Genomic DNA, 144,179 nt, shown 5'->3' with positions numbered 1-144,179 from the left:
TTGTCCCTATGAAAGGGATATTTTGGTAACATATAAAACAATATTTTTCCCTTGATATTTTCTTTAATGTTTTATTTCTCTTGTATAATTAAAAACTTTATTTAAATGAATACATGCATTTAGCTTGTAAGTACTTTTGAATTGTGGATTAAAAAAGTGATGTGCTTGCCTTTTCTATTTAAAATCATTTAGGCAAAAAATGTGTAGTTGTATAAATATTCTTATCTAGCTATGATGGTATTGATGCAATGAAACAATTGAGATTTCTCATTTAAAGAATTATATCATCGTAGTGATCTTGAAACAATGATAAAGATATGAAATTCCGTATTTTAATATTCCCAGTTTGATTATTTAATTACTTGATTAATTAAATGCGGAATAATGAAACTGGTACTGAAAACAGTTTTTCCATAGTTACAGAATACAACTCTGTAACTCCAGAGAAACCCAAAAAAATAAACAGTGCATAAAAGTAAAAACACACAAGATTTTTGTACGTGGTTTCAACAATCCTTGCAGATTGTTACTAGTCCACGAGGCCACGCCCAGAGATAAGATTCATTAGATCGGTATCAAAAATACAAAGTAATTGACTTATGCATACATAGACTCCCTCTTATTGTCTGCCGCAAGCTTGATGTATTCCACATACTAACCGAATCTTGATAAAGCTCCAAGAGCTCGAACTCCCTTCGATCACCTTGAAGAGTGCTTGAATCCTCCCGATTCAAGGCTTAAAGGCTATCTCCCGAAAGCCTATACAACCATCTCCCGAAGGTTGTATGCTTGTATCATCTCGATGCAAGACTTCAAAAGCAATCTCCCGAAAGCTTGTAAAACCCTTCTCCCGAAGGTGTGCTTAGACCCCATGCAAGACTTCAAAAGCAATCTCCTGAAAGCTTGTAAATACCCTTCTCCCGAAGGTGCACTGATGTTCTTCTTCGTTGTAGACTTGAATACAGACTCAAGACAATACAAACAACAAATAAACAGAGTAAGAGTAGAACAACTCTTCTCTACATAACAAAGACACTCTTTTCTTAAGATATGAAAGTGAATCAAAGAGATAACAAAACCTAGCTGCTATAGGATGTATTTATAATGAATATAAATCATATTGACAACTTACAATTGGTCTGAACAAGACCTCAACCCACTAGAAACTTCCCTAAAACAATTCTTCAATCAGTCCAGGAATTTCCGTTTCTGCATCTACAGAATCGTGGGCAGTAGCTACAACTTTCCTTTTATAGAAAAGGAAAGTCTAGCTCCGGTTTTCTCTTCAAGAAACCTAATCTAAGAAAATGGGAAACTCAACACAAATCAGATTATACAGCTGGTTAGATAAAAACGAAATGGGTAACCAAACTTACTATTTTTACCTTTTTTTCAAAAATAGGAAAGCTAGACAACTTTCCTTCCAAGTTTGAATACACAAAATAGGAAACCATATTAATGTATACCAGCCGAAAATATACAATAAATAATAAAATATTTTTGTCAATTAAATATGCCAAAAATGGAATTTACAATCTCCCCCTTTGGCACTTTGATTGACAAAACATTTTATTATGAGAAAACCTGCATCAAGTATTAGAAACCAAAGCAAATAGCTTTTTAAAGATACAAGAGTATAGAGAATACTCCCCCTGCATGAAAGCACTCTAACACATAAAACAAAGAACTTTTTTTGGACGGAAAAGCTTGCAAACCGAAAACACAACTTTTTAAACGGAAAAGTGTTAAACCACAAACAAGCAACTCCCCCTAAAACCAAGGGTCCAGAGTTGTAACAAAGAATCCAAATAATGAATCCAAAAAAAAATACTACTCCCCCTTTTTGTCTATCAAGGAGCTAAAGATAGCAAAAACCATGAACAAAGTCATAATAGTTTAAGCATTCACAAATAAAAAGCAAGAGATAGAAAATTGAACCACTTATTCATCATCATTGGATCGGAAGTATTTCATGATGTTGTTCATCTTCCTGAGAAGCAAGGCTTGACTTGTCTCCATTCTTTCCAAACACAAGTTGAATTCAGCCATTTCTGTAGAAGTAGAAGAGGAAGCAAAAGCAGCAGCAGGTTAAACAGTAACACCAGGGGAAGCAAGGTTGTAAGTCGACTCTCAAGCTTTGGTCTTCGACTTTCTGGCAGTTTTCGTCGGAGCAGATGACGAACCAAGAACTTCGGTCACTGGAGCAGGCGGCGCAGGTGGGGTGATCGGAGATGCAGAAGCAGAGCCACAAGAGGGCTTCTTGGATGGTTGGGCATTCTTAGTTTTGGCCATTACTCTTTGAAACCCTAGAACACAAACACTCTCACACTTTGAAAAAAAAAATTAGACCTTTGAGAGAAAAATAGAAAGAGAAGAGACAGTGGTGATCGTGGGTGAGTGGGTAGTTGAGCATATATAACATTTCAATTTTAATTACCCAATAAGTAAAAAAAATGAAGAAAGGAAAGTAACTTACTTACCTTAATCACCACGTGGGGAGAGAAAAAAGGAAACCAAAAAGGTTTTTCAAAAAATGGTCAATGTTACCTTAAATGGAAAAAAAGAAACCAAATATCCCCCCAAAATCTAAGAATTTAAATACCCTACCAAAATCGAAATTGCCACCAAAGAGGAAACCAAAAATAATTAATTATTTAAGGACAAGTTTCCTTAATTAATTATTTAAGGACAATTAAACCATGTTTCCACAAATGAAAAAATAAAAGAAAAAATATCTACAAAGAATCGAAAAATATGCCCCCCATTTTCTTTAATTTTTTCAAAAAATGCCCCCCAAAATAATTTTTAAATAATGAACAAGAGAACAAAAAGAGACACATAAAGCACTAATCAACACTTAAGAGCAAAAAAATAGTGTCTAAGAATATAATAAAACATAACAAGAAAAATAACAAGAATTTTTAAGAAAGCTCAATTGAAACACTCTGTCACAATTTTGTTTTTTTTTTTATTTTTTGATTGAAAGACAGAAAAATAAAATAACCTTGATATTTTTGTAACTAGAATTAACAATGTCCGCTTGTCTTTGTCCCTGATGAAAAAATCAAACTCATAAGAATAGTCAGAAATTATTTTATTAAGCTAATGAAGTAATAGAATGAGGTCATACCGGTTACACAGGAAAAATTGACTCAGTCACCAAGAATATTAAAGCAAATCAAACAGTATGTAACAGCTTTACAACACCATTTTCGAGAATGAAATTTTTTTACCACAAACTGTGTCAAGCATAAGTGTGTGAAAGTGTAAGCAGGGAACATTGCCCAATTTGTCAAAAAGACTTTTTCTGATAAATTGTAACCATAGGAGACGCTGTCACACTACCTCAATGGTAGCCCTTTTCAATGGTAGCGAATCTTCTACATAACTCCTAACTACATAGTTCCAACTTACTCAAAGATGGCTTTCACACATTGAGATAGGTAGCTCTATTCTTCCAATGGAGCTTGAACACACAGTTTTTAAACAACATTATTCGAAAATGGTAGCTTACATAACACTGTTTGATGAACCCGAATATTCCTGTGAGGAGTGAACAATTTTCCTGATAAACCTATATGACACCATAATATTACAACATTAGCAATAAAATAATGACTGTAATTCTTATGAGGTTGAGATTTTCTTCTAGGACAAGGACAAGACTGTTGGGTTTTATGCCCTAAATAAAACTCATTTCAATATAATCAGATTTACTTATTAATATAGATCAGAAATAACATTTGATGTTGCATGGTTCACATGATTTATTTCATGATTATATGTACATAATGTATAAATTCATCTGAAACCCTTTTCACATACTTGATCCTGTTTATTGTGCTGTCAACACATTGGAAAGTAAACATGACTATGTGAATAAAGTTTCCTAGATTTATCAGACACAGGGTTTTACTGATATGATAATCTACAACAGAGTTTACTTGCATTTGGAGAAGTGCTATGTTCTTTCCAGAGCATTGGTTAAAGTAAAGCTCAAGTTGGATGCATGGAGTATGCATCGGAAGGGACCGATATTGAACTTTGACTTAGATTTATTAAACTTACCGTAATATCTATTCAAGTCAATATCGCCTAGTTGATCCTAGATCAAATGATCTTAATCCTGATATGATTAGGCTCAATCTTGAAAGGCTATTCGTGTTCTTTGATTTGTTAGTTAAGCCTACTTTTAGGTCAGGGTGATATGTACATTTTGGGAACATGGTAGTGCAATTGAGTGGGAGCGCTATCATAAACATGGAATCTATAGCTTCTATCTGGCGAATAGTAAGCAAAGGATGATCTCCTTCGAGCTTGACCAAACGAACATAAATGGTGGAGTACTCATTTCACATAAGCTGAAATATCATTTATACGGGGTCAAGTGTTTTAAGGAATAAATACATTGTAGGGTGTAACGGTAATTTAATCCCTTTACAGTGTAGATCATTCATATAGAGGATCAGTGATCACATTAGGATTATAACAATGGATAACTAATGATGTGTCTATATGGTGGAACATATAGAGCATTCTATATACTGAGAGTGTAATTCTAAGTTCTATGCTTGGATTCAACGAAGAATTAATAAGTTAGTGAATTTTAGTAATAAATTCTTGATCTACTTATTGGAAGCTCGGTTATATAGACCCATGGTCCCCGCACTAGTTGAGATAATATTGCTTGTAAGACTCATGTAATTGGTTTTGATTAATCAATTATAATTCTCAAATTAGACTATGTTTATTTGTGAATTTTTCACTAAGTAAGGGCGAAATTGTAAAGAAAGAGTTTTAGGGGCATATTTGTTAATTATGATACTTTGTATGGTTCAATTAATAAATATGATAAATGACAATATTATTTAATAATTATTTATAGTTATTAAATAGTTAGAATTGACATTTAAATGGTTGAATTAGAAAATTGGCGTTTTTGAGAAAATCAGATGCAGAAAAGATAAAACTGCAAAATTGCAAAAAGTGAGGCCCAAATCCACTATGTAGGGTCGGCCACTTTTGTAGGGTTTTTCCCTCTGATATTTTCATTATTTTAATGCCAAATAATTCAAACCTAACCCTAGTGGAATGCTATAAATAGATAGTGAAGGCTTCAGGAAAATTACACTTTTCTTCTGACACTTCTGATTCAGAAAAACCTGAGCCTTCTCTCTCCCTATCTTTGGCCGAACCCACTTTCTCTTTCTTCTTCCTTCAATTTTGAAAATCCAGGTTCAGATATTGATAATGCTCTGCTACAGAAAGGAATCAAGGGCTAGATATCTGAACGGAAGGAGTCATATTATTCCGCTGCACCCAATGTAAGGTTTCCTAAACTTTATATGTGTTTATTTCATCGTTTTAGAAAGTTCATATTTAGGGTGTTAATAAATATACTTGTGAGTAGATCTAAGATCCTGGTAAAATAATTTCCAACAACTGGCCTCAGAGCCATGGTAATTGATTTACTTGCAAGAAATTTGGACTTTAAAACGATTGTTTGTTTGTTTTTGGATGGTATCATGTTGTATTGAGTGTTATTTGATGATTGATTGATGTTTGTGAATTTTCGTGAAAAATAATTGCGATTCTGTTTCTGGAATTATTTTTATTGGATAGTATGGAAAAAATTAAGCAAGTTACTTTTTTACAGAACTCAATTTCGATTTAATTTGAATTAGTTATGATTTTTTGAAGATTCGAAAAAATCGGAGCTATGCTGAAATTTTCCTGCGATCGCGATAACTGTCCGTACAGCTCACAATTTTTTCGTTTTTCTTCGTTTTTTCTTTTTCATGGAATTAACTTCCGATTTTTTGTGTAGTTCTGTATTTATACTATTACTATTCCTAATTCAATTCTAATTATCATTTTGAATTAATTTAATATTTTTTAAATTTAATTCAAGATATTAGTGTAATTTGAATTTAAAATAGTTAGTATCTATCTTTTTTGCTTAATTATCTATCTTATTTTTAAATTTGATTATATCTTATCTTATTCTTAAATTTAAGGTCAGATTTTAAATTTTTAAATTAAATCTTTTTTAAATAATTTGACCTTATTTAAATTGAAAATAAGATAACTATACTCATGTAATTTTAAATAGATATAAGATATTTTTGCTAACTTTTAAATTTTGTTATTTTATTTATTTAAATTACATTTAAAATCTAAAAAAGATATTCATTTATCTTCTTTAATGTTTTATTTAATTTTTATTTATAAAATAACATTTAAATTTTAAAAGTAGTGAGCAAATTTTTTGAAATGATATTTAGGTTGGTTGAAACCTAATTTTTCAAAATTGTAGGTTTAATTTTAAATTTAAATATTTAATTAAATTTCGAATTTTTTTAAAATTTTTAATTTTTCGAAATTTTTTTTATTTAATTAATTATTTTCGAAATTAATTATTTAATTTAAAACTAAATAAATCCTACATCCAACTATCCAACTAACCTCGTTGCAGGAGTATGTGTTTTAGCTTGGGTGTAAGTTTTCAAAACCTATTATTACTTGATTGCAAATAGCCATGGTTACTTTTTGCCAGATCTAATGATCTGATGGCTCCCTTGGTCAAGATAATAATTTGTAACAGGTATATTTACAAACTTCTTTCATCTGTGTATGACCTAGCCACATGATAGGACCCATCCAAAGTGTGCCTGTGTGAGCCTATGTGTTTAATTTTATTATAGATGCATATAGGTTGCTGTTGCTAAAATAAATTATCATAGTTCTTGATAGAATTTATTTAGGCCCATTTAGTTTTTGGGTCTATTCAATTAATAACAGTTGTTCTTATTAAGGTTAAATTCCTCTCTTTTGGGCCTTGTGTGAGAGTTGGGAGCCATAGTAGTGGGTACGACATACTGAACCCAGCACCCCCTCACATGAACCACCACAATTGTGAAGGCCCATTTGCCTGATTTGAATAACTGTACTAGGTTAATTAAACTAGTTTAACCTAATAAAATTGATTAGCAACATAATTAATTTCATTTATTTTGAAATTAATTTAAGAAAATTATAGTTTAAAGAATTTTTTATTCTAAGCTAAACTATATGTATTTTCTTGTATTTAATTAAATATAGAATTATAACCATCTAGATTCTTTGTGGAGCTTAATTTAAATTTTTCATTAAATATTCCTATTTAAGTTGATATTTAGTTATCTTCAACTAACCAACTTAAATTTGAATATCTTTTGGATTTAAAATTTCAAAATTAAGTTGAGGAATTTTAGGCATTGGTTGTTAAGATTCTTTAGATATTTTTTAAGTTAATATCTTTTCGAATATAAACTTAAAATGGAATATTTTAGATATTTTTTAAGTTAATATTTTTTCGAATATTAACTTAAAATGGAATATTTTCAAATTAAGTGGTTACAACTTAATTTTTGATATTTAATTAAATTTAAATTTGAAAAATATTTTGGTTCTAGATTTTTTCTAATACAACCTAAATTAGATATTTTTTAAAATTTTGTGGAAAAGATACTTAGTCAAATAAGATATTTTCTAGATAGTTATTTCTAGACTACTTATTATTTCTAATATTTAAAAGGAAAATATTATACATTGTGAAATTAATTATTTATATAATTAATTTTGGTACAATTTATTTTAAGTATATTTTTCCTAGTATTAAACTAGAGATTAATGATTAAGCCTTCTCTACACTTAATTATTTATTTCTTGAATTTAATTAACTTGAAAATTAAATATCTAAGTTGATTCTCATCATCATACTTAAATATTTCTTTTTCATGACACTTAATTAAATAGAAAATTATTTTTAGTTGAAATTTATTTTTTCAACTAAATTTAAATAATTTTCAAAATATATTTTTTCTTTATTTTATTAATCAAATTTCGAAATTGCATTTCTTAAATGCTGGAATTTTGAATTTTATTTGAAAAATAGATTAAAGTTGTAAATTATTTATTTTAATTTTGGACCAACTTAAATCAATAATTTTTTCATTTAATGATTAATTAAAATAAATTGAATTAAAGTATATTATTAGAAATTGAATTAATTAGTCAAAGGAAAATCTAGATAGATGATATTTTTGCTTGAAGTATTTTTCTAGTGTATTTAATTAAATAGAAAATTAATATTTAAGTTGATTTTCATCATCATACTTAAATATTTGAAATTTTTCTTATATATTTAATTAAATAGGAAAATTATATTTTTTGTTGTAAATTAATTTTATTAATTAATTTTGGGCCAACATTAAATTAGAATAATTTTTCCAGGATTAATTTTTTTATTTTAACATGCATTTTCGAAAATTGTGTCCTAGAATACTTTAATTTTTCGAAATGCAATATATATTTATAGAAAATTAAATTTGAGTTGTAAATTAATTTAAATTAATTTTGTAACAACTTAAATTGAATATTTTTCTAAATATTTATTGGAAATTATTACTAAGATGGAAATAATTCATGTTATTTTCATATCCATCTAAGTAAAATTTATAAATATTAAGTTAAAATTTATATTTAGAATTTTTCATTCTAAATTAGAAATTTTAAATAAATATATATTTAAAATAAATAAATTAAATAAAGAGAATCAAACAAAATACAACTCACTTTAAATAATGAGCTTGATTATTATTAAGATATTCGATCTCCATTGTTGGTCTTACAAAAGTTAAATGTTTTCAATATAACCTCGAGACGCTAGACTTCGTCCCCCTATGGATGGTTATTTGTTGAACGCATTTAACACCGTAAGATTTCATTTGATAAGTGTTTTGTGAGTTTTCGTCTCTATTTAGACTCTCCCCTACGGTGACTACTTAGAGATAAACTCATAAAACATGAAACAATGGTGGAAGCTCATAAAATGAGAATAACCTTGACTCTCGCCTACCGGGACAACGTTGGATTCTTATTTTGATCGAATAAAAGGTTGTTAGAATGGTTTCCATTTTAGATGAGTTGACAACTCTATTCAATGAATGATACTTTGACTCTCGCCTGCCGGGACACTGTATCAGTTTGTTGAAAACCTTGGAAATTATTTAGGATTGTATGTTTTAGTATTTTCACTAGTCATTCCTACTTGCTATATGTTTATAATTTCTGAATTGTGTATGAATTTATATTGAACCATGTTATTTTCTGTTATTAAATTGTAGTTTAATTTCGAATCTTCATTGTTGGTCTAACATGTTTGTTTATCTAATGAGATAAATCCCTAATGGATTTTCACCATTAGACATACATAATAGTGTAAGATCTCGAAAGATAAATATTGTATATGCAACATCTAGCTGTTCATCAATTGATGACACCTTTGACTAGTATTTTTACAATATGAAACAAGAAGATTACATAAATAAGATTACTTTGTCTTTCGCTAATCGAAGCATCATTGGATTCTTATTTATAAACGAAATTATCCTAATTCCTCTTAGCTTATTCATTTCGAATTAGCTTCAAAACATATCATTGAATGAATGGTCTATAAATCATTTCATGTCATTCTATATTTTCTCTTACGAAATTAAATGACGCATATGATTATAATCCCGAAATTCTATTCCCAATTGATATAAATCCTCAATCTTAGAAATCTCCTACTTGTATGGGCAAATCTGACTTAAAGTTTGTATTAGTAGTGCTGGTCCAAGATAGAATTACTCATTATATTTGGTATAAATTTAAGTCTTTGACTTTAATTTTAGATTCCAAATAGAAATTTTCTTATATTTCTAATTCCAGAATACAATACAGTTACACTTTCTCAAGTGTTTAATATCCATCTTCTATTAATGGATTAAAACTGTATGGAATATGAGTTAGGTATTTTGTGACCAGGATCCACTTGCACTATTCTAAGAATTCTTTGATGTAACTATACCTAAGTCATCAAAAGACTCAACCACATTTTTATTAATCTATGGCATTTGTATCTTGTTCATAGTGGTTTTGACAAGATCAATCTCTGCAAAGAGTTAATATGCCTATATCCATTGAAAGTAGTTTTCTCATTCGCAGATGGATGTACATTCAGGGGTGGATATGAGTTTTATCGTTGTATTCTTAAACGATCACTCTAGATTATACCTTTTAGCAAGAAATTTGAAATGTTTGAAAAATTTCATTAATTTCTAGCAATGGTTAAAACCATTAAGGTAAGTGGTTAAAGATCTTGCGAACTGATAGGGGTGGAGAAATAGTTAGTAGATATGCAGTTCAAAGATCATTAATTTGATTTTTGAATTATATCCAAACTTACCTCCCCAGAAATTTCGAGTTGCATGTTGATGATTAGTTACTAGTCGTTGCCTAATTCCTTCTATGGTAATACAATTTCAGAATGATGTAATGGTTAGGTACTTAGGTGGCGTTTGGTTAGAGGTAATGAAAAGGAATGGAATGGAAAAAAAATAATTTTCATTCCATTCCTTTGTTTGGTTGCATTTTAAAGTATTGGAATGGCATTCCAATGGAATGCTCTTTCCACCATTTTGGTGGAATGGATATTCCATTTTAAAAAGGAAGGAATGACCATTCCAATGTAACAAGAAAAAAAAATTAATTATTTTTTTATCAATTATTTTTATGCATTTTAAATTTTATTCCATTCCTATTCCCATTCCCATTCCTATTCCTATATTTTCATTCTTCCCAACCAAACGCCTCCTTAATGTAAATCATTACTAGATTCATGGATGACCTAATCAAAATCTTAAGAAAAGCTAGAACTGTTAACCATGGTTTGTTAGCTATTCTAAGTGATTAGGGGTGGACCATCCCATTGTCAATAGATAAGAAAGTGTTTGTTCAAACAAATACTACTTTTCTAAGATAATGACTAAGTCTGAAAACAAGTAGCAAATAAAGGAGATATTTTTCTTGATTCCAAAAGTGTTCTATCATCTTATATAACATATGATGATCCCACTGCCTCTGTTTTTTTGTCACAACCGAAGAGATCAATACCATTTAGTTTTCTTAGACATAATTCACGGTACCTTGTCGTAATGGGAGAGTTTCTAGGAACTCACCTTCTTATGACTTGGGAGACACTAGTGATTAAAATCCATTGTGAGTTTAAACAAGTAATGGATTGTCAAGATAAGAAACTAAGAAGAAAGCCAATAGAACTATTGTTTAATCCATTCACATGGAGTAACCTAAAGTTTTCTATTACAAGGACATAAAAGGAAATTTTCGTTTATAAGTCTATTCAATGGACTTAACAAACTTCCTGTTCCTAGTATTATAGGTTTGAGTTTATCTAAACCTATGGCTTGTGGTATACCTGGTAATTACTTACTCTAATGCAAGCAACTTACTTTAGTAAGATGCTGAAGCATTTTCTTTCTAATGGAAATCTATAGAAGCTTCACAACTTCTTAGGTATAAATTTTATTTATCTAAGGAAAAGTTTCAACTATTCCAGAAAAGATAAAGCCATGAAAGAATTTCTTAAATCAACAGTGAGAGGTCTTAGATATTCTTTTGTATGCCTTAGACCAGACACCTGCTGTTGAGTGGGAGTAATGAGTAGGTATCAGATTAATCCAGGAGAAGAACATTGGAAGATAATCAAGTAAATCTTAAGATTAAGAAAAGGAACTATATGTTAGTCTATAAGGGTGTGTTTAAAACTCTTAGACTACACCATATCAGATTTCGAAATTTGCCTTTGTGCTTGTAAATCTTTCTGATAAGATGGTGATTACTCTGGGGGTGGAATAGTGATTTTGGAGAAGTGTAAAAACCTATCTGAAGTCTCTAGGTCTACCAGAGAGAGACTGAATGTTAAAGCTGCAGGAAAGGTACTTATTCAGTCTAAGGAAACATCTATACATTTTTGGCATCATTCCAAATTGCCTTAAACTACTAGTGTTAATTTCCTGATTAACCAAAAGTAGTTGCCAAAGATATAGAATCCAGTATCCCAAGAGAGTAGACATATAGAGAGGAATTTCACATTATCAATGATTTTGTGATTAAGGAAGAGTAATAGTGGAGGAAAGGTTGTGGTTAATTCAACCTTTCAGATCCTATTACAAGGAGTTTACTACTACTACACTTGATTTGTATATCAAAGTGTAGAGATTATTTGAAACACACTTTTTGTTTTATATTAGTGCAAGTGGGAGTTTGTTGGGTTTTATGCCCTAAATAAAACTCATTTCAATATAATCAGATTTACTTATTAATATAGATCAGAAATAACATTTGATGTTGCATGGTTCACATGATTTATTTCATGATTATATGTACATAATGTATAAATTCATCTGAAACCCTTTTCACATACTTGATCCTGTTTATTGTGCTGTCAACACATTGGAAAGTAAACATGACTATGTGAATAAAGTTTCCTAGATTTATCAGACACAGGGTTTTACTGATATGATAATCTACAACAGAGTTTACTTGCATTTGGAGAAGTGCTATGTTCTTTCCAGAGCATTGGTTAAAGTAAAGCTCAGGCTGGATGCATGGAGTATGCATCGGAAGGGACCGATATTGAACTTTGACTTAGATTTATTAAACTTACCGTAATATCTATTCAAGTCAATATCGCCTAGTTGATCCTAGATCAAATGATCTTAATCCTGATATGATTAGGCTCAATCTTGAAAGGCTATTCGTTTTCTTTGATTTGTTAGTTAAGCCTACTTTTAGGTCAGGGTGATATGTACATTTTGGGAACACGGTAGTGCAATTGAGTGGGAGCGCTATCATAAACATGGAATCTATAGCTTCTATCTGGCGAATAGTAAGCAAAGGATGATCTCCTTCGAGCTTGACCAAACGAACATAAATGGTGGAGTACTCATTTCACATAAGCTGAAATATCATTTATACGGGGTCAAGTGTTTTAAGGAATAAATACATTGTAGGGTGTAACGGTAATTTAATCCCTTTACAGTGTAGATCATTCATATAGAGGATCAGTGATCACATTAGGATTATAACAATGGATAACTAATGATGTGTCTATATGGTGGAACATATAGAGCATTCTATATACTGAGAGTGCAATTCTAATTTCTATGCGTGGATTCAACGAAGAATTAATAAGTTAGTGAATTTTAGTAATAAATTCTTTATCTACTTATTGGAAGCTCGGTTATATAGACTTATGGTCCCCGCACTAGTTGAGATAATATTGCTTGTAAGACTCATGTAATTGGTTTTGATTAATCAATTATAATTCTCAAATTAGACTATGTTTATTTGTGAATTTTTCACTAAGTAAGGGCGAAATTGTAAAGAAAGAGTTTTAGGGGCATATTTGTTAATTATGATACTTTGTATGGTTCAATTAATAAATATGATAAATGACAATATTATTTAATAATTATTTATAGTTATTAAATAGTTAGAATTGGCATTTAAATGGTTGAATTAGAAAATTGGCGTTTTTGAGAAAATCAGATGCAGAAAAGATAAAACTGCAAAATTGCAAAAAGTGAGGCCCAAATCCACTATGTAGGGCCGGCCACTTTTGTAGGGTTTTTCCCTCTAATATTTTCATTATTTTAATGCCAAATAATTCACACCTAACCCTAGTGGAATGCTATAAATAGATAGTGAAGGCTTCAGGAAAATTACACTTTTCTTCTGACACTTCTGATTCAGAAAAACCTGAGCCTTCTCTCTCCCTATCTTTGGCCGAACCCACTTTCTCTTTCTTCTTCCTTCAATTTCGAAAATCCTTAGTGTATGAGTAGTGCCCACACACAGCAAGTGATACCTCAATCATAGTGAGGAAGATCGTGAAGAAAGACTTTCAGCAAGAAGGAGTTTCAGCATCAAAGATTCAGAGAAAGAGATCCAGGTTCAGATATTGATAATGCTCTTCTACAGAAAGGAATCAAGGGCTAGATATCTGAACGGGAGGAGTCATATTATTCCGCTGCACCCAATGTAAGGTTTACTTAACTTTATATGTGTTTATTTCATCGTTTTAGAAAGTTCATATTTAGGGTGTTAATAAACATACTTGTGAGTAGATCTAAGATCCTGGTAAAATAATTTCCAACAAAGACATTATGAACTCTAGGACAACTCAAATATCAAGGATTAAGAAGAACAAAAACATTAAACAGTACAAACCCCTAAGGATTTCCTTAGAGAAGTAAAACGGACCGAGTCAAGAGCTTTAGTAAAAATATCTGCAATTTGTTTGCTAGTTTCAACATATTCTAAGACAAGAATTTTATTTTCCACAAGCTCTCTAATAAAGTGATGACGAATGTCTATGTGCTTTGTGCGAGAGTGTTGAACAGGATTCTTAGAAATATTTATCGCACTAGTGTTATCACAAAAGATGGTTAAAGTTTTCAAATCAAACCCATAATCTGCCATCATTTGTTTCATCCATAACAATTGGGTACAACAACTACCCGCAGCAATATACTCAGCCTCAGCTGTGGACAGAGAGATTGAGTTTTGCTTCTTGCTGTGCCATGAAACAAGATTGTTTCCAAGATAGAAACATCTATCACTAGTACTTTTTCTATCATCTGCATTACCTGCCCAATCAGCATCACTAAAGCAAACAAGATTAGAATTAGTGTCTTTAGAAAACCAAATCCCAAAATCAATAGTGCTATTTACATAGCGAATGATTCTTTTCACAGCAGAAAGATGGGATTCCATGGGATTTGCCTGATATGGTGCACAAACACCAACACTATAACAAATGTCAAGACGACTAGCAGTAAGATAAAGCAAACTACCTATCATACTTCGATACAAAGTTTGATCTACCTTTACTCCTTGTTCATCTTTGCTTAATTTCAAAGTTGTGGTCAAGGGAGTGTTGGTATGTTTGGCTTTCTCAAGACCAAACTTTTTCACCAAGTTCTTTGCATATTTGCTTTGAGTGACAAAAGTTCCCTCATCTGATTGCTTCACTTGAAGATTGAGAAAATAAGTGAGTTCACCTACCATGCTCATTTCAAACTTCTTTTGCATTTAAGAAACAAAAACCTGCACTTCAGAGTTAGAAGTAGATCCAAAAACAAGATCATCAACATATGAAAAAATAATATCAAATTGAAAGTGTGTGATGAACTGTGTTTTAATAACATTTCCTTTTCTATAACCATGAGAGTGTAAAAACTCAGATAGACGCTCATACCAAGCACGGGGTGCTTGTTTCAAGCCATACAAAGCCTCGTCTAAAACATGATCAAGAAGGTGGGAATCCTTAACCGCTCCATTTTGTTGTGGGGTTTTAGGAGCAGAAAGATTATGAAAAATACCATAAGATTTATAGAATTTACCATACACAGTATTTTCAAAATCTTTTCCATGATTACTCTTACCACGAACTATCTTACCAATGTTGCAATCTTTTTGAACTTTTAATTTCAAGCAAAGATACTTAAAAACATCAAAAGTATCAATGTTTTCTCTAAAAAATTCTACCCATGAAAACCAAGAGAAATCATCAACACACACAAAAATATACCTCTTACCATTCAAGCTTTCAACCTGGATCAGACCCATTAAGTCCATATGTAGGAGTTCGAGAACTCTGGAAGTATTCACATCAGAAACACTCTTATGAGAAATTTTCAGTTGCTTACCAAGCTGACTTGGTCCACATTTTCCCAAAGACTCCTTACCTAATTTAAGTAATCCTCGAACAATTCCTGCATTAGACAATCTCCTCAGATTTTTAAAATGAATATGACCAAGTTTTTCATGCCATAAATCAGTGGTGTTAATAACAGAGTGACAAGTAGCATAGGTAGTGATGGTGTAACAATTATCATTAGATCTGAACCCTTGCAAGACAATTTCATCAAGAATATTATACACATAACAATGGTTACTATCAAAGCTCACAGTATAACCCTGATCACAAATTTTACTAATGCTAAGAAGATTAGCTTTTAGTCCATCAACCAACATGACATTCTTTAGTCTAGGAAGCCCTTCAAAATTGAGAGTTCCTATCCCTAAGACTTTTCCAACAAGACCGTTACCAAAAGTAACTTCTTCACACTGCATTGGTCTAATGTTCTCAAAAAATTCTTTTTTACCTGTCATGTGTCTAGAACAACCACTATCAAAATACCACATGTTAGAAGCAATAGTTTTAAAACAAGAAGAACCTACCAAGCATTTACTTTTAACAACCCATTTTTTTTTTTGTAAAACATGTTTATTTCCAAGGTAATTAGATTTAAACATGTTTTGCATAGTGATGCATTTAGGTCGAATGTCACCTTTTCTCCCACAAAAATGGCAAATAGGGATGAAACGTCTTCCATTCCCTTTAGAATTGTCAAACTTATCGTGCTGCTTCTTTTCTGTAATAACAGAGTGTTTCGCTGAAATGACAAAATCCTGCGAGGTAGAAACAGTTCTTCCAGAAACAAAAATATCAGATTTAACAAAAGTGGTATTGAAATCAGATTGAGTAGAACCATAACCTAGACCAGTATGATTAGTTTGGCCAGATTTTTGAATCTTTTCAAAAATGTTGGAACCTAGATTTAACATTTTGACATTCTTTTTAATGTTTTCAAGTTCCTTAGTCAAAGAAATAATTTCAGACTCTTTTAAAGACACTGCAGATTCGCAACATTTAATTTTTTTCATCCAGATCATTAATGTTGTTACACAAGTCTTTATTATCTTTAACCAGGGAACGATTTTCAGCACATATTTCCAACCACTTACCAAACATTACCTTGTAAGATTCAGCCATAGAGTTCTCATCAATTTCTGACTCATCTGATTTGGATCCAGCTTCTTCTTTATTTTCATCGATCGAGGTATTATTCATGCACATAAATTTTCCTTTTTCCTGCAAATTTCTTGACAAAACACTTGTTAGAGCAACTTTTTCTTTTTCATCTTCACTACTTTCAGAATCATCACTCCAGGTAACATTCAATCCCTTTTTATTTTTCTTTAAGGTATTGGCACATTCAGATTGAATATGACCATACCCTTCACACTCTCTACAACGAATACCTTTGTTAGATGAAAAAGGTTTAGAGGGATTGTTACCTGAAATGTTACCATTTGAGTTCTTTGAAAAGTTCATTTTATTTCCAACAGATTTCATGTATCTTTGGAAATTTTTTGCTAACAAGGCCATTTCATCATCATTTTCATCATCAGAAACAATATTTTCAGAATCATTGAAAGCAATACCTTGATTTTCTCATTCGAGAGACTTTGCTTACTCTTTTTCTTGATCTGTTGATTCAACTCAAAAGTTCTTAAAGACCCCATGAGTTCCTCAACCTTCATTTTGCCAAAGTCTTTTGCCTCTTCCATTGCAATCAATTTTGTGTCAAACCTGTCAGGAAGAACTCGAACAATCTTTTGAACCAAGACAGATTCATCTAATTTTTCTCCCAAGGCAAAAAACTCATTAGAAATATCAGATAATCTTTCATAAAAATCATTTAAAGTTTCAGTTTCTGACATTCTCAATTCATCAAATCTAGTTTGCAACATGGTAAATCGTGATCTCTTTACATCAGCAGTACCTTCAAATTGAATTTGAAGGATTTCCCATGCTTCCTTTGCAGATTCACAAGATGAGATTAATTTAATAAAGCCTTCACCAACACCATTAAAAATAGCATGTAAAGCCTTATTATTATAACCAGACAATTTTTCATCTTCAGTGGTCCAACTGAGTTCAGATTTTACCTGAGTATTACCTTTTTCATCATTTTCAGTAGGTTGAGACCAGCCTGTAAGAATAGCTCTCCATGCCTTCTCATCTTGCGATTTGATGAATGCTCTCATCCTGACCTTCCAATAAGTAATTCGACTCATTTAACAGAGGAGGTCGAGAGATAGATCTTCCTTCTACAAACAAAGACATCTCACACAAAACAAGTTAAACGGAATAACCTCAAGATCTCACTAAGAATTTAGTGACTTGCTCTGATACCAATTGAAATTCCGTATTTTAATATTCCCAGTTTGATTATTTAATTAATTGATTAATTAAATGCGGAATAATGAAACTGGTACTGAAAATAGTTTTTCCGTAGTTACAGAATACAACCCTGTAACTCCAGAGAAACCCTGAAAAACAAACAGTGCATAAAAGTAAAAACACACAAGATTTTTGTACGTGGTTTCAACAATCCTTTCAGATTGTTACTAGTCCACGGGGCCACGCCCAGAGATAAGATTCATTAGATCGGTATCAAAAATACAAAGTAATTGACTTATGCATAAATAGACTCCCTCTTATTGTATGCCGCAAGCTTGATGTATTCCACCTACTAACCGAATCTTGATAAAGCTCCAAGAGCTCGAACTCCCTTCGATCACCTTGAAGAGTGCTTGAATCCTCCCAATTCAAGGCTTAAAGGCTATCTCCCGAAAGCCTATACAACCATCTCCCGAAGGTTGTATGCTTGTATCATCCCGATGCAAGACTTCAAAAGCAATCTCCCGAAAGCTTGTAAAACCCTTCTCCCGAAGGTGTGCTTGTATCCTCCCCATGCAAGACTTCAAAAGAAATCTCCCGAAAGCTTGTAAATACCCTTCTCCTGAAGGTTCACTGATGTTCTTCTTCGTTGTAGACTTGAATACAGACTCAAGACAATGCAAACAACAAATAAACAGAGTAAGAGTAGAACAACTCTTCTCTACATAACAAAGACACTCTTTTCTTAAGATATGAAAGTGAATCAAAGAGATAACAAAACCTAGCTGTTATAGGATGTATTTATAATGAATATACATCATATTGAAAGCTTACAATCGGTCTGAACAAGACCTCAACCCACTAGAAACTTCCCTAAAATAATTCTTCAATCAGTCCAGGAATTTCCGTTTCTGCATCTACAGAATCGTGGGCAGTAGCTACAACTTTCCTTTTATAGAAAAGGAAATTCTAGCTCCGGTCTTCTCTTCAAGAAACCTGATCTAAGAAAATGGGAAACTCAACACAAGATCAGATTACACAGCTAGTTAGATAAAAACGAAATGGGTAACCAAACTTACCATTTTTACCTTTTTTTAAAAAATAGGAAAGCTAGACAACTTTCCTTCCAAGTTTGAATACACAAAATAGGAAACCATATTAATGTATACCAGCCGAAAATATACAATAAATAATAAAATATTTTTGTCAATTAAATATGCCAAAAATGGAATAAACAAGATATTTAAAAGTTAACTATCAATATACTAATCCTGAAGTACTTTTAGACTCTAATAATATTTTGTTTATATCAACCATTTGTTGCTAGAGTCTAATAATATTATTAATTAAACATCTTATTGTTTGATTTTCACTCTCAATCACTATCTCTTAGATTTTAAATAGGGATACTTACAAAAATACTGACTTTTTCCCTACAAAAATACTTCCACACAGCAGAAACTTCTTTTATACTGTCCAGGCCCATTTTTTTTTTCTTTTGTACTATGAACAGTATGTAGGAAATTATTTTACCAGGATCTTAGATCTACTCACAAGTATGTTGTTTAACACCCTAAATATGAACTTTCTAAAACGATAAAATAAACACATATAAAGTTAAGAAAACCTTACATTGATGCAGCGGAATTAATGTCTCCTTCCACTCAGATTTCTAACCCTTGTATCCTTTCTGTCACAGAGTATTATCAAGATCTGAGCTCGAATGTCCTTCTCTTTGTGTGTGATCCTTCACAGTCTTCCAATCTATGATTGAGTTACCACTTGCTGTGTGTGGGCACTTACTCTATCACTAAGGTTCGAAATTTATGAAGAGGAAAAGAGAGAGAGAGGTTCGTCCAAGGAATAGAAAAGGGAAGGCTCAGTTTTTCTGAAGAGAAAATTTTCTGACAGAAGAATAATGAAAACTTATGATTTGACTGAGCCATCACTTTCTATTTATAGGCAACTACTAGGTTTAGGTTAGGAATTATTTGGCATTAAAATAATAAAAACATCAATTTGAAATTCCACATAAAGTGGCCGTCCATGGTGTGTATAATGGGCCCCACTTGGTTTTGCAGTTTTCACAAATTTTAATTCTATTTTCTCAAAAACGCCAATTTTCCAATTCTAACCATTTAAATGCCAAAACTAATTATTTAATAACTAAATACATTATTAAATAATATTGTCATTTAATTTAATTATTAACTAGACATATAAAGTCTATTAATAAATAAATAAACCTAGAATCTCTTTTCTTTACAATTTCGCCCTTATTTAGTGAAAATTCACAAATTATACATAGTCTAACTTTAGAATTATAATTGATTAATCACAAATCAATTATTGAGTCTTACAAGCAGTATGTTCTCAACTAGAATGGGGACCATGGATCTATATGCTGAGCTTCCAATAATTGAACCGAATTTACTAAGTAAATTCCTACTTATTAATTCTTCGTTGAATCCACTCTTAGAACTTAGAATTGCACTTTCAGACTTATATAGAGCATATTATATGTTCCACGATATAGATATGCTATCTCATTTAACCATTGTTATAATCTTATTGTGATCAAAGATCCTCTATATAGATGATTTACATCGAGATGGGATAATTTTACCGTTCTCACCCCTCAATGTATTTTGCCCCTTAAAACACTTAGCTACCTGTAAATGGTGTTTAGTGATCTAAGAATTAGTCACTTAAACAAGAGCTCATCCATTTACTTCTATTTGCTAAGCTCGAAGGGAATCATCACTTGACTTCTATACACCAGTAGAAGCTATAGATTCCATATTTATGTTCAGCACTCCCACTCAATCATACTATCATGTTCCCAAAATATACGTATCACCCTGACCCAAAAGTAGGCTTAACTAATAAATCAAAGAACATGAATAGTACTCCTGAGTTGAGCCTAAGCATATCAGGATTTAGATTCTTTTAATCTTAAGATCAACTACTGATATTGACTTAATTATACATGCTATTTAAAAAAGAAAAAAATATATTCATATAGATCGACCCTAAGAAACGATTAATAATGTATATTACAATATTCAAGGTTGTTCTAAAATTGTTTTTGGTATATAACCATATATTCATTGCTAATTAGGGGAATCGGCCAAATAATTAAAAAGAACACTAGTAAAATAATTTTTATTTATTGTTTTTTAGTGTTATTTTACTGGTGTTTTAATTGGAAAAAAGGTCAAGTAAATGAAATATTGTGAAAAATGACAAGTTATGGAATCTATACCAGTTCTGATAAAGAGCAATGGACAATGGGAAGAAGAACATAGTTATGTCAAATATGAGGCTAGTGGAGAATTCATACCAAAAGATTTCAAGTATGAAGAGTTATTACAGATACTACTTACTTCATTGGGGTGCGAATAAACAAGAACAACACTGCAAAAACAGTACGAAGCGAAAAAATGAATACCACCGATAAAAATATTCAACGATGTCAGCCTCTTCTTTTACTTGCAATTGAAGATCAAAGAAACAGATTTCAACACATATCCATTATGCGCCAATCAACAGAACAACAACACAACACATGCTGCAATCTCAAATATCACATCCACAACAACACCATATCAAGAAAATGTGACAATGCTTGAAAACAACACAACAATGCTTGAAAACAACACAGCAACAACAGAATCATACACACTCAAACACCAAAAAGAAGAAGGAGGAGAGTCAGAAATAAGAAAATTTGAGAACATCAAATTCGACATAGTTGACTATGCGAATCTGGTTGCTGAAGAAATGGTAGAAAAATTTGAAAACAACAGTAAAAAACTAGATCCAAGAATCGACATCAACAACGCGAAGCTAATAACAGACAAATACCACCTAGAAGTTGAAAAAGGTCAGGCATACAAAGACAAGGAAACACTGAAGAATGTCCTCAGTTACTACGCAATCAAAAGCAACTTCCAATACAATTTTTGAAAATATATTTAATTGGGTTTCAGAAAGAAATTTTTTAATATATTCAATAACAGAGTAATAACCAGAGGTTATAACTCTGGAATGGTAGTATTTCGATCGGGTGTACTTGGATTCCCAATCCTATAAAAAAAATAAGAAAACACTACTAAAACAAAACTAAAACAACAAAAAAAAAGTAAAGAATATCAAAAACAAGCATAAAAAAATCATTAGAACTAAAATAATGAAATCACACACCTCAACAGCCATTTTCCCAATTATGTTCTCAAACAGGTCAATTGATTGAACAATCTCTACTAGGAATTTACCATTTCCCTAAGAGTTAACAAAACAACAACAAAACACAGAGTCAAACAAACAAAAAACCATAAAATAGGAGGACTAACACAAAAATATGCAAAAAGAGAGAGAGAGAGAGAGAGAGAGAGAGAGAGAGAGAGAGAGAGAGAGAGAGAGAGAGAGAGAGAGAGAGAGAGAGAGAGAGAGAGAGAGAGAGAGAGAAATGGGAAATATAATTAACCTGAAAAAAACTCTAAAACAACACAAGATCAATAGAAAAAAAATCTTATCAAATTTGGGAGACTTTACAAAATAGATACCAAAGTCCCGAAGTTAAGTTTAAGGCTGTTTATGTTGATGAAAAATATTAAACAAAAACAAATATATGTGTGTAAGAAGAAGGTTATGTTGGAATTTATTTTACCAGGATCTTAGATCTACTCACAAGTATGTTTATTAACACCCTAAATATGTACTTTCTAAAACGATGAAATAAACACATATAAAGTTTAGGAAACCTTACATTGGGTGCAGCGGAATATAATGACTCCTTCCGTTCAGATATCTAGCCCTTGATTCCTTTCTGTAGCAGAGCATTATCAATATATCTGAACCTGGATCTCTTTCTCTGAATCTTTGATGTTTAAACTCCTTCTTGCTGAAAGTCTTTCTTCACGATCTTCCTCACTATGATTGAGGTATCACTTGCTGTGTGTGGGCACTACTCATACACTAAGAATTTCGAAATATTGAAGAAGAAAAGAAGAGAGGGAGTGGTCAGCCAGATAGGGAGAGAGAAGGCTCAGTTTTTTCTGAATCAGAAGTGTCAGAAGAAAAGTGTAAATTTCCTGAAGCCTTCACTATCTATTTATAGCATTCCACTAGGGTTAGGTTTGAATTATTTGGCATTAAAATAATGAAAATATCAGAGGGAAAACCCTACAAAAGTGGTCGGCCCTATACATGTGGATTTGGGCCTCACTTTTTGCAATTTTGCAGTTTTATCTTTTCTGCATCTGATTTTCTCAAAAACGCCAATTTTCTAATTCAACCATTTAAATGCCAATTCTAATTATTTAATAACTATAAATAATTATTAAATAATATTATCATTTATCATATTTATTAATTGAACCATACAAAGTATCATAATTAACAAATATGCCCCTACAAACTCTTTCTTTACGATTTCGTCCTGACTTAGTGAAAAATTCACAAATAGACATAGTCTAATTTGAGAATTATAATTTATTAATCAAAACCAATAACATGAGTCTTACAAGAAATATTATCTCAACTAGTGGGGGGACCATGGGTCTATATAACCGAGCTTCCAATAAGTAGATCAAGAATTTAGCACTAAAATTCACTAACTTATTAATTCTTCGTTGAATCCACGCATAGAACTTAGAATTGCACTCTCAGTATATAGAATGCTCTATATGTTCCACCATATAGACACATCATTAGTTATCCATTGTTATAATCCTAATGTGATCAATGATCCTCTATATGAATGATCTACAGTGTAAAGGGATTAGATTACCGTTACACCCTACAATGTATTTATTCCTTAAAACACTTGACCCCGTATAAATGATATTTCAGCTTATGTGAAATGAGTACTCCACCATTTATGTTCGTTTGGTCAAGCTCGAAGGAGGTCATCCTTTGCTTACTATTCGCCAGATAGAAGCTATAGATTCCATGTTTATGTTAGCGCTCCCACTCAATTGCACTACCGTGTTCCCAAAATGTACGTATCACCCTGACCTAAAAGTAGGCTTAACTAACAAATCAAAGAACACGAATAGCCTCTCAAGATTGAGCCTAATCATAACAGGATTAAGAACATTTGATCTAGGATCAACTTGGCAATATTGACTTGAATAGATTTTACGGTATGTTTAATAAATTTAAGTCAAAGTTCAATATTGGTCCCTTCCGATGCATACTCCATGCATCCAACCTGAGCTTTACTTTAACCAATGCTCTAGAAAGAACATAGCACTTCTCCAAATGCAAGTAAACTCTGTTGTAGATTATCATATCAGTAAAACCCTATGTCTGATAAATCTAGGAAACTTTATTCACATAGTCATGTTTACTTTCCAATGTGTTGACGGCACAATAAACAGGATCAAGTATGTGAAAAGGGTTTCAGATGAATTTATACATTATGTACATATAATCATGTGAACCATGCAACATTAAATGTTATTTCTGATCTATATTAATAATTAAATCTGATTATATTGAAATGAGTTTTATTTAGGGCATAAAACCCAACTGGTTACATGTAAGGCATCATGTAATATAAATATATTACACTCATGATGATATAATTATATATCATGATTTGATTTGCCACCTTTATCGTTTCTCAACTCCCACTTTCAAAAAATAGCTTCAAGATCTCAACTAGGTTGTAGCCATTTATGCTCCAAAATAACTATATATCTATATAATATATAATATACTCAATCCTTGACCTTAACTAAAGCTCTAACTCATCGCCTACCCTCATGTGAAAACAGAGAGCCAAACAATCCAAATCCCTCGTCTAACTTCAAATCAAGCGGAAAGAGAAGGAGAGAACGAGGATTTAAGTAAAGCCCTTGAAGGGTTGGAGAAGTTTCTGGCTGGAAAAAAAAAAACTAGAATAAGAATATGAGCAGTAAGATATTGAAAAGTGAGATTTATATAATAATTATTAAATATTAAAAAATAATAAAGAATAATTTTTAAATCTATTTAAATTAAAAAAAAAAGTAAATAAGGTGTCACTTTTGTCACATCCCATGTCCAATCAACTTTTTTAATAAAAAAAAAAAACTTTAAATTTTGATGTGGGAAAATCTTATATAGATACTTGTAAGTAAAAAAAAATAAAAAACCTTTGTACAAAAAAGGCTATACTACCGTATAAAACCCAAAAACATACACAGTAAAAAAGATAAAAATGCCGCCTGACAGTATAAATATAATAAATTGAGAAAAGTTAGTAATCTATGTAAATTTCCCTTTTAAATATTAGAAGTTTGGATTTGGTTGGGTGGCTCGGGATAATTATGGTACTCTTATTGAAGTTGTTTCGGGGAGGAGGTGGGGCTGTGTTCTTCCTAAAATTGCTGAGGTAGTTGGTATCAAGGAAGCGTTGAGTTGGATTAAGCGCAAAGGTTGGGATAAGGTGGTTGTTGAATCGGATGCTTTAGTTGTTGTCCAAGCAATAAAAAGTTCAATTCATATGTCATCTCAGTTCGGATTGTTGGTAGAGGACTGTCGTTTAATTTTATCTACTTTAAATAATGTCCAAATTTCTTTTGTTAATCGTTCTGCTAATAGGGCCGCCCATTGTGTTGCTAGGGGGTCTTATTTTTTGTCAGATCGTACGTGCTATGAGCATAATGCTCCTTCCTCTTTACGAGATATTGTAATTGCGGAGGCAAGTTGATTATCTATGATTAAATCCTATTTTCAAAAAAAAAATATCAGATGTTTGATTTTGGATTCAAATAAAAAAAAATAACAAATTATTAGATGTTGCTACGTAAATGGGTCACATGAGAATCATGTAGTTAGTTAAACTTAAATATAATTATTCCACCTAAAGTGTTACAATTAATAACAAATTTATTCATATTGTTTTTTTTTATTAAAAATTATTTTCAAATTTTAAAATTTAGAGTTAGTTAAATTTTAAATATTTTTTTAAATTTCCTTCTAAAAAAAATATTATTTTAAATTAAATTTGAATTTTTTAATAGTTTAACTTGATGGACATTGTCATTAATTGTAGAAGATAAAATAGTAATTTTTTTTTTCAAATTACTGTTACAAAGCATAATAGTAATTTTTGTTTTTATTAATATCACTATTATGCTTTCAAGTTTCAATAATTATTACTGTACTGAATATTATTAATTTTAAAATAATATATGATATTAAAAGAAAAACTAAAAAGTAAAATAAAACTAACTATATGATTTAGCACGTAACACTTATCTAATAATATGATAATTATTATTATTTTGTAACAAATATTTAAAATAAATTTTATCTATTAATAATATTTAAAATAAATAAAAATCTCATCAAAAAATAAAATCAAATTTTATAACAGTTTGTAACAAATATTTAAAATAATTTTTTATGTATTAAGACTATCTAATTGTTCTTGTATACCATATATTTTGTGCTATGATGGTGTGTGGTTTTTCAGTCTTAGAAGTTTAAGTATTTAACATTCCTTTGTTAATTGAACATTAATGATAAAATAAATTAAAGTCATCAATCAAAATTTATGTTAAATTATAAATAAATTTATTAGATATTTAATTTAAAAGATAACTAAAAAAATAATGATAAAAAAATCATATATCATATATACATATATTAGTTTCTCTTCTATTTCTTTTTTATTTATAACAATACAAGAAAAATTATACTAAAAAAAATTATAAAATAAACAAATTTTAAAATTATATATATGAGAAAATAAAATAAATGATTAATTATATTAAATAATTATTATATTAATTAAATAATTAAAATTATTTTTAATGTGTAATTACACAGTGTAATTATACTAAATTCTCATGGGGGGAATTGAAGAGAATAATTAAAGTCTCATAATTACTTTCAATTACACAAATACTATATATAAAAAACAAGACACTATTTTGTATAATACATCACATTGTATAAAAAACAAGTAAAATTATTTCTATGGAAAGAGTAATATTTTGTCAAAGTCATCACCCACTTTATATCTAGAATTATCTACAATTGAAGACAAATAAAAATAGAGTAATTACACAAGGCACTACTTTTTGTAAAAAAAATTACATTTTTAATTTTAAAGAATTTTTTTTTTATTTTTACAGTTTTCCATAAAAACAACACGAAAATAAGAAAACTAAATAAAAGTAACATGAAAATAACATTTAAAAAACATCAAAACAACAACAAAAAATAACATACATATAAGAGCACAACATAAAAATACCGTATTTTCTGTAAATAAAATCAAAAAAATCGTAAAAATATTTAAAATTCTATGAAATCGTACTTTTGTAATTTTTTTTATCATTTTTGTGTATTTGTGAAATAATTCCAATAAAAATATTAGAGTTTTCTAGTATTGGGCCAAAAGTCAAAGCTCAAGCAAAATGCTAAATTATTTTAGTAAATCTATAGTTCATACATGACTCACATACACTTATATAAATAGGGACTTTAGGTCTCTTGCAAGTGTGTTCCTAGTAAAAAAAAAAAGTGTATTTTTGGTATGTAATTACACAATATAATCATACCAAAATCTCATGGGAAAGAATTAGAGAGAATAATTGAAGTCTCTTAATTACTTTCAGTTACACAAATACTATTGTTGACCGAGGTTTTCGGCAACCAATTAAGTAATATATAAGAAAGCTGTAGGAAGTTTAATGCATGGAATTTTTACGTGGTTGGGGCATTAACGAGCCTTAGTCCACAAGTCTTTGTTATTTATGAGAGTTTTTATTACAGCGAATGTTCTTGGTGAATAACTCTCCTATTTTCTCTTTTTGATTCTTATGAACTCAGAATTCTAGACCCATTTCTTAGTATATTGTAGGGTATTTATAGTGTTTTTCTGGGGGGATCCCTAGAACTGAATCACTTGTCTTTCTGTGCAGGTTCAATAGGGGCACATATTCCTAGCAGATACAAAATAGGAAATACATGACCTATACCGTAGGTATCTTAGGGGTTAGGTGGATATAATCTTTTATCCCCTCTTGATTGACATGATTCCTCATAAAAGTCACTAGCCTTATTAATCACAGTGTAATAGCTGCAAAAGAGGGGTTACGCTGTCAGTCATATCGTTTATGGTAGTTCCAACACGTTTCCCCCATGCGGCATTAAATGCGAGGTGATTGTTCAATAGAGTCCAGTACCTCCCGGAGTTGCCTTAGTATGGCTCTGGCATTTGGGAGCATAAAGATCATTCTCATATCTTCTCCGGGAGTCATCTTCCCAGAGACACTCCTCTGTTGCCCAAGACTTGGTTGATTTCTTTAAGAGCTGATTCTCTCATCTCCACGTGTCGTCTTTATACAGGTCCACGTATTTTTGGCGAAATCAGGGGCAACAACTATGTATATTAAGTAGACAGACAAATACATCACAATTGTATAAAAAAATAAGTAAAATTATTTCTGTGGAAAGAATAATATTTTGTCAAAGTCATCACCGACTTTATATTTAGAATTATCTACAAAATTGAAGAGAAATAAAAATCTTTAGAGTTTTCTAGATTGGGCCAAAAGTCAAAGCCCAAGGAAAATGCTAAATTTTTTTAGCAAATCTATAGTTCATACATGACTCACATACACTTATATAAATAGCGACTTTAGGTCTCTTGCAAGTGTGTTCCTAGTCAAAAAAAAGTGTGTATGAGCCTTAAAATAAAGTGTAGATAGTGTTAAATATATAAGTGTGTGAGAAATTATAAGTGAGTGCTTTAAATAAAGTGTTTAAGTACTTTAAGTATGTTGTGGTCAAATATTATATATAAGTTTTGGTTGTTAGACTATAATATAGTATATGAAATACAACATATATATAACGATACGTAATACGGAAAATAAACTATAACCATATCGTAAACATATGCAATGAAAGATCAAACAATACCTCCAGCCATTGATCTTTGACATTCAATCCCTGTGATAGCCTCGGTATTAGAGTTTGGGCTTCCTCGCTCTCTCAACTCTCTTTAGATAGAATTTACTGAATAATCAGAATGAGTGAGGAGCTCGGGGACTGAGACCCTATATTTATAGGTGAGATACTCCATCAGTATTTGTGCCACATTAATTGTCAGAATATTTTGACAATTAATTCAGAAAATTAAATCGAGTAATGAATATAGAAATCTGACCATATATAGAATATTACATAATTGATTTTGTCCAGATTCAATGAATATAAAATATTCATTTATCAGAAAATCAATTATTTATTTTATTTCCTTAAATAGAAATATATATCCTAAAATAAAGAATATTCTTATATTCTCCCACTTGGTCAGCATTTAAACCAAAACATTCAAACCCAACGTTCCTCATTATATAATAAACATACGAATCATAACGACATGTCCTCATTATAATTCGAGTATTATCTTCCATGTATTACAATACATTTACTATATAACAATGTACTTTATGTGGCAATGTACTTAAGTGAATAAACCCTAAACCTTATGTTTATTCAGGTCCTCTGAAAATTTTCTCAAATGTAAAATTAAGATGCGCATAAATATGAGAAAAATTAAAATAAGAGTTTCATTGATAATAACTTTATTTGTACAAATTACATAAGGGAACCAAGTCCCATGTTCTCTACATGATCCTTGAATTTATGAGGTGGCAAGCCTTTTGTCATGGGATCGGCAATCATCAATTCAGTGCTAATGTGTTGAATGACAACTTTATTTTCTTTAACACATTCTCTAATAGCTAAGTACTTAATGTCGACGTGCTTGCTTCAACTTCCACTTTTTTTGTTCTTAGCCATGAAAATAGCAGCTGAATTGTCACAGAACATCTTTAACGGCCTTGCAATGGAATCAACCACTCTAAGGCCTGAAATGAAACTCTTTAGCCATACACCATGTGATGTAGCCTCAAAACAAGAAACGAACTCAGCCTCCATAGTAGAAGTAGCAGTCAAATTTTGTTTGTTACTCCTCCAGGACACAGCTCCTCCAACAAACATAAACACGTAACCAGATGTAGATTTACTTGAATCAGTACAACCAGCAAAATCTGAGTCTGAGTAGCCAACTACTTCTAGATTGTCAGTTCGTTTGAACATCAGTTTGTAATCCTTAGTACCCTGAAGATACCTCGTTACTTTCTTTGCAGCTTTCCAGTGAACTATCCCCGGGTTACTCTGAAATCTTCTTAACACTCCGACAAAATAAGCGATCTCGGGTCTTGTGCACACCTGAGAATACATTAGGCTTTCGACAGCAGAAGCATAAGGAATGTTCTTCATTTCTTCTCTTTCAAAATCATTCTTTGGACACTGGCCCAAATTCAATTTATCACCCTTCACAATTGGAGCAACGCTCGGTGAACAATCTCTCATATGAAATCTTTCTAAAACTCTATTGATGTAGGCTTCTTGAGATAAACCTAAGATACCTCGGTATCTATCTCTATGAATCTTAATGCCTATGACATAGGATGCTTCACCCATGTCTTTCATCTCATAGTTCTTTGAAAGAAATTATTTCACTTCACATAGCAACCCTTTATCATTGGATGCAAGAAGAATATCATCCACATATAAAATAAGAAAACAGATTTTACTCTAACTTTCCTTCAGGTATATGCATTGATCCATGACACTCTCTTCAAATCCAAAGAAAGAGATGACATCATGAAATTTTAAATACCATTGGCGGGATGCTTATTTTAATCCATAGATGGACTTCTTAAGCTTGCATACCAAATCCTGACCTTCACTAGAGGAGAATCCTTCTGGTTGTTTCATGTATACCTCCTCCTCTATATCACCATTCAGAAAAGCTTTTTACATCCATCTGCTCCAGCTCTAAATCAAAATGAGAAACTAATGCCAAGATGACTCTAAGAGAATCTTTCTTTGATACGGGAGAAAAAGTCTCTGTATAGTCAATTCATTCTTCTTGAGTGAATCCTTTAGCAACAAGTCTCGCTTTGTATTTCTCAGTGTTGCCTAATGAGTCTTTCTTAGTTTTACAGACCCATTTACAACCAATGGCTCTCACCCCATTAGGCAACTTTACAAGTTCCCATACTTTGTTGCACTTCATAGAATTCATTTCATCATCCATGGCATTGTACCACAATTCTGATTCTCTACTATTCATAGCTTGTAAAAACGTTTCTGGATCATTTCCAATTCCAATATCAGATTCTAATAAATACACAACATAGCCTTTGTAAATCTTTGGTTTGACGGGTCTACTAGATCTTCTTAAGAGTTCACCAGGCTCTTGGGGAGCAGCAGCTGTTTCAGCAGGTTCAGTAAATTAATTAACAGTTGCAGGCAACTCTTGAACATCTTGATCTACTATATTATCATTACCAACTTGTGGATCTTCAGTGATTGGTAATGGTTGTTCAACATTTGTTTGAACTACAGGAGTGTTGACCATTATCAATCTTGCTTTTGAAGTGGAAGGTTCTGAAGGATCTTTCTCAGGACCTAAGTCCTTTGATTGATCACTCCCACTGATCAAGGCATTCTCAAGAAATTTTGCATTCCTTGATTCCACAATTCTTGTGCTATGAGATGGACAATAAAACTTGCAACCTTTAGACTTTTCAGCGTACCCTATAAAGAATCCGCTTATGGTCCTTGGGTCCAATTTCATCTCTTGTGGATTATATATTCTGACTTCAGATGGACATCCCCAAATGCGTACATGATTCAAACTTGGTTTCCAACCTTTCCATAATTCAAAAGGAGTTTTTGAGACTGCCTTTGTTAGAACTCGGTTTAATATGTACACGGATGTCTTTAAAGTTTCAGTCCACAAGGATTTAGGAAGGATAGAGTTGCTACTAAGCATACTTCGCACCATGTCCATTAATGTTCGGTTTCTTCTTTCTGCAACACCATTTTGCTCGGGTGTACAGGGCAAGGTGTAATGGGCAACAATCCCATTTTCTTCAAGAAATTTTGCAAATGGACTAGGTGCTTGTCCATCTTCTGTGTATCTACCATAACACTCACCTCCTCTATCTGATCTCACTATCTTAATTTGCTTGTTGCATTGTTTCTCTACTTCAGCTTTAAATATCTTAAAGACATCTAATGCTTCACTTTTATTATGAAGTAAGTAGATATACATGTAGCGTGAGTAATCATCTATGATATAGATGAAGTATTTCTGACCATGTGAGTCCATGTCTAGACTACATATATCAGTATGTATGATTTCTAGTATTTCAGAACTCCAATGGACACCAGCTTTGATAGACTTGGAGGTTTGCTTTCCCTTAATGCAATCCACACAAGTATTAAAGTCAGTAAAATCTACGGTATTGAGTACCCCATCTTTTACCAACCTTTTAATTCTATCAATGGAGATATGTCCCAATCTCCGGTGCCACAATGTATAGGAATCCTCTTTCATAACACATCTTTTAGTGCCAGCGTGAACATGCATAACATTATTAGTGGTATTATTTTGTAAATTGAGGCAGTAAAGACCATCAGACAAAATACCATTTCCAACGTACATTCAGATTTATTATATAAATTGAAATATTTGTCAGAAAATGTAAAGGAAAAAACAAAAGGTATAAGTCTTGAAACTCAAGTTTATAGAGAAACTTAGTACATAAAAAGTCTTTTCCAACTTTAAAATAAAACCACTGCTTAAAACTAAATTGCACGTTCCTATGGCTTCCACTTGTGAGCCCATCTTGTTTCCAGATAAGATGCTTTGCTCACTTGCCACTGGCTTCCTTAGATTTTGAATATCCTGCAAGGAATTTGTTATGTGAATTTTTGAACCAGAAGTGTTAAGATTAACATTAGCCACATTATATGTTGGGTTTTGTGCCCTAAATAAAACCCATTTCAATATAATCAGATTTACTTACTAATAAAGATCAGAAATAACATTTTATGTTGCATGGTTCACATGATTTCATGATTATATACATATAATGTATGAATTCTATTTAAGTCCAGAACATGTGAATTTGTTAATGATTATAGTGTTGTCAGCACAGTGGAATATAATCTTAATTATATGTCTGAAAGTTTATTCCCTGATTTGTCAGTTCACTAGATTTAGACTGACATGATATAATCAGTGATAGGTATTCTTACACCTTGGATAAGTGTTATGTCCTTTCCAGGGCATTGGCAAAGTTTACCAGTATCGGATGTATGGAGTATACATCGAAATGGACCGATATTGAACTTTTATTAGACATATTAAAATTTACCGTAATATCTATTCAATTCAATATCACCTGTTGATCCTAGATCAAATGATCTTAATCCTGATATGGTTAGGTTCGATCTCAAGAGTATTATACATGTTCTTTGATTTGTTAGTTAAGCCTACTTTTGGGTCAAGGTGATATGTACATTTTGGGAACATGATAGTATAATTGAGTGGGAGCGCTAACATAAATATAAAGTCTATAACTTCTATAGGAATTTAGAAGTGAAACGATGATATCCTTCGAGCTTAGCTAAACAGAGATAAATGGTGGAGATCTCATTTCATTTCGCTGAAATATCATTTATACGAAGCTAAGTGTTTTAAGGATAAAATACATTGAAGGTGTAACGGTAATTTAGTTCCTATTCAATGTAGATAATCTATTAGAGGGTCATTGATCAAATTAGGATTATAACAATGGATAATTAATAGCGTATCTATATCGTGGAACATATAGAGCGTTCTATATGACTGAGAGTGCAATTTCAAGTTCTAAGTGTGGATTCAATAAGGAATTAATAAGTTAGGGAATTTACTTGGTAAATTCGGTTCGACTTATTGGAAGCTCAGTTATATAGGCCCATGGTCCCCATACTAGTTGAGACCATACTGCTTGTAAGACTCAGTTAATTGATTTTAATTAATCAATTATAATTCTAAAGTTGGACTGTGTCTAGTTTATGAATTTTCACTAAGCAATGGCGAAATTGTAAAGAAAAGAGATTCTAGGTTTTATTTGTTAATTAAGAGACTTTATATGTCTAAATTAATAAATATATTAAATGACAATATTATTTAATAATTAATTTTTCGTTATTAAATAATTAGAATTGGCATTTAAATGGTTAAATTGGAAAATTGGCATTTTTTAGAAAATGTGATTGAAAAATGACAAAATGGCAAAATTGCAAAGTGAGGCCCATTATCCTTGTCATGGCCGGCCACTATGCAAGTAATTACCATTTATATTTTCATTATTTTAATGCCATACAATTCTAACCTAAACCTAGATGGCTTTTTATAAATAGAAAGTGATGGCTTCAGGAAACTATGACATGCATATTATTCCTTCAGAGAAAATAGCCTAGCTGCCACTTTCCCTTCTCTTTTCTTCTCTTCAATTTCGAAATGCCTTAGTGATAGAGTAGTGCCCACACACAGCTAGTGGTACCTCAATCATAGTGTGGAAGATTGTGTAGAATCCAACCATCAAAGAAGGAGAGAAAGAGATCCAGGTTCAGATCTTGGCGATGCTCTGCTACAGAAAGGAATGAAGGGCTAGAGATCTGAACGGAAGGAGTCATTATATTCCACTGCACCCAATGTAAGGTTTCCTAAACTTTATATGTGTTTATTTCATTGTTTTAGAATTCATATTAGGATGCTAATGAAACATACATGGTAGTAAATCTAGATCCTGGTAAAATATTTCCAATATTATATTCATAACATACTAAGGAAATTGGATTACCTTTGTCATCCATCCATTTCTTGAACTGGCTGCACTCCTTTTTTGCATCTCCCTTTTGTTTACGAAAGAAACATTTGATGGAATCTTTCTTTATGGCAGCCTTGGGAGCCATGGGCTTTTTCCCTTTGTTCTTCTTGAATGGTTTGCGTTTCTTAGGTTGAGTGGTGATCAGGTGAACACTTTCTCCTTGCTCCTGTAGGAGTCTGGCTTCCTCTTGAGCACACATGGTCATCAATTCATTGATGCTCCATTTTTCCTTACGTGTGTTGTAGGATATTTTGAAAGGCCCATACTGTGGAGGAAGATTGTGAAGGATGTAATGAACCAGGAAGGTATCACGAATGATACCATCGAGTTTCTTCAAATGAGCAGTGATGTCCCTCATTTTAGAAATGTGTTCTCGAACTCCTTTAACACCAGTGAGTTTTGTGGACGAGAACTCTTGGATGAGGTTGTTGAACAAAGATTTATCTGAAGTGTCAAATTGCTTATCCATCACTTTGATAAAATCTTTCACCTTCTCAAGTGGCTAACCAATCCATGCATTCCCAAAGGAATTCTGAACATAATGAACATGATGCAAAGACGATTAGATTGCTCCCACTTTTCACGCAGTGCAATCTCAGCAACAGTGCTAGTGTCAGTGATATCACCTTGTTCGTCTTTCCTTATTGCATAGTCCATGTAAGTGCAAGCTAAGTGGAGAAGAACTCGTTCCTTCTAGATTTTGAAGTTGTCACTCCTAAGCTCAGGGATTTCACTGGTGATTTTAGCGTATTTAGAGGTGGATGAAATAGCTGCAAGAATAGGATTACAAATTTAGATGTTAAAGGAAAATTGAGGCTTTAATGAATTCATGTTTTACCAATGTATAAACATGATGAAGACGAAAATTTTATTAAATCTAAAATTTCCTGTGGGCTAACTTTTAAATCTAATAAAATTATATGAACTTTATGATAGATTTAATGAAATATTTAATTTAGGAAAATGGAGGAATAAAATCTATCTTAATTAAAATTTGTGATAACAATATTAAATCAAATTCTCATAACTCCCAGTGGGGTAAATTAAGAGAATTTAACTTAATATATTATCCTAATTAAATCCATGTGGGGTAAAATTATTATATCTAAATAATTAATTACAAGTTTTGTCTATTAAGGTGAATTTCAATTAATATATAATTTTATATAATTAAAGATGATGTGGTTACTTCCTAATTATTTAAAATTATATTTTTACTTAGACATTAGGTATTGGGCTCTACCTAAAAGTAATTTCGTTATTAACATAATAGACAATCACTGAGATTAGTGCTCCTAGTGTGGTCGTCCGAAGATTATTAAAAACCGTTTTAGATATGAGTATTTGTCCCAAGTTCATGTTTTCTTATGTCAAACCACAAAATTACATACGTTTTATTCATATTTTATTCATTTTATAAAGTTTTATGAATAATTTTATGAAGTTTTATGAAACTTAATGTGCTAAATAAAATATTCAACCTATCTTAATGTTTGAATATTTCTAAATATATCTAGCACTATAAAAGGAATTTATGTATAATATTTAAATCATACAAATCTAAATTAATTGCATTAAACATAAATTTGTCAAATAAATACAAATTAATACAACTAATGTATGATAATTAATTAAATACAAATTCATTAATATGTAATTAATGGCAGATTTTTTCAAAATTAATTTAGACAATAAATTGCATAAATTTGATAATATATAATTAAATACACAATTATACAAATTAACATAATTATTACATGTCTAAATAAATCATGTAATAAATTACCAAATTAAACAAATTTCTACTTTCAATTTATACTAAATATATGTATTAAACAAAAATAGAAAATTGACTAAATGCAATTTATCGACTAAATTAACACAAAATAGGAAAATATTTCAAATAAATAAAAATTTATAAATAAATTCAAAATTTTTCCTTTTTTTTTTAAATTGCACTGCCTAAACGACATGTCGTTTTTTGCAAACAGCAAAATGACACGTCGTTTTTTCAATTCCGAAGGGCTGACCATACGTGAAAATGACATGTCGTTTTCCCCAAGAGGAAAAAATAACACGTCATTTTACTCAATGAAGGACTGCCTCACAAGACAAAAAACGACATGTCATTTGCAACTAACGGCAGCTGCAACATCATGGTCGTCTTCTTCAGCCAAATTGGGTTGTTTTGACCCATTTTTCAGCCACGCGGGTCCAACGGACCCGACCCAAACCCAATCGGAAAAGACAATTTCAACGACCCAAAAGGCCCAAATCAATTCTAAATGAATCTAAATGCAAAAATAAGACATTCATATAGATTTCATGCATCGAAAATACGTAAAACAAAGACTTTAAAATCAACAAAAAATTTCGGGTCCGAAAAATATTTTCAAGAAAATTTTGAGATTTCTTTATTTTTCAAAATGGGTTTTCATGCTTAGAACGATTTTCAATACTATATGAATGTAGTGATGCATATAGAAATTGAAACAAATACCGAAAACGAAAAATAAAATCAGAACAAACACGGACTGATTTTTTTTTCATATATATACAGTCGCATATATTGTTTTGTTATACTGTATAAAATAATATATAAACATATCATAATAATTAATTATATGCAAAGAAATTATAAAAATCATATATAATATATATAAATATATATGTATGAATTTATACGTATATATATACTGTATGAATGAATATATATATGAACTGAATACTGTATATGTATGTATATATAAAATATTAATATAGAATAAAATTAATAATAACATGAATAAATGAATGAAATCAAAATGAAGAAATCATATCGCCGTGAACTAAGAACCCAAAAACCACAATGTATACATATATATATACGCACAGAAAAACTCAAAAACAAATCAAGGCAGAGATAAACCCGCTCTGATACCAACTGTTAGACTATAATATAGTATATAAAATACAACATATATATAACGATACGTAATGCAGAAAATAAACTATAACCATATCGTAAACATATGAAATGAAATATTAAACTAAACCTCCAGCTATTGATCTTTGAGCTTCAATCTCTGTGATAGCCTCGGTATTGGAGTTCGGGCTTCCTCGCTCTCTCAACTCTCTTTAGATGAAATTTGTTGAAAAATTAGAATGAGTGAGGAGCTCGGGGACCGAGACCCTATATTTATAGGTGAGATACTCCATCAGTATTTGCGCCACATTAATTGTCAGAATATTTTGATAATTAATTCAGGAAATCAAATTAAATAATGAATATAGAAATCTGACCATATATAGAATATTACATAATTGATTTTGTCCAGATTCCATGAATATAAAACATTCATTTATCAGAAAATCAATTATTTATTTTATTTCCTTAAATATAAATATAGTTCCTAAAATAAAGAATATTCTTATATTGGTGTGATTACTTTTACAAAATAAAGTAATTACATTTTTCACGTGTTGTGTTGTCCAACAAATGACATCAGAGTCGAGTCGGTTTATACCAAATAGTCATTTGTTGAGCTTTTTAGAGTGATCGTTTCGTTTAGTACTACAAAGCTTTCATGATGGGTGATCTTCAAATGGTAGGTGGAATTAAGAAACTTAACAATCAAAATTGTAGCACGAGCTCGATGCACATAGAGGCATATCTCCAAGGCCAAGACTTGTGGGAGATCATTGGTGGTGATGAGATTTCACAACCGGAGGATGCAGTCACTCTGAAGAAATGGAAGATTAGAGATGGCAAAGCCATGTTTGCAATCCGGACCACAGTCGGAGATGATATGTTGGAGCACATCAGGCCGACAAAGACACTAAAGAAAGCATGGAATAATTTTACAGCATTGCTCACCAAGAAGAAGGATACGAGATTGCAGCTTCTAGAGAACTAGCTTCTCTTAATCATGCAACATGACATGACATGACAACCAATCAATACCTTACCAAGGTAAAATCTCTTTGTTGCGAAATTTCTGTATTAGACTTTTGTTTGAATTTATGCCTTAAAAATAAGTATTTAATGGATAATATATTATAGAATGTGAAATGCAATTATAAGATAGTTAAATACATTAATTATAGATGTATAATTAATAAATATCTTAAAATTTCTTATTCATATGGAGATAGTATAATCTTGTAAGATCGTACAAGAAAATTAAAATTATACAATATGAATAAAACATGTTGGTAGTGTATTAAAGTAAGAGATCTTTAATATGGAATTACCAAGTATGGTTTACTATACACTATACTCTAGGTCCATGGTCCCCAAATCACCTCTATACAACACTGTACATGGGAAGGTTTAATTTGATGAATGAACTTGAGAAAGAATTAATCTCTACGAGAAATCATTCTTAAGAGCAAAATAGTATTTTTGTGGAAATTCTAATTTTGAATAATTATATCAATTATGAATTGTGTAATTGGTATTTAACTATTTAGTCTTATTTGATGAAAATATATTAATTAGTTAAATATATTTATTTTTAAATAATATTAAAAATAGAAATATATTATTTTAATAAAAATAATATTTATTTTAACTTTAATGAAATAAGAGATTAATGAAAATTAATCAATTATTATTTATTGGAAAAATAAATAATAAATTTTATTTATGGTAAAATTGATAAATCAATTTGGGACCTTAAAATATAGCAAGGGGAACATATAAAGCCCATAAAAATTTTGTTTGATTATTTTATTATAAAAATTAATAAAATTAAGTTAATAATTATCGTTTAATTATTATATTGAATATATTATTAGATAATGTATTTAAAATTAAAAAAATAATATTAAATAAAAGATTATAATTTATTTTTGTTATTATATTTATATTTTAATTTGAATTTAGAATATGAATTAATATAAATATTATATTTTATTTAATATGATTAAATAAAGGGTTTATTTATAACATTATGATATATACATATATAAATATAACATGACAAGTAGATAAGTGAACAACTTTTGAGAGATCAGTTTTAGGGTTAAAAAATAACGATTGAATTTTTCCAACTCTCTCTCTCTTCCCTTGCTCACCCTCACTCAGGGGCGGAGCTATATTGAGCTCCACAGGGGCCATGGCCCCCCTCATCTTTCTATATATTTATGTTTATACAACTAGCTAATGTGTTCTTGCAAAATCAATTATTGTATTTTTATATTTTGGTTGTGTTGACTTTTCAAAGTTTTTCTTTGCCGATCAATAATATGTATGTATAATTACTGTATAATATAATAGTATATGTGGAGATCAATTTCTTAATAAAAAACAAAAGTACACCTAATAAAATAAATGTGAATAACTGATATAAAAAGTCTAGTGTACAATATATTCTTTTTTTATTAACAAACTTTATTTGGCAAAAACTTTTAATTCTACACCAAAAAATTTATTTGTTGTACTTGTATTGAGTTCAAGAAATGCTAAATTTTTTAAATTTTGTAGCTTATTAGTAATATTAGGCGATTTTAAAATTTTATTTGAACTCAATGATTTTCTAATGCGATCCATTAATTAGGATTTTTGCTCCCTGACCTTTGACATGTACCAAATCATGCCCCAAAACTTTTAAAGTCGTTAAAAATGCCCCCTGAACTATTGAGATTGTTAGATTTAAGGACTTTTGTCTAATTTAATTCAATTTTACTATTTCAATGATTGTTTATGTACTAAACCATGCTCCCCAGACTTTGATATTTACCAAATCATGCTCCTCGAACTTTGACATGTACTAAATTATGACTCCTAAACTTTCATCCATGTTAAACTTTTTTACTAAAATTAGAAAGAAAAAAAAGTCCTTAAATCCAACAATCTCAATAGTTCAGGGAGCATTTTTTTTAACCTTAAAAGTTCAGGGGGCATGATTTGGTACATGTCAAAATTCAGGGGGGCAAAAATCCTAATTAGCCTTATTTTAATTTACTTTTCAATATATTTAATTGATGTCGTATTCGAATGATGTAAATTATTCTTTCTCGAAATTTAAAATTTTATTATTTTCACACTATATATTATTGGATCTTAAATTATATTGATGATAATAATTTTTACTTATTTGATAGTTGCATGAAAATTTTAATATTTTATAGGGTAAATACTATTTTGAACCTTATGTTTTTCAAAAGTTACCGATTAAACCATCTATTTTGTTAAATAATAAATTAAACTCTGTATTTTTCAAAATGGTACAAAATAGTATTCTAAACTGATTTTTTTTTCACTAAATAATTTAAGATCTCAAAGAGTATATTGGCCCTCCTAGACATCTAATCTTGGCTCCGCCCCTGCCCTCTCTCTCTCTCTCTCTCTCTCTCTCTCTCTCTCTCTCTCTCTCTCTCTCTCTCTCTCTCTCTCTCTCTCTCTCTCTCTCTCTCTCTCACAGCGTCTCATGAGTTGAGTATACACTGTGATCAGAAAATTATATTCATCTAAATTGAATCTAATAGCTCACTCTATTCTTGGAGTGTCGAGGCTGACTTGGAAGACCCTGGTTTGAACTCTTCAACAAGTCTTACTGGATTGGATGATCATCTCTTTAATATGAAAAGATAGCAAGGAAATCTTGATAGGCAACAAGAGGTAAAAGTCTTAAAACTAATAGTTATTGTGTTATGTATAATTGTGTTGAGATTCAAAATTTATAGTTTATATTGGTTTATGGTTCATAACATTTCCCTGCAGATGGCCACCAAGGCCAAGGAACTCATGGCTATGACAATGCATGGAAGCCTCGGTCAAGATGGAAAGGCTGTTGGGAAGGTGGATTACCAAGTAGGTAAGAGTACATGAGAGAAGTCTTTGAAGAAATACCATCTGTGAGGAAAGAGTGGTAATATCCTTTAGTTGCTTGCATCAGTAAGAATCAAGGAGGGGCCTTTTGGGGCAACTCCATCAGAATTTTTTATGTTGTTTTAATTCCCTACACATTTCAAATGTAGTATCTTGAGAGGTCACTTAAAGGCCTTTGAACTCACATGAATGAATGTTAGAATAGTTTAATCATGCCTGGTTGCTTCTCCAAATTAATGTTCTTTTTCTTGTTTGAAGAAGAGAAGGAATTCAAGTGTACAACGCCATAAATAACACTATACACTTAGGGGCAAGGAAGCAAGAGATAAAAATTCTCAAATTAGCAAAGATTAGCTACCCTTGGTTGACAAAGGAAATATACTCCTCACAAAAGCCATTAGCGGCCCCAAGAGTCACAAAGTCACTCGACCTCAAGAGTGACGAAGCCACTGTTGGGCTTTGCGCCCTAAATAAAACTCTATTGCAATGTAATCTTTTCTATTCAATTATCAATAAAGAAGCAGATTTAATTTCATTATTTGTTTAATGTGTTATTTGGTTCATGTGATCATTTATTCATTTATTTGATATATAAATTCATCCAAATCCTTATCACACTGATATTCTTGTTTTGTGTTGTCAACAAAGTGGAAAGTGTGTTATGTCCTTTCTAAGGCATTGGTTAAAGTAAGCTTGGGTTGGATGTATAGAGTATGCAACGAAAGGAATAATAAACTTACTGTAATATTTATTCAATTCAATATCACCTAGTTGATCTTAGATCAAATGATCTCAATCCTGAGATGGTTAGGTTCTAGTTCAATTGTATTATTTGTGTTCTTCAATCTTTTCATTAAAGTCGACTAATGGATCTTCTTGTGACATATAGATTAAGGACATGGTAATTCAATTGAGTGGGAGCGCTAATCATAGATATAAAATCTATAGCTACTATCCGGACATAAAAGTGAAACGATGATTTTCTTCGAGTTTGGCTTAATAGAGATAAATGATAGAGTGCTCGTTTTAGTGATTATATTAGTTCATTGAAATATCGTTTATAGGTAGCTAAGTGTTTTAAGGATAAAATACATTGAAGGGTGTAACGGCAAATTTGTTCCCATTCAATGTAAATCATCTACAGAGGATCATTGATTATTAGGTTATAACAAATGGATAACTCATAGCGTATCTATATCGTGGAACATATAGAGCATTCTATATAATTGAGAGTGCAATTCCAAATCTATAGTGGTGTAAGGAAGAATTATTAACTTAGGAAATTTACTTAGTAAGTTCTAGATCTGCTTATTGGAAGCTTGGTTATATAGGCCATGGTCCCCATATGAGATGAGACAAACTCCTTGTAAGACTCAGTTAATTAATTTTAATTAATTAATTATAATTTTAAAATTAGATTATGTCTAGTTTATGAATTTTCACTAAGTTATGACTTGATTATGAAGAAATAGGATTTTAAGGTTTATTTGTTAATTAAGAGACTTTGTGTGGTCTAATTAATAAATAATATAAATGACAAATTTATGTGATAATTAATTTTAATTATTAAATAAATAGTTTTGGCATTTATAGGATTGAAATTGCAAAAAGTGGCATTTGTGAAAAATAGATAAATGGTTGAGAAAATGACAAAAATCTAACTAGTGATGGGCCCTCTCATGGTCGACCACTAGGGTCCTATTTTTGCTATTATTTTATCATTTTTATTCCAAATAATTCAATCCTAACCTTAAGTGAATTAGTATAAAAAGAAAAGAATGGTCTCATAATCCAACTAATGACTCTTGACCTAGTTTTCTTCTTGTCAGACAACTAGAGAGTTTGAGACTTCTTCTTCTTCTTTTCCTTCTAATTTTTGAATCCTATAGACTTCTTCACGAAACAAATTTAAGCCTTAGTGATTCAGTGCATGCCTACCCATAGCAAGTTAGTCCTCAATCATAGTGTGTAAGACTGTGAAGAATCCAAACAACTGATGGAGTTTCGGGCTCAGATCTTGATTATACTCTGTGACAGAAATGAACAAGGGCTAGAGATTTGAGCAGAATGAGTCATTTAATTCCGCTGCAACCAATGTAAGGTTTCTCATACCTTTTATGTGTTTAATTTTCATCGTTTTAGAAGTTCATATTTAGGATGTTAAAAACATACTTGTTAGTAAATCTAGGTCCTGGTAAAATATATTACAACAGCCACTTAGCCTCAAGAGTGACGAATGCACTCGGCCTCAAGAGTGACGAAGCCACTCGGCCTCAAGAGTGACGAAGCCACTCGGCCTCAAGAGTGACGAAACCACTCGGACTCAAGAGTGACGAAACCACTCGGCCTCAAGAGTGACAAAGTCACTCGACTTCAAGGGTGATAGAAATCACTCAACCTCAAGAGTGACAAAAGTCACTCGGCCAAAAGAGATCTTGAAAAAAACTCATGGCTAAATTCGGAAACAAGAGGGATGCCTCTCAAACGTAAGCACACATTTACAAATCAAAAGGTTGTAGCGCAGTCAAGTACAATAAGCTCCCTTACATCCAATTAAAAGGATGAAATTAAACAAATCAAGAGGTTGTAGCACAGTCAAGTACAATAAGCTCCCTCCCATCCAGGTAAAGGATGAAGAAATAAATAAGAGGATGAGACCTCTCAAAGAGAAATACTCCGTCAAATAATAACCTACTTATCAAAATAAGAAAAGTCATTTGGTCAAAGAGTAACCCTCAGAGTCACTTGACCAACAGCAGTTACAAATACTGAAGATGCAGGGAATAAAAATGGAGTCTTACAATCACACAAAAAGAAAGCATAAGGATCGCTCTAAAAAGTCTTAAGGACCCAAAAAAAGAGAAAAGAAGAAACTACTGGTCATTGCTGGTGCTGGCACCATGGCGTGCTTACACTCTTGTTCTGCCTATTGCTCTTCATGATCTTGTTTGAACTCCTCAACCACCTGGAGTGTTGTGGAGCCAAGAACACTGAAATCCACATGAGGGTTGGTAACCCAGATAGAGTGCAACAGATGCTCCACCTTGTCAGCCTCACGTGCATTTATTTTCTTCTTTATAGTCTTCATACGCCTCTCCAACTATTTTATAGAAGCTTTGAAGCTGTCTTGCTCTTTTTGCGCTTCATCCTTGAGCTTCTTGTTGAGATCTAAGGAAGATTGGAGCTGTCGGGAAAGTTCCTCAATTTGGGGTGTTGTATGTTTCAAGTGAGCCTGAAGCTTGTCCACCTTGACCCGATACTCATTCACTTGAGTGTGGAGGTTGCCGCGCTCCGTGTTTGAAGTTGCCAATTCTTCCAAAGTTGTTTGAGATGCAAAATACCATCGCGGTCGGAAGAGCTTAAAGGCAGAGATGTATTATTGGATGACAAAAGTCTGCAAGGCAAACCAAAGTATAAGTTAGAAAGACATCACAAAGGAAATAAATACAAATGAAAGTGGTGCAGGTACTAACCTATATAGAGTGTCGAAGCACAACTTCCCAATGGTCTTCTTCCAACGAATTGTGAAGCCAAGCCCGTAATTGAGGAGGATATTCCCCTAAGATACTCGTTGTACCCACTCGAAGAGTGCCCCATTTGAGATTAGGACCAGGCGAAGTCGTCAACACCAACGAAAGAAGGAGGGAAAGTTTGGTTGATGCCATAAGAAGACTAGAATAAGAGCTATGGGTTGAAAGCCTCTGACAAGATTTTAGAGGCATATCCCAAACAATCCTGGTTTACTCTGCCATGAGAAAAACCGTCTATCCTTTGAGAGTGATAGCCTTACTGCAGGTCATGATCCATGGGATTGTTCACCCCAATATCATCCACTAGGATATCGGAAGATATGAAATCAGGCTCCACCCAATTATCCTGCTCCCCCGACCCAACCGGAGAGGAAAGAGGTCAACGAATATCACAAAGAGAAGACTTGGTGGGAAGGTTGAAGAGGTGCAAGTTAAGAGCTTCAAGGTAGAGTGCGTGACGCCTCTCTTTTGAATTGGTTAAAGGCTTATGTATCTTGGTCCGGAGGTCTTCTAGACTTTGAAGGAGGAGGATGCATGGAGTCTCCTTTCTGAGTTTTGGAGTGAGACACCTTTTTTTCTTTTCTTTAACACGAGAGTTGCAACCTAAGCCAGTGGGCAGAGCCGTACCCTCGCGAATGACAGCCAAAACTTTGGGCAGAGTCACCCTCTCCTCTTGATCTTCCTCCTCCCCATCATGAGTATATGGTTTGACATAGGGAGCATCATGACCGCCTGAGGACGGAGGATTTGGGATAGGAGCTAGAACCGAGTATGGGAATAGAATAGTGGCTAAACCAGAGTTCTTCAGATTGGTAGGAGTAAATAGATGCTTAGCGATCCTCTCAACATAAGAAAGGTTATAGAACTTTTGCAAGGCCCTGCGAGAATCAGTGCTAAGCTTAGGAATATTCTTGGTGACTATAATAACGAGGTGAAGCGTAAGCCTGGAGTAAAGTAAGCAAAACAAAACGAAGATAATGAAAGTGAGTAGAAAAAGTTCACCTGAAAAATCAAAACTCAGATATGACGCTAGGAGGCCTGCCTTCAACAACGAAGATCTGGATATCTTGATAGCAATTTTAGAGGGCATCCTCGATCAGCATTCAACGTCCTTAGCACTCACCCACCAAAATAATAAGTCTTAGTTGCTGAGGTGTTGTGTGCAATGTTATAGATCAAGTCGAACTCCTCTACTAGAGGAAAGCGACCATTCACCCTTTGAAGGCAATAGCAAAGCACGCCAAGATTATGTAGCAAATCGGAGCCAATTAGAGAGGAGCAATACTGAGGTAAGCTAGCATTGTAATGAGGAATGGGTGAAGGAGAAGGGTGGCACTGCATGTAAGCAACTACTCACTAAAGGCAACTCTGCCAGCCGCAGGATGAGTGGTCCACTCCCCGTCGCCAACAACTAATAAAAGGTAAGAGGCGTTAGACAGAATGCAGTAGTTTGCGTTAATGTTGCAAAGTTCATTGGCAGTAACAAAACTAGGAACATCAACATGAGTGAATGAATTTGATGGAATAGACAAACTAGGGATCACCTCTTCTTAGGCATACCTACAATCAGAAAGAAATGATGGTAAGAGCGGCTTCACACTTGCTATTTCTTTTGAATATTTAAAAAGCTTAGGTCCTAATTTGGGGTAATCTTGAAAGAAATGGGGAAGAATTGAACTTCGTCTTGCAATCATCGGGAAAAATAGAGAAATGGGAAAGGTCGGCTCTAGAGGAAAGGTATTCTCAAGATGCAATAACTTGTTCTCGGTCTCAACTAATGACACCCTAAGCCTATATAAATATACTTTGGGGTCAGTAATTTGGTCGGTTGACTCCCTCTCAAGATCGAATGAATTTAAGACTGAACTCTTTCCAGACGCTCATTGCAGTTAATAATGCGCCCTAAATGGTCGCCCTTCTCAGATAGCAACCTAGCGTATCTCACGTGAGGACTCTCTCGAGGACTTTTAGAGTTTGAGGAAGAGATATAATAAAGTTATCCCCAGGAGGGATGTGTTCGGGATTCATGGCCAACTCGAGGTGAAGTCACTCGAACTCGAGGTGAGGTCAATCGACTCTCTTACGTAAGAGGTAGAAGAGAAATTACTAAGTTTTCTAGGTAAAGAATGTAGATACAAGGGCTCTGGGGGTAACATGCAACTCGATTTACTAAGTTGTAGGAAAGACAAAACTCGTGCACGTAAGAAATGAGTAAACATTTACACAAGTTAACCATGGATAAGAAAACTTACTTAACGAATGACAAAGAAGGATCAATGGGGTGTAGTGTTAGACAAAAAAATGGAGAAGCACCCGAAAAAAAAATGTGTGTGTGTGTGTGTCAGGACAAGACAACTAGCCAAAGACTTCGTAAGACTAACTGTTGGGTTTTATGCCCTAAATAAAACTTATTTCATATAATCAGATTTACTTATTAATAAAGATCAGAAATAACATTTTATGTTGCATGGTTCACATTATTTATTTCATGATTATATGTATATAATGTATGAATTCTTTTTAAGTCCAGAACATATGAGTTTGTTAAAGATTATAGTGTTGTCAGCACAGTGGAATATAATCTTTATTATATGTTCAAAAGTTTATTCCCTGATTTGTCAGAACATTGGATTTAGGCTGACATGGTATAATCAGCGATAGGTATTCTTACACCTTGGAAAAGTGTTATGTCCTTTCCAGGATATTGGCAAAGTTTACCAGTATCGGATGTATGGAGTATACATCGGAAGGGACCGATATTGAACTTTGATTAGATATATTAAAATTTACCGTAAATATCTATTCAATTCAATATTACTAAGTTGATCCTAGATCACATGATCGAAATCATGATATGGTTAGGCTCAATTTCAAGAGTGTTACTCGTGTTCTTTGATTTGTTAGTTAAGCCTAGTTTTGTATCAGGGTGATACGTACATTTTGGGAACATGGTAGTGCAATTGAGTGGGAGCGCTAACATAAATATGGAATCTATAGCTTCTATTTGGCAAATAGAAGTAAAGGATGATTTCCTTCGAGCTTAACCAAACGAAGATAAATGGTGGAGATCTCATTTCACTTAGTTGAAATATCATTTATACAGGGTTAAGTGTTTTAAGGATAAAATACAGTGTAGGGTGTTACGGTAATTTAATCCCTGTATAGTGTTAATCATCTATATAGAGGATCATTGATCACATTAGGGTTATAACAATGGATAACTAATGACGTGTCTATATCGTGGAACATATAGAGCGTTTCTATATGACTGAGAGTGCAATTCCAAGTTCTAAGTGTGGATTCAATGAGGAATTAATAAGTTAGGGAATTTACTTGGTAAATTCGGTTCGACTTATTGGAAGCTCGGTTATATAGACCCATGGTCCCCATACTAGTTGAGACCATACTGCTTGTAAGACTCAGTTAATTGATTTTAATTAATCAATTATAATTCTAAAAGTTAGACTATGTCTACTTTATGAATTCTCACAGTTTAAGGATGAAATCGTAAAGAAAAGGGTTTCTAGGTTTAATTATTAATTAAGAGACTTTGTATGTCTAATTAATAATTATTTTAAATGACAATATTATTTAATAATCTATTTAGTTATTAAATAATTAGTTTTGGCATTTAAATGATTAGAATTGGAAAAATGGTATTTTTGGAGAAATAGAAATAAAATTGAGGAAACTGCAAAATCCAAGTGAGGCCCATTTCCCTCTATGGCCGGCCACATGATTGAGTTTCCCAATTATTATTTTTATTTTTTAATTGTCATGTAATTGCTAATCAAAGCCTAGCAAAAATAGGAAAGTGGTGGATCACACTAAATAAGGCAGTTGATTGATTACACAGTAATTAAGGAAACTGTTTTATTTGGAAAGTTGTGCTCTCCCTTCTCCCTATATATAGCAGCCCTTGTTCTCTTCTCTTGCACATCTTTTATGCATGATAAGCCACGAAATTCAAGAGAGAAAAAGAGAGAAAAATTCAAAATCCTTCTGAGATGAGTAGTGCCCACACACATCAAGTGGTCTCTCAATCATAGTATGTAAGACTATGGAAATTCTGCATCAAAGAAGGAGAAAAGAAGATCCAGGTTCAGATCTTGGTGATGCTCTGCTACAGAAAGGAATCAAGGGCTAGAAATCTGAACGGAAGGAGTCATATTATTCCGCTGCACCCACTGTAAGGTTTTCTAACTTTATATGTGTTTATTTTCATTGTTTTAGAATTCATATTAGGTTGTTAATCCAACATACTTGTTAGTAAATCTAGATCCTGGTAAAATTATTTCCAACACTAACTTCATCTGATGAAGTCGCTGGCGAAGCCTTGGGACAAGTCACTCAGCCAAGACTAGTGAAAAGTCACTCGACCAGCCTCGTGACAAGTCACTTGGCCAAGCCTCGTGAAAAGTCACTCGGCCAAGCCTCGTGAAAAGTCACTCAGTTAAGCCTCATGACAAGTCACTCAACCAAGCCTCGTGAAAATTCACTTTGTCAGCCCCGTGACAAGTCACTTAGCCAAGCCTCGTGAGAACTCACTCAACGAAGCCTCGTGAAAAGTCACTCGGGTTATTTACCCGCACAATGATCCTTTGGTTGTTGATGTACAAATTATGAATAAAATGGTTCCTTCAAGTGTGCTTGGATTGTATCTTAAAGGATTAGATCCATAGTTTAATTGTGGGGGAGCATAAGTTACGAGTGGAGCTCCCATAGGCCTGTCCTAGACTTAATGATGACTGTAAGGAGACACAAAAAACCGCAGATTGTAGTTTGATGGTGCAATATATTAGTTTTATGGTACTAAATCAGGTACGCAGCAAAAGAGTTTCGTATTATCTGATTATCATTGTACCATATCCATAAAATCTCCATATGTGTGTACATTAAATCAAAACTATAATAATAAGTTTAGAGTATACCTCTTGAAGCCTATTAGGGTATCATCAAAACTTCTCGTAAGTTATATCTGTTGGAAATTATTTTACCAGGATCTTAGATCTACTCACAAGTATGTTGATTAACACCCTAAATATGAACTTCTAAAACGATTATAAATTAAACACATATAAAGTATGAGAAACCTTACATTGTGTGCAATGGAATAAAATGTCTCCTTCCGTTCAAATCTCTAACCCTTGTATCCTTTCTGTCGCAGAGTATTATCAAGATCTGAACCTGGATCTCTTTCTCTCCTTTCTTTAGTGTTGAATCTCCTTCTTGTTGAATGTCTTTCTTCGCGATCTTCCTCACTATGATTGAGGTATCACTTGTTATGTGTGGGCACTACTCTATCACTAAGAGGTTCAAAATTTACAAGAAAGAAGAAGGAGGTGAAGGTGGCGGCTAGGTATAGAGAGAGAAGACTCAGGTTTTTCTCTGAAGGAAACAAGATGTGAAAGTGTTATATTTCCTGAAGCCTTCACTATCTATTTATAGCATTCCACATAGGGTTAGGTTTGAATTATTTGGCATTAAAATAATGAAAATAGTAGATGATAATCCCTATAAAAGTGGTCGACCATGGCATTATGGATTTGGGCCTCACTTTTGCAAATTTTGCAGTTTTATCATTTCTGCATCTCATTTTCTCAAAAACGCCAATTTTCAAATTCAACCATTTAAATGCCAATTCTAACTATTTAATAACTATAAATAATTATTAATTAATATTGTCATTTATCATATTTATTAATTGAACCATACAAAGTATCTTAATTAACAAATATGCTCTAAAACCTCTTTCTTTACAATTTCGCCCTTACTTAGTGAAAAATTCACAAATAGACATAGTCTAATTTGAGAATTATAATTGATTAATCAAAACCAATTAAATGAGTCGTACAAGTAATATTTTCTCAACTAGTGGGGGGACCATGGGTCTATATAACCGAGCTTCCAATAAGCAGATCAAGAATTTATAACCTAAATTCACTGACTTATATATTCTTCGTTGAATCCACGCATAGAACTTAGAATTGCACTCTCAGTATATAGAACGCTCTATATGTTCCACCAAATAGACATGTCATTAGTTATCCATTGTTATAATCCTAATTTGATCAATGATCATCTATATGAATGATCTACACTGTAAAGGGATTAGATTACCGTAACACCCTACAATGTATTTTATCCTTAAAACACTTAACCCCGTATAAATGATATTTCAACTATGTGAAATGAGTACTCCACCATTTATTTTCGTTTGGTCAAGCTCGAAGGGAATCATCCTTTACTTTCTATTCGCCAGATAGAATAGATTCCATATTTATGTTAGCGCTCCCACTCAATTGCACTACCGTGTTCCCAAAATGTACGTATCACCCTGACCCAAAAGTAGGCTTAACTAACAATGAAAGAACACGACTAACACTCTTTAGATTGAACCTAATCATATCAGGATTTAGATCATTTGATCTAGGATCAACTAGGCGATATTGACTTGAATAGATATTACGGTAAGTTTAATAAATCTATGTCAAAGTTCAATATCGGTTCCTTCCGATGCATACTCCATGCACCCAACCTGAGCTTTACTTTAACCAATGCTCTGGAAAGAACATAGCACTTCTCCAAATGCAAGTAAACTCTGTTGTAGATTATCATATCAGTAAAACCCTGTGTCTGATAAATCTAGGAATCTTTATTCACATAGTCATGTTTACTTTCCACTGTTGACAACACAATAAACAGGATTAAGTATGTGAAAAGGGTTTAAAATGAATTTATAAATCAAATAGACAATCAATTGATAAGATGAACCAAAACATACACAGATGAATGAAAAATACTTCTATTTCTTTATTGATGTTGAATAAAATGGATTACATTGAAATGGTGTTTTATTTAGGGCATAAAACCCAACAATATCTCTTTAATCCAGTTGATGAGGAATATGCAATTTGGACTCACATCAGTGTCTTCCAAATCGATCCACCACACACAAGGAATAGTGTGGGCTATTAGAATAAAGTGTATAACCTTGTTCTTGTTGAGTTCTCAACACATTAGCAAGAACAATAGAGAGACAAATAGAATTTTCTTTTCTCTCTATGAAATTCAAAATTAGCAATGTAAAAATGAGTGTTCTGATTTCTCAAATTAGACTTCTATTTATAGTAGTTAAATCTCTTTAATTAAATCTTATATAATTATTAAATAAATAAATATCTATAATTGAATTTAGTTACTGATATTTATGAGAGAATCTCTCAACTACTTGAGAGAATATCTCAACTACCTTGAAATATCTATAACCACTTTTTAAATTAGATATTTACTTAAATGAATTAATTAAATAATTAATTAACCCAAAAAGATAAATCGAATAGGGACAGGATATAAGCCTAGGCGCCTACCACTATCTTTAGGACAAGATTGATGTCTTTTATCTTGACAAATTTTGTCTTAACAATTTTTATCTTTTTTCCTATTTAATTAATTTGAAAAAATTATTTATTTATTACAAAAATAAATAAATACTATTTTGCCAATTCAAAATAAATTTTCTTCGAACTCTTTATACAACTCTTTATCCATACCCTTGATAGTGTTTCAAGGTAACGATTCGGAGATCACGGACCTATAATTCTAAGCTCTAATAAACTGGATTATTTATTGAGTCTCATCAGCCAAATAATCCCTTATTTATTAATTCCACGATTACTCCACTATAATTATGGAATTGTACTCTTAGTAATTATAAAATTATATTTACTGAGTTTAACTGCAGTGTCCATTGATATAATTAAGTCAAGTGATTAGCCCTTCTTGTGTTGGTTCATAATTAGTTTGGTCAAAATACTGTTTTACCTTTCTAATTACTTCCTTACCTTTAGTTCCATTAATTCACTAGTGGAAGTATAATTCAATATCTCATCTGAATTTGTGCATAACATTACAGTTCCAGAATTAACACTTAAAGGGAACCAACATTCGATCGGTTAGGAAAGTCAGGATTCCATAATTGTACATCAAGTCCCTAACCATCCATGTTATTAGATTCCCAAAATAAAAGTTGTAAGAATCATCTTCTCTGAAAAGCTTTAACGAGTGAATCAATGAAACTGATAACATGAACAGGAGTTCATGATAACTCAAGATTTAGGTTGATTTATTGATCATCGTTATGATATGAATTAGGTCTTTATAGTAAATGACAAGTTGATAAAGATAACTTTATTCATATTGATAATTGTCATATATAATCTCTATTATATACAGTACCTTCACTATGATGTCTCACTACATCCGTAATCCGAACCAAGATTACTTGCACCGAAGAATGGGCATCAACGAACCGTACTAGCAACCATTGATTAAAGATTCCATAACTTTAATATGTTATTAACTGTTTTATTCATAGCTAAGTGGTCTTAGTTCTATGTACAGCTACAAGCCACAACCTCATATATGAAAAAGGAATTTTTCAATATTTCATATAAATTATTCAATAGTTCATGATTCCCGAGCTCCTATCTAGGCATGCCAAATGCTCCTATCTAGGCATCTTCATAGTTTATGATTCCCGAGCCCTGCGATTGAAATTGTCCAACCTATAACACCCTCTACATTAAAGGTTATCCCACAAAAAAGTTCTGGCTTAATTGTACCTTCAGAGCCATTAATTGTTGCTCCTTATTGACCTTTTTCATTTGGGCAACTTCTTTGTTAAAACGTGTTTTTAATTGGATTAGAAATGATTGAATTATATTGGACTGGATAGTATTATGCTGAATCTAATAATGGGTTTGATTATGAGTTGAATTTGACTATTTTTTTTACTAAAAAAATAATTTCAAAAAATTTAATTAAATAAAATTTATATTTTACTGATAAAAATATTTTTTAAAAGAAATAACAAATTAAACATTAAAATATTTGAGCTATAATTTATTTTATTAAACTAATTGAATCATACAATTAACATAATGAAAATATATATCATCACTTTAAAATGAATATATCATCTCATATTTATTTTTTTTGTATTATCTAAACGATAACATTTTATTATATTTCTAGAAAAAAATAATTAGTATATTAAATAAATTTACTTACATAATTTACATGCATTTATTTATATGTTAGACTAAAAAAAGTATCATATAAAATTTATCCATCTTAATCCTATGTTTTCTATTTGGACTGCTTATCCTATAAGAGGTGGATTATTTTCAGTCAAAAAAAAATTATTTATTTAGTCAACTATTATCATTAAACATAAGATTGTGATTATTTATGCTAATTCTAGTCCCAATCTCACTAGCCAAATTGAGTCTTAAGGTATCAAATGGTCCTTGTTTGATGTTAGTCAGGACGTTGACCTTAAAATTCACCTTCCAAACGACTAATAAGTGTCTATAGAATTCAAAAGACACTTGCGAAGAGTTAGCAAGGAAGGTTTCATGGCTCTGGAGCTCGATATGAGCAAAGCTTATGAAAGAATAGAATGGTCATTTTTAGAAGCAGTATTGCGTCGGATGGGCTTTGATAATAGGTGGACTTCCTGTTGGAATTTATTTTACTAGGATCTTAGATCTACTCACAAGTATGTTGTTTAACACCTTAAATTTGAACTTTCTAAAACGATAAAGAAACACATATAAAGTTAAGAAAACCTTACATTGATGCAGCGGAATAATGTCTCCTTCCACTCAGATCTCTAACCCTTGTATCATTTCTGTCGCAGAGTATTATCAAGATCTGAGCTCGAATGTCCTTCTCTTTGTGTGTGATCCTTCACAGTCTTCCAATCTATGATTGAGGTACCACTTGCTGTGTGTGGGCACTACTCTATCACTGAGGGTTTCGAAATTTAGAAGAGGAAAAGAGAGAGAGTTGATTTCGGCTATAGAGAGAGAGGGAAGGCTCAGTTTTCTGAAAAAGTAATTTTCTGACAGAAGGTTATGAAAACTTGTTAAAACTTGTTATTTGACTGAGCCATCACTTTCTATTTATAGGCAACTACTATTTGGCATAAAAATAATGAAAATATTAATTGGAAAATCATGCTTAAGTGGCCGGCCATGGTGTGTAATGGGCCCCACTTGGTTTTTGCAGTTTTCACAATTTTTATTTCTATTTTCTCAAAAACGCCAATTTTCCAATTCTAACCATTTAAATGTCAAAACTAATTATTTAATAACTAAAATAGATTATTAAATAATATTGTCATTTAATTTAATTATTAATTAGACATATAAAGTCTATTAATAAATAAATAAACCTAAAATCTCTTTTCTTTACAATTTCGCCCCTGCTTAGTGAAAATTCACAAATAAGATATAGTCTAACTTTAGAATTATAATTGATTAATCACAAATCAATTATTGAGTCTTACAAGCAGTATAGTCTCAACTAGAATGGGGACCATGGATTGCTGAGCTTCCAATAAGTGAACTTAGAACTTAGAATTGCACTCTCAGACTTATATAGAGCATATTATATGTTCCACGATAGAGATATGCTATCTCATTTAACCATTGTTATAATCTTATTGTGATCAAAGATCCTCTATATAGATGATTTACATCGAGATGGGATAATTTTACCGTTCTCACCCCTCAACGTATTTTGCCCCTTAAAACACTTAGCTACCTGTAAATGATGTTTAGTGATCTAAGAATTAGTCACTTAAACAAGAGCTCATCCATTTACTTCTATTTAGCTAAGCTCGAAGGGAATCATCACTTGACTTCTATACACCAGTAGAAGCTATAGATTCCATATTTATGTTCAGCACTCACACTCAATCATACTATCATGTTCCCCAAAATATACGTATCACCCTGACCCAAAAGTAGGCTTAACTAATAAATCAAAGAACATGAATAGTACTCCTGAGTTGAGCCTAAGCATATCAGGATTTAGATTCTTTTAATCTTAAGATCAACTACTGATATTGACTTGGAAAGATATGACGGTAAGTTTATAATATCTTAACTAAGTTGCAATATCGGTCCAGTCCAATGTATACTCCATACATTCGAAACTAGTATACTTTACCAATATCCTGGAAAGAACATAACACTTACTCCAAGTGTAAGTACACATCATCGTTGATTATCACATTAGTGTAAATCCAAAACACTGATGAAACAGGGACTTAGTCTTTTGATTCATATGATCACAATCACATTCCACTGTGTTGACGATACTGTAATTGTGAATAAACATATGATCTGGACTTAACAGATTTTGTGTGTAAATGTAATAAACATATAAACCATTAGCATGTAAAATTCATGCAAACATAAATCACTTCAAATTTCTTATATTAATAACTAATCAGATTGTAAAGGGTTTTATTTAGGGCACAAAACCCAACACTTCCTTGGTAGCTGAGTGTGTGCAGTCAGTTTGCTATAATTGTTAATAATGGTAAAGAGTTGGGTCCTATTACCCCTTCTTGTGGAATCCGCCAAGGGGATCCACTCTCTCCTTACTTGTTTATTGTCTGTACTGAGGGATTGTCAGGGTTGATTCACAAGTATGAGTCAAAGGGTTGACTCCATGGGTGTCGTGTTGCTCGCAATGCTCTGCTGGTGACACATATGTTGTTCGTCGATGACAGCTATATCTATTGTAAAGCCACTATGCATGAAAGCCATCGTATTTTGAATCTCCTTCATTGCTTTGAAGTTGCTTCGTGCCAAAAGATTAACTTTCAAAAGTCCTCTATCTTCTTCAGTACCAATACAGATCCTATGACTTGGGAGTTAGTGTGTGCTTTGTTGGGAATTCCTAAAGCTAGTGATAATACTACTTATTTGGGTCTTCCTAGTATTATGGGTCGTAACAAAGATGCTGTCCTTGGTTTCCTTAAGGAGCGGATTCAGAAGCGAATTCTGAGTTGGGAAGGAAGGTTACTCTCTAGAGCTGGGAAAGAGATTCTCCTCAAGATGATTGTCCAAATGCTACCTAACTATGCCATGAGTGTGTTCTTGTTGCCAAAAGGAGTTTGTGACAACTTGAAAAAATTGATGAGCAAATTATGGTGGCAAACCTCTTCTTCGAAAGGTGGCCTTTATTGGATGAGTTGGGAGCAGATGTCCCTCGACAAATCTCATGGTGGATTGGGTTTTTGGAGGCTGCATAATTTCAACTTAGCTTTTCTTGGTAAACAAGGTTGGAGGCTTCTTCTTTCTCCTGACTCTCTGGTAGGAAGAATTTATAAAGCAAGGTATATTCCAAACTCTTCTTTCTTACAAGCCGAGTTAGGGAACAATCCTAGCTATATTTGGAGGAGTATTTTTGAGTCAAGGAATCTAGTTTTAAAAGGGTATCATTGTAAAGTGGGTGATGGCACCTCCATTTCTATCCTTGATGGTCCTTGGCTACCTGTTCTTAATAAACCTTTTGTGAACTCTTGGCACCCAGGTCTTATTAATAAGAAAGTTAGTTCATTTTTGACTATGGATGGTTCAGGTTGGAATGCAGAAGTTGTTCATGATTTGTTTGACACTCGTGAGGCTTAAGTTATCTTGAATATTCTAGTTTCGAGTGTGCCACAAAGGGATACTTATTTCTGGTCGGGTGAAAATTCTGGTGTTTACTCGGTTAAGTTGACCTATGTTTTGTTGCGACAGGATGTTGAGTGTGCGGCTGCCAATACCTCTTCGCCTATGTGGAATCAAATTTAGAGCCTTAAGGTTCCTCCAATGACAAAGAACTTTGTGTGTAGAGCAGCAAATTGTCTCCCTACTAATCATAATTTGATGATAAAGAAAGTAGAGTTGAATGTGCTCTATCCAACTTGCAAAAGGGATGTTGAAACAACAATGCATTGCCTGGTTTACTGCCCTCTTGCAAAGGGTTGTTGGGAGCAGTTGGGGTTGAATTTGTTGGGTTTTGTGCCTTAAATAAAACCCTATTTTAATGTAATCTTGAATATTCATTTATCAATAAAGAAACAGATTTATTTCATTACTTGTTTAATGTGTTATTTGGTTCAAATGTTTATTTCATGATCATTTGTTTGATTTATAAATTCATCCAAATCCTTATCACATTAATATTCTTGTTTATTGTGTTGTCAACACAGTGAAAAGTAATCAAGATTATGTGATTAAATGTAATCCTATGATTTATCAGTACACAGGGTTTAACTAATAGGATAATCTACAATATAGTTTACTTGCACCTTGGATAAGTGAATATGTCCTTTCCAGGGCATTAGTTAAAGTAAGCTTAAGTTGGATGTATGGAGTATGCATCGGAATGGACCAATATTGAACTTGGATAAGATATAATAAACTTACCGTAATATCTATCTAATTTAATATCGCTTAGTTGATCTTATTTCAAATGATCTCAATCCTGAGATGGTTAGGTTCTAGTTCAGTTGTATTATTTATGTTCTTCAATCTATTTGTTAAAGTCGACCCATGGATCTTCTCGTGCATATAGATTAAGGACACAATAGTTCAATTGAGTGGGGGCGCTTATCATAGATACGAAATCTATAGCTTCTATCTGGACATATGATGATTTTCTTCGAGCTTGGCTTAATAGAGATAAATAGTTGAGTACTCATTTTAAGTAATTATATTAGTTTACTGAAATATCATTTATAGGTAATTAATTGTTTTAAGGAGAAAATATATTGAAGGGTGTAACGGTAAATTTATTCCTAATCAATGTAGATCATCTACAAAACATCATTGATTATTAGGATTATAACAATGGATAATTTCATAGCGTATCTATATCGTGAAACATATAGAGCGCTCTATCTAATTAAGAGTGCAATTCCAAATTTATAGTGGTGCATGGAGGAATTATTAAGTTAGAGAATTTACTTGGTAAACTCTAGAGCTACTTATTGGAAGCATGATTATATAGGCCCATGGTCCCCATACTAGCTGAGACAATACTGCTTGTAGTCAGTTAATTGATTTTAATTAATCAATCATAATTCTAAAATTAGACTATGTCTTATTTATGAATTTTCACTAAGCAATGACTTAATTGTGAAGAAAAAAAGTTTTAGGGTTTATTTGTTAATTAAGAGACTTTGTGGAGTCTAATTAATAAATAATATAAATGACAATTTTATTTGATAATTAATCATAATTATTAAATAAATAGTTTTGGCATTTATAGGATTAAAATTAGAAAATATGACATTTGTGAAATAAAAGATAAATAGTTAAAAAAATGGCAAAATTATAACTAATTGGGCCCATCTATATGGTCGGCCACTTAGTGTATAATTTGCTATTATTTTATCATTTTTTTTATTCCATATAATTTAATCATAACCCTAAGTGAAATAGTATAAAAGGAATAGGATGGTCTCATTATCCAACAACTCATATAACCTAGTTTACATTCTGTCAGACAACTAGAGTTCTTGAGACCTTCTTCTTCCTTCTTCTATTTCGAATCTCCTTCACTATTCTTCATTAAATTTCGAGCATATAGTGAGTGAGTGCATGCCCACCCATAGCAAGTCTAGTACTCAATCATAGTGTGTAAGACTGTGAAGAATCCAACAACTTGAAGGAGTATCGAGCTTAGATCTTAATAATACTCTACGACAGAAAGGAGCAACGGTTAGAGATCTGAGTGGGAGGAGTCATTATATTTCGCTGCAATCAATGTAAGATTACTTAAACTTTATATGTGTTTGAATTTTATTCTTTTAGAAATTCATATTTAGGGTTTTAATAAACATACTTGTTAGGAAATCTAGATCCTGGTAAAATATATTCCAATAAAATTTTCTCGTGGGGTCTGAAAGCAGCTTCCTCGACTGGTGCACGAGAGTTTGGTCCCTGCTGGATGCTGCTTGTGTGGCTACTATGGTGATGGTGTGTGCCTCCTTGTGGACAACAAGGAATGATTTGGTATGGCGTAAGAAGCAAACATCGATTGAAGAAATTATTGTGTCTTCTAATCTCTCCCTTTATCATTGGTTACGTGCTCAAAATAATCCTCTCATTCCATGGTTGAATTTTCTTATTCTTGAAGACGGTACTGAGCACTGGACTAAACCTATTAATGATTTGATTAAGGTAAATGTGGACGCAACTATTTTTGATAATTGTGATTGTCATAGCTTTGCTTGTGTGGCTAGAAATAATACTTCTCTTCTTTTAAGTGCTATCTCTAGTTGTCGGCTTGGTGTTTTTCAACTGGGTCTTGCTGAAGCAATAGGCGTGAATGAAGCTTTAAGTTGGATCAAGAGGAACAATTGGGAAAAGATAGTAGTAGAAATGGATTGTTTTGTGTTGGTTCAAGCTATTCATAACCCTCATCCTTTGAATTCTTATTTCGATGCGATTGTCGAAGATTGTCAAAGGTTGTTATCTACTTTAAGGCATTGTTCAATTATTTTTGTTAAACGATCTGCAAATAAGGCGACTCATTGTCTTGCTAGAGCTTCCTATTTGCCTGTTGATCATATTTTTTCTTAACTTTCTATTAGTTCTACTTTTAGATATGTACTTCTAAAAGATTTTATCTAATGAAGTTTTCTCTTTTTGATTAAAAAAAAGACACTTGCGACTAAGATGTGATAAACCCCATTTTGTGTTTCTTAAACCATTAATTTGCCGCTTTAGTGAAAATTAATGGTAAATCGAGACATCTCATGTCCGAAATGACCCTAATGCACGAGGGGTTGAATATGTCATCCTTCTATACATAATGATTTTAGGCAGATTGAAACCCTTAGGAAGCGGAACCTCATCTATGTGCTTGGTGCACAACTCCGCTTCCTCTTATTCAGAGTTAGAGTCTCCTTCGCACTATCTCTTGGCCATTATGGCTAGATATTTACTTACTCGTTGGCCTTGCCTTGAGCGGGTTGTTATCTTCCCTTCCAAAATTATTTCTACCAAATTTTATAGAGTTCATAATTAAATTTTATTTAGTTTTTAATACGGTTTGGAGATGGTATTTTTACGATATAATTTTTAGAAAATGAATAAATAAATTGGCCGCACTTGCAATTGCTACCTACAAGTAGGGGTATTCATAAAACCGTTCAAACCGCTCAAACTGCTCGCACCACACCACACCGTAAATAAATGCGGTTTGAAATTCTTTACAGTGCGGTCGCGGTTGAATTTTTCTTAAACCGCGCGGTACGGTGCGGTTTACGGTTTTGAGTTGTTAATATGCACTTCAAACCGCACCGCACTGCACATTATAAAAATACCAATTTTTATATTTAGTTAGGTCTAATATGTGAATGTCCAACCCAAAGCCCACTAATTATTATATTATTGAAACTTAATTTTTTTTTTCATATTTATTTTCAAGCCTTATGTTATTTTTGACAAGTGTTGCTCGAGTTTTGTTGTATTTGTGATTAGGGTGTTCATTGGATCACATCCAACGTTTTTAGGCCTATCCAGATCCGATTCAATTATATATTGGATGTTAGATTTTACCATCCGATCCGATTCAACATCCATTGGATGTTGGATTGTATCGATTCTATCCGTTGGATGTATTTTATATATATTTATTGGTTTAATTTAAATTTATTCAATATTTTAGACTTAGTATTTTTGGATCGAATCGGATCGGATCCATCCAATATTTTAAGTCCAGTATGTTTTGGATTGGATTGGATCCATCCAATCCAAGAAAAAAAGAGTAAAATCTAATTACTCATCCAAATTAAATTAGTTCGATTGGATGTTGAATGTATTGGATTTTTGGACACCCCATCCAACATCCGATCCGATCCAATTGGATATTTAAAAATAACATCCAATCCGATCCGATCACAATTGGATATCCAATATTTGGCGGTCGGTTGTAATTAGGTCGGTCGGTTGTCATTGGATTTGATGATTTATGCAGACCCCTATTTGTGATAGTTTAATTATTGGTGATAGTCCAAACCGCAAAAACCGCACCGCACCGCACCTTTTTTTGCGGTGCTGTTTTTAAGTTTCGCGGTGCGGGTGCGGTTTGAGAAATTAAAAAAACCACATGTGTGTATTAGTTTAAAAAATAACCGAAAACCGCACCACCCGGATGGCGAATACCCCTACCTACCTAGCAATGCCTTTAGTTGTGAAGGAGATTGAATAAAGTATTTCAATAGCCGTTTTAATTTGGGCTTGTATCCAAACAGTCCGGATTGATGACTCCACCCGTCAATCAGTAAACTGTAATTTCATTAAGATATTACTTTTTCTTTTTTCTTTCGTTCTTTCTTCTTTTGGTTTTCTAAATAAAAGGACCTGTTTTAGTTAAACAACCAAGAACAAAAACCCTAGTACTTTTACACATATATATACCCACGCCCTGCCCTTCTCTCTTGGCTTCTCTCCACATAGCTTTTCTCCCTGCGTCTAAACCCAAACCCTGGCCATTTCTCTCCAGTTTGGCGAGGGTTTAGATTCGGTTTATTGTTGATCAGTGTTTTGGATCATTTGTTGTTTCAATTTCGAGTTTTGACTCCTCTAGAGTTGGGATATGGATCTTCAAAGTCTTTCTATTGTGCTTCAGGCCGCTCTTAGCCCCAATCCCGATGAACGGAAAGCCGCCGAACAGAGCCTCAATCAGGTGCTTAGCCTTTTTATTTTATCTGGTTTCTTCTATTTTTTCTCGTGCCCACCATATGGGTTTTAGCCTGAACTTGATGTAGTGATTGTTTTGTAGATTCTGAATTTTGAATTGAGATGCTTTGTTAATTATGGGTGTTTGATACTTCTACTTGTATATTTTTGTTGGTTTTTTTATTATTCTTTTTCCCTGCCGAGATTGAAAGAGATGGTTAGTTTGTGTGCGCGCGCTAGCTCGCCTTGGTAACGTGAAAGAAGATGCAGTTTAATGGTTTTATGTTGTTTATGTGAATAGATTACTTTTGTTTCCTAATAGCTTAATTGGATCTTTGGTATTTGGGTAATATGGAAGAGTTTGAAAGCAATATTTTTTAATGCCTAGATTGTTTGCATTCGAGGGAATACTCTTAAGTTGCTGATCCTTATGAATTTTAATATTTGTTGGTACTAATAGCTTTATTGGGATTGTTTTTCCTAATGGTATTGATGTTTACTGTCCTTGCAGTTTCAGTACACGCCACAGCATTTGGTGAGATTGTTGCAGATTATTGTGGACAATAATTGTGACATGGCTGTACGGCAAGTGGCCAGCATTCATTTCAAGAACTTCATTGCCAAGAACTGGTCACCCCTTGAACCAGGTACATTGTTATTTTGTGTTGTTTAGGTAGTTTCCTTATCTTAAATGATTCATTTGTTCATCACTTATCTGTTGATGCAGACGAGCCCCAGAAAATTTCACTAGAGGATAAAGAATTGGTGAGGGTTCACATTCTTGAATTTGTTGCAAAAGTTCCCCCATTGTTAAGGTGATTGCTTCACTATTTCTGATTTTCTGTTGTTTCATTCATTATGGTTAGTTTGTTTTCCTATTAATGTCCAGTACATATTACATTTGCATGGGCATCTTTTAGTGTGGTTCGTTCTTATCATTTTATGCTTTACTTACGGTAATGGCTTGTTGTACAGAGTTCAGCTTGGCGAGTGCCTAAAGACAATTGTCCATGCTGATTACCCTGAGCAGTGGCCCCGCCTTTTGGACTGGGTGAAGGTCAATTTATTACAAGATGACTCTCAAGTCTACGCATCTTTATTTGTCTTGAGGATCCTATCAAGGAAATACGAGTAAGTTGATTTTTATTTGTTTATTATTACTCTTTTAAATTATTTAGTAACTTACATAGCACTTTCATTAGCTCTCTGTTTGACACCAAGTTTTAGTATTAGTGTAAAATCTTAGTGTTGCAGTGGATATTTCATATAAAACCTATCAGCTATGACTATGTACCAACAGAAGTTGAGTAGTGAATATTATGTTTATATGGTATAAATCAATACGATGTTATTCCTGCTTAAGCTTTTATTGTGATATCAATTTAGGGTAAAATCTTAGTGTTGCAGTGGATATTTCATATAAAACCTATCAGCTATGACTATGTACCAACAGAAGTTGAGTAGTGAATATTATGTTTATATGTTATAAATCAATATGATGTTATTCCTGCTTAAGCTTTTATTGTGATATCAATTCTTCTATGCAACAGGAGTAAACCTGTAAAAATTATTTTATTGTTCATATATCATTTCCCACAGATTTCTTTGTTTACTTTTTGAAACATTGGATAATGTATTAGTACATAGATTATCAAGGGGAAGTATTTCATACTTTTGAATATGTGAGAATGAAATATATTTCGTATATTATCCCAGATCCTGTATATTTTTGCCCTTAACTAATAAATTATGTCAATAGATTTTCTATTCGTCTGGCAACCATTGTCTTTGTGTTGTGGACACTAGTGCCCTATCAGATATATGTTTTTTACTGGATAGGTGATATTGGGATGAAGGATTAATCGACTCAAGCATTACAAGCAAAAGCTTTTTATTTAATTAACACTAACATTTGAAAAAAGTGTGTTGTGTAGTTGTTGTTAGTAATCTGATTGTTGATGGTCAATGTTGCATTAAATAAATCCTTATTTTTCTGATTTGGAATCTTTTCATTTAAAATCCTTTTGATATATTTATATATATTATTTTTATTTTAAAATTTCTTATATTCTTAGGTTCAAGTCTGATGAGGAGAGGGTACCTGTCCATCATATTGTTGAAGAAACATTTCCCAGTCTGCTTAATATCTTCAACAAGCTTGTCCAGATTGTCAATCCACCAGTGGATGTAGCAGATTTTATCAAGCTTATCTGCAAAATCTTTTGGTCTTCTATATATGTGCGTGCTTTGGTTTAATAGCTTGTCTTGTGTCTTTCTAGAAGGTTATATTGAGAAGAGTTAATTTTAGAGTGCCTACTTGTCCATTTCTAATTAAAGGGCAAGAAGAAACAATTATGCCACTAGTTATCTCATATTTTACTTTCTAGTAAAAGGCACCTGCCATGTAATACTAATAACATACATAATCATTAGACTGAAGATTTTCATATTCATATGTCACTCTTAAGAGTAACGTATGTGTTTACATATGGTTCTTTGGTGGTGCCATTAGTAGAACTCTTAAAACGTGCATGTTCTTTTGTATTTTGTTCGAGGCATAGTATTTTATGGTGGTGCCAAGTACTAGAACTCTTAAAATGCCATTAATCAGGCGTAGTTTTTTTACTTGTATCTTTTAAATAGCGATTCGCATTATTTATTTTTGTGATATTCATATTGATATATACAACTTCTTTTCTAGTTGGAGATTCCAAAGCAGCTATTTGATCCAAATGTGTTCAATGCGTGGATGGTTTTGTTCTTGAATGTTTTGGAGAGACCCGTCCCTGTGGATGGTCAGCCCGTAGACCCCGACCTCAGAAAAACATGGGGTTGGTGGAAGGTGAAGAAATGGACTGTTCACATTTTAAACAGGCTGTTCACCAGGTAATGTTTTCGGTCTGGTACAAATTGAAATTAGGACCTAGCCTTGAATCAGGAGGATTAATTCTTTGCAACCCATTTTTACATAAAAAACTACTTTCAGGTTTGGAGATTTGAAACTGCATAATCCAGAGAATAGAGCCTTTGCTCAAATGTTCCAGAAAACTTATGCAGGGAAGATTTTGGAGTGTCATTTAAGTCTGTTGGGGGTGGTACGTGTTGGTGGTTATTTACCTGACAGAGTTACCAACCTAATTCTTCAATATTTAAGCAACAGGTAGTGTAACTTTATATTCTGTAGATTAAATCCTTTGTGTTAATTTATTTTGAATTGCTTATGGATTCATGTGGTTGTAGTCTTTTGGATAAGTTTCATTTATGGGAACATAGAGGAGAGAATTGGACCATTTCGTAAAGTTTCATGATTCTGTCATTTTTATTGTCACTAATTTTGAGTACAACATCTTCAGCAGTGATTTTATTTATTTGTTTATTTTATTGTTCAAGTAAATCAATTGACTCTATTTTGGATAACTCATATATTTGAACCACAGAAGGCTTAAAAGTGAAATAAATTCTCTCTAGGCACTACTTCTAGCACATCTTTGTGGTTTCAGTACTCTACTTCTGACTGTCTAAAATTGCTATTGTGGTGTTGTGGTTGTAGTTTTTAGATTTTTATGCTAGAAATATTTATGAGTAATAAGGAAATTGTCTGCACAAAAGTAGTCCCTTCTCTCTAAACATGCTTTTATTCTACAAACATGCAGTATCTCGAAGCTAAGTATGTATACTCTTCTGCAACCTCGACTTGAGGTCATTCTTTTTGAGATAGTATTCCCTCTTATGTGCTTCAATGACAATGATCAGAAGCTTTGGGAAGAGGATCCTCATGAGTATGTTAGAAAAGGATACGGTAAGTGTCTGAGTAGATATTATTTTTCATCAATAATATGTGTGTGTATTAATATATATTATTATTATCTTCTTTGCTTCCCTGTAGATATTATTGAAGACTTGTATAGTCCAAGGACTGCTTCCATGGACTTTGTCAGCGAGTTAGTTAGGAAACGTGGAGATAATCTTCCAAAGTTTATCCAGTTTATAGTTGAAATTTTTAAGAGGTACTTTTCAATTCTGTCCTTAGCCAAATTTGAACATATTATTATCGATTCTGTTAGGGTTTTGACTTTTCATTCACTGAGCAGGTATGACGAAGCACCGGCAGAACACAAGCCCTATCGACAAAAAGATGGTGCCCTTCTTGCTATTGGAGCTCTCTGTGACAAATTGCAGCAAACTGAACCATACAAATCAGAACTTGAGCGTATGTTGGTGCAGCATGTATTCCCTGAATTTAGCAGTCCAGTTGGTCATCTTAGGGCCAAGGTTTGTTTCTTTCAATTTTTCTTTTGTATCCTTGCTGTCACTATTTACTTAAGTTGATTCTTAAATGGAGGCAGTATTCCACTGATGACATAATGGACTTTGTTTATTATTATTATTAAAAATTATTAGACGGTTTTGTTTTTTAATCAGGAGTTTAGTTACATATTATTCTGAACTTTATTGTATATGTCAGGCTGCTTGGGTTGCGGGACAATACGCTCATATTAATTTCTCAGACCAGAATAATTTCCGGAAAGCACTGCAGAGTGTTGTGTCTGGGATGCGAGATCCAGAACTTCCCGTTCGTGTCGATTCTGTTTTTGCTTTGCGCTCTTTTGTTGAAGCTTGCAAAGGCAAGTATCTGTCTGCTGTTCCTTCACTCTGTCTGCACATATATGTATATATAAATATCGTCTTAACACTTGTACGTTGTTGTGATTTTTCAATATGCAGATTTGAATGAAATACGCCCAATCCTTCCTCAATTGCTTGATGGTATGTGGTTTATAACTTCTACTATTAGAGTTTGTCAAAATCATGCAACTGACTGAGTTTGCTTATTGTTGTCCCAGAGTTTTTTAAACTTATGAATGAGGTTGAGAATGAGGATCTAGTGTTTACGTTGGAGACAATAGTGGATAAGTTTGGGGAGGAGATGGCACCTTATGCCCTTGGGTTGTGCCAAAACTTGGTAATATATGCATCATTCTATTTTAGATACAACTATACTGGAGTATGTACTTTTATATATTAAAAGGAAAAAAAAAGTTGAAACATTGTAATTCCTTGTTTGTAGGCTTCTGCATTTTGGAGGTGTATGAATACAGCTGAAACCGAAGAAGACGCTGATGATTCTGGTGCTTTAGCTGCTGTAGGATGTTTGCGTGCTATAAGCACAATTCTTGAATCAGTCAGCAGGCTTCCTCATCTTTTCGTACAAGTTGAGCCAACTTTGCTTCCTATAATGCGTAGAATGTTGACAACTGATGGTCAAGGTGTGTGGTCTGTGATATTGCTTTCTTCAATGCTATTTTATTGACCTCATCGTCTCTATTCTTCTTTCTTTCCTGCCACTTGCTTTGAAGGGAAATAGACCATTTGTGACTTTATGTTGCTCAATGCAAGTATTGTAAAATTTGCAGAAATGCTACACGTGGTTTCTTTAGAAGGGTTGACTGCAAAATAGAATTAAAACTATTATGAAAGATGATATTTTTTCTTTGATCATGGGATCATTCATCTTGTAGTACGCAATCCAAGGATAATAAGGCATCATTGGGTTGAAATCGGCAACTGATGATGCTTTACAATTTTGACAATCTTGATGCATTAATACTTGAAACTGGTATACTATTTTGAGTTTATTATTTATGATCAAAATAACATAGTGATCTGGTTTAGCAATAGGATTTGTAGGTGTTTAATCAAGTCAGTGCTCACTTTATTGACTTCTTTTTTTGTTCTTTTTTTTGACTGATATAGTTGTCCTGATCAATTACTGCAGAGGTTTTTGAAGAAGTTTTGGAGATTGTGTCATACATGACATTTTTCTCTCCTACAATATCTCTTGATATGTGGAGTCTTTGGCCATTGATGATGGAAGCATTGAATGATTGGGCTATTGATTTCTTCCCTAGTAAGTATTTGTGTTTTATCTATTATATTGCTTGTAGTGACACTTTTCCTTCTTCCTTTCATGCAACTATGTTTTAGGTGATGCCCATTTGAAGAGCGTTATATTTCATATCTACAACTTTTATGTCATATCTACCACCTATTTAGGATAACTTTTTAGTTTCCGTCCGTAGGATTATTCATGAACTTTTTAGAAACAAGAGACTTGTTTGGCACTTTGTTTAGGAAGAAAACAATAGGTTTGGCTCTTCGTTTAGATATAAACAATAGTATCTTTCAGGATACTTACTTGGATTGAGTGTGTTTTATTTTGGCTGTCCGTGGGAATTTTTAGAACTAAGGATTTCATTGTGTTCTCTTTTTCCGATTAGAACCTTTGGTATAATTTTAGATTTTATTACCATTTTCGTTGTAGTATGATATATCCTAGATTTCTTGTAGAAAAAATGGTAGTGCATTAAAATATTATCTTGGCAATGCACATCTGATATGTGTGGTTCACAGGCTTTAGCTTGTTCAATAACTTGTATCCAGCTTTATGTTTTATGATATGTATAATATTCTCCCCTTCTTTCTCGTATCGAACCATCTGTTATGAACTTGTATATGTAAGGATGAAATGTCATGCTTAAGATGTTTGTTAGATGCAAAGTCAAATTAGGGGAAGTAAGTAATGCAGCTGATGGTAGCGACCTGAAGTTTTATTTGTTATATTTCTCCTTCATGAGTCATGACAATGTTTGTGTGTTATATTTGTGCAGACATTTTGGTTCCTTTGGACAACTACATATCCAGGGGAACTGCACATTTCCTCGCTTGTAAAGAGCCAGACTACCAGCAAAGTCTATGGAAAATGATTTCATATGTGAGTTCACTTAGTCATACCTTGGTATCCTATTCTGTTGTACCGTGATAAACACTGTCCAACTTTTGTTGTATGCCAAAAATCCCTCAAAGATAATTTTGTCTCTTTCTATGTTTACAGCTCATGGCAGATACAAACATGGAAGATAGTGACATTGAGCCAGCTCCAAAGCTCATTCAAGTAGTTTTTCAGAATTGTAGGGGGCAGGTTGATCAATGGGTTGAGCCATATCTGAGAATCACAGTCGAGCGTTTGCGTCGATCTGAAAAGTCCTACTTGAAGTGTCTCTTAATTCAAGTGGTAAATATGTTTTGATGTTAATGGATACCTATATTAATGATGCCCGCTCATCATATTCCAAAGTAATAAAAATGGAAACAAAAGCAATAGTATGGGTGGTGACTGATGTGCTATGATCAATGTGTGTTTCTTTTTTCTGTACTTAATAGACTTAAAATACTGATCAGTCATCCACCGATCCATAGAATTTGAAATAGTTGTCAGGCTATAGCTTATCAACGCTATAAGTATGTGGTGACATCCTCCTGTGGCATTTGTGGCTGGAGTTTTTCTTTTTTTGCTTACAATTGCTTGACATGCAGTGGTGATTGTAATAATCTTGTTCTTTTGATCCAGATTGCTGATGCTCTTTACTACAATGCGGCTTTGACCCTCAGCATATTGCAGAAGTTTGGCATTGCTACAGAAATCTTTGGTCTTTGGTTGCAAATGCTTCAACAAGTTAAAAAAAGTGGTGTGCGAGCTAACTTTAGGAGGTATTTGGCTATATGCACTACATTCATTTCCTTTATCTGCACCTCATTATGCTTTGTTTAAAATACATTAAGTGTGTATAAATTTTCCTGTTTTAGGGAACACGATAAGAAAGTTTGCTGCTTAGGATTGACATCACTATTGGCACTTCCGGTGGATCAATTATCAGTGGATGCGTTGGAGCGAGTTTTTAAGGCAACCCTTGATCTTCTAATTGCATACAAAGAACAAGTTGCAGGTGCCTCTCTCTCTCTCTCTGTGTATTTATTTTAATTGGATTCTCCTGCTTATGAAGGCAGCAAACTTACGCATATTAGGCATACCATGAGCAATCGAATTCGAGACATCCTGCCAGTGTTAGTGTATATTATGTATTATTGTTGTTAATTGTTAGTTTGACATGGAAGCTACATTTTCTACTTTATGGATAGCAGAAGCTGCCAAGGAAGAAGAAGATGCTGAAGATGATGATGATATGGATGGTTTTCAAAGTGATGATGAAGAAGAAGATGTTGATGGTTCTGACAAGGAAATGGGCTTCGATGGTGAGGATGGAGAGGAAGCTGATAGTGTAAAACTACAAAAATTAGCTGCTCGGGTATGTAACTGTATTACCAGTTTTACCTTGATTCTCTGATGTTTAATTTCCTTGTATCAATCAAAACTTGATACCAGTTAAAGTAAGGTAAGATAATTATAAAAGTAATGTCCAATAATCAAAGAGACAAACGTAGAACCCCAATCAAACATACATAGTACATACCATGCACTTCTCTGCACTCTTCATTGTATCAGAATGATATCTGCAGCCTACTTCTAGAGGAAGGAAAAGTTTCTTATTTTGATATAGGGTATGTTTTTTCTATTATTATCTTATCTGAAAATCATTGAGGGAAGGAAAATGTTCCTTGGAGCATCTTTAATGGGGGTTGCCTATTGGAGTGGTCTTGCCACATATGCAATGTGGTCCAATTTTTAAGAGTAATTTTATGTGAAGTGTTGCTCAATATAGACAATGGTTACATGTCTTTTTTTTAATTTTTATTTATTAAAAAAATTATTTTTCACTTAAAAAGTCATTAATTCAATATGATGTAGGACCGTGGTGGACAAATTTAGAGTTGTCAACTATTGGAGTATTTTTTTTAAGAGAAGATGACAAATCTTATGTGGATGAGAGATAAAATAAAAAATAATAATATTTTAGAATGATGTGTGTATTTTGACAATTATAGGTATTGCCCCAATGGGAGATGCTCTTATTATGTGTTGTTTGGGTGTTAGTAGTTATATATTGTTGCATCAAGTTTCTATCAGGAAACCCAAGGTGGAGGAAACTCCTAATTCGTGTTTGTTGGGAATTAAAATGTATATATGCCTGTTCTTATGAAGAAAGTCTTTTTTAACCTTCTTATTTGTCGTGGAAGAATTTTCGGTGGTTTTTCTATGGCTATCATAGTTTTAAATCTTGTCATGAATATTATATAAATCGTTGTAACTTTGGTGGTACAGGCAAAGTCTTTCCGCCCACAAGATGAGGATGATGATGACTCAGATGATGATTACAGTGATGATGAGGATTTGCAATCTCCACTTGATGATGTGGACCCATTTATTTTCTTTGTAGATTCAGTCAAAGGTATGTGAAAGTATTCTTCATTTTAAAGAATGAAAGTTGATTTTTTCCCGTTTGTCTGACATATCTGATCTTGTCCCTGTTTCACTGGGTTTTACTTTTTGGCCCGAATTGTAGATGTGCAAGCATCAGATCCATCAAGGTTCCAGAGCCTTTTGCAAACACTCGACTTCCATTATCAGGCTATTGCAAATGGTGTTGCCCAGCATGCTGAACAAAGGAGAGCAGAAATTGCGAAAGAAAAATTGGAGAAGGCAACAGCTGCAGCTGCTGCCGCTTCCTAATTCATGCATTGAACGTTAGGGTGTGGCTAAATTTTGTTTATTGTCACAGTTCTTTGTTTATTCCATTCATGAAACAAAGCGTCTTTACCTGTCCATTCAGATATTAGTTGGTCCTGATGGATGTGGTTGCCAGTGAGAGCTTCTAACATTTGAAGTGCTTGTGGCTTTGTGTGATTGAGTTACCGGTAACATGTGAAATGAGAAATCACTAGACACCGTAACTGCCACTTCAAGATCCAGGGTTCAGCTTGGTTTGTCAATAGAGTTCGGATGTTCTACGGCAGAGCATGCCATCTCGATCGGTTTTGTGTTACCCCCTTTTTTTTCTCTCTTTTTTCTTTCCACCTTTTTCTCATTTCTCCCTTCCCATCAGGCAAGGTTAGTCAATTTATTTGGGTTGAGTCTTCTTTCTTTCTACACAGGATGTATTGGTCTAGGAACCCTTTGATCTGTTTTCAGTTGTCACAACCAGGGTTCACTTCCATACTGGTTTGTTACTAGTTCCCATTTTATGAGGGCATAAATTAGGGTGGCTGATGGATGTATTTATTAATTTTGGGTCTGAGGGTGGCCTACAATTTTTCACATTTTCATTTCTTTAGGACTAGTCTTATTCTCATCTGTAATATTTGTTGATCTGAGTTGGATTTTGGGGGCTTCATTGCAGATGGCTTCTAAGGGTAGCTTGCTGCTATTGTAAAACACTTCCATCTTTATTCTTTATATATGTCCGTGAATTTTATTGGGAAGAAAATTTAGGGGTTTTTTTTTGTCACTTTCGTTCGAACTTCGAACCCTTTTCTTCGTTCAATTTTTGATGTTTTTTAATATATGATTTTTTTCTGTACATTGGATCAAACTTTATGCATCGCATGGCCCTTGGTTGATTTTTTATAATTACATTTAAGGCACTTTTTTTTCTGTAAAAAAAAAATTATATTTTATGTTATATTTTTACGATTTTTAATAGAAACAAGACCAAAATAACAAAAGAATTACCTAAGGAACATGAAAATAATATTTAAATAATATTAAAACAACAAATAAAATAAACAAGATTTTGTTAGTTACTGTACGGATACGGATTGCAATTCATGATGTATGGTAACCGTCGGATGGGCAGTTATTTTGATCCAAAGGCTGGGGTTTATGTAAGGGTTTATGTAGGGTTAAATAAATGGTTACCGGTTATTTTTTTTTGAAATTTAAATTTATTAAAAATAGAAAAGTGAAAAGTAACATCAATCAATCAAATCATATTAACTGTCGTCCTCCTCCACTATTCCATTTCCTTGTTCATTTTCATTTTGTTTTTTATTTTTCATTTTGTCATTTCCATTTTCGTCTCTGCTAGGGGGAAAACCAAAGTTCTTCCTTTTCCATTTTATTTTTTATTTTCCATTTTCCATTTTCGTTTGAGGTGGTAAAACCCATACTGTACATTTAGTTCACTGTGGTGTACATTACTCGAAGTCTGCCATTGTTGTAGTTGTTACAGGGGGGTGTTGACGGTGGGTTTTACATTACTCCGTTCTACTTTACATACATTTCGTTATTCACAGAAAAAAATATATATTTTTCAAGGGAATGTGGTGTTTTTCTATTTTCGTGCACTTAATATCTTCTATTTTGTCTCAGGTGTCGACGGTGAGGTGTTGAAGGGAGTTTGCATTTCTGTGTTGAGGTATTTCTTTCTCTCTCTCTATCTCTCTCTCTCTCTAGTTTTGTGTTGAATGGAGTTTGCATTTCTTTCTCTCTCTCTCCCCCCGTGCATGTGCTGGGTTGTTAGTGTGGAATGTACTGTAATTTGTTTTGAGTTTTAGTTTTTTATGAATATGTGATTTGGTATTTTGATTTAGTGTGGAATGTACTGTAATTTAGGGGTTTTGATTTAGGTATTTTTGGAATGTGTTAGTTGATTTGGTTGGATTTTGAATATTTGGGGATTGGATAAATGGAGATTTTTTGAGCAATATGACAAAAATATAATTCATGAGTTCTATAATATTAGGTTGGATGGTCTTTTAGTGATCTTATCATTATGGAATGATTTGGCTTTCTTTCTTGTTTTTGGGATAAAATATGAAAACATCAAGTATTTGTAAGTATGGTACCAATTTTAGAGGCACTATACTCATTGTCGGTGATAACTTTATTGGTAATGAGCATAATGTCATACAATTTAAATATCCTAATAGAAATAGGAGATATTATCAAACCAAACAAGTTGTCTATTGAACTAAAAACTTAACATAGATAAATTAGGATACTATTAAAAATTCGGATAACAATAACTCAAATAAATATATGTTAAAATTTTTTTAAAGATATTTGTACTACACAAAATAACATTTTTCGTACATTTTTGACACCTTATGAAATTAAAACCCTTTCGAAATTTTTTCACTCATCCGAATAGAATTCATCTTATAAATATTATCAAAAGAAAACTATTTTGTAAAGTAATATACAAGTGGACAAGGTTTAGAAGTCCCATTTTGCAACCCCATCAAAGCTTAATGTGCATACTTGACGAAGTGTAATCATACATTAGTAAGTACTCTAGTTTGCAAGTAAAACATTAGTTGCATTCTCCTTTCAAGAATTATGGACATTTTCACTATGTTAGGTATAGGGGAAAAATGTGGAAGGGATAGAAAATAAGTTTAAAAAATTGTGTTAGATCCTTATTATTTATTCTTTTGAGTGTACATTTTCATGTTCCTTCTGTATCTACACTCAGTTGCCTATTTACCCTTTAACCTTTATACTACAATAAAATTTTAATATATTTTTTTTTATATTTTATATTACATATGTTTCATTGTATGTTAAAAGTCAATACTGTATAACTAACTTTGGTGTCATGGTATTGTAATAGTAAATTATCTTAGGAAAATATGGTTACTTGGAAGCAAAGAGAGACTATTTTGCAACAAGATGTGTGATTTTTATTGTTATTATTACTTGTTTATTTTATTAATTGTTTGTGAACTGCTGTACTTGGCGATTTTTTTGTTCTAATCAGTAACTGGAGTTCTTGGTTTGCTACAGCCTACTCGATTTTGGGAAATTGACATTGTTTTTAATTGCATTTTAATCTTATTTCAATTTTCCTTTTGGGAAATTATAAATATAACAAAACTAACAAGTTATAGAATCCATTATTTAGGCATATTGGTACATTGTATTTAACAGTTTTCATATAGTACTTTTAACAAATAGACTATAGTACATATAATGAAATTATGTTATATAGGAAGAGATGCTTACCTGTTATTGTACACATATAGGAAATTAAGTATAGTTAGTCATGAATACACTGAAATGTTAGACGATTGCAATGAATTATTCAAAGTTTTTGTCTTCCAACATTTTAGTGTTTTGAATGTTTGTTAATTTAAGTTATTTTGTCTTGTGTAATAGGTTTTTACAATGGTGTATAAACGGAAGAGGGGTGCTGTTGCAGAGAAAAAGGATGCAACTGAGATAAAAAAGAAGGATTCGAAGGAAGCTTGTTAGTGAGTTATTTGTGGCAGTTATTTTAGTGCTAATATTTTCTGGTTTTGAAAATAAAATTTGTAATTCCATTCTTTTATTTAATTGATGCAGCCAAGCCAATTTCTATGCTTATGCTGATGCACATAAAGATAAATCAAAAGCATATGTGAGTGACTTGGAGTGTGTGATGGATCTTTTATTTTTTATCTTTTATTTAGCGTACTTCACTTAATAATCGAGAGTCTTAATATTCCAGGTCCTTGGTAGTTTTAAGGAGAAATTTAAGCTGCTTAGCGAGGAAGAGATTGAGAAGTGGGCTTCATATAAATTCGAGGCTTCCCCCTCGAAGGTTGGTGTTAGAGGGAAAGGGAAGAAGTTAAAGGAGACATTATCTGCTGAGTCAGGGATTGAGAACAATGAAGGGGTAGGGGATGTTTAAGTTTCTGGCCGATGCTCCTTCGAACGTTTGGGTAGAATAGTCCCACTTCTCAACGACGCTCAAAAAGAAATGGTCAGAATTGCCAGTTTCTCTACATTCTTAAGGGAGGATGCCCCATACATCAATGCTAAGATAGTTAGTTGGCTCATCGATCACGTGGATCCAACCACTTCTTGGCTGGAGATATTTGGAAGAACAATCCAACTATCGTCGAAGCTGTTTGAGGATGTCATGAGAATCAGGGATGGGGGAGAACCCGTGGCAACCGAAAGTGACCGTGACCTCGTTGAGTTTGACCTAATTTTAAAGGCCAAGGACTATAGGTTTTCCCTGACTTTGCTGGAGAATGAGCTGAAGGAAAGCAGCGAGAGCGATTACCTGTTTCTCATTAAGTTTCTACTTGTTTGTATTGGAACTGTGTTGCTGCCCAAGAATGGTACCGAGGTTAGCACTAGCTACATGCACTATTGATACAAGGTCAATTAAGAAGAAGAATTGGGCGACTGCTGGGTTTCGATATCTTATGAGCTCTCTACAGCGGTACAAGACTAAGAACACGAAAAATGTCTCGGGTTGCACCATATTCTTACAGGTAAGTTTTCAAATTATTGTGATGGTAGTAATTTTATTCTCTCGTGTACTGCGGTGCTAATAGATGTATGTATTTTTGTTTGGTGGCAGATGGTATATTTGACGCGTGTTGACTGGACTGCTAGTCACGTGGACCGCACTGTGGCTCCAATTGACTTTTGGACCACAAAACAGTGCAAATCAGTGTACAAGTGAATTCGAGACCACGGTGGTCACACAAGTGGAAAGGTACATTTAGTACTTCAATTTTTTGATGCGTTAGAATTTTATTTGGGAGATATGCTAACTAGTTTTTTTGGTGTACAAAGCATGTGAAATTGACTAACACATATGTGTTACTACCAAGTTTTGAATCCGCTGCAGTTGGGCAACCCACAAATGACGCAATATACAAAGCTGTGTGTGAGTTGAAAGATGAGGTCTTCCGCCTTGATTTGAAGGTGAACAGCACAAAAGAGCTGTTCCTGAAGGTAGTCTCAACTTACCTTGGGAATGGTACTATGAATGAAGTGTTGGAGATACCTGAGACGAGCAAAGTTCAGCGCTCGCTTTCTTTCAATGGGGAGACCGAGAAGAAGGATGATGTGGGTGTGGAGCAAAAGGATGGTGAAGGGACAAAGGATAAATCGGAAGAGGATGTTGATGATGTACAAAGTGTCCCTTCACTTAATCTATCAGAAGACAAGGTCGTTGTTCCAATTGAGAAGGTTGTTTCTGATGAGTCGTTTGAGGATATGAACTTTTGGGGAGAAGAACTCCCAGCTATTGTAAAAGAGGAAGTTGAGCAGACCGTGAAGGATGATTTTGATGATGATGCGTTCGAAAGATTCAAAGAATCTGGAGGAAAGGTGATTGGGCCGTTCACTTTGAAGAAGGGTTACTCAAATCATCCGTACGAGTTCTTCCGTTACATTTTCTCTAGCGCCAATGTTCCGAGGTAATCTCATGTTTCATGATTATTGTGTACGTAGTTGATATTAGTACATTTGTTTCGTTGTTGATTATTTGTTTTGTATTTCAGTGAAGTGTTAGCCCATTTTGGGAAGGTTGAGGTCAAGCGGAGGAATTTCAAATGCATGAAACCGGAGTCCGATATATCAAACAGTGTACGTAGAAGTTGCCATTTGGTTGCTTTGAAATTTGTAGTTCATTATTTTAGTTAATGCCATTTATAAATTGTATGAATGACAACATAACTGATATTGTTTGTGTAAATGTCAGGTCATTGATTGCTTTGCTCAAATCATGAATTTTCGAGAGAAGAAGCGCAACGGCATTGGAACAAAGAGAACTTGGTTTATGCCCATAAGACTTTCTGTACGAAATTTGATATTTAAAAATGGACATGAATATATTGTATTTGTGCTTTAAACTTTGTTAAATCTATGTTTTTATTTAAAAAGTAATCTATTATGTGTGCTTATTGTGCAGAGAAATTTACTTGGAAGAACGATGAGTGTCGAGAGGATGGCGAAGGAGTAAGAGTGGTCCACTCTTTATTACGATGCAGATTTGAGTTTATGTCACACTGTAATTTGCATTTTCTTGATACTTTTGTGTTGTATCAAATGTGTTTAGTTCACTTTTTCGATGACGTTGTTTGTTTTACTTTGTCGCAGATGGTGATACCCCTATTGGATACCGAGAGTGCTTCGCACTGGTTTGCAGCGAATCTGACCATGGATAATACAACAGTGGAAATTAGGGACTCGTTGTATTCTGCAATGCATGAGAGGTCACGTCGGAGTACCTGCCTAGAGATGGTATGCACGTGTGTACATAGTTTGCTGTTGTATTAGTGTAATTGCAATAATCTCAACTGTAATTGTTTTAATTTTTTTGCAGCTCCAGACTTTGGACCAATTGTTTGCCTCTGTCAAGCCAGGAAACCTCAATTTCAGCGAGTTTGTAATTATTTCTTCAGGCAAGGACTACCCACAACTCGAAAATGGGCACGATTGTGGAATTTTTGTAATGAAGTACATGGAATCACTATTCGAGGAAAATGAAATAATGGAAGAGGTAATTTAATGTTGATTTCTTTAGTTTAGTTTTCATCCAGTTAACTAAGTGTTTATAACGAAATTGAGGTATCAATCTATTTTTTGATGGATTTGTTTCTATGCATTTCGTTGTCATGTGTATTACTCAATTGGATCCCTAATGTACAATGCAGTTTGATCCTATTGAAGCCAGACTGGAATGTGTTAGGAAAATTGTCACCCACGAGAGTAACAAGGCTAAACATGCTGTGATGGAGGGAGTTAAGAAGCAATTTGGATTGACCAAAACCAAAGTTCTTCCATCAACATCCATAACTTTACCAGTACGTAGTCCATCAAGGTCTCCTCGAGACCCCTGATTCAGCACAGCGAAGCCCAGGTCCGAGAACATGTGGACTGGGAAGAGCAAGTCTCCCAAAACCCGTCATTCTAAAAGGCTGGCATCAAGTAACAAGTAGTGTATTTAGTACAATGGTTACAAAAGTTAGGTTTTAGGTCATAAATTATATTTAGTTATGTTATATATTTGCATCATACTACTGTTAGGTGATTTGAAATTGTACTAATGTTGGTGATTTTATAAGTTACTATAGGGTAAGACTTGTGGAAGTTTTTGGAATTTGGTGGAACCAATTATTATTACTGTATGGTCATTATTATGGTGATTATTATTACTGTTGTTATCTTTTGCCATTACTATTAGGTTTTCGAAATTTTTTTACCATAAAAATATGTGAAGTACATTATTCTGAAAATAAAATTAACCAATTTTACCTTCTTTTTGACACTATGTGTTTTAGTCCAATTATGTCCATAGCAAAAATAATAAAAATACCTATACTTATGTACTTTCCCATTGTAGAGATGAAGGCATTAATTCTAGCCTTGGACATAAATTTGGATCAAAAAGTGTAAGTATAGTACAATAATGAGAAATAATAATTCTGGCCTTGACACAATTTCCTTCATAACAATTTTACCATTTCTAAATAATGTAATTTAAAGCTATGAAAAAAAAAGTTAGAGTATTTCAAAAATGCAGTATATTGAACATCAAGGTTTATAACAATTATAGGCACGAACAATTATATGGATACCTCCAATATATTAAAAATTATAAACAATGGTACCAATCTATTAAACATTAAACTCATAGCTAAGTAAATCATGTAATTTAAAACTATGAAAAAAAAAAGTTGAAGTATTTTTAAAATGCAATATAGTGAAACACAACAATATTCACTAAGTTACTATGAAAGTTTTTGGATTATATTGTCAAAATTACTGATAGTTATCTTTAAATCCTATTAATTGATTAGAGTCTGTACACACACATATTAACATTGACAATCAATCACCAAATAGTAGTTACTGTACACAGCAATCCGGGAGTAGTGTCTGTAGGTTTTTTAGGATGAGATTGATCGATCCAACAAAAGTAATCACATCCTCGACTTTCGTTGTTCTCCTGAAGTTGAAATAAGTACATTAGCATATTTACAAAGCCTAGTTTAAAATATTATTAAGCGGTTCAAAGTCTTACATAGTGCGGACATCCAAAGAAGCGACGACCAGGATTTGCTCCACTACTAGAAGTCCAAACATAAGCTAGATCACCACAATAGCAATGGGGGTGTCCCTCAAACGAATTTTTGCATGACGGGAAATCCCTCTCGAACCCGTAGGAGTCCTCTCCAGAACCAGCTACCATGTGTTTTTTTTTTAACAAACCAAATTATGGTTTTAGTGAGGCTTCAAAAGGAGTGTTTCCCTCGTCCTAATGGTGGAAATAGTGTGTAGTAGTATTTTTGGAAGAAGGGAAGTCAGTTTTCTGTATAAATATAGGCTTCTGAAAATGAATTTAAGGGGGAAACCGAATTTTTTTGAAAACGTTAGAAAGTATATTAAAATTGGGGAGCATATTTCGTGCTGCCTTTAAATATTTTCCTTCAAAGTCTTTTGTTCACTATACTTATATACAACAAGTATTGTCAATCACAAGCAGTCCAATCAAATTAAAATAATATTTTATGTCAACTCTATGAAAACTTAAAAGTACAACACATAAACATGTGTCCCCACATGAATAAACACACACACAACCGGTTTAGTTTGGTGTAATGGAATTGAATGAACTTTATTATATTTTATGTTATGTTCAAATACACATGTGGGCACAAATTAATAAACACACTATACAATAGTTTTTCTCTATTCATTGAGTTTGTAATTTGTATGTTTATTTCTTTTAATCATATGCCAACAGGTATGTTAACTATAATAATTCTTTAGGATTACAGTAACGAAATTAAAACAACTTTTTTGATATGCTACAAATGTAGATTACGGGAGTCACTATTCTCGTAAAGAACTCACTGAACCCAATCGAGTTAGGGTTCTACTGAGTGACACTCAACCATTCGTAGTACTCACACTATCACTGGCGGTGTTTATGGGTCCCGTGACACATAGTATGTAATCAAGTTAGCTGTGGTGTACCGGAGTCACTATTCTCGTAACGAACTCACTGAACCCCTTCGAGCTACGGTTCTACAGAGTGACACTCAACCATTCGTAGTACTCACACTTTCACTGGCGGTGTTTATGGGTCCCGTGACACATAGTATGTAATCAAGTTAGCTGTGGTGTACCGGAGTCACTATTCTCCTAACGAACTCACTGAATCCAGTATAACCACGGATCTACTCGGTGATGCCGATGCACTATGACAGAAGTCGCACTATCAATGTAGGTGGTTTGGGCTGAGTATGTACTCAGTTCATCAATAGTGTATTGGAGTCACTATTCTCCTAACTTTATTATTGGGGTCACTTTGTGTCTCATAATACTATTGTATTCATAACATTAAACTGTTTTTTATTACATATCTATATTTGTATAGTATTCAAAAAATTATTATAATCTTTATTCCAACGATTAATACGTTAATGTAATCTTAAAAAAATTATTGTAATATTTATTCCAACAAATAATATTTTAATGAAATCTTAAAATCGTATTTAATAAAAATATTGAGTTTTTATAATTAGTAAACATCATAATTTAATTTCTTATTCATTTGGGCACACATGTTTATTTGGACATAATATTAGGATATTTGTTGCTACATGTAACAAGTTTATGTGGCCATTGTTGTTGTTTAGGGATGGGAACAAAATTTCACTTATTTAAATACAGAATTTTTCTAATCAAAGTCAACCAAACCCTAACGAAACCGATCATTTGGTTGGTTCAAATTACTTCTTCCAAGGAAAATTTAATAGTTGGTTGGGTTTGTTCAACTTACGTTTTTCAAGGGATTGAAAAAATTAGATTTATATTGGGGTTATATCACCCCTTCTTTAGTCGTACCAGTTATATTAATTATTATTTTTTAATTTTTGACAAGACTACACAACACAATCACATCCACAAGTACTATATATAGCCCTCTACCTCTCCTTACTCCTTCACACATCAATTTAGTATTGTTTTGTTTGCTAGAGAAGTCACTCCCTATTTGTAGACGTATGTATAGGGATAATATATATAAAAAAATAAATTATGTATTGTTGTTGCACTGAAGTGAAGATGTGTAATGTAAAGACCGCTTAGTTTAATTTGGAAATTAGCAGTTAATCATGATTATTTATGAAAATTATTTATAGCTATTTAAATAATTTATTATACTGATATTATTGAATTCAGAGATGCATTTTTATGTCATGTAGTAGTTTGTATAATTTTGCATTCCGGTGCCCGGTATTTTGGAACGCGGTGTTTGGCTCAGTAGAAATCACAACTTAGTATGTTAGTAGTTTAGGACGGGTTAGTAGACATTGGGAATGTCGGGAAAGGCCGAGAATTTAGAATTTCCCAAAAATACCCCTTTAGTGATTATTATGTGGTTTTAGTGTGGAGGGGCAAATTGGTCTTTTTGCCCCAATGATGTTTTGTCTTTTAGTGAGTTTATTAAATGGAAAATAAATGTTTAATTAGTTAATATTTGGCTGAAATGAATTGATATATGTGTAAAAGCTTTTTTGTTTCATTTTATCAAAAATTACAATTTAGAAAAAGATTGAAAACTTTCAAAACCTCTCTCTCTTTTCCTCTCTCTCTCTCGGCTGGCTGCATGGAATGCTAGGGCTGGATTCTTTCTTTGATTTTCAAGCAATTTCTCTTCCAATCTAAGCCTTCTTCAAGCTAGGTTAGCTCCTCTTCCTTGCTTCTTGTAAAATTGTTGAATTTTGATGAATTTAGTGTAATGCATGCATGAATTTTTGGTTGTTATTGCTGCTGTGTTTTATGGATATTTTCAGAAGTTAAAGCATGTTTGTTAGATATTATTTGAGTTGTTTTGGAAGCATGATTCTTAGGTTGAGCAAGCTATGGTTTTTCTATGTAAAATATGTGATTTTTGAAAGAAATGGTTATGTTCTGTTGCTGTGATGTTGTGGATGTTTGTAATTGTTTCCAGAGGCTTAGTTATGCTTGTTTAAGTAGATTCAAGCTGGTTTGATTGCATGTTAGCTAGGTTTGCTCAAGTTTGAGTTTAGAACTCAAAGCTTGAGCTTTAATGGTGATTTTTGGTTATGTGCAATCTGGGTGGTTTTGATGCCTTAGAAATGTTCTAGGGGTTATATGGAATAGGCCTGGAAGGTTTGAGATGATTTGGAGTTGATTTGAGCAAGTTATGAATTTTTGAGTTTGCTGCCTGTGAGGAACCGGAATTCCAATTGTGCATCCGGAATTCCGGATGGGGGTTCTGAATTTTCCCAGAACCGGAATTCCGGTTGGGCAATCGGTCTACCGGTTAGGGAAAATTCTGAAACCCTAGATTTTCTCGATTTTACATTTTAAGGGGTATGGCCATGCTTTTTATCAATAGGGAAACTTTTAGTTCCTAGTTTAAGTCCCCGGGAAGTGATTTAGCGTGTCACTTATAGTGTTGTGATTTTTATAGTTTAGGAGCCTGTAATCCGCCGCGCAGTTAAAGTTCCAGTCAGGTTGGCCGGCACACCTGAATTCGGAATCCAGGTAAGATTAGTATAACAGTATGCATATGTAGATTACATGTTTAGCGTGCATGTAGGAAGCCTGTTAGATTACATTAGTTCTGTATGTTGGCTTCGAACCATCCAAACCTGTCACGTCGGTACAGGCTGGAGTATGACCAGCAGCCGGAGTATGACCGGTTCGACCGATCACGCTGACACTTGGTTGGTGGTTCCGTACTATTGACGTATCCCATCGGTACAGGCTGGAGTATGACCGGCGGCGGAGTATGACCGGTTCGACCGATCGGGTGGATATAGTAACACGTCGGTACAGTGGAGTATGACCAGCGGCGGAGTATGGCCGGTTCGGCCGATCGGGTTGTTACGTGTCAATAGTACCATCCCTATGAACGTTCGTAACTCGATGCGTGTTGGACACGGCAGTAGTGACTCAGTACCGTGTTGGACACGGCAGTAGTGGGACTCAGTATCGTGTTAGACACGGCAGTTAGGGTTATGATCAGGGGTATGGGCGTCTGATCATGACCGGGATTATGTATGAGTATTATTATGCTTTTCTTACTGAGTCTGTCGACTCACAGTTCTACGTTTATGTGTAGGTAAAGGCAAGGCTAAAGCTGATGGACCGTGAACGAGCTTGTGAAGATTGTACATGTCGGGGCGGTTAGGCCTGGAGAGTACGATCCTCGGGACAACGAGGCTGATTTTGTAACTAGTCGCTAGGCGACATTTATTTTGTATAAACAGTTAACTTTTGTAAATGATTTTGTAATCGGGATCCCGAGTCTTTTTGTAATTATATTTTACAAGTTTACTTAAAAAGCAAAAAAATTTTAATTAATCACGTTTTCCATAAACCTCGTTGATTAGCAACGAGCTGCACAACATGTTTAAAAATCACGTAATACGCCTATGTTAGTTAGGGTGTTACAATTTGGTATCAGAGCCGCCAGGTTGTCTTCCGAAGATCGTTACGACATGTACAATCATCATCAGCAGTTAGCTCGTTTCACGGTTCAGTAAGCCTTTATTGCTTTAGTAGTTTATTTATTTATTTATGAAAAAGAAAAGCCTGTTAGGAAGTATGTTAGTAGCATGATAGTAGAATAGGCGCATGTTTCGTTTTTAATTTCCAAATTAAGCGGCATTAGTAAGCTCTCCTTGAATACGACCTGATATGCCAACTCTTGGTTTCGCAGGCGGTTCTAATCAGATGGACGCCAGGCGGACTACCAGGAGTCAGGGCAACTCAGTGGGGTCGAATCAAGGTCAGGGAGCTCAGTTTCCCCCACCTGTTAGGGGCCGAGGTAGAGGTCCCCGAGGCAGGGCTCGTGGTCGGGGTGATGAGAACCCGCCACAGGCTGCCCGAGCTCCCCGGCCGATCGGGGAGCCCGAGTGGGAGGTTCGGTTTGCTGAGATGCAAGCCCGGATTGAAGAGCAAGACCTCGAGATTCAGAGGTTGAGACAGCAGGGTGCTCCTGCAGTTCCAGTGCCCGTAGTTCCAGTGGCACCTGCCCCTGCTGCCCAGGCCGAGATAGTGGTGGCGGCCAATAGATTGGAACATCTGTATGAGCGGTTTCGGAAGCAAGCACCTCCGGTTTTCTTGGGAGGTCCAGACGTAATGAAAGCCGAGCAGTGGCTGACGGTGATTACCAAGATCCTGAATTTCATGGGTGTCACCGGTAATGACAGAGTGGTGTGTGCCACTTTCCAGTTCCAGGAGGACGCTCTGGTCTGGTGGGACATGGTGTCTCTGATTCACGACGTCACCACCATGACCTGGGAAAGGTTTCAGGAACTCTTTAACGTGAAGTACTATAATGAGGCGGTCAGAAGCGCCAAGAGGAAAGAGTTCGCTCACCTGACCCAGCGTGAGAAGATGAGCGTCACCGAGTATACTACTCAGTTTGACCGGTTGGCGAGGTTAGCCTCGGGAATTGTGTCGACCGACTTCAGCAAGAAAGAGAAGTACCTGGACGGGTTAAATGCGAAGATCAAACACGATTTGATGATCACCACGGACGACAGAACCACCTATGCTCAGATGGTGGAGAAGGCACTGCGAGCTGAGGGCGCAGTTGGGTGTATGTCGGAGTCAGCTAGTATTCCGGCGAGTGGCGGGGCTCCTACCCCTCCTGCATCAGGCTTTAGCAGGGGGAGTAGTGGTTCGGCCATTGATCAGAGGAAGAGAGCACCCACTGCTTCCGGTGGCTCGAGTTAGAACAAGAGGTTCCGGGGGAACCAGAACAGAGGGAGTCATCGTGGTGGTACTGAGACCCGATTCTCCTATCCCGAGTGCCCTAGCTGCAAAAGGCACCATCGGGGTGAGTGCAAAGGTCAGGGATGCTTTCACTGTGGCATGCCCAGACACTTCAAGAGGGACTGTCCCCAGCTCCGATCAGAGGCACCGAGAGCTCTGGCGATACCCACTCCAGCCAGGGTGTTCGCCATCACTCAGGCTGATGCAGATGCCAGCCCATCAGTTGTCACAGGTCAGCTTTCGGTTAATAACTCGCTTTACTCAGTACTGTTTGATTCTGGGGCTACACATTCTTATGTGGCGGCCAGAGTCTTTAGTAAATTGGATAGACCGTAAGATAGATATGAATCAGGGTTTGGAACCCTATTACCTGGCGGAGAATTGGTTATCTCCAACAGGTGGATTAGGTCTATGCCGATCAGGATAGATGGTAGAGAGTTAAGTGCTGACTTGATAGAGATAAGTTTAGTAGAGTTCGATATTATTTTAGGAATGGATTTCCTATCTAAATATTCGGCGAGCATTGATTGTAAAAGGAAGATGGTGATCTTCCAACGGGAAAGTGAAGAACCATTTGTGTTTGTTGGTTCAGTTCAGGGATCTCGGATCCCGGTGATTTCGGCCATGTCAGCTAGAGATTTATTGCACGGCGGATGCTTAGGGTTTCTGGCCGTGGTGGTGGATACCACTCGGCCAGATACCATTCGGCCAGAGGACATCAAAGTGGTTCGGGAATTTTTGGATGTTTTTCCCGAAGAACTTCCAGGGTTACCACCTCAGCGGGAGATTGACTTTGTGATAGACTTGGCACCAGGGGTGGAACCGGTTTCCAAAGCCCCGTATAGAATGGCTCCAGCTGAACTTAAGGAATTAAAGATTCAGCTCCAAGGGTTGCTTGACATAGGGTTTATTCGGCCCAGTGTGTCACCACAGGGAGCCCGGTTTTATTCGTCAAGAAGAAAGATGGATCTATGAGAATGTGCATCGACTACAGAGAATTGAACAAGCTGACGGTGAAGAATAATTATCCATTACCTAGGATCGATGATTTGTTCGATCAGCTTCAGGGGAAGACGGTCTTTTCTAAGATTGATCTCCGTTCGGGTTATCATCAGTTGAGAATCCGAGAGGAGGACATTCCGAAGACGGCTTTTCGCACTAGGTATGGACATTACGAATTCCTGGTTATGTCGTTCGGACTAACCAATGCTCCTGTAGCATTCATGGACTTGATGAATAGAGTATTCAAGGATTTCCTCAATATCTGTGTGATTGTGTTTATCGACGACATCCTCGTGTACTCTCAATCAGAAGAGGAGCATGAGTTACATCTTCAGATGGTACTGCAACGGCTTCGAGAACATAAGCTTTATGCCAAATTCAAGAAATGTGAGTTTTGGCTATCTCAAGTGTCCTTTCTAGGGCACATTGTGAGCAAAGATGGGATCAAGGTGGATCCCGGGAAGATCGAATCCGTCAGGGATTGGCCGAGACCGAAGACAGTGACAGAGATCAGAAGCTTCTTAGGTTTAGCTGGGTACTACCGTAGGTTCGTGGAAGGGTTTTCAAAAATCTCAATGCCCCTAACCGAGCTTACAAAGAAGAATCGGCGATTTATTTGGTCAGATAAGTGCGAAGCTAGTTTTCAGGAGCTGAAACAGAGGTTAATTACCGCTCCAGTGCTAGCTTTGCCTTCAGACAAGGAGAAGTTCATAGTTTATTGTGACGCATCCAAACAGGGTTTGGGGTGTGTGTTGATGCAAGCCGATCGGGTTATCGCTTATGCCTCCCGACAGTTAAAGGATTATGAACAGTGATACCCGACTCATGACCTAGAGTTGGCCGCGGTGGTTTTCGCATTGAAGATTTGGCGGCATTATCTTTACGGGGAAAAGTGTGAAATCTATACCGACCATAAAAGTCTCAAGTATTTCTTTACTCAGAAGGATTTGAATATGAGACAAAGGCGTTGGTTGGAATTAGTGAAACATTACGACTGTGAGATCCTCTATCACCCTGGGAAGGCCAATGTAGTGGCCGATGCCCTGAGCAGAAAGGGTCCCGGGCAAGTAGCTAGTATGGTTCAGATCTCACCTCAGCTAGCAGAGGATATGGTTAGATCCAGCATTGAGTTTGTGGTAGGTCAGCTTCACAACTTAACGCTGCAATCTGATCTGTTGGAAAGAATAAAAGTCGCTCAGATGACGGATCCAGAGTTAGTGAAGATCAGAGATGAGGTGGTGGCTGGTCAAGCCAAGGACTTTTCAATGTCAGACAGTGGAATGCTTTTGTATAAAGCTAGGGTTTGTGTTTCGAGTAGTGTGGAACTCAGGAACGAAATCTTTGAGGAGGCTCATTCTACCCCGTATTCTCTGCATCCCGGCACCACTAAGATGTACCAAGATTTGAAACCGTACTTCTGGTGGAGCGGTATGAAGAAGGATTTGGTAGAATTCGTATCGAGATGCCTCACCTGTCAGCAGATTAAGGCTGAACATCAGAGACCAGCAGGGTTGTTGCAGCCTCTAACCCTACCAGAATGGAAGTGGGAGGATATCACGATGGATTTTGTGGTCGGGTTACCTAGGACCACGGGTTTATTTGATTCCATCTGGGTAGTGGTTGATCGATTTACAAAGTCTGCTCATTTTCTGCCGGTTAGAACAACATTTACAGTGGATCAGTTGGCAGAGTTGTATGTCAGAGAGATAGTAAGACTTCACGGGGTACCGAAGTCTATAGTTTCAGATAGAGATCCGAAGTTCACCTCCAAATTTTGGCAAAGTTTGCAACGAGCAATGGGTACAAAGCTGAAATTCAGTACAGCATTCCATCCTCAGACAGATGGTCAGTCCGAAAGGACAATTCAGATATTGGAGGACATGTTGCGAGCCTGTGTTATGGATTTCAAAGGCTCATGGAATAAGTATCTACCGTTGATAGAATTTTCTTACAACAACAGTTACCAGAGTACGATAGGGATGGCTCCCTATGAACTGTTATACGGTAGGAAGTGTAGATCTCCCATTCACTGGGATGAGACAGGGGAGAGGAAATACCTAGGTCCAGAGTCAGTGCAACGGACCAATGAGGCAATAATGAAGATAAAAGCTAGAATGCTTGCCTCACAGAGTAGACAGAAGAGTTACGCAGATCCGAAACGCAGAGATATTGAGTTCCAAGTAGGGGACCATGTGTTTTTACGGGTATCTCCGATGAAGGGGATTAAACGTTTCGGGAAAAGAGGCAAGTTATGCCCTAGATTTACAGGACCTTTCGAGATTCTCGAGAAGATAGGTCAAGTGGCATACCGGTTAGCATTGCCTCCAGCTTTATCAGCAGTTCACAACGTATTCCATCTCTCGATGTTGAGAAAATACGTTTCAGATCCCTCTCATATACTCAGTTATGAGAGCCTTGAGCTGCAGCCAGACATGACTTATGAGGAACAGCCAGTGCAGATCCTGGATAGAAAGGATAAAGTCCTTCGGAATAAGACCATAGCATTGGTCAAAGTTCTCTGGAGAAACAGCAAGGTGGAGGAAGCCACCTGGGAGTTAGAGTCAGATATGAGAGCTCAATATCCAGAGTTATTCAGGTTAGATTTCGGGGACGAAATCCTTTTAAGGGGGGGATAGTTGTAAAGACCGCTTAGTTTAATTTAGAAATTAGCAGTTAATCATGATTATTTATGAAAATTATTTATAGCTATTTAAATAATTTATTATACTGATATTATTGAATTCAAAGATGCATTTTTATGTCATGTAGTAGTTTGCATAATTTTGCATTCCGGTGCCCGGTATTTTGGAACCCGGTGTTTGGCTCAGTAGAAATCACAACTTAGTATGTTAGTAGTTTGGGACGGGTTAGTAGACATTGGGAATGTCGGGAATGGCCGGGAATTTAGAATTTCCCAAAAATACCCCTTTAGTGATTATTATGTGGTTTTAGTGTGGAGGGGCAAATTGGTCTTTTTGCCCCAATGATGTTTTGTCTTTTAGTGAGTTTATTAAATGGAAAATAAGTGTTTAATTAGTTAATATTTGGCTGAAATGAATAGATATATGTGTAAAAGCTTTTTTGTTTCATTTTATCAAAAATTACAATTTAGAAAAAGATTGAAAACTTTCAAAAGCTCTCTCTCTTTTCCTCTCTCTCTCTCTCTCTCTCGGCTGGATTCTTTCTTTGATTTTCAAGCAATTTCTCTTCCAATCTAAGCCTTCTTCAAGCTAGGTTAGCTCCTCTTCCTTGCTTCTTGTAAAATTGTTGAATTTTGATGAATTTAGTGTAATGCATGCATGAATTTTTGGTTGTTATTGCTGCTGTGTTTTATGGACATTTTCAGAAGTTAAAGCATGTTTGTTAGATGTTATTTGAGTTGTTTTTGAAGCATGATTCTTAGGTTGAGCAAGCTATGGTTTTTCTATGTAAAATATGTGATTTTTGAAAGAAATGGTTATGTTCTGTTGCTGTGATGTTGTGGATGTTTGTAATTGTTTCCAGAGGCTTAGTTATGCTTGTTTAAGTAGATTCAAGCTGGTTTGATTGCATGTTAGCTAGGTTTGCTCAAGTTTGAGTTTAGAACTCAAAGCTTGAGCTTTAATGGTGATTTTTGGTTATGTGCAATCTGGGTGGTTTTGATGCCTTAGAAATATTCTAGGGGTTATATGGAATAGGTCTGGAAGGTTTGAGATGATTTGGAGTTGATTTGAGCAAGTTATGAATTTTTGAGTTTGCTGCCTGCGAGGAACCGGAATTCCGGTTGTGCATCCGGAATTCCGGATGGGGGTTCTGAATTTTCCCAGAACCGGAATTCCGGTTGGGCAACCGGTCTACCGGTTGGGGAAAATTCTAAAACCCTAGATTTTCTCGATTTTACGTTTTAAGGGGTATGGCCATGCTTTTAATCGATAGGGAAACTTTTAGTTCCTAGTTTAAGTCCCCGGGAAGTGATTTAGCGTGTCACTTATAGTGTTGTGATTTTTATGGTTTAGGAGCTTGTAATCCGCCGCGTAGTTAAAGTTCCAGTCAGGTTGGGCGGCACACCTGAATTCGGAATCCAGGTAAGATTAGTATAACAGTATGCATATGTAGATTACATGTTTAGCGTGCATGTAGGAAGCCTGTTAGATTACATTAGTTATGTATGTTGGCTTCGAACCATCCAACCCTGTCACGTCGGTACAGGCTGGAGTATGACCAGCACCCGGAGTATGACCGGTTCGACCGATCAGGCTGACACTTGGTTGGTGGTTCCGTACTATTGACGTATCCCGTCGGTACAGACTGGAGTATGACCAGCAGCCGGAGTATGACCGGTTCGACCGATCAGGTGGATATAGTAACACGTCGGTACAGGCTGGAGTATGACCAGCAGCCGGAGTATGACCGGTTCAACCGATCAGGTTGTTACGTGTCAATAGTACCGTCCCTATGAACGTTCAGAACTCAGTACCGTGTTGGACACGGCAGTAGTGACTCAGTACCGTGTTGGACACGGCAGTAGTGGGACTCAGTATCGTGTTGGACACGGCAGTTAGGGTTATGATCAGGGGTATGGGCGTCTGATCATGACCGGGATTATGTATGAGTATTATTATGCTTTTCTTACTGAGTCTATCGACTCACAGTTCTACGTTTATGTGTAGGTAAAGGCAAGGCTAAAGCTGATGGACCGTGAACGAGCTTGTGAAGATTGTACATGTCGGGGCGGTTAGGCCTGGAGAGTACGATCCTCGGGACAGCGAGGCTGATTTTGTAACTAGTCGCTAGGCGACATTTATTTTGTATAAACAGTTAACTTTTGTAAATGATTTTGTAATCGGGATTCCGAGTTTTTTTGTAATTATATTTTACAAGTTTACTTAAAAAGCAAAAAAAATTTAATTAATCACGTTTTCCATAAACCTCGTTGATTAGCAACGAGCTGCACAGCATGTTTAAAAATCACGTAATACGCCTATGTTAGTTAGGGTGTTACATGTAAACTGAAGGATTGGTATGCACTACAACCGTGTGTTGTAGGTGCATCAAGGGAATTTCAGCAATCCAATAAATCATCTCATAAAAAATTCGGGTAATAACTCAACTCTTTATGTCTATTTATTTCAATGGTATATTATTACAAATTGTTTCTTAAAATTTTTATATATGTACTAAATGTATATTTAGGAAATGTTGACAAAGGCTTTGAATGGGTGGATTAGGCTGGATGGAACTACTTCCAACACCGCCAAATGTGCCATCCAATTGAGCCTCTACCTCTCGCAGTCCACAAGGCCATCGTGGGATGAGTGTTATCATATTTGACACAACCACGGGTGCGCGAGACACGGGAACAAAATCGAGACGCGGGAGGAAATCGTCAGCGTTTTTACAGTCTTAGGTCAAATAAAGCATCATGTAATAACAGTGCCGATATTATAGTATACGTACAAATTCATCTCACTACAATCTATATTTACAGTGTCAAATAAAGCATCCTAATTAAATACCTCAAATCAAACATCACGTAACTTTGCACCCTTCTGTACACAAAAAATATACCTGTATCATTTAAAAAATAGTTTATCATAATTAATTAACAAATAATGAAGGTCTCTTTATAGTAATAACATATTTCTACGTAAGTATCTTTTTTAGGTTATTTAAGAAGATAGTACAACCTACTGATTTGACCGTATATGGATTGATGGGAAAATATTAATAAAATTTTTATTATTTTAAAATACAAAAAAAGGTCCTGGTCATTTATTTAAAATCGTTCTTTAGGGTTTTCTTTGAAAATCACAAACAATATCAGCTGCATTGTTTAAAAAGTTTATTGGAAACACAAGGTATTTTGAGGTGTTTTTCATTTCCAAGGGTATACATAGCAAAAGTTGACTAAAGGTTATGTACAAATTGTGTTCTATTGGGTATGTCTTTCTAACTATAAACTTAAATTTTATTTGGAATAGAACTATGTTAACCGAATATGTGGCATTGAGTTTCACTATTTCGAATAAGTTACCAACAAAAATTGCAATGTCAAATTTTATTAAATAATTTCCTAATATAATAAGTGGATGTCATATCATAATAATTAATTCAATACTGTAATGAAAGAATTTTTTCCAGCCAGGTCAAATCAATGGATTTTATTGATTATACTTTAAAGGATTTGTTTTTTACTTTAACCACATGCCAAAATTCCCAAAATTCATAATATTCATAATGGATTCCCAAAATTCTCCACATGCCAACTCCCGAAATTCAATCATTCAATCTTCTCAATCCAACCAAAGTTATCAAAGTTCTCCATAAACCAACCCACAAAATTCAAATTTGCAATTATTTCGAATTATCCAAAATTTTCCATATACCAACTCTCAAAATCCAAATTTTCTATTTTCTCAATTTAACCATAATTCTCCATTTAACAACCCCCAAAATTCTAATTTTCAGTATTCTCAATTCAACTCAAATTATCCAAAGAAATGGTAGTAAATAACCCCATTTCTAACTTTAGTGATTGTTAATGTCCCTTTTTTAAAATAATTAAACAAATGTCCTTTTTTACTTTTTAATACCTAAAATATCCTTCATTATATAAAAGGTATTATAAAAAATACCTTAAAGTAATATAAATATAACATACAAATACTATACCTTAAAGTAATATGAGTTATTATGTCCTTTTTTTTTTTTTACTGATATGTATTCTTTTAATTTTATTTTTATTTCTTTCCTTCACGATATATAATATAACATATAAATATTATACCTTAGAGTAACATGAATATACCACAACAATTCTATAGTCAAATAAATATATATAAAAAAAACTTAAATAAACTTCCACAAGTTTTTTTTTTCTCTTTCTTTCAAGATATACCACAGCAAATAAAAATAATATACCACTCTATTTATTTATTAATATATCATAGCACATAATAAAGATATATCATACAAATAAAAAAAATACTAAAAACTTAAATTAATATTTAATAATTTTTTTTTCTTTCTATACTTCATGATATACAATATCACATACAAACGATATACCTTAGACCAATATGAATATACCATAAACTTAAACTAATATACTATTAAATGATTTTTTTTTCTACGATATACAATAGCATATAAAAATTATATTCTGCAATCATAAGCATAAATACTATAGTGAAAAATTAATATACCACCAGTATAGTGGAAAAAATATATACATACCGAAAACTTAATTTAATATTCCACATGTTTTTTTTTCTTTTTCTTTCCTTCATGATATACTAATGAACATAAAGACAATATTTTTTAGTGAAATATAACTATACCTCAAACTTATATTAATATTCCACATTTTTAAATTTCCATCTTTCGTACATTATATACCATAGCACATTAAAATAATATACTACAATCTTAAGCTAATATACTACCTTTCAGTTTTTTTTAATATACAATTGCACATAAAAATGATATACTATTATGCAAAATAACTATACCAAACACTTAATTATTCAAGGTTATAATTGTAATTTCATCATCAAACTTTTAACATAATGGACATTTTGTTAATTTTTTATAAAAAGGGACATTTATTAACTTAATTGTTAGATTTAGGGCCATTTTGCATCTTGGCCCAATTATCCAATCTCCTCTTTCCCTTACCAAAATTTTAGCTCTTTTGAGACTCCCAAACATGGTCCAATCTTTACACAAAGACATTTACTCCCACATGTGTTTCCCTAACTTTTTCCAAACTAACCCAAAATGGTGTTGAAGGGTTAGCAAAACTCATTTTACATAGTGAAGAGGAACCAAATTAACCAAAAAAATAAACTTAAACGGAGCAAAGAAGCAAATATACTTCTGATAAGTACATGGATTAATACATCTAAGGATGCTGTTGTGGGAACTGACCAAACTTCTGCAAATTTTTGGGGTCGGATCGCAAATTACTTCAACACCCACTACAAAGATGATCAACAAAGAACTGGAAAGCAATGCAAAGACCATTGGAACAAGATAAATCAAAAGGTGACACGTTTCATGTTGGGATTTTATGCCCTAAATATAATCCATTTCAATTTAATTTGATTTGTTATCAATGAAAGATTAGAAGTCATTTTTGTTTACGTGTAGTTTTCATGTTTATGGTTTAATATATACAAAATATGTTAAGTCCAGAACACATTGTCATTCACAATTTCAATGATGTCAACACAGTGGAATGTGATTGTGATTATATGCTTCAAAAGACAAAGTCCCTTATTCATCAGTACACTGGATTTACACTGATGTGATAATCAGTGATGAAGTGTACTTACACCTTGGATAAGTGTTATATTCTTTCTAGAACATTGGCAAAGTATGCTAGTTTCGGATGTATGGAGTATACATTGGACTGGGACCGATACTGATCTTGGTATAGATATTATAATCTTACCGTTGTATCTTTCTAAGCCAATATCACTGGTTGATCTTAGATAAAAAGATATAAATCCTGACATGCTTAGGTTCAATCTCAGGAGTTCTATTCATGCTCTTTGATTTGTTAGTTAAGCCTACTTTCTGGTCAGGGTGATACGTACATTTTGGGAACATGGTAGTGTGATTGAGTGGGAGCGCTAAACATAGATATAGAATCTATAGCTTCTATCAAGACATAAAAGTGAAGCGATGATTTCGTTTGAGCTTGGCTTAATAGAGGTAAATGGAAGAGCTCTTGCTTCAGTGATTATATATTAGTTCACTGAAATATCATTTACAAGAAGCTAAGTGTTTTAAGGATAAAATACATTGAGGAGTGTAACGGTAAATTTATCCCTACTCGGTGTAAATCATCTATAGAGGATCTTTGATTATTGAGATTAGAACGATGGTTAAATGTTTATAGCGTATCTATATCGTGGAACATATAGAGCGTTCTATATGACTGAGAGTGCAATTCCAAGTTCTATGGTGGATGCAATAAGGAATTAATAAGTTAGGGAATTTACTTAGTAAATTCTAGTTCTGCTTATTGGTAGCTCAGTTGTATAGGCACATGGTCCCCATACTAGTTGAGACCATGCTGCTTGTAAGACTCAGATAATTGATTTTAATTAATCAATTATAATTCTAAAATTAGACTATGTCTAGTTTATGAATTTTCACTAAGCAAAGGCTTAATTGTGAAGAAATGAGATTTTAGGTCTTATTTATTAATCAAGAGACTTTATTAAGTCTAATTAATAAATATATTAAATGGCAATTTTATTTGATAATTAATTTTAATTATTAAATAAGTTTTGGCATTTAAATGGTTAAAATTGGAAAAATGACATTTTTGAGAAAATAAGGAAAATTGTCAAAAGTGGAAAAATTCCAAAGTCGGGCCCATTACTATGGTCGGCCACTTCTATGGAATTTCCACTTAATTTTTCCATTATTTTAATGCCTAATAAATCCTAACCTAAACCTAGGTGGTTGCCTATAAATAGATAGTGATGGCTCACACTTAAAAGATGATGAAATTTCTTGCCTTCAGAAAAATTTTCCTGAGCCATCCTCCTTCTATTTTCGAACCAGCCACTTCTCTTCCTTCTTCATAATTTTCATACCTTGAGTGATAGAGTGAGTGCCCACACACATCAAGTGGAATCTCAATCATAGTGTGTAAGGCTGTGAAGAATCCAGAATCAAGAGAATGACATTCGAGCTCAGATCTTGGTGATACTCTGCTACAGACAGGATACAAGGGTTAGAGATCTGAGTGGAAGGAGCCATTAATATTCCGCTGCATCCAATGTAAGGTTTCCTAAACTTTATATGTGTTTATTTACATTGTTTTAGAAATTCATATTTAGGATGTTAATTAACATACATGGTAGTAAATCTAGATCTTGGTAAAATATATTCCAACATTTCAATGGGTGTTACAAGCGAGTACAACAAGCACATCACAGTGATTGGTCTGATGACCAAATTATTGAGAATGCACATGAGATGTACAAGTCTGAAAATAACAATTCAAAATTTTCAACTTGTAGACTGTTGGAGATTGTTAAAAGACGAGCCGAAATGGAATGCAACGTACCAATCAAAAGGTATTAAGAGAGTAAAGGTGTCAAGATGAGGGGCATATACTTCATCATCCAATGCAGACATCAGTGATCGTGAAGTTCATGAAGAGCGCCCTATTGGCCAAAAGGCGGCAAAGAGAAAGGGAAAGGGAAAGCAAGATGAGCAACTTGTTACATTTTATGATATTAATCAATGAAAAGTAAATGCGTTAGAGAAATTGGTGCCAGTACAAGAAAAAAAAAAGTAATGGAAAAATACATGGATTATCTATTCTTGGACACATCAAATATGACTCCTGAGCAAAAAAAAGATCATGAAAACTCGGTAGCTCATATTAAGACTAATATTATAAATTTTTAATTCATATGTATTTTTATCTAATTGTTATGTATTATTTTAAATTTGTAATTCTTATGTATTGTTCTTATCTAATTGTAACGACTATATTTTTATCAAATGAATTATCCTTTATTTAAACTATTTCATTTCAACAACCACATTTTGACTGTTAACGGCTATATTATAACGACTATATTTTAACAGTTCTATTTTAATGGCTATATTTTAACGGCTATATTTTAATGATTATATTTTAACGGCTATATTTTAAGGATTATATTTTAACGGTTAAATTAACGATTATATTTTACCGGCTATATTATAACGACTATATTTTAACAGCTATATTTTAACGGCTATATTTTAACGGTTATATTTTAACGGCTATATTATAATAGCTATATTTTAACGGCTATATTTTAACGGCTATATTTTAACGGCTATATTTTAACACATCAAAGTACTCACCAAGTTTACATATACCAAGTTCTATTCTTCCTTTCACTTACTTCTCCATTTTATACATTACTTTACACTCTGATTCATCTAACGTTCTCAATTATAATCTATTATAAATTAGGCAATGGATTCAGCAAGTTCTTTAGATCCTTTTGAGAATATGAGTGTTACTGATAACATAATTTTGGAATGTAATGACAATTTTGATGAATTTTTTTTAAATGAATACTTAGCTGCGGGTAGCTCAAGAAGGCGAGGAAGAAAAAGAGCCCATATTGACAGAGGTCATGTAGAAGGACACGAACGCTTGTTCCGTGACTACTTTTCTGATGAGCCGGTGTATACAGAATATCATTTTCGAAGAAGATTTAGAATGCGTAAACATATTTTTCTACGCACAGTGCAAGCTCTAGAACATCATTCAGAGTATTTTAAGATGAGATTTGATGCAATCGGTAGAAAAGGGCTTTCGCCACTACATAAGTGTACCGCTGCTATGCAAATGTTAGCATACGGAGCACCAGCCGATTACGTTGATGAGTATGTTCAAATTGATGAAACCACTGCTATTGAATATCTACTTAATTTTGTTCGTGGAGTGAATGAAATTTTTGGGGCAGAATATTTGAGACGACCCAATGCCGGTGACATTCACCGCTTACTTCATATGAGAGAAAGACGTGGTTTTCCAGGCATGTTAGGAAGCATTGATTGTATGCACTGGAAATGGAAAAATTGCCCAGTTGCATGGAAAGGGAAATTCACACGAGGTGATCACGGTGCACCGACAATCATGCTTGAAGCAGTCGCGTCACAAGATCTTTGGATTTGGCATGTATTTTTTGGTGTTCTCGAATCCAATATTGATCTCAATATTTTAAATCTATCACCATTACTCACTGACATCTTACAAGGGCAAGCTCTAAGAGTTGAGTTTATGATAAATGGCACACAATACAACAAGGGGTATTATCTAGCAGATGGTATCTACCTAGAATGGGGTACATTTGTTAAAACTATCGCATTGCCTCAAGGAGAGAAGAGAAAATTATTTGCCCAATGTCAAGAAGCTGTACGCAAAGATGTTGAGCAGGTATTTGGAGTACTTCAATATCGTTATGCCATTATACAAGGTTTGACTCGATTCAGGCAAAGAGATGCTCTTAAAGATATTATGTATTCATGTATCATATTGCACAACATGACTATCGAAGATGAAAGAGAAACATATAGTTATTTGATTTTAATTACGATGAAGGCTCCACCGATACCCCAACGGTTGAAGTATGTCATGGACCTATTTCTGACTTCTTGACTATGCTTCAAAGAAATGCCGAAATTCGTGACAGAAACATTCACCGCAATTTTTAGGCAGACTTGGTTGAACACACATGGTCTAAATTTAAAAATAATTTTAATTAGTATTTTTTTTTAATTATGTTGGATTAGTTAATTATTATGTTATATTTTCACCTATTTTTAAATTTGGTGTAATTTAAATTTCATGTAATATTTATTTTTCTTAATATATGAATTTTAATGTATTATTGTAATAGTTTTTATTATTAAAATGAATAATATATTAAATTATAGTGTGTGAGACCATGATAGCAATTTTAGAGTTGCTAAGAATTGTAGTACTTTTTAGTAGTAAGTAGCTAAAAATGATGTGGATGAGAAAGAAAATAAAATATTATATTTTAAAGTGATGTGGAATTTTGTGACAATTTTTAGAGTTGCTTGCATTGGAGATGCTCTTACAACCATGGAGAATACATATATGCTCTTCATGTAACCCCAAGCCAACCCATTACATGGAGAGCTTGTTGGGCTTTGTGCCCAAATAAAATTCTATTTCAATGTAATCTTTTCTATTCAATTATCAATAAAGAAACAGATTTAATTTTATTACTTGTTTAATGTGTTATTTAGTTTATGTGATCATTTATTTACTTATTTGATTTATAAATTCATCCAAATCCTTATCACACTGATATTCTTATTTATTGTGTTGTCAACACAGGGGAAAGTAAACAAGATTGTGTGATTAAATGTATTCTTATGATTTATCAGTACACAGGATTTAACTGATATGATAATCTACAACGTAGTTTACTTGCACCTGGGATAAGTGCTATGTCCTTTCAAGGGCATTGGTTAAAGTAAGCTTGGGTTAGATGTATGGAGTATGCATCGGAAGGGATCAATATTTAACTTGGATTAGATATGATAAACTTACCGTAATATCTATTTAATTCAATATCACCTAGTTGATCCTAGATCAAATGATCTCAATCCTGAGATGGTTAGGTTCTAGCTCAGTTGCATTATTTGTGTTCTTTAATTTATTAGTTAAAGTCGACCAAATGGTTCTTTCCGTGACGTATAGGTTAAGAACATGGTAGTTCAAATGAGTGGGAGCGCTAATCATAGATATGGAATCTATAGCTTCTATCCGGACATAGAAGTGAAACGATGATTTTCTTCGAGCTTGGCTAAATAGAGATAAATGATAGAGCGCTCATTTCAGTGATTATATTAGTTCACTGAAATATCATTTATAGGTTGTTGAGTGTTTTAAGAATAAAATACATTGAAGGGTGTAACGGTAAATTAATCCATATGCAATGTAAATCATCTATAGATGATCATTGATTATTAGGATTATAACAATGGATAACTAATAGCGTATCTATATCTTGGAACATATAGAGCGTTCTATATAACTGAGAGTGCAATTTCAAGTTCTATAGTGGTGCAATGAGGAATTAATAAGTTAGAGAATTTACTTGATAAGTTCTAGATCTGCTTATTGGGAGCTCAGTTATATAGGCCCATGGTCCCTATACTAGTTGAGCTAAACTGCTTGTAAGACTCAGTTAATTGATTTCAGTTAATCAATTATAATTCTAAAATTAGATTATGTCTAGTTTATGAATTTTTCACTAAGATATGGCTTAATTGTGAAGAAATAGTATTTTAGGGTTAATTTATTAATTAAGAGACTTTATAAAGTCTAATTAATAAATATTATAAATGATAATTTTATTTGATAATTATTTTAATTATTAAATAAATAGTTTTTGGCATTTATAGGGTTGAAAGTGCAAAAAGTGGTATTTGTGAAAAATAGATAAAATGATTGAGAAAAATGGCAAAAACCAAACTAGTGTAGGGCCCACTATGTGGTCGGCCACTAGGTGTCAATTTTACTCTATTTTTATCAATTTTTTATTCCAAATAATTCAACCTTAACCCTAGTGGAAATTAGTATAAAAGGAAGGCTATGGTCTCATTATCCAACTAATGCTTTTAAGCTAAAAACCTAGTTTTCTCTCTAGGTTTACGGGACCTCTTGCTTCTTCTTCTTCTTCTATTTTCGAAATACTATAGCCTCTCTTCACAAACAATTTCAAGCCTTAGTGATTGAGTGCATGCTCACACATATCAAGTAAGTCCTCAATCATAGTGTGTAAGACTGTGAAGAATCCAAACCACAAGAAGGAGTTTCGGGCTCAGATCTTCGTGATACTCTGCTACAGAAAGGATACAAGGGTTAGAGATCTGAGCGGAAGAAGTTATATAATTCCGCTGCAACCAATGTAAGGTTTCTCATACCTTTTATGTGTTTATTTTATATCGTTTTAGAAGTTCATGTTTAGGATGTTAAAAACATACTTGTTAGTAAATCTAGTGTTGTGATAAATTCAACACGCAAGTATACGTATCGTTTTAACAAATAATAGTCAGGTGAGTGAGATCGTTCCCACGAGGACTGTAGTTAAGTACCAATCAATTAATTAAATTCTTGTTTCTATTTGCCAATCGAATAAATTAATTTTGAACTAAATAAACTAAGCAAAATTAAATAAAAATAAATAAATAAAATGTTTAACAATAGATGTAAAATTAGGGAGATGATTTCAATTGCTTTGATTACCCATTTGTTAACACTAATTAACCATTATTTTTCCTCTTATGTGATGACAGATTATAAATTAACCTAAACTCTTTTCAGATCATAAAGGTCTAAATTGCATGCCAACTAACTACTGCATCTCTGAGATAGAACAACATACAAATCACATTAAGCAATAATCTAAAAGCCACATAAGCTATGTGATACTCTCGTTTCACATCAAAACATATGTCTATTCATTTAGAGCATTCTCAATACTCACTTTTTCAGATTTTGTATTGAGATCATAGATCATGCATAAGGTGGCCAATCAAACACATGTAATAAGCACAAATATTAATAAATCACAATAATAGAGAAAGAAAGAACAATTAAATAACATTAATCCATAGAATAATCTCAGTCAATATCTATCAAATCCCTAAATAGAGAGTTTAACTCATAATCAAATCTATAATTAAACTAAACACAAATAAAAACATATGAAATCAAGAGAAGAGAAAGAAACTAGATGGAGGATTATCCCTGTAATACCCTGAAATTAAGAAATGGATTAGCAAAACCCTAATTAGATAATTATGAATAATTGAGAAATTATATTATTATATAGTTCAGTATATGTGAATTAATATGAATTTTAACATGTTAAGACCCCGTTGGTGAGCTAGGGGCATTTTAGTAATTATGACCCGAGAAGAGTAAAATGATGAAATTAATTTAATTACATGCTTAATAGAACTATATTATTATATAGTATGCATGTGTTGTCTTTTCAGGTGTGTTCTGACAGGTTGGCGCGGTATAGTCACAACCGGGTATTTCGAGACGAACGGGGTTTGGGCCCGAAATGCAATTTTGGAATTAAATATTGGCATTTTATTTGGTATTGAGAAATCTAAAATATATTTGGAAATAATTGACTATGAAATGACTAATTTACCCTTGTGAGGGTGTATGTGTGTATGTAGGCCCTAGGGGGCAAAATGGTCATTTGACCATATTTGTGTTGGAAATATTTTACCAGGATCTAGATTTACTACCAAGTATGTTTGATTAACACCCTAATATGAATTCTAAAACAAAGAAATAAACACATAAGAGTTTAAGAAAACCTTACATTGGGTGCAGCGGAATATAATGACTCCTTCCATTCAGATGTCTAGCCCTTGATTCCTTTCTGTAGCAGAGCATTATCAAGATCTGAATCTGGATCTCCTTCTCTCCTTCTTTGATGCTGATTATCCACAATCTTACATACTATGATTGAGGTACCACTTGATGTGTGTGGGCACTACTCTATCACTCAAGGGAATTTCGAAAGTTTAGAGAGGAAAAGAGAGAGAGGGGCGGCATAGCTTTTCTCTGAAGGAAACAATGTGCAAAGTCATGAGTTTCCTGAAGCCAATACTTTCTATTTATAGAATGCCCTCTAGGTTTAGGTTAGAATTGTATGACATTAAAATAATGAAAAAATAAAATGGTAAAAGCCTATGCATAGTGGGCGGCCCAGATAAGGAAATTGGGCCTCACTTTGCAACTTTCCCATTTTGTTATTTCTCATTCCCATTTTCTCAAAAATGCCAAATTTCCAATTTAACCTTTTAAATGCCAATTCTAATTATTTAATAACTTAAAAATAATTATTAAATAATATTGCCATTTAATGTATTTATTAATTTAGACATATGAAGTATCTTAATTAATAAATAAAACCTAGAATCTCTTTTCTTTACAATTTCGCCCTTGCTTAGTGAAAATTCATAAAGTAGACATAGTCTAACTTTAGAATTATAATTGATTAATTAAAATCAATTAACTGAGTCTTACAAGCAGTATGGTCTCAACTAGTATGGGGACCATGGGTCTATATAACCGAGCTTCCAATAAGTCGAACCGAATTTACCAAGTAAATTCTCTAACTTATTAATTCCTTATTGAATCCACTCTTAGAACTTGGAATTGCACTCCCAGTCACATAGAACGCTCTATATGTTCCATGATATAGACACGTCATTAGTTATCCATTGAAATAATCCTAATGTGATCAATGACCCTCTAATAGATGATCTACATTGAAAAGGCACTAAGTTACCGTTACACCTTCAATGTATTTTATCCTTAAAACACTTAGCTCCGTATAAATGATATTTCAGCAAAGTGAAATGAGATCTCCACCATTTATCTCTGTTTAGCCAAGCTCGAAGGATATCATCGTTTCACTTCTAAATTCCTATAGAAGTTATAAATTCCATATTTATGGTAGCGCTCCCACTCAATTATACTATCATGTTCCCAAAATGTACGTATCACCCTGACCCATAAGTAGACTTAACTAACAAATCAAAGAACATGTATAGTACTCTTGAGATCGAACCTAACAATATCAGGATTAAGATCATTTGATCTAGGATCAAAAGGTGATATTGAATTGAATAGATATTTCGGTAAATTTTAATATATCTAATCAAAGTTCAATATCGGTGCCTTCCGATGTATACTCCATACATCCGATACTGGTAAACTTTGCCAATGCCCTGGAAAGGACATAACACTTATCCAAGGTGTAAGAATACCTATCGCTGATTATCATGTCAGTCTAAATCCAGTGAACTGACAAATCGGGGAATAAACTTTCGAACATATAATTAAGATTATATTCCACTGTACTGACAACACTATAATCATTAACGAATTCATATGTTCTGGTCTTAAATAGAATTCATACATTATATATATAATCATGAAATAAATCATGTGAACCATGCAACATAAATGTTATTTCTGATCTTTATTAATAAGTAAATCTGATTATATTGAAATGGGTTTTATTTAGGGCACAAAACCTAACAATTTGAGTTACACTTAATAAAAGTTGATTTTTGAGGGAAATAGATAAATTTTCTGGGTTGTTCTCTCCCAAACCCGAACCCCTCTCTTAAAAATTTCATTTTTTGGTTTTGGTAATTGATTGATTTGAAGCTTGGAATTGGGAGATTTTGGAGCTTAGAGTTGAAGGGAGTTCAAGCTTTGTTTGAGGTAGCTTTTGCAGGTTTTTAATCTTGTCTTCCTACTGAATTTTATGGTGGTAAAAGCATAGGAAAGTATGTTTTGAATTGTTGAGTTTGTGGAATTGCATGTTCATAGCTTTGAATGTTAATCTTGGTGAGTTTTGGTATGAATTGCATGATTTGAGTTGTTGTGCATGGATTATAATTGCAAGGTAGTTTCTAGCTTAGAATCATGTATCCTTGAGATGTTTTCATTGCTGGAAATTGCTTGGGTTGTTGAAGTTAAGCTTTTGTTCAAGAACTTGAGTTTTGTTAAGTTGGGAGCTTGATTTTCTATGTTTTTGAGCAATCTGAATTTTTGGATTTATTATGGGATTTTGATGCATAAAATATGTTATTTGAGCATCTATTAATTGCTAGTAATCCTATTTGTTAGCTAGAAAGTTTGGTTGAGAATTTGGGGTGAAAAGATTGGATTTTCTCGCTGAAAATCGTGTTCATGCTTGCAGAGCATGCCACGGCCCGCCCCTGCTGATGGAACCTGGGGGTTCGTCCCAGGTGCCGCAGCATGACTTGGGTATGCCGTGGCCCGCCCTCATGTTTTTGGGCAGTTTCGAGTTGAACTTCGAAAATGCATAACTTTTGATTCCGAACTCCGATTTGGAAGTTCTTTATATCGTTGGAAAGCTTGTTTTGAGCTCTATATGATTATCTAAATTTTAAATGCCATGATTGAATTTTATGAGTATGGAATCAGGGGTTAACCCTAAGTGTGAAAAATCCCGGATTTGTGTGACTAGGATTACCGGCACCTTATCAGGAGCACCCGGGGATTCGGAATCTCTATCTATTGCTGGACAACAGGTAAGACAGTGATTAGCATGTAGAGTATGCGCAGTGGTGCTTATATTGAGAATGATATGCATGAATGTTTAGTAACCGGGATTAGGGTTATTACCCTAATATGAACGGTCTAATAGCCTAGGGTTATTACCCTAGTGATATATGTGTATAAATGCCATGCCATGTTAATTGAAATGAGATTTAGGGATTATGCGCTCAAGGAATAATCAGGTTGGACTCGGTAACCATAACCGAGATGAACCAACTCTAAGGCCTTAATGTATTTAGACGTGTGAGAGCAACACGTGGGTCTACGCCATGTAGATTTAAATAGATGTGTGAGCGCAACACATAAGTTTATACCACGTAGACATAAATAGGCATGTCAGTGTGATATGCAGGTTTGTGTCATACAGACATATGTGAATGGCATATTTGTTTAAATAGTATGATGAGCATATTATATTTGTTATGATTTATACTGTCTTGCTGGGCTTGGCTCACGGGTGCTCTACTGTGCAGGAAAGGGTAAGGCATTAGCTGATCAGCCATGAGTTTTAGGAGCTGGGCGAAGAATGTACATGCTCGAGCCATATCAGACCAAGCGGGTTAAGGGTCTACCAGTGTTGAACTTTTGATATTGTATTTTGCCGCTTAGGTCGGCTAGAAAGAAAAGACTTGTAATAAAGTTTGTAAATATTTTTGGGATCCCAACTGGTTAAAATTTTAAATTTATTGCAAGTTTTATTTTCATTCTGTTTAATATAAAAGTTTATATTCTGCGCTATTTTGATTAGTAATCCCGATTAGGGGATTAGGGTTTCATAAGCATTTTGGGTAGCGTGCCTAATTGTTTTAGGGTGTTACAATCCCGTATCACCCATGATCGCTCCAAGAGCCTTCTTCTTGTATTTTTAGGGTTCCATATGGTCTCCCCTCTAAAATTCACGATTCCCTTTCATTAAAATAGAGTTTTTCAGCCCAAAAACGAGAAAAGACAAAGTTATCCTTGACCTGTACGAAGTCGGCGCCGCGGCGGCTGTAGAAAAGTGAAAAAATGGGCTTTTGGTAGTCCCCCGCCACGGCGGCCAAAAGCCCCGCCGCGGCCACTGGACCCAATTTTTTCTACTTCGACCTCTTTCAGTAAAATGAGCAGAACTTTCTCATACAAACTCCAAATGAGCTGATTCAAGATGCGTTGGAAAGATAAAAAAAGGATCTAAAACTTTTATGTTTTGACTTTGTCCAAAATCTGAACAGAACATAGTCAAATTTAGGCTTGAAGTTTTAGTTTTATTCTCTTTCAAAATTTTCTCTATTTTATAGATCACTGTTTTTTGAAATTTTATCAAATTTACACATTCCAAGTGTCGAAACCTGAAACTAAAGAAAATAAGCATAATTCTATTCTAAAAATAATAATAAAGAAGAAAAACAACTATAAAATGTGACTCGAAACTTAGGCTAAAAATAGCTTAACATCTAAATCTTGGTAAAATATATTCCAACAACTAGCCTCAGAGCCATTGTAATTGATTTACTTTCAATAAATTTGGACTTAAAACGATGTATGTATGATTTGGATGTGATTCATGTTGATCTATGTGTTTTTAATGATTGTTTGATGATTACAAATTTTTTACGAAAAATAATTATAACTTTATTCTAGAATTATTTTTGTTGGATAGTATGGAAAACATTAAGTAATTTACTTTTTTACAGAACTCAATTTCAATTTTATTTGAATTAGTTATGAATTTTTGAAATTTGAAATAATCTTAGGGGTGGTGTCACTCATGTGAGCGCGCGGAACCGAGTGACACTCGGTCACACATGCATTCGGACAAGGTGTTGTCCGAAGGAACACGGTCAGGGTCGCGTCTAAAGCCCTGTCCGCTCGCGTACAAGGCTGCACGCAGCCTCCTTGGTCGAGATTTCTCAGCCAGACACCTCCACCTGCGCGCGCGCGGATGGTATGAAATACCAAATGCAAATTTTTTCAATTTTTTCATTTTTTTTCATGGAATTAATTTTGAATTTTTTGTGTAATTTGGTATTTAGATTTTTATTTTTCATATTTCGAATCTAATTATCAGAATTAAATTAATTAATATTTTTTATTAATTTAAGATATTAGTGATATTTGAACCTTGAAAATAGGTAAAAATCTATCTTTTTGCTTAGTTGGTTATCACATTTTTAAAATTTAATTATTTTATCTTATTTTTAAATTTAACGTCAGATATTTTTATATTTTAAATTATTTAATTAATTTTTAATAAAATGACATTATTTGAAATTTAAAATAAGATTATTTTAATCAAGAAATTTTAAATTGTAACAGGATATTTTGCTAACTTTTAAAATTTTTTATTTTATTTAAATTAAATTATAAAATTAGATAAATAATATTTATTTATCATTTTATTTTATTGAATATTTAATTTTATTTTAATAACATGAAATTTTAAAAGTTGTTAGCAAATTTTGAAATTGATATTTAGGTTTGTTGAAAACCTAAACCACTTATTCAATGAATAGACATAATGACTAAAAATCAAAAGAAACCTTTGTACTTTGATCAAAATAAGCAAAAAAGGGAGTCCGGTCACGAGGTCTGAAAATTAAGTTAAGAATGAATCATAGTTGTAATACTTTAGTAAGATATTTCCTATAGTCCGTGCTTCAGATACTATCATAGAATGACAATATCCGACGAAGTAAAACCATCTCTAGCAACTTTGATGGGTATCGCAATGGCTTTATTTGCGGTATTCCTATCTATTATTTTGGAGATTTATAATTCTTCTATTTTACTAGACGGAATTTCAATGAATTAGATTCACAAAAACTATTAACTCACTTTTCACTACAAAGTGAAGCTTTTAGTTCTCTGATTTTTATCCCATTCTATTTTGGTAGTTCGATCGTGAAATTTCTTTGTTTCTGTATTTCCGGAATATGAGTGTGTGACTTGTTAGAATTGATCCTATGAATAGTACAGAGAGCGGGTCTGTCATCTTGCTAGAGATGGTTTTACTTCGTCGGATATTGTCATTCTATGATAGTATCTGAAGCACGGACTATATGAAATTAATTTTGAAATTAATTTATAGGTTTAATTTTGAAATTAATCATTTAATTTAAAATTATTTTTTTTAAAAATAATTATTTTTTTAAAATTTTGTATTTTTTTAATTATTTAACTAATTTAAATTAAATAAATCATATATCCAATTATCCAACTTGTTACATGCATGTATGTTTTATATATTGTTTAATTAATTATTTTTTTTTATATATAAAACCTATTATTGTTTGATCTAAATTGTCATGGTTAACTTGTTGACAGATCCAATGATCTGATTTTAGCCAATGGTTCAATTGTCAATAGGTCAAATAAATAATTTATAACAGGTAAATTTTGCAATCTTCTTTCATCTATATATAAACCTAGTAACATGATAGGATCCATCCAAATCTGTGTGCCTGTGTGAGCCTATATGTTTGGTTTTGGCTTAGATGCATATAGGGAGCCCTTTTAATTTTATAATTAAAATGGACTAGGTTGCTAAATAAAATGATCACTTATGATAGATTTTATTTAAGCCCAATTAGTATTTGGGCCTACTCAATTAATAACAGTTGTTCATTTAAGGTTAAATTCCTCTCATTTGGGCCTTGTGTGAGAGTTAGGGGCCATAGTAGTGGGTACGTCATACTGAACCCAGCCCTCCCTCACATGAACAACCCCAATTGCGAAGGCCCATTTGTCGCATTTGAATAACTATACTAGGTTAATTAAACTAGTTTAACTTAATAAAATTGATTAGCAACATAATTAATTTCGAAATATATGAAATTAATTTTTTATTTGAATATTTTGAAATTAATTTAAGAAAAACACACTTAGTTTAATGAAACTTGTTCTAGATAAACTATATGTATTTTTCTTGTATTTAATTAAATAGAGAATTTATAACTAATTAGATTCTTCTAGATACTAAATTATTTAATATTTCATAAATTATATTTAAGTTGAAAATCAATTATTTATAACTAATTTTGGATCAACTTGAATTTAAATATTTTTGAAATTAATAATTAAGTTGAATTTTTCTAGGATGTTAGTTATTGAGATATTCTTTGAATATTGTTTTTAAGTTAAAAATTTGTTAATTTTGGAACAACTTAAAATGGAATATTTTTCAAATTAAGGTGATTAGTTCAAGATACTTATTTTGTTATCTAATTAAATTTTTTAAAAATAATTTAAGTTGAAAATTTTGCTATTTTAGAACAACTTAAATTAGATGTTTTTCAAATATTTATTTTATTATATTTTAATTATTTTTTGAAATTTTATAATTTTATATAATAATTTTCAAAAATTAATTATTTAATTAATTTTAGACTAACTTAAATTAAGTATTTTTCATTATTAATATACATAGACTAAAATAAGTAATTAAATAAAAATACATTTTAAATAATGAGCTTTAATCAAGAGACATTCGATCTCCATTGTTGGTTCTATATAGTTCATGTTTTAGTGAGTTATCATCCCTAATAGATGAACGTTCATTAGCAATTTAACATCGTAGAATCTCGAAAGATAAGTATTATTTGTAAGTGTTTTATTCTTAGTAACGTCCACCCCAATAGTGGCTACTAGGAGTAAGACTTACAAAAGTATGAAACAATGGTGGATGCTCATGAAATAAGAATGACCTTGACTCTCGCCTAAACGGGACAGCGTCAGATTCTTATTTCGATCTAATAAAAGGTTGCTAGAATGTTTATCATTTTAGATAAGTTGACTACTCTATTCAATGGATGATATCTTTGACTCTCGCCTAAAGGGGACGCTGTATCAATTTGTTAAAAACCTTAGAAAATATTAAATATGTTTTATTTTGGTATGTTTACAAACATATTTGCTATACTTGTTATTTTCTGAACTTGTGTATGAAATTATAGAACCAAATGATTTATTTCTGTTTATTGATATTTGTAGTGTCAAAATGGACAACCCACACCCCGACCCTCTCCTAGTTAATGCCTTTGCAAATGAACTCTATAGTGTGAAAATGCTTCCTGGAAAGAGCATTAATTCACACTTGTTGATGATGAATCTGAAGTTCTAGAAAGAAAATTTGCTGGGAATTGATTTATCTAGAGAACAATGGGTTCAATTCATTCTTAATAGTCTTCCTCCTGAGTATAATGGATTTGGTGTATCTTATATGTGTTGGAATTAATTTTACCAGGATCTTAGATCTACTCACAAGTATGTTGATTTAACAACCTAAATATGAACTTCTAAAGCGATAATAAAAACACATAAAACTTAAGAAACCTTACAGTGATGGCAGCAGAATAAAGTGTCTCCTTCCACTCAGATCTCTAACCCTTGATTCCTTGTCTGTCGCAGAGTATAATCAAGATCTGAGCCCGAATGTCCTTCAGATGGATGTGATCCTTCACAGTCTTCTAATCTATGATTGAGGTACTGTTTGCTGTGTGTGGGCACTTCTCTCTCATAAGGAATTCGAAATTTCTCTCTCTTTTCTCTCTTGATTTCGTGTGATACAAAAGCTTGCAAAGAGAAGAGAGGGGCGGCAATATATAGGGAAAAGGGAGAGCTCAACTTTCCAAATAAACAGTTTCCTCTTTTACTCTGTAATTGATTAACTGCCTTATTTAGTGTGATCCACCACTTTCCTATTATTGCTAGGTTTAGGTTAATAATTACTTGGCAATTAAAAAATTAAAAATAATAATTAGGAAACACACTATAGTGGCCGGCCATAGGTGTGACTTGGGCCTCACTAGGGTTTTGCAGTTTCCTCAATTTTATTTCTATTTCTCCAAAAATGCCATTTTTCCAATTCTAACCATTTAAATGCCAAAACTAATTATTTAATAACTAAAATAGATTATTTAATAATATTGTCATTTAATATAATTATTAATTAGACATACAAAGTCTCTTAATTAATAATTAAACCTAGAAACCCTTTTATTTACAATTTCACCCTTACTTAGTGAGAATTCTTAAATTAGACATAGTCTAACTTTTAGAATTATAATTGATTAATCGTAAATCAATTATAGAGTCTTACAAACAGTATGGTCTCAACTAGAATGGGGACCATGGATCTATATTGCTGAGCTTCCAATAAGTTGAACCGAATTTACCAAGTAAATCCCTAACTTATTAATTCCTTGTTGAATCCACTCTTAGAACTTGGAATCGCACTCTCAGACTTATATAGAGCATACTATATGTTTCACGATATACATATGCTATCTCATTTAACCATTGTTATAATCTTAATGTGATTAATAGATCCTCTATATAGATGATTTACATCGAGATGGGACAAATTTACTGTTTCCACCTCTCAATGTATTTCGCCCCTTAAAACACTTAGTTACCTATAAATGATGTTTTAGTGATCTAATATATAGTCACTGAAACAAGAGCTCATCTATTTACTTCTATTTAACTAAGCTCGAAGGGAATCATCACTTGACTTCTATACACCAGTAGAAGCTATAAATTCCATATTTATGTTCAGCACTCCCAGTCAGTTATGCTATCATGTTCCCAAAATATACGTATCACCCTGACCCAAAAGTAGGCTTAACTAATAAATCAAAGAACATGAATAGCACTCCTGAGATTGAGCCTAAGCATATCAGGATTTAGATTCTTTTAATCTAAGATCAACTTCTGATATTGACTTGGAAAGATACAATGGTAAGTTTATAATATCTTTGACCAAGTTCAATATCGGTCCAGTCCAATGTATACTCCATACATTCGAAACTAGTATACTTTATCAATGTCCTGGAAAGAACATAACACTTACTCCAAGTGTAAGTATACTTCATCGCTGATTATCACATCAGTGTAAATCAAAAACACTGATGAACAGGGACTAAGTCTTTTGAATCATATAATCACAATCACATTCCACTGTATTGACAATACTGTAATTGTGAATGAATATATGTTCTGGATTTAACTGATTTTGTGCATATATTCAATATGTATATTAAACCATAAACATGTAAAATACATGTAAACTTAAATCACTTCAAAATTCTAAATTGATAACTAATCAGATTGTAATGGATTTTATTTAGGGCACAAAACCCAACAAACTCCCACTTTCACTAACATAAAACAAGTTGTGCATTACAATCAATCTTTCGTCTTGATCCTTTGATCAAGTGTAGTATATTTGAATCCACCCATATTTCTGGAACCAGGTTCATAAAACTTATGAAACATCCTTAACTATATGCTTTACTCATCAAGGGATACTAAAATCCTTACTGCACATTAAGTACATCTGAACAAACAGAAGACATATCTCTCAAATTTTAAAATTTGGAATTGAGATGATGCAGTGTAGAATTTTCTTCAGTAAAATAACTTTCTGGTAATTTCGAATTTACAAAGTTATATCTTCTCTGATGGAGCTTGAATTATTATAGATGGGTTTTTACACTCTTCTACAATAATTCCTCCACCCCAAGAGTAACCACCATCTCAAATTCTTAATGAGTTGGTGTGGATATTAGGATTACTAAAGTATAGTTCCTTAATATCTAACATATAGGTCACTTTCATAAATCTTTCTTGACTGTGCCCTAATGTTCCTTATTTAATTGCATCTCAGATGGCTCCCACTCAATAGCAGATGTCTGGTTAAAAACTTGTAACCTCTTACTATTGTTTTGAGGGATATCTCGTTGTGACTTATTAACTTAGCCAAAAATTGTAAGTTTCTTTAAGACTAGGTCATCAACATAGCAGTCTAGTATTTGAAGTGTAAAATACTTGCTAGAGATTAAGCAATCAAATCAAGATACCATAAAATTTTATGAGGATTAGAAAACTTGACTCAAGTCATTCGAATAGACTATGCAAGAATTCTTCTATCTTATTCTCATAATTCTGATAAGTTATTTCTATCCATGTGAATGGTTAGATTTGTTTAATCAGAGGTGTTCCTATCACAAGTGTCAACCAAATGAAGATGGGTAAATAATTTTAATATTCTCCCACTCAATTAAGGTAGTGTGATACATTATCAAAGAACTTTATTGGTATCATTATTTATTACAACAGTAAATCTAAACTGGAACATATAATCAAGATCAATGATTTATTCTGATAATAGCTAATTTATTATATTACTTCCATGTTTAAAATTATGTGTCACAAAGAGTGCTGTGGAATAAAGTCCACCCCTAAGTATATAGAGATTTTGATCTACTCCTAAAGGTTGTATAGATCATAATTCTCTAAGTGTAATAGAGATTATGTGGAGTTGAATATAATCCAGAGTTCATTAGATATAAAAGATCGTTGAACTGCATATTATTCTTAACTTTTTCTACACCCCTATCAGATTAAAAGATCTTTTTATTAAACAAATTCTTAATAATTGTTTTAAAAATAACAATTATTCATAAACATAGAAAAAATTTCTGGTGTTTATGTAGTAATAACTCTGTAAGGAGTTTAAATAACTTTAGAATTTGTATCAATAATAAAAACACATACACATACAAACATAATAAATATAATAATTGGTAACTGATTTATAAGATAAAGTAATGAAGCTCAACTCATAGATTGCAATTTATTTGTAAAAATAACTTTATTATATATAAAAAAAATGTTTGCAATATTATGAGAAAAGAACAGGGAATAAAATCCCAAACAGGAAATCCAAATTGTTTTAAAACTGAAACAATTAATTCAAAAAAAAGAGCTTCTTCTTTATCATTGACGACCTCCATCCATATTCCAGCTTTCAGATCCCACTCGCTAAGACAGCATCCGAGTTTAAGAAGCTTGAGCTATATGAAGAAAAATAAACAAGGTTAGTAGTCAAGAATTAATAATCCAAATGGATAATAATTCACTAAAACACATCAGTTTATAGAAAGAAATACCTTGTTTCTTTGCAAGAAGCTTAGGGCATTGGGGTTTCCAATGACCTTTTTCATTGCAGTAGAAACATTTTCCTTTCGGTGTATCACCAAAAGCTGTAGCCTTTTTGTTCTTAGCTGCTTTCGCAGCTTGAGCTCGCTTCTTGGCATTTTTCCACTTCTTCTTATTCTTGGATTTGGAAGTAGAGGAAATGTGTGCCTCAGGATTATTCGTCCTATTACCATTTCCAGAATTCTGAGGTTTACTCCCTCTTTTCTTGGGACCTCCAATCAAATTTTCATATGTCTGAAGGTCGTTGACTAACTTGTTCATGACATAATTTGATGTATAGGGCAGAAAATCTGGAGTCAGACTATTCAAGATGAGACTCACTTGAGTAGTCTGATCCATTTCAGCACCATGATTCTGGGCTTCCTGGAAATAACTTGCCATCTGGAGAAGGTGATCACGCACATTCTGATGGGGTTCCATCCGTGCGTTGATGAATTTCTTAGTCGCGTCAAAACGAGACTGGATAGATGCCATACCGAATAGCTCAGTTAACTGCGTCATGATTTCTGCAGCCGTGACAGTGTTAGCAAACCTTGTTTTCAAGGTATCTGATAACTCTATGGTATAGAGTTAATTTTTATGCTTTTAAACTAAAGTATTGTGAGGAGAGTAATGAAAATGTGTTTATTTTGCTTAATTTTAATTAGTTTTGGTGTTATTTTCTATTTAGTAATCTAACCTTTAAGTTTTGTAAATATTGATATTGTTGGGTGTGTTTTTCCAATTAACTGTGCTTATTTTGTTGCAAAAGGAGGAATTAAATTGAAAGGTAAAAGAAAAAGAAGCAAGGAAGAAAAGGAGCACAAGCTGAAACTGGGTTGATTGCTGAAGCAATGCTAAAGCAATGCTGAAGTGAATTCAGCATCCTAGCAGTGACGTGGAAACACGAATTTCACTTATCCACCTCAGCAACTTCGGTCCAGTCACTCAAATTGCACCAGCCAGCTGACGTGGAAGAAAGGGGTCTAACCCTAGTGGGCCAAAGTGGAAAAGTTTGGGCTTCTATTTTGGGGTATGAAGTTTGTACCCTAAAAACCCAACAACAAAAAAGAGAAGGAAAGGGAAGTACACCATTATCATCTTCATCATCTCGTACTTGAGCAGCTGCATTTTTCTGGAGGAGTTTTAATTGCAGCAGGAAGTACAACAAAGAAGAAATAAGAGGGGACCAAGCCTAGTGTTTGACTTTTCTTTACCCTTTCTTAATATTCTTCTTTATTTTCATCTTTTATTGTTGTTTGTACTTAGTATTAAAAACTTCTTGAGATTGTAAATTTGGGCAGCAGCCATGGATGAATTGTTTTTAGCTTGGATTTTATCTTCTTACTTGAATATGAGCTAAACTTTTGAGGCTTGAATGGCTATGAACTTCTAAGTTGGGTATGATTAAATTTTAAGCTTACTTTAGCATTTGTTTGCCTTTGTTCATTCAAGTGAGTTTCATTTTAATTGATTGTTGTTTCTTGGCCATGAATAACAATTTGCTAAGCTAGATCTTGTACCGGAAGGGCTAGATCTAGTAGTTCAACTTGAATGGAGCAAGTGAAAACCTAGATTTAGGCTTTTCTTTGTAAGTGGAATAGGAATATTTCATTTACCTTGCATAACTTACCAAATGAATGTTTGAATGGTGTTCTGCTTGCTGGTTTGATATAGGAATATATTGAGCTAAATGGTAGAATTAAAGTTGTGAGTGTTGGAAAATTCTCACAAGCCTAGAGGAATTTGTTGTTATCTCTGTGCAGAATGCTAGAGCAATGCTGAACCGATGCTGTACTGACTGAAAAAAAACCTGACTAGAAGGAATTAGTTATTCAAGCCATTTTTACCATATTACAACTTTTATCTTGCAACCAATTTTTCTTAGCAGCAGTAGTTTTAATTCTAGCAAGTTTAATTCTTGTCATTTTTAATTTTGAACCATTACTCAACCATTTGCATATTATTTCTTTTTATTTTAAGTTGTAATTAGTTGATTTTACATCAAACTTTGTTTGCAATCCCTGTGGAGACGATCTTACTTATCACTTTATTACTTGTTTGACTGCGTATACTTGCGTATATAATTTTCACAACAAGTTTTTGGCGCCGTTGCCGGGGATTGAAACTAAAAATTGTGTATTATCAACTATTTTGCAATTTATTTTCTGGTTGAAAGTTTTAATCCTATTTGGTGCGCTGAATTTCTCTTGTTCAGGTGTAATCTAGTGTATGAACGAGCAAGAAGAAGACCTTGAACTTGCTCCTATTGACCCCGAAATTGAACGCACTTTCAGACAAAGGAGAAAGGAACAAAAGGCTAAAAAACGCTGCAATATGGCCGATGGGTTTGAAGTTGGGGGTGTTCATAATGAAGCCAATCCTATTGCTTTGGCCGATGATTGAGCCCGGGCAATAAGAGAGTATGCAGCCCCTATGTTCAATGAGCTTAATCCGGGTATTGTGAGACCCGAAATCCAAGCACCTCACTTTGAGCTCAAGCCCGTCATGTTTCAAATGCTCCAAACAGTTGGTCAATTTGGTGGGTCGCCAACGGAAGATCCTCACCTCCATATTCGCTCATTTTTGGAGGTGAGTGATTCTTTCAAGCTACAAGGAGTAAGTGAAGAGGCTTTAAGATTGAAGTTGTTCCCATTTTCCTTGAGGGATCGGGCTAGAGCATGGCTTAACACTCTTCCTCCCGATTCGGTGACTAATTGGAATGACTTGGCTGAAAAATTCTTGAGAAAGTACTTTCCTCCAACAAGAAATGCAAAGTTTCGAAGCGAGATCATGTCCTTTCAACAATTGGAAGATGAGACTACTAGTGATGCATGGGAAAGATTCAAGGAGTTGTTGAGGAAGTGCCCACACCATGGTATTCCTCATTGTATCCAACTTGAGACATTTTACAATGGTCTCAATGCGGCAGCTAGGATGGTGTTGGATGCTTTCGCTAATGGAGCCATTCTTTCCAAGTCTTACAATGAAGCTTTTGAGATTTTGGAAAGGATATCTAGCAACAACTATCAATGGTCAACTAATAGAGCTCCTACAAGTCGAAAAGTAGCGGGTGTTCTTGAAGTAGATGCCTTGACCGCTCTAACCGCTCAAATGGCCTCAATGACCAACATTTTGAAGAATATGAATATGGGAGGAAGTGTACAACCAGCCGCTGCCATTCAAAGGGCCGAAATTTCTTGTGTGTATTGTGGTGATGGGCATACTTTTGAAAATTTCCCTTCAAATCCAGCTTCAGTTTGCTATGTGGGTAATCAAAACTTTAATCGCAACAAGAATCCATACTCAAACTCCTACAATCCGGCATGGAAGCATCATCCGAACTTTTCATGGGGAGGTCAAGGGGCAAGTTCAAGTGGAGCACAACAAGCACAAGGAAAGCAATCATTTCTACCGGGTTTTTCTCAACAACCAAGACCTCAACAACCACACCAACCTCAAGGCTCTCAAACTAGTTCTTTGGAGAGCTTAATGAGAGATTATATGGCCGAGAATGACGCTGTAATTCAAAGCCAGGCAGCATCTCTTCGGAATCTTGAAGTTCAATTGGGGAAATTGGCCAATGATTTGAAGAATAGACCACAAGGCACTTTGCCTAGTGACACCGAAAACCCAAGAAGAGATGGCAAAGAGCATTGCAAAGCGATAACCTTGAGAAGTGGAAAAATTCTTGAGTCAAATGTGGTTGCAACAGGCAGTAAGGAGCCCTCTTCAATCCAAAAAGAGGGGGAAATGAAGAAAAAACCAGCAATTTCAGCTGCTCAAATTCCCCCAGTAGTTACAGCATCCACTCAGCATTCTGCTGCAGAAAAGTCTTTGCAAAAGCCACCTCCACCATTTCCTCAACGATTCAAGAAGCAGCAAGACGATGGTCAATTCCGGAGATTTCTTGATGTTCTAAAGCAGCTCCACATCAATATACCATTAGTGGAAGCTTTGGAGCAAATGCCAACTTATGTGAAGTTTTTGAAGGATATTTTGACAAAGAAAAGGAGGCTTGGCGAGTTTGAAACGGTTGCTTTGACGGAGGGCTGTAGTGCTATGTTGAAAAGTAAAATCCCGCCCAAATTGAAAGATCCGGGTAGCTTTACAATTCCAATTTCTATAGGGGGTCGAGATGTTGGAAGAGCTCTTTGTGACTTGGGAGCTAGTATTAATCTCATGCCTATGTCTATTTTTAGGAAGTTGGGAATTGGAGAAGCAAGGACAACCACCGTCACTTTGCAATTAGCTGATCGTTCCATGGCTCATCCGGAAGGGAAAATTGAAGATGTGTTGGTACAAGTGGATAAGTTCATTTTTCCGGCCGATTTCATTATTCTTGACTATGAGGAAGATAGGGAAGTTCCAATCATTTTAGGGAGGCCATTTCTTGCCACGGGAAGAACTTTGATAGATGTTGAAAAGGGAGAGCTTACTATGAGAGCTCAAGATGAGCAAGCCACATTCAAGGTCTTTCATCCTATGCGTGCTCCGGATGCAATAGGAGAATGCTTAGCAATTGGAGATATGGATCCTAACATGGTTGAGGAGTCCAAATTCAAAAATAGTAAGAAGGTGAGAAAGAAGATTCCCCTTAAAGAAATTGCTAAGGATCACGAGCCGCAAGAAAGCAAAGACAAAACATCATTTGACCCTAAAAAACCACCCAAAAAGAAGAGAAAGAAAAATAAGTTTAGTAGAAAATTTTGGTCTAAAATGTTTGAAGTTGGGCAACAAGTGATTTTTGCTAACTCTTTAACGAAGGCTACTCATGGACGACTAGATTCAAGGTGTGATGGATCTTTCTTGGTGGTGAGAGTGTACCCCGATGGGGTGGTAGAACTACGTGATGCACTTTCAAGAAGAAATTTTTTGGTGAAAGGCCAATGAGTGAAGTTTGGGGGTGGTGAGGGTGATCGAGCAAAGACCTCCATCACATTGGAAGAGGCTTGAGGAAGAAGGGTCTCGGGTTGTCATGGCTTTAGTGAATCACATTTGGGCAACCCAAGAGCGGAGGACAAGATTATATTTAGTTATATATATGCTATGTAATAAGTTTGGGGTGTGCCACCCCTTGAAAAAAAATATATATGTATTTACAATTAAGTTTGGGGTGTGCCACCCCTTGAAAAAAAAAAGAAAGAAAAAAAAAGGAAAAGAAGAAAAAGAAAAAAAAAAGAGGAAAAGAAGAAAAAGAAAAAAAATTATTATATACATACTTATATAATTACATATATATAACTTTTAATTTCCTACATTTACTAATGATTTTGCTATAGTGTGGTGATCTTTATTGCTGGTGCAAAGCAGAGAATGACAGAAAAAAAGGGGCTGCTGCAATATGGCGTGAGCAAATTTGTATGTTGAAGCAGTAGGTCCCAGTACAGCATTGGATCAGCATCACTTCAGCATTTTGAAGCAGAGACTCTAGTGGGGAAGAGTTCAAATCTTGAGGGAGTTTTCTTTTTTTTCCTTAGTTAAATTTTTATTGCTGGTTGTGTTTGATTGTTTACTTAGTTTACTTTTATTGTTGTCTTTAGTTGTGTGAGTAATAAATATTATGTGGATTAGATGTGTATTAATCATGTTATTTTGTCATGTTTGTGATGTTATGTTTTAGATTGCAAATGAGAAAAATACTGCATGTATTTTCAGCTTGGTTTAGGGTAGCGCTCGATGATGAAAAATATCCATTTTCCTCTATTTGTGGAGTGCCTTGGTTTGTGTGTTAAAAATGCTAATTTTAAGTGTTATTCTTGTCTAAATGCTAGCATATGAGGAATGCTTTCAACAATTGTGTGCTTGTGTTATCCCACCATACCTTGAGTTTTTAGAATAGCTAACACTTTGAGAGAGTTTAAGCATCTAGAATTAGCTAGTGTAATCCTTGAGGCGAAATCCTAGCGAGCTTTATAACTCAGAAATGATTTAGGCCATCTTTGGACGTTTGAGCCTTTCTAACCTTTCCTATACATTCAATTTTTCCCTAGTCACCCAAGTTTGAGCCATTTAGCCTATTATCGTTGTGCAACCCAATCCTACATCTAACGCCAATCTTAATTTGCATTTCCACATATGTCCTAACTTAATTGCTCACTTGTCAAGAGCCAAGTTTCACATTAAGTTTGGGGTGAGTGCGGTGAGTGTAACTTATAGCGAGCTAATTCAAGGTTATACTTTTAGCCACATTGGGGACAATGTTGGGTTGTAAGTTTGGGGTGGGGGAATTAGCTCGCAAAGTATATGAGTATGAACTTTCAATTCACCTTCTCTTTGTTATATAAGTATAATATAGTAATAAATGTCTTTCTAATATATATAAAAAAAAAATCAGCAATGAAAGAAAAGAAAAAAAAACATACATATGCTTGCAACTAAGTTTGGGGTGTTCCACCCATTTTAGTTCAAAAAAAAAATAATAAATATAGCAAGCGAAGTCAATTTTAATATCAAGTACTTGTGAGTATTGAATTAGGGAAGAGGGTCAAGAAAAAAAATTCTTAAGGAAGAGGCTCGATGTTTGACAAGTGAAGTGATTAGGTGTTGAGCTAGCTTAAATACATCCTTTACCATACCCTAACCCAAGCCTAACATTCAAGCCAAGCCCTTTTGATCTAAGTTGTAAAGCTAAGCTACATTAGTGGAGAGGATTGCACTAATTCAACTTATGGAAGCAAACCTTTAAACTTGAGGATCAAAGGTGGTTGTTATAGAAATTCAAGGTATTGGTGGGAAGTTTTTGCACACTTTATTGATTGAGTTACTCTTGATAAGTTTTAAGGACATAAATAACATGCAAAATTTTGTTGAAATACACAAGTTCGAGGCATATTCACTACTACCAATTACATTTCCATTTCATCTAATTTTGAGAGCAAATTTCGTCCCTAGACCAAGTGTGAAAGAGCAAGATTTTCTCTACTGCAATCATGTTAGTGTTGCTGTCATTTTCTGTTTTTATTGTTTAGCTCTTTTTGTTTTTCATTACTCGAGGACGAGCAATACTCTAAGTTTGGGGTGTGATAACTCTATGGTATAGAGTTAATTTTTATGCTTTTAAACTAAAGTATTGTGAGGAGAGTAATGAAAATGTGTTTATTTTGCTTAATTTTAATTAGTTTTAGTGTTATTTTCTATTTAGTAATCTAACCTTTAAGTTTTGTAAATATTGATATTGTTGGGTGTGTTTTTCCAATTAACTGTGCTTATTTTGTTGGAAAATGAGGAATTAAATTGAAAGGTAAAAGAAAAAGAAGCAAGGAAGAAAAGGAGCACAAGCTAAAACTGGGTTGATTGCTGAAGCAATGCTAAAGCAATGCTGAAGTGAATTCAGCATCCTAGCAGTGACGTGGAAACACGAATTTCACTTATCCACCTCAGCAACTTCGGTCCAGTCACTCAAATTGCACCAGCCAGCTGACGTGGAAGAAAGGGGTCTAACCCTAGTGGGCCAAAGTGGAAAAGTTTGGGCTTCTATTTTGGGGTATGAAGTTTGTACCCTAAAAACCCAACAACAAAAAAGAGAAGGAAAGGGAAGTACACCATTATCATCTTCATCATCTCGTACTTGAGCAGCTGCATTTTTCTGGAGGAGTTTTAATTGCAGCAGGAAGTACAACAAAGAAGAAATAAGAGGGGACCAAGCCTAGTGTTTGACTTTTCTTTACCCTTTCTTAATATTCTTCTTTATTTTCATCTTTTATTGTTGTTTGTACTTAGTATTAAAAACTTCTTGAGATTGTAAATTTGGGCAGCAGCCATGGATGAATTGTTTTTAGCTTGGATTTTATCTTCTTACTTGAATATGAGCTAAACTTTTGAGGCTTGAATGGCTATGAACTTCTAAGTTGGGTATGATTAAATTTTAAGCTTACTTTAGCATTTGTTTGCCTTTGTTCATTCAAGTGAGTTTCATTTTAATTGATTGTTGTTTCTTGGCCATGAATAACAATTTGCTAAGCTAGATCTTGTACCGGAAGGGCTAGATCTAGTAGTTCAACTTGAATGGAGCAAGTGAAAACCTAGATTTAGGCTTTTCTTTGTAAGTGGAATAGGAATATTTCATTTACCTTGCATAACTTACCAAATGAATGTTTGAATGGTGTTCTGCTTGCTGGTTTGATATAGGAATATGTTGAGCTAAATAGTAGAATTAAAGTTGTGAGTGTTGGAAAATTCTCACAAGCCTAGAGGAATTTGTTGTTATCTCTGTGCAGAATGCTAGAGCAATGCTGAACCGATGCTGTACTGACTGAAAAAAAACCTGACTAGAAGGAATTAGTTATTCAAGCCATTTTTACCATATTACAACTTTTATCTTGCAACCAATTTTTCTTAGCAGCAGTAGTTTTAATTCTAGCAAGTTTAATTCTTGTCATTTTTAATTTTGAACCATTACTCAACCATTTGCATATTATTTCTTTTTATTTTAAGTTGTAATTAGTTGATTTTACATCAAACTTTGTTTGCAATCCCTGTGGAGACGATCTTACTTATCACTTTATTACTTGTTTGACTGCGTATACTTGCGTATATAATTTTCACAACAAGTTTTTGACCCTTGCGGATAGATGCCATACCGAATAGCTCAGTTAACTGCGTCATGATTTCTGCAGCCGTGACAGTGCTAGAAAACCTTGTTTTCAAGGTATCAACCATGCTGGAAAGCATGAAGTATCGAGCTTTGTTGTTAGCATTCTGCCAACGCTCGAACTTCTCTTTAACAGCTTTGGTTGCATTGTCACCTGGCTGTTCAGGAGACGGCTCAGTCAACACAAACAGGGCACTTTCACCTATGAGAGCAATATTAATGTTCTCTCTCTATATTGGGAAGTTAGATCCATTTAGCTTATTTTCAGTCAACAGTGATAACATGGGATTCGACATGGCAATTCACGATACTACAAAATAATTAATAGAATTCAATTATGGTTTAACACAAAATCTTATTCAGAAATTATTAGCACATAGCAAGTATGAATGACTAGAGAAAATACTAAAAAAAATACAATCCTAAATAATTTCCAAGGTTTTCAACAAACTGATATCAGTGTCCCGTTTAGGCGAGAGTCAAAGCTATCATCCATTGAATAGAGTTGTCAGCTCATCTAAAATGACAAACATTCTAGCAACCTTTTATTCGATCGAAAAGAGAATCTGACGTTGTTCGGTTTAGGCGAGAGTCAAGGTCATTCCTATTTCATGAGCTTCCACCATTGTTTCATACGTTTGTAAGTCTTATACAGTCGCCACCATTAGGGTGATCAATACTAATATAAAAAACTTACAAATATACTTATATTTTGAGATTAAACGGTGCTAACTTGCTAATGAATGTTTCTCTATTAGGGAGGATTACTCACTAAAACAATAGCTATGTAAAACCAACAATGGAGATCGAATATCTTAATAATAATAAAGTTCATTATTTAAAATGTATTTTCTTCTATTATTTATTTATTTTAAATATATATTTATTTGATTAAATTTTAAATTTAGAATAAAATTCTAAATAAAATTTAATTTAATATTTATAAAATTAAACTTAGATGGTTAAGAAAATAAAATGAATTATTTCCATCTTAGTATTAATTTTCCAATAAATATTAAGAAAATTACTTAATTTAAGTTGTATTAATTTAAATTAATTTGCAACTCAAATTAAAATTTTCTATAAATATATATATTGTATTTCAAAAAATTAAAGTATAAAATTATATAATTTTTCGAAATTCATTAAAATAAATCAAACTTTACTAGAAAAAATACTTCAAGCAAGAATACTATCTATCTAGATTTTCTTGACTAATTAATTCAATTTCTAATAATATATTTTAGTTCCTTTATTTTAAATTAATCATTAAATGGAAAAATCATTGATTTAAGTTGATTCAAAAATTAATTAAATAAATAATTAATTTACAACTTTAATCTATTTTTTAAGATAAATTCAAAATCATCTTGCATAAATAAATGCAATTTTAAAAAATGATTAATAAAATAAATAAAATATATTTTGAAAATTATTCAAATTTAAGTTGTTATGAAAATACCCAACTTAAAATAATTTTTTATTTAATTAAATATCATGAAGATAACAATATTTAAGTATCATTATGAAAATCAACTTAGATATTTAATTTTCAATTTAATTAAATGTATCAACTTAGGAAAAATATTTTTAACTGAATTGTACTAAAATTAATTATTAAATAATTAATTTCACAATCAATGATATTTTCGTATATTAGAAATAATAATTAGTATAGAAATAACTATCTAGAAAATATCTCAATTTAACTAAGTATCTTTTCAAGATTTAGAAAATATCTGATTTAAGTTATTATAGAAAGAATCTATAATAAGCAACTTAAAATTTTCCAAATAAAATTTAATTAAATATGAAGATTAGGTGGTAACTACTTAATTTAAGGATATTCCATTTTAAGTTTAAAATCAACTTAAAAAATATCTTTTAAGAATCTTCAATAACCAATTCCTAGAATTCCTCAACTTAATATTAAATTCAAAAGATATTCAAATTTAAGTTAATGAGGAAAATTAGTAATAACTAATGTAACGACCGCTTTCGTAATTTGGATTAGTAAAGGCAATTAGCACTAATTTTTATTATTTTATTATTATTTGTGAATTAATTTAATTGTGGACCCCAATATTTAAAAACAAATATTAGAGTTATAATTTCTCAATTCCGGAGATTTTATTAAACTCTAGGGGTATTATTAACTTATATGTGAAATATGTTATTTTTGTAATTTTTGCTCGGCGACAACGGAAAATGTGATGGATGGCTAGATTGATCGCATGGGTAAGTTTAGAACCTTATTTCTTAGTGGGAAATATTTTGAGGAATTAAAATATCGGGATTGAGCGAGGTTATGGAATTTGACCATTTTACCCCTAGCTTTTGGTTTATCCTAGTTTTATGTGTAAGGGCATTTTGGTCATTTAGTAAAATGGCTAATGAGGGTTAGGTGGCAGCCTTAGGTGATGACACCTATTTTATTTTCAGCCTAATTAAATGAAAAGAAGGGTTTTACTTTGAAAGAAGCAAACTAAGAAAAGGAAATTAAATTAGAGAAAATATCACTTCTCTTTTCTCTCTCTTGGTGTTCGGCCCTCCCAAACCAGAAGAAAAACCCAGCCAACTCTTCATTTTTTACTGTGTTTTCAACCAAGGATTCAAGGAATAACAATCAAGGTAAACCCTAGCTCCTTTCCTTTTAAGTTTATGAAGTTGTATTTTAGTTTTAAGAGGTGATTTTGGGTTATAGGAGCTGTTAAGGTTTGATGTTTGTTTAGTTCGAATTCTAGGGTTAGTATGAGTTAATTTTGGTTCATAGCAGCTGGTGTGGTGATTGATTGTAAGTTTTATGCAACTTTGAGCTTTGAGTTCAAAGCTTTGGGCTTTAATGGCAACTTGAGATTTATTGATTTGTTCTCTGAATTATTGGCTGGAAATTATTATTTATGCCCTAATTAGGTACTCTGGAAGGTTTCATGGCAATTGGTGGAGAGTTGAGCAACAAATGAAAGGTTTTGGGAAACCTGGTGCAAACCGGCTAGCCGGTTTTGGCAGGGTTCCCCAAGCCTTTCATTTTCTCAATTTTTGCCTTTTCGATGCCTCGGTTGGGTGTTTCCCCATTTCCAGAGTTAGAATAACCCATTGGGAATATAGCAGAACCTAGGCTTTTGGTTTTGGGTTCTTGGGGAATAGGTTTTGAATCATGTAACTTACCCAGTTTCAAATGTGATTAGGGTATCCATCTAGCACGAGAATTCCGTTCAGGTCGGCCAGCACACTTGAATTCGGAAAACAGGTAAGAACTGGATATAATATGTGATGTGATTATCTGAATGTATGTATATGTGTTTGTATATGCATGCTTAAATTGTGATTTGCACTACAAACACTTGTATGGATATGATACAGAGTGCATTGGTATAGTGAGTGTTGTTGTTGTGAGTACGATACAGTGATACCAACACGGGTACGGGAAAGTGCTAAGGTGTGTGGTATATCACTCAGTGGTACTCAGGGTACGGAGTAAACCCTACCAACACTCGTACAGTGAGGTACGTTGTGTATGTGGTATAGTGGTTGTACCCTAGTATTGAACGTTCATACTCATCTGTTAAGCTCTGTAAATAGGTGTATGGGCGCCTATTTACAGGTCAGAAATTATGTGATATGTTATATGCATTTCTCACTGAGTCTGTCGACTCACAGTTCTGCTTCCATGTGTAGGTAAAGGAAAGGCGAAGGCTGAACAGGAGTGAACCTGAGCTCGGGTGGGATTGTACATGTCAAAGCGGCGCGACCTGGAGTGTTCGGTCTTGGGACATCTGGGAGTTGTATTTTGTTAGTCGCTGTGCGACCTGTACTAAATGTGTATTTTGGAATACTAATTTTACAAAGTTTGAAAATGGGATCCCGGCACTTGTAAATATTTTATTAAAATTATAAAGTTTATTAATTAATGCAAAAGTTTTAATTTGACACGATTTTCGAGAAAAATTCTTTGATTAGCAAAGATTGCACTGTAATTGAAAAAGCACTGTAGCGTGCCTTAGCATTAGGGCGTTACAATTTTGGTATCAGAGCCGCCAGGTTTGTCTATCGAAGCTTGCTAAGACATGTACAATCTTCATCGGAGAAAGCTCGGTTCACGGTTCAGTAAGCCCGTACTTGTTTAGTGTTTTAAATAATTGTGAATGTGAAAGCATGTTAGGAAGCATATTAGATTTTAATTAATTATAAAAAAAAAGTGTGTTGCCTTTAAGTCCTTAAGAGCGGTGTTAAGTTTTGATCGCTGTCTAACCTGCCTGGCTTATGGATTCGCAGGCTAAGTCCTATAACATGGACGTCCCGCGAAATATAAGAAGTCAGGGTGATATGGTTGAGACCGGAGGCGGTCAGAGGAATCCCCAAAATCCTCGTGGTCGCGGCCGTGGCCGTGGCAGAGCTCAGGGTGGTCGCCCTGTAAATCCAATACAAGCTCCTCCGGATTGGGAGCAAAGATTTGCGAAAATGCAAGATCGGATCCGCCAACAAGATGAAGAGATTCAGAGATTGAGGCAGCAGGGTCCTCCTGCCGTGCCTCCTCCAGTTGTTCAGGCTGTTGCAATTCCAGCGGTGCCAGCAGAACAACCTGTTGTTGGCAACCGTATGGAACCGTTGTATGAAAGGTTCCGGAAGCAGGCACCTCCAGTGTTTCTGGGAGGTCCGGATGTAATGAAGGCTGAGCAGTGGCTCTCAGTGATCGAGCGTATCCTCAATTTTATGGGGGTGGTTGGTAATGATCGGGTGACATGCGCCACTTTCCAGTTTCAGGAAGACGCTCTCGTGTGGTGGGAGTTGATAACCCTCACTCGGGACGTCTCAGTGATGACCTGGGAAGAATTCAAGGAGTTATTTAACTCCAAATATTACAATGAAGCAGTCCGCAGTGCAAAGCGGAAAGAGTTCACTGAACTGGTTCAAACTGAGGGAATGTCGGTTACTGAGTATACGACAAAGTTTGACCGTCTGGCCAAGCTTGCAGCGGGATCCCGGTGACCTGTACTAAATGTGTATTTTGGAATACTAATTTTACAAAGTTTGAAAACGGGATCCCGACACTTGTAAATATTTTATTAAAATTATAAAGTTTATTAATTTATGCAAAAGTTTTAATTTAACACGATTTTCGAGAAAAATTCTTTGATTAGCAAAGATTGCACTGTAATTGAAAAAGCACTGTAGCGTGCCATAGCATTAGGGCGTTACAACTAATTTATAACTTAAATAGGAATATTTAATGAAATATTAAAAATAAGTTTCAGAAAGAATCTAGTTAGTTAAAATTCTTTATTTAATTAAATACAAGAAAAATACAAATAGTTTATCTAGAAATAATATTCATCAAACTATGTTTTTCTTAAATTAATTTCAAGAAAGATGAAATGAATTATGTTGCTAATCAATTTTTATTAAGTCAAACTAATTTAATTAACCTAGCACAGTTATCCAAATCAGGCAAATGGGCCTTCACAATTGGGGTTGTTCATGTGAGGGGGGGCTGGGTTCAGTATGTCGTACCCACTTTTAAGGCTCCCAACTCTCACACAAGGCCCTAAAGAGAGGAATTTAACCTTAAAATGAACAATTGTTATTAATTGAATAGGCCCATTAACTAAATGAGCCTAAATAAAATCTATTAAGTTATGACATTTTATTTAGCAAAACAACATATATGTGTCTATAACAGAAATTAAACATGTAGGCTCACACAGGCACACAGATTTGGATGGACCCTATCATGTTACTAGGTCATACACAGATGAAAGAAGAATGTAAAAATTTACCTGTTACAAATTATTTACTTGACCTATTGACAATTGAACCATGGGTTAAAATCAGATCATTAGATCTGTCAACAAGTTAACCATGGCAATTTAGATCAAGCAATAATAGGTTTTAGAAAAACTTACAAACAATCTAAACCACATACTCCCGCAACAAGTTAGATTTGAATAGTTGGATGTAGGATTTATTTAATTTTAAAAATATTAAAATTTATTTCGAAAAAAATAAAAAAAAAATCGGTTTTAAAGAATGAAATAAAATAATATTTAAAATTAAACCTACAATTTTGAAAAATTAGGTTTCAAGTAACCTAAATATCATTTCAAAATAAATTTGCTAACTTTCCTTTTAAATTTCATGTTATTTAATAAATTAAATATTCAATAAAATAGAAAATGATAACTACATACCATTTTCTGACTTTATAATTTAATTTAAGTAAAAAATAACAAAATTTAAAAGTTAACAAAAAAAAATCTTATTTCCCTTTTTAAAATACCATGATTATAGTAATCTTATTCTAAATAAGGTCAAATTACAAAAAAAATATTTTATAAAAAATTTAATTTCTGACCTTAAATTTAAAAATAAGATAAAATAATCAAATTTTAAAGAAAATAACAAAAGAGGTAAACAAAATTTGATTTTTACCTATTTTCAAATTCAAATTACACTAATATCTAAAATTAATTTTAAAAAATAAAATTAATTTATTTCTGATAATTAGATTTGAAAATTGAAAAACAAAAATCAAAATACAAAACTACACTAAAAATCGAAAGTTAATTCCATGAAATAGAATGAAAAATCGAAGAAAACGAAAAAAAATTGCAGGTGGTTCGGAGCATACTGTCCGCGCGCGTGGAAGGGGGGACACTGCCGAGAAAACTCGGCGCAGGCATCCCTGAGCATGATTTCCGCGCGCGTAGGGAAGGGTGCTCACCACCTCGATTTTTTTCGATTTTCAAAAATTCATAACTAATTCAAATTAAATCGAAATCGAGTTCTGTAAAAAAGTAAATTGCATAGAATTTTCCAAACTATCCAATAAAAATAATTTCAGAGATAGAATAATAACTTTTTTTTCCAGAATTCACAAACATCAATATGACACACCATGAAACCATCCAAATCACAAACAAATCGTTTTAAGTCCAAATTTCTTGCAAGCAAATCAATTACCATGGCTCTGGTGCCAGTTGTTGAAATTAATTTTACCAGGATCTTAGATCTACTCACAAGTATGTTGATTTAACAACCTAAATATGAACTTCTAAAACGATAAATAAAAACACATAAAAGTTAAGAAACCTTACAGTGATGGCAGCAGAATAAAGTGTCTCCTTCCACTCAGATCCCTAACCCTTGATTCCTGTCTGTCGCAGAGTATAATCAAGATCTGAGCCCGAATGTCCTTCAGATGGATGTGATCCTTCACAGTCTTCCAATCTATGATTGAGAGACTGTTTGTTGTGTGAGGGCACTTCTCTCTCACAAGGAATTCGAAATTTCTCTCTCTTTTCTCTCTTGATTTCGTGTGATACAAAAGCTTGCAAAGAGAAGAGAGGGGCGACAATATATAGGGAAAAGGGAGAGCTCAACTTTCCAAATAAACAGTTTCCTCTTTTACTCTGTAATTGATTAACTGCCTTATTTAGTGTGATCCACCACTTTCCTATTATTGCTAGGTTTAGGTTAGCAATTACTTGGCAATTAAAAAATTGAAAATAATAATTGGGAAACACACTATAGTGGCCGGCCATAGGTGTGACTTGGGCCTCACTAGGGTTTTGCAGTTTCCTCAATTTTATTTCTATTTCTCCAAAAATGCCATTTTTCCAATTCTAACCATTTAAATGCCAAAACTAATTATTTAATAACTAAAATAGATTATTAAATAATATTGTCATTTAATATAATTATTAATTAGACATACAAAGTCTCTTAATTAATAATTAAACCTAGAAACCCTTTTATTTACAATTTCACCCTTACTTAGTGAGAATTCTTAAATTAGACATAGTCTAACTTTTAGAATTATAATTGATTAATCGTAAATCAATTATAGAGTCTTACAAACAGTATGGTCTCAACTAGAATGGGGACCATGGATCTATATTGCTGAGCTTCCAATAAGTTGAACCGAGTTTACCAAGTAAATCCCTAACTTATTAATTCCTTGTTGAATCCACTCTTAGAACTTGGAATTGCACTCTCAGACTTATATAGAGCATACTATATGTTTCACGATATACATATACTATCTCATTTAACCATTGTTATAATCTTAATGTGATTAAAGGATCCTTTATATAGATGATTTACATCGAGATGGGACAAATTTGCCGTTTCCACCCCTCAATGTATTTTGCCCCTTAAAACACTTAGTTACCTGTAAATGATGTTTTAGTGATCTAATATATAGTCACTGAAACAAGAGCTCATCCATTTACTTCTATTTAACTAAGCTCGAAGGGAATCATCACTTGACTTCTATACACCAGTAGAAGCTATAGATGCCATATTTATGTTCAGCACTCTCACTCAGTTATGCTATCATGTTCCCAAAATATACGTATCACCCTGACCCAAAAGTAGGCGTAACTAATAAAACAAAGAGCATGAATAGCACTCCTGAGATTAAGCCTAAGCATATCAGGATTTAGATTCTTTTAATCTAAGATCAGCTTCTGATATTGACTTGGAAAGATACAACGGTAAGTTTATAATATCTTTGACCAAGTTCAATATCGGTCCAGTCCAATGTATACTCCATACATTCGAAACTAGTATACTTTATCAATGTACTGGAAAGAACATAACACTTACTCCAAGTGTAAGTATACTTCATCGCTGATTATCACATCAGTGTAAATCCAAAACACTGATGAACAGGGACTAAGTCTTTTGAATCATATAATCACAATCACATTCCACTGTATTGACAATACTGTAATTGTGAATGAATATATATTCTGGATTTAACTGATTTTGTGCATATATTAAATATTTATATTAAACCATAAACATGTAAAATACATGTCAACTTAAATCACTTCAAAATTGTAAATTGATAACTAATCAGATTGTAATTGGTTTTATTTAGAGCACAAAACCCAACAATATGATCAACAATTTTAACTCATCTGACATGGACAAGCTAGAAGCACAATTGCGTGCTTATGAACGGAGCTTACCTGCAAGGAGGCCACCCTCCAGTTTTGTAGACTTAAGTAAGAGGAAAAGCATTAAGTTTGAAGCTTCTAACAATGCTGCTTCTTCAAGTACAAATTGTGAGATAATTGATAGTAGTACACTTCAATGTTCAAATTGTAATGAGAAGGGACATTAAGAAGAACGATGTCCCAGACTTCTAAACAATTCGAACGAAGGTAATGCTTTTGTTTTTGAATCATGTGTTTTAGAGAATGACAAATTTTTTTGGATTATTGATTCTGGATCTACTAACCATGTTTGTTCTTCATTCCAGCTGCTTGAAACTTGGGATTATTTAAATCCAGGGAAGTTGAAGCTCAAAGTTGGAAATGACAATTTAGTATCGGTCCAAGCTAAAGGAAAAGCCCGCCTCAAGTTTCAAAAGAAATTTTTAGTTTTAGACAATGTTTCGTTTATTCTGAATTTTAGTAGAAACTTGATTAGTGTTTCATGTTTACAAACACAATTATATCAATTGAATTTTTTGAGTTCTATTTGCACTATTTCTCGTAATGGATTTCAATTATGTGTTGCTTACATGGAACAAGGGCTTTATGTTTTGAGACCGGAAATACAAATCGCACTTAACAACGAACTTTTCAATGTAGCTAAACCTAGAAACCATAAAAGAAAAGAGATCAATTTTAATGATGAAACATATCTATGGCATTTACGATTAGGTCATATAGGCTATGATCGACTTCACAGGTTAACCAAAGATGGTCCATTGAAAAATGTCGTCTTGGGTGAATTACCAGTTTGTGAATTTTGCCTAGAAGGAAAAATGACCAAGCGTTCTTTCTCTGCAAAGGGAGAGCGTGCCAAACAACCTCTTGGGTTAGTACATTTAGATGTCTGTGGACCTCTAAATGTCAAGGCCAGAGGAGGTTATGAGTATTTTGTCACTTTCATTGACGATTTCACTAGATATAGTTTTATTTACCTAATGCAAATGAAATCTGAAATGTTTGAAAAGTTTTAGAAATTTCATGCTTTGGCTCAAAACGAATTAAGTAAAACATTAAAGATATTGCGAATTGATAGGGGTGGAGAATATATGGATATGCAGTTCAAAGATCATTTAATTGAACTTGGAATTGAATCACGATATACTGCCCTTAGCACTCCACAACAATATGGAGCTGCAGAAAGAAGAAATCACACACTTTTGGAAATGGTTAGGTCTATGCTGAGCTATTCAACTCTGTCTACGTCCTTCTGGGGATATGCAATACAGACGGCTAATAACATTTTAAATGTTGTTCCATCTAAAGAAATTTTTAAGACACCTGTCGAACTATGGAATGGTCGTACACCTAGTTTACGCCATTATAGGATTTGGGGGTGCCCTGCTCATGTCTTAAGAAAGAAAGAAGGCAAACTAGAATCGCGAACTGAAGTTTGCTTGTTTGTCGGAATATATAAAGAGACTAGGGGTGGACTATTTTATAGTCACAAGGATAACAAAGTGTTTGTTTCTACAAATGCTACTTTCCTTGAATATGACTAGATTAAAGACTTCAAGCCGAAAAGTAAAATAGTGTTAGAAGAAATGCTTTCAGATATAACTCCTTCTAATGTTCCTTCGTATTCTACTCAAGTAGAAGATAATCCCACTGCCTCAAATGAACCTTTACAAGTTGATACAACTGAGAATCTACCTCAAATGTTCCTGTTCAGAAGGTCACGGCTCCTCGTCGTAGTGGGAGGGTTTCTACAAAACCATCTCGCTATGGCTTGGATGGTAAAATCAATATGGTCATTGGTGACGGTATTGATGACGATCCAATAACCTATAAACAGGCAATGGCAAGTCCCGAACAGAAACATGTTGGGTTTTGTGCCCTAAATAAAACCCATTTCAATATAATCAGTTTTACTAGTTAATAAAGATCATAAATAACATTTTATGTTGCATGGTTCACATGATTTATTTCATGATTATATGTATAAATTCTATTAAGTCCAGAACATATGCATTTGTTAATGATTATAGTGTTGTCAGCACAATGGAATATAATCATGTTTATATGTTCGAAAGTTTAATTCCCTGATTTGTCAGTTCACTGGATTTAGACTGGCATGATAATCGGCGATAGGTATGCTTACACCTTGGATAAGTGTTATGTCCTTTCCAGAGCATTGGCAAAGTTTACCAGTATCGGATGTATGGAGTATACATTGGAAGGGACCGATATTGAACTATGATTAGATATGTTAAATATACTGTAATATCTATTCAATTCAATATCACCTAGTTGATCCTAGATCAAATGATCTTAATCCTGATATGGTTAGGTTCGATCTCAAGAGTATTATACATGCTCTTTGATTTGTTAGTTAAGCCTACTTTTTGGTCAGGGTGATACGTACATTTTGGGAACATGGTAGTGCAATTGAGTGGGAGCGCTAATCATAGATATGGAATCTATAGCTTCTATAGGTACTTAGAAGTGAAACGATGATTTCTTTCGAGCTTGCTAAATAGAGATAAATGATAGAGCGAGAGCTCATTTCAGTGACTATATTAGTTCAATATAATATCATTTATAGGTGGCAAGTGTTTTAAGGATAAAATACATTGAAATGGTGTAACGGTAATTTTTATCCCTATGCAATATAGATCATCTATAAAGGATCATTGATTATTGGGATTATAACAATGGATAATTTATAGCATATCTATATCGTGGAACATATAGAGCGTTCTATATGACTGAGAGTGCAATTCCAAGTTCTATGCGTGGATGCAAAAAGGAATTAATAAGTTAGTGGATTTACTTGGTAAATTCTTGTTCTGCTTATTGGAAGCTCGGTTACATAGGCCCATGGTCCCCATACTAGTTGAGACCATACTGCTTGTAAGACTCAGTTAATTGATTTTAGTTAATCAATTATAATTCTAAAATTAGACTATGTCTAGTTTATGAATTTTCACTAAGTAAGGGCAAAATTGTGAAGTAAAGAGATTCTAGGTCTTATTTGTTAATTGAAAGACTTTATTAAGTCTAATTAATAAATATATTAAATGACAATATTATTTAATAATTAATTTTTAGTTATTAAATAATTGGAATTGGCATTTAAGTGGTTAAATTGGAAAATTGGCATTTTTGAGAAAATGGGATGGAAAAATGACAAAATGGCAAAATTGCAAAGTGGGGCCTAATAACATCCTAAGGCCGGCCACACTTGTAGAATTTACCATTTATTTTTCTATTATTTAATGCTAATTAATTCTAACCTAAACCTAGGTGGTTACCTATAAATAGATAGTGATGGCTTAAGGAAAAAGATGATGATACATCACATTCCTTCAGTAAAAATTATAAGCCTCCTTCCTATAGTAAAACCGAAACCACATCTTCTCTTTTCTTCTTCAATTATTCAGCCTTGAGTGATAGAGTGAGTCCCCACACACATCAAGTGGTATCTCAATCATAGTGTGGAAGATTGTGAAGAATCCAATCAACAAGAAGGAGAATCGGGCTCAAGAAGGAGAGAAAGAGATTCAGGTTCAGATCTTGATAATGCTCTGCTACAGAAAGGAATCAAGGGCTAGAGATTTGAACGGAAAGAGTCATTATATTCCGCTGCACCCAATGTAAGGTTTTCTTAAACCCTTATATGTGTTTATTTCATTATTTTAAAAATTCGTATTAGGATGTTAATGAAACATACTTGTTAGTAAATCTAGATCTTGGTAAAATATTTCAAACAAATGGTATCAGAGCCATGGTAATGATTTACTTTCATGAAATATGAATTAAAACGATGATGTGTGTTGATTTGGATGGCTTCATGTGGTTTATGAGTTATTTGATTAATGTATGTGTTGTACAAAATTTTTCCATAAAAATATTTTTTTCTGTTTCTGAAAATATTTTATTTGGATTCCTTGTGAAAAATTAAGCAATTTTGTTTTTTACGGAACTCGATTCCGATAAAAATTGAAAAGGTTATGGAAGTTTAAAAATCGGGGTTCAATGGTGTCGAGTGGGTGCTCGTAAGTGGGTCTAAAAGAAGAAAAGAGGTGTTGGAGGCGAAGTCAAAACTTTTAAAGCTAGACTTGTCGCTAAGGGTTATACCCAAAGAGAAGGTGTGGACTATGAGGAACCTTTTAGTTCGGTCGCCATGCTCAAATCCATCTGAATTCTTCTCTCCCTAGCAGCCGCTTTCGATTATGAAATTTGGCAAATGGATGTCAAGACAGCTTTCAATAATGGAATTCTTGAAGAAACCATCTATATGGAGCAACCAGAAGGCTATGTTCTTCCAGGGCAGTAAAAGAAAGTTTGCAAACTCAATAGGTCCATTTATGGACTTAAGCAAGCTTCTCGCTCCTGGAATAAGAGGTTTGATGAAATAATCAAGACCTATGGCTTTAACCAAAATGAAGATGAACCTTGTGTTTACCAACTCAAGGATAATCAAGTGGTAGTATTCCTGGTCCTTTATGTTGATGACATTTTGATCATTGGTAACAATATCAAGAAAATAACTGACATCAAGGAATGGCTTGACACTCAATTCGAAATGAAGGATTTGGGTGAAGCTGCTTATGTTCTTGGCATTCAGATTATCAGAAACCGAAAGAGCAGATCCCTTGCTCTCTCTCAAACAGCTTACATTGATAAGGTTTTAAAGAGATTCTCAATGACAAACACCAAAGGGGCGCAAATGCCTTCTAGATTTGGTATCCGTCTATCTAAGGAACAGTGTCCCTTTGATCCACAAGAAATAGAGGACATGAGAAGGGTTTCTTATGCTTTAGCAGTTGGGAGTCTAATGTATGCAATTTTATGCACTAGACCTGACATTTACTATGCAGTAGGAATTGTGAGCAGGTATCAGACAAATCCAGGAGAGGAACATTGGAATGCAGTTAAGCGTATTCTGAAGTACTTGAAAAGTATAAGGCAATATGTATTAGTCTACAAGGGTGGTGCTTTGAATCCCGTAGGCTATACCGATTTTGATTTTCAGTCTTCTCTTGATGACAGAAAATCTACATCTGTATGGTGTTTACTCTTGGGGGGTGGAGCAGTGGTTTGGAAAAGTGTTAAACAAACCGCAAAGTCAGACTCTACCATAGAGGTCGAATACATAGTTGTTGCGGAGGCTGCTAAGGAACTAGTTTGGCTTAGAAAGTTTTTCACAAGACTTGATGTTGTTCTTGGAATGGAAAAACTATAACACTGGAGCCATAGCCAACAGTAAAGAGCCTCGAAGCCACAAGAGAAGCAAATACATAGAGAGAGAATATCACATCATCAGAGAATATGTGGCAAGAGGGGATGTACTGGTGGAGAAAGTGGACACTGAAGACAACTTAGCTGATCCATTCACCAAAGTTTTGGCTGGAACTACATTTGAAAAGCACAAACTGAATTTAGGATTAATTGAAATATACTGATTGCTTTATGTTAGTGCAAGTGGGAGTTTGTTGGGCTTTGTGCCCTAAATAAAACTCTATTTCAATGTAATCTTTTCTATTCAATTATCAATAAAGAAACATAATTATTTTTATTACTTATTTAGTATGTCATTTGGTTCATGTGATCATTTATATATTTATTTAATTTATGAATGCATCCAAATCCTTATCACATTGATATTCTTGTTTATTGTGTCGTCAGCACAGTGGAAAGTAATCAAGATTATGTAAATAATTTATTCCTAGATTTATCAGTACACAGGGTTTAACTGATATGATTGGACCTTGGATAAGTGTTATGTTCTTTCCAAGGCATTGGTTAAAGTAAAGCTTAGGTTGGATGCATGGAGTATGCATTGGAAGGGACCGATATTGAACTTGGATTAGATATGATAAATTTACCGTAATATCTATTCAATTCAATATCACCTAGTTGATCCTAGATCAAATGATCTTAATCCTGACATGGTTAGGTTCGATCTCAAGAGTGTTATTTGTGTTCTTTGATTTGTTAGTTAAGTCTACCTTTTGGTCTGGGTAATACGTACATTTTGAGAACATGATAGTACAATTGAGTGGGAGCACTAATCATAGATACAGAATCTATAGCTTCTATTCGGACATAGAAGTGAAATGATGATTTTCTTTGAGCTTGGCTAAATAGAGATAAATGATAGAGCGCTCATTTCAGTGATTATATTAGTTCACTGAAATTTCATTTATAGGTTGCTAAGTGTTTTAAGGATAACATACATTGAATGGTGTAATGGTAAATTAATCCCTATAAAATGTATATCATCTATAGAGGATCATTGATTATTGGGATTATAACAATGGATAACTAATAGTGTATCTATATCTTGGAGCATATAGAGCGTTCTATATAACCGAGAGTGCAATTCCAAGTTCTATAGTGGTGCAATGAGGAATTAATAAGTTAGAAAATTTACTTGGTAAGTTCTAGATCTGCTTATTGGGAGCTCGATTATGTAGGCCCATGGTCCCCATACTAGTTGAGACAAACTGCTTGTAAGACTCGGTTAATTGATTTTAGTTAATCAATTATAATTCTAAAATTAGACTATGTCTAGTTTATGAATTTTTCACTAAGATATCGCTTGATTATGAAGAAATAGTATTTTAGGGTTAATTTGTTAATTAAGAGACATTATGGAGTCTAATTAATAAATATTATAAATGACAATTTTATTTGATAATTATTTTAATTATTAAATAAATAGTTTTTAGCATTTATAGGGTTGAAAGTGCAAAAAGTGGTATTTGTGAAAAATAGATAAAATAGTTGAGAAAAATGGCAAAAACCAAACTAGTGTAGGGCCCACTATGTGGCCGGCCACTAGGTGTCAATTTTACTCTATTTTTATCAATTTTTTATTCCAAATAATTGAACCCTAACCCTAGTGGAAATTAGTATAATAGGAAGGCTATGATCTTTTATTATCCAACTAATGCCTCTTAAGCTAAAAATCTAGTTTTCTCTCTAGGTTTATGAGACCTCTTCCTCCTTCTTCTTCTTCTATTTTCGAAATACTATAGCCTCTCTTCACAAACAATTTCAAGCCTTAGTGATTGAGTGCATGCCCACACATATCAAGTAAGTCCTCAATCATAGTGTGTAAGACTGTGAAGAATCCAAACAACAAGAAGGAGTTTCAGACTCAGATCTTGGTGATACTCTGCTACAGAAAGGATACAAGAGTTAGAGATCTGAGCAGAAGGAGTCATTTAATTCCGCTGCAACCAATGTAAGGTTTCTCATACCTTTTATGTGTTTATTTTATATCGTTTTAGAAGTTCATGTTTAGGATGTTAAAAACATACTTGTTAGTAAATCTAGATCCTGGTAAAATATATTCCAACATTACCTACCTAGGGTTTCGTACTCCACACGCTACTGAGGCCAGTACCGTTAAAGGACGATTTGACCATTGGCTGGTAAGAACCTTCTTCATTGTGTGGCGTACAACTGCTGTGAGGATTCTTGTGCGAACCAGGACACGCATCGCGCAAAGGTCTCTCCTTCGCAAAATACTCTCTAACCAGGTCATTGGCAAAAAGCATATTTGAGGGTGTGTACGCGTACTACCATGGCCTGACACAGGGGACAAGATCTGACCTTGTGTTAGAAAAAGGTGTAACCATCTATGGAGCGACTTTCACATGACGCTGACATGGCCAAGCCGAGACCTCTATCGCGCTCCGGATCCTTTACCAAAGGAAGTAATTCTAGGGAGTCATCTGCTCCCATTACCTCTGAGATCCCCGGGGCGCTCATTTTCTTGATAACTTTGACTAATTCTCGTTGCTGCTGTATTCTTCCCTCCGATTGCGCCACATGTCTCATTCGTAAAAGCTTAGATAACAACCATAAAAACCAACACAACTCGGGTTTACTCATCGCCGTGATGTCATCTTTCATGCCACGTGTCAACATTGATGTCCACGTTACTAGAGAAAATTTCCCGGTTAACGATAATTGTTGTTAGGTTTCTTATATATTGAGGCAACAGTACTGGAAATGTTGTCTTATTAGGCAATTATATTGGATAATTGTTGTCTCATTAGATAACAATACTAGTGTTGGTTGTCTCATTAGGCAACAATACTTGAGTTGGTTGTCTTACTAGATAATGAAGAAATAGTTACTTTATAAAGTAACAGTTTAGTTTGTCTTATTAGATAAATATTTAGTATTAGTGATTGATTGCATTGTGTTATTAGATTTCGTGTTTATGGAATTATACATGTGAATACTTGAATATGTTTAAATGTGATATATGATCATATTTGTATATTGTTATGAATGTTTGTGTTATTTTTTGATGAGTTTTTATAATTTACGAGTGCTTTGTGATGCATATAAGCTCATAGGTCAGAGGATTTCTCGACAAATCGCTCATTCGGCTAGCAGTGCCGAGTTGTTGGGATTTTGTTATGGCCCTTTTGAGTTTCAAGTATATTTTTTTTGATGCGGTGATCAAAATCACACATGATTAAAAAAGAAGCAATCCACAATCGGCAGCGGCACCTCCTCGAACCAAGTTAGCTCATTGTTGTGAAAATTATATACGCAAGTATACGCAGTCAAACAAGTAATAAAGTGATAAGTAAGATCGTCTCCACATGGATTGCAAACAAAGTTTGATGTAAAACCAACTAATTACAACTTAAAGTAAGAGGAAATAACATGCAAATGGTTGAGTAATGATTCAAAATTTAAAAATGACATGAATTAAACTTGCTAAAATTAATACTACTGCTGCTAAAAAAATTGCTTGCAAGATAAAAAATGTAATATGGTAAAAATGGCTTGAATAGCTAATTCTTTCTAGTCAGGTTTTTTTCCCAGGTGTTACAGCATCGGTTCAGCATTACTCCAGCATTCTGCACAGAGATAACAAAAATTCCTTTAGGCTTGTGAGAATTTTCCAACACTCACAAATTTAAGTCTACCACTTAGCTCAGTATATTCCTATATCAAACCAGCAAGCAGAACACTATTCAAAACATCAATTTTGTAAGTTATGCAAGGTAAATGAAATATTCCTATACCACTTACAAAGAAAAACCTAATTCTAGGTTTTCACTTGATCCAATCAAGTTGAACTACTAGATCTAGCCCTTCCGGTACAAGATCTAGCTTAACAAATTGTTATTCATGGCCAAGGAATAACAACCCAATAAGAATGAAACTCACTTGAATGAACAACGGCAAAAATACTAAAGTAAGCTTAAAAATTAATCATACCCAACTTAGAAGTTCATAGCCATTCAAGCCTCAATAGTTTAGCTCATATTCAAATCAAAAAATAACATCCAAATCTGAAATGGTTTAACCATGGCTGCTGCCTGTATGTTTTTACAGTTCACAAAGTTTGAACTATCTAAAGACAAAAAATAACAAAAGGAAAATAAAAGGAAAGGAAAAGATAAAGGGAAGATAAAAGAAATTCAAACACAAGAGCTTGTGTCCTTCTCCCTTGCACTTGGTCCCCCTTTTTCTTCTTCCTCCCCTGTACTTCTACAATTACTCCTCTCAAACAAAATTGGCAGCTCACGTAATGGTCATCCAGATGGTGTACTTCCTCCTCTCTTCTTTTAGGTGTTGGGTTTTTAGGGTACAAACTTCATACCCCAAAATAGAAGCCCAAACTTTCCACTTTGGCCCACTAGGTTTAGTCCATTTTCTTCCACATCAGCCAGCTGGTGTAATTTGAGTGACTGGACCGAATTTGCTGAGGTGGATAAGTGAAACTCGTGTTTCCACGTCACTGCCAGGATGCTGAAATTGCTTCAGCATTGCTTTAGTAATCTGCCTCAATTTCAGCTTATGTTCCACTCTTCCTTGCTTCCTTTTCTTTTTCCTATCACTTTAATTCTTCATTTTTTCAACAATAAACAAGCACAATTAATTGGAATAACACACCCAACAATATCAATATTTACAAGACTTAAAAGTTAGCTTACTAAATAGAAAATAACACTAAAACTAACTAAAATTAAGCAAACAAACACATTTTCACTACTCTTCTCACAATACTTTTAGTTTAAAAGCATAAAAAATAACTCTATACCATAGAGTTATCACTCATTGTCTAATCGAAGAGCATGTTTTGCCAAACCATGTGCTGCAGAATTCGCATCCCGAGCCACATGGGACAAAACTGCTCCCGGAAGTTTAGACAATAAAGCTATGACATCCTCAAGTAGAACACCCAACTCGTTGAAAAAGACCCTTCCTTTGTTTATAGCTGTGACTAGAGACAAAGAATCGGAAAAAACCTCTTTAACTTGGATTTTGCTTGAAAGAGCCCAATTAAGTCCAATCAAGTACATTTTAATGTAATGATATGGCAACTTTTGTAAAAGTTTATAAAATATGAATCTTCGAGTCTAAAAATTTATTAGGCCATAAATTTTATAATTTTAAAATAATTAGTAAAGTTTTTAATTTTTTTTTTTGGGTAACCGATAAAGGTTAAGATAACAACGGTAACAAAAGTTACACAGAAGGAGGGGGGATTTCTTCCATCTAAGAAAGTTCATTGTCTATCCTAAGGGCATGCTTAGCCAATCTATGAGCCTCAACATTAAAGTTGCGGCTAACATGAGAAAGAGATGCCCCAGGAAAACTAGACAATAGGACTTTAATATCAGAAAAGATAACCCCGAGTTCATTTAAATACACAGCCTGGCCCTCCAAAGCTGAGACCAAAGAAAGTGAATCAGAAAAAACTTTCTCCACGGGAAGTCCCACATCTTGAGCCTAACGCAATCCTACTAGTAAAGCAACTGCTTCTGCCTGGAAAACTGAAAAGGAACCTGCAAATGAGATAGTTAAACCAATAAGTTCATTTAAATTTAAAACTCAAATTTTAGAGTATAATTGTTATAGAGTCAAAACCAAAGGGAAACCCCTTTGGTTTGACTCTTTATCTAACTTTTAACATGATAATATAATAGTATAAATTTAAATAACTCCTACGCTAAAAAGGATCATATATCTATTTTGAAAAACCATAATTATTAAAATTCTTTAAAGTTAATCCAGGTAAAAACCATTTATAATTATTTAGTTAAAATATTTAAGTTGTATTCACATTTGTTATTATTACATCGTTTTATACCTTCATAAGTAAATTTGAAAACATAAACTGAAAACTAAAAAATAGACCCAAATGATATTTACTATATTATTTTAAAATTGTATGTATTATCCCAGTCCTTGCTATAAGAGACATAATACTTAGTAAATTTGGAATGATTTACCTTGTAGTGGTTTAGATAAGGTTGCCTTCATTTGTTTGTCTGAAGAGAAAATGACTGCTCCAAAACCAATCACATTTTGAGGGGTTGATATCGCTGCGTCCACATATAGTTTATAGCTATTGACTTCTGTCTCTGTATTACTTTGCTCACTAGTACACCCAGTTGAAACCCCTTTTTTAGTTTTATTTCTTTCTCGACAGATTTCATTATAATAAGAAGAGATCCATATCTTGATTTGGTGTGGAGTTCTTATAGTACTTCCATGACTTTTCTTATTTCTTTCAAACCATATTGTCCATGCTGAAATTAACACTTTCTCAAAATCTTCTTTTTCAAGTATTTCTGATGCATATAGTAGTACTCCTTTGAAGGTCAGGTCCTCTTTTGGGCTTGCAAGAAAAGAGAAACTCATTTCCTTCCATATAACTTGTGAGAAGGAGCACCAAAAAATTGCATGTGCATTGGTATCATTCCCGAAACCACATATAGGACAATTACTATGAGATGAGCTTTGTCTTCGAAATAGGCCACTAAAGGAGGGTAAAATTTCATGAAAACCCTTCCATCCAAAATGTAAAATTTTCTTTGGAATTTTTATTGCCCAGTATGAACTCCACCAAGCTGCCATAACTTCATTTGATGATGAAGGTTGTAAATTTTCTCCTCCTATTGCCAGATTATATCCACTCTTAACTGAATAGTGGCCATGGCTAGTAAAATGCCATAACCAATCATCATCATGTTCAAACAGGGTAATTGGAATTGATAAAATGAGTTGTGAGTCAGGAGTACTAAAAACTTGGTGAATCAGATCTTTATTCCATTGTCCTGGTTGCTCTATTAATTCTGATACCATCATAAGATCACCAACTTCCTTTGTAATAGGTAGAAAGGAAGGTGGA

The 144,179-nt window shown here is 33.6% G+C and overlaps 5 protein-coding genes, 1 non-coding gene and 1 pseudogene across 6 annotated transcripts; 6 read left to right on the top strand and 1 right to left on the bottom strand.

Moving 5' to 3' along the window:
* The first annotated feature begins 59,834 nt into the window (after positions 1 to 59,834).
* Positions 59,835 to 60,806, top strand: LOC133031284 (uncharacterized). Its single transcript, XM_061104757.1, has 2 exons — positions 59,835 to 60,334; positions 60,692 to 60,806. The coding sequence occupies exons 1-2, from the start codon at positions 59,835 to 59,837 to the stop codon at positions 60,804 to 60,806; spliced, it is 615 nt and encodes a 204-aa protein (XP_060960740.1).
* A 1,448-nt stretch (positions 60,807 to 62,254) lies between these two features.
* Positions 62,255 to 72,772, top strand: LOC115723308 (importin beta-like SAD2). Its single transcript, XM_030652747.2, has 22 exons — positions 62,255 to 62,559; positions 63,064 to 63,199; positions 63,280 to 63,367; positions 63,528 to 63,683; positions 64,628 to 64,790; positions 65,254 to 65,438; positions 65,539 to 65,712; positions 66,206 to 66,351; positions 66,439 to 66,559; positions 66,644 to 66,824; positions 67,018 to 67,177; positions 67,278 to 67,319; positions 67,397 to 67,515; positions 67,621 to 67,819; positions 68,329 to 68,460; positions 69,221 to 69,324; positions 69,445 to 69,624; positions 69,961 to 70,100; positions 70,197 to 70,336; positions 70,533 to 70,696; positions 71,611 to 71,737; positions 71,852 to 72,772. The coding sequence occupies exons 1-22, from the start codon at positions 62,470 to 62,472 to the stop codon at positions 72,016 to 72,018; spliced, it is 3,114 nt and encodes a 1,037-aa protein (XP_030508607.2). The 5' UTR covers positions 62,255 to 62,469; the 3' UTR covers positions 72,019 to 72,772.
* A 2,544-nt stretch (positions 72,773 to 75,316) lies between these two features.
* LOC115723587 (uncharacterized) lies at positions 75,317 to 77,931 on the top strand. The gene is made up of 4 exons (XM_061103719.1): positions 75,317 to 75,685; positions 75,776 to 77,486; positions 77,571 to 77,655; positions 77,771 to 77,931. The coding sequence occupies exons 2-4, from the start codon at positions 77,050 to 77,052 to the stop codon at positions 77,918 to 77,920; spliced, it is 672 nt and encodes a 223-aa protein (XP_060959702.1). The 5' UTR covers positions 75,317 to 75,685; positions 75,776 to 77,049; the 3' UTR covers positions 77,921 to 77,931.
* A 30-nt stretch (positions 77,932 to 77,961) lies between these two features.
* Positions 77,962 to 79,237, top strand: LOC115724102 (uncharacterized). Its single transcript, XM_030653560.2, has 3 exons — positions 77,962 to 78,312; positions 78,395 to 78,571; positions 78,726 to 79,237. The coding sequence occupies exons 1-3, from the start codon at positions 77,962 to 77,964 to the stop codon at positions 78,909 to 78,911; spliced, it is 714 nt and encodes a 237-aa protein (XP_030509420.2). The 3' UTR covers positions 78,912 to 79,237.
* An 18,573-nt stretch (positions 79,238 to 97,810) lies between these two features.
* Positions 97,811 to 99,108, top strand: LOC115723588 (uncharacterized; annotated as a pseudogene).
* A 17,791-nt stretch (positions 99,109 to 116,899) lies between these two features.
* On the top strand, positions 116,900 to 119,356 carry LOC115723589 (uncharacterized). The gene is made up of 3 exons (XM_061104756.1): positions 116,900 to 116,992; positions 117,074 to 118,527; positions 118,666 to 119,356. Exons 1-3 carry the CDS (start codon positions 116,900 to 116,902, stop codon positions 119,354 to 119,356), a joined length of 2,238 nt encoding a protein of 745 aa, XP_060960739.1.
* Positions 117,239 to 117,345, bottom strand: LOC115724266 (small nucleolar RNA R71). The gene has a single exon (XR_004013065.1). It is a non-coding gene; the product is annotated as a small nucleolar RNA R71 (small nucleolar RNA).
* Positions 119,357 to 144,179: the final 24,823 nt, after the last annotated feature.

This window comes from Cannabis sativa, chromosome 9 (genome assembly GCF_029168945.1).
Source record: "Cannabis sativa cultivar Pink pepper isolate KNU-18-1 chromosome 9, ASM2916894v1, whole genome shotgun sequence".
NCBI classification, from domain to species: domain Eukaryota; kingdom Viridiplantae; phylum Streptophyta; class Magnoliopsida; order Rosales; family Cannabaceae; genus Cannabis; species Cannabis sativa.
Note: the sequence above shows the minus strand (reverse complement) of the source record. Positions and strands in the feature narration are given on the sequence as shown.

Bases quoted from the DNA above. Each gene is read 5' to 3' on its own strand.
- LOC133031284 (XM_061104757.1), top strand. From the start codon at position 59,835: ATGGTGATGGTGTGTGCCTCCTTGTGGACAACAAGGAATGATTTGGTA. The intron at 60,335-60,691 runs GTTGTTATCTAC...TAATGATTTTAG, and splicing joins ATTGTCGAAGATTGTCAAAG to GCAGATTGAAACCCTTAGGA.
- LOC115723308 (XM_030652747.2), top strand. From the start codon at position 62,470: ATGGATCTTCAAAGTCTTTCTATTGTGCTTCAGGCCGCTCTTAGCCCC. The intron at 67,320-67,396 runs GTATGTGGTTTA...TTGTTGTCCCAG, and splicing joins CCTTCCTCAATTGCTTGATG to AGTTTTTTAAACTTATGAAT. The intron at 67,820-68,328 runs GTGTGTGGTCTG...CAATTACTGCAG, and splicing joins GTTGACAACTGATGGTCAAG to AGGTTTTTGAAGAAGTTTTG.
- LOC115723587 (XM_061103719.1), top strand. From the start codon at position 77,050: ATGAATGAAGTGTTGGAGATACCTGAGACGAGCAAAGTTCAGCGCTCG. The intron at 77,487-77,570 runs GTAATCTCATGT...TTTGTATTTCAG, and splicing joins TCTAGCGCCAATGTTCCGAG to TGAAGTGTTAGCCCATTTTG. The intron at 77,656-77,770 runs GTACGTAGAAGT...TGTAAATGTCAG, and splicing joins AGTCCGATATATCAAACAGT to GTCATTGATTGCTTTGCTCA.
- LOC115724102 (XM_030653560.2), top strand. From the start codon at position 77,962: ATGTGTGCTTATTGTGCAGAGAAATTTACTTGGAAGAACGATGAGTGT. The intron at 78,313-78,394 runs GTATGCACGTGT...ATTTTTTTGCAG, and splicing joins GGAGTACCTGCCTAGAGATG to CTCCAGACTTTGGACCAATT. The intron at 78,572-78,725 runs GTAATTTAATGT...TGTACAATGCAG, and splicing joins AAAATGAAATAATGGAAGAG to TTTGATCCTATTGAAGCCAG.
- LOC115723589 (XM_061104756.1), top strand. From the start codon at position 116,900: ATGTTCAATGAGCTTAATCCGGGTATTGTGAGACCCGAAATCCAAGCA. The intron at 116,993-117,073 runs GTTGGTCAATTT...GATTCTTTCAAG, and splicing joins TGTTTCAAATGCTCCAAACA to CTACAAGGAGTAAGTGAAGA. The intron at 118,528-118,665 runs GTTGAAAAGTAA...GTCTATTTTTAG, and splicing joins ACGGAGGGCTGTAGTGCTAT to GAAGTTGGGAATTGGAGAAG.